The sequence below is a fragment of the Martes martes genome, assembly GCF_963455335.1.
Source record: "Martes martes genome assembly, chromosome: 4".
Lineage (NCBI taxonomy): Eukaryota > Metazoa > Chordata > Mammalia > Carnivora > Mustelidae > Martes > Martes martes.
Window position 1 is genome coordinate 56283001 of NC_137891.1, and position 143158 is coordinate 56426158.

The window sequence follows — 143158 nt, forward strand, 5'->3', positions numbered from 1 at the left end:
CAGAAGCTGATAACTTCCTCTTTTTCTCAGACCTATGAATGACAACAGGATACAGGCCCCCATGGGAGAGCTATGCTCAAGCACCCCAGAAACAGAGTGGATGGTTAAAGTCATCTTACATCTGGAAATTCTAACATTATTCTTAGAAAAGTATCACACCTTCAGGCCTAATTAGCAATAAACAAATAATCTTGAACTCTATTCCTTATAATTGCTTGAGGAAATTCAAAGAGAAAGAAAACAAGAATATAGGTGCTAAAGGTAAATTGCCTCACATATAATGGCTTCTTTTATCATTTTATTAAGAGAAATATCTAAATCAAAATACTAAGCTTCTCCTGGAAATCTACAGAGGTGATATGGTGTACTAGAGCTGGCTTGTATAGCTCTCAAGAGCCAGCTGTGCACTTCTCTTCCTAACTCTGTGTTCAGTAACCCCACATTGTGGTGGGAGCATTTACATCACATGAATTGGCAAATATTAAAATCAGAACTTTTTTTTATTCTTTAATTGGGAGTTGGTTATTAAACATTTACCAGCATACCACTGTTAGTTATCCAAAACATATTAATAATTTCAATATCAGTAACTGTGAATTATGCTGATTATGATAAATGTGAATTATACAATAAACCATGAATTCACTCATTCTAAGAGTTCACAAAATTTACATGTGCACACTTACATTTTCTCAGTTTAACATACCACAAATTCTACCACAATTGATACATAGCTTAATTATAGTAGATAAGATTATAGACCAGTTTCATTATTATTTATAAGACTTTGAAAAACATCCTAATAGTTAACATAATTAGCTAGTAGTCTTTGGTGTGAAAACTAAATTTAGCAAAATTTGGGACTTATGTGAGTGGTTTGGCGAGTTTTTTTACTTATTCTTTTTTTATACGGTAATGAAGTTGTACATCTCAATTTTTTTCCCCTAAGTTTCTCGATGATCTTGTTCATTGACCTTGGTCTTCAGAGTTTAGCACATGCTATATATGTATTTGATCTAAATGTTTTACCAGATATTTACAGGAACCATAGATGATGTTTTTGTCAAGAAAACTAAAGTTTACAGAATTAAAGATTACAGTTATTTAAGATATTCATATCTCTGTGCACTGATTTTAAGTATAAATTTCAAAAAGAGGAAAATTTGTTCTCTTGGTGCCGTGATAATCTTTCTTTTGTGTGGAAACTTTTGTGTGAAGTGGTAATCTTAGTTACTTTGTAGCATGTTAGAAAACTTTGATAATCTGATATACCTATAAGTATCAAAAAGTGTCGAGGAAGATATTGTTATTTTCCGAAAAGTACCTGTTGAAATAATGTATCCACATCTTTCTACACACACACACACACACACACACACACACACACAACTTACTTTTAAAACCCATATCATCTAAAAAAAATAAAAAATAAAACCCATATCATCTAAAGTTAATAATGTAAACTCTATTTAGAGGAACATAAATACTTCAAAAATACTAATAACAAGTGTTAGAATAGCTAATAACTTTTGTTCTCATATTTGACCCTCTCCTTTCCAGTAGCCAGAGAAAAAGGCAGGAAGAGGGGATGAAAGTTGTGTATGCCTTGCTTCTGGAAAAATTAAAATTCAAGACAGTATTTAAAATTAAAGTTAAAGACAATATTTCTTCTTGCTTCATTCATTTAATTAATTCATCCAATAAAGATTAATTAATTACTTACTGCGCGTTGGGCACTACACTGAAGCTGAGCATACAGAAATTAAGCAACCATGGAAGGTGGATATAAAAATGACATAAGTGGGGGCACCTGGGTGGCTCAGTGGGTTAAAGCCTCTGCCTTTGCCTTCAGGTCATGATCCCAGGGTCCTGGGATAGAGCTCCGCATGGGGCTCTCTGCTCACCAGGGAGCCTGCTTCCCCCACCTCCCCACCCCCTCCCCCGCCTGCCTCTCTGCCTACTTGTGATCTCTGTCAAATAAATAAATAAAATCTTTTTTAAAAAATGACATAAGTGGAGAGGCTCCTGGGTTGCTCAGTCAGATATGCTCTGCACTTGACTCAGGTCATGACCTTAGGGTCCTGGTATTGGGCCCTATATGGGGCTTTCTGCTCAGCGGGGAGTCTGCTTCTCCCTCTCCTGCCTGCTTGTGCTCTCTTTCACGATCTCTCTCTCTTTCAAATAAATAAATAAAACCTTTTTAAAAAATCACAAGTGGAAATAAGTATAACATGTGCCTTGCTGTAATGGACATAGAACACTGTGGGGTACCAAATGAGTGAGTAATATATTTAATCTAGGGGGGTGATCATAAAAGTTTTCACAGAGAATTTTCCCAGAAAGATTTTAAAATTAAATGTATCTTTGTATGACAGGTATTTCAAGTAGAGAGTGTCACAAGCAAAGGAACAAAAACGTGTAACAGCAGGGCACATTCAGGGAACTTCCAGTACTTTTAGTTCTGTTGGAGTGTAGAGTTTGGGGAGATGGAGAGAGATTGAAGGTCACGGCACACAGAGAGTAATGGATAATAGGAGAAGAGAATTGGGGATATTGACAGTGTCTACTCTGAGAGAAAATAAGCCTAAACCATAGGCGGTAAAGAAGGAAGGCTAATAGGGTGAAAGAAGAGATTTCTAGACACAGAGTTCTCAATGAGTGAGTTAGGAAACAGTGAGAATGTGATTGTATGACTAGACTCTCAGAGGTAGACAATTCAAAATTCTTTCAGACTCAGAGAATTGCCATGGAGGGGGATGACCATGATAAAATAGGAGTGAAGGTAACTGGAAATGAGGAGCTCAAGTAACTGAGAATATGAGATCTGGATGAAACCCCCAAATTAATGGTAGAAACTGGGTAAAAAGGAAATGGGAAGCCATAACCTACCTACCTATACTTCTTTTGACTTTTAAAATATTGCAAATTATTTCTTAGTTAAATTATTTTTGACTTTTTTTAATAAAATTGGTGCTGGAGGATGATGTGCCTTATTTATCTTCAGACTTGTCACTTATGAGAAATTGTCACATCCCTTTGTGTGTGTGTGCATGTATGTGTGTATGTGGGTGTGTGTGTGTGTGTGTGTGTGTGTGTGTCTATGGTAGAGAGCAGTGGTATGCTCCAGCCAGAGATATACAAAGTATGGATAGAAGATAAAAGATTGGCATTTGCAATCAAACATAGTGCTTGTTTTTTGCCAGGAATTGGTTTAGATTCAATTATTATCACTGTTTTTCCAATAAGGAAACTAAGACTTAGCAAGCTTAAGTAAATTAGTAAGAAGCAAGGCTGTGAATAAAATCTATACTGTCTGACAATGCCTCCATTCTTAATATTATACTGGGCTAATTACTTTATCATTTAAATAGGAATAACATCTACCTCATAGAGATAAAATTAAAGATTAAAAGTAAAGACTAAAAGTGGTTGAGTTGTTAACTCCCTCTGCCTGGAGGTCAGGTGTTTGCTTATGAATGTGTGTATGTGTTCTGGGGGGTTTTTTTTTGTAGTCATTTAGTTGTCAGCTCATTCAGAAAAAACTTCATAAGTGTTCAAAGAACATGTCATATATTGAACTACAATGACTGAATCTGATAATGTATAAGCATAAAAATAATTATATTCAGAAAGATAAGCTTTCAAAATATTTTATTAAAAAAAGTACTTTTTACATATGTAGCAATGTTCTAAGCAAATTACCCATCACTTCATTAACTCATTACTATTCATTGCTATATAATAAACATTAGCACTAGAGCACCTGGGTGGCTCAGTCATTAAGCATTGCCTTCGGCTCAGGTCATGATCCCAGGGTCCTGGGACAGAGCCTGCGTCAGGCTCCCTGCTCAGCAAGAAGCCTGCTTCTCCCTCCCCCTTGCCCCTCCTTGTGTTCCCTCTCTCGCTGTCTCTTTCTCTCTCTCTGTCAAATAAATAAGTAAATAATATCAAAAAAAAACATTAGCATTATCAAAGAATCAATCAATATGAACAATAATGGACCCTGAACTTCTTTCATAAGACTTTTCTCCTCTGTTTACCTGGAGTACTACAGCTGGTGGAATGAAGAGAGAATGTCAAAGTTAGGTGTGCTAATTAACTGTGGATATGTCTGTATCACAGAGGGAGAGTTACCGAAAAGGGAGTGTATACTATGCTGATAAAAGTTATTCAACATTTGGGATGCCTGGGTGGCTCAGTCGGTTAAGCTGCTGCCTTCGGCTCAGGTCATGATCCCAGGGTCCAGGGATCGAGTCCCGCATCGGGCTCCTTGTCCAGCAGGGGGCCTGCTTCCTTCTCTGCCTCTGCCTGCCACTCTGCCTGCTTGTGCTCTCTCTCTCTGACACATAAATGAATAAAATCTTAAAAAAAAAAAAAAAGTATTCAGCATTTGCAATAAGATCTAAAATAGCAACCAATGTCCTAATCAGTATTGATTTCTTGCAACGCTCCAAAATTATAAGATCAGCTTTCAACTATATCTGTTTTCTTTTAATTATATGAGCCTTTTAAAAATTCCCTTTCGGTTTTCTTCTTTCTTCCCTTCTTCCTTCCTTCCTTCCTTTCTTTTTTTTCTTTTTTAGCATTTATTTGTTTGTTTGAGAGAGAAAGAGAGAGCTTGAGAGAGGAGAGGTCAAAGGGAGAAGCAGACTCCCTGCTCAGCAGGGAGCCCTGTATGTGGGACTTGATCCTAGGACTCTAGGATCATGACCTAAGCCAAAGGCAGTTGCTTAACCAACTGAGCCACCCAGGTGCCCCCTTTAGGTTTTTTCCTAATGTTGTGGGCTACAAAGCCCCCACTGTTTGTGTCTAAATAGACAATTTTCCAGCATTGCCCTTATTCTGATAGCAGATGGGTTGCCCTGGCCAAAGAGAGTGGACATGTGAGCCATGCCTGGCCAATCATGATTACCTAAACTTTTTGGCTCAGTGACCTACATGGTATACAAATAACAAGAAATGGTTTTGTTTTCAGGTTTTTTGTTAAGTTGATAAGCCAGGAACACCTGTTTCTGTGTTCTTAGGAACATCTTTACCATCAGCATGAATGAGGGCTGTTCCCATAGGAGGAAAGACGTCCACCAAAGAGAGAAGATGATTCTGGAGATGAAGGAAGAGAGACAATTCAATTAAACTAAAACCGCTGGTACCCACAGATCAGCCATTAATTGCAATCTGTCCACTTATTAATGCCATGAACAATAAATTTCCAAACCTGAATTGTTTTCTGTATCTTACTATTCAAAAGGCCATGGCTAGTACTTCAGAGTTAGATCCAAAGCTGGTTTCTAATTCCAACTAGTTAGTCAATCTTGGACAAATCATGTTTCCCCCTGGGTGTGAGCCTCCTTACCTAATGATTGATATGAACTTATTCCCTTGGCCTTTGTTCTAATGTTCCATGATTCTATGACCTGATGACACAAATTAAAGTGACTCTCATACTCTATCCTGCTTTTGATCAAATAGCATTCCTTCTAGAACCACTCCCCTGATTCTTACGCTGTATTATTCCTACCTAATAGAATTGACAGAAAAGAGAGTACAGAAAGAAAGCATAACCAGTGGTATTTTGCAGAGTTTAATTTTTGATTTGGCACTGCTTTCATGAGAATATGAATTGTAGATAAGTTACTTAAATGAAAGTTATTCATTCTCTATAGAAACAATCCAAGTATGTTTATGTTTATTACTAGTTTATGTTAGAACTTATTATCTAAACTTGAAACTATAATAAAGTCTATACTAATTAGATTTAATTCAGAAAAGTTTATTAAACACTTATTCCAATGAAAAAATAATTTACATATCACCCAAACTGGGTCTCTTTGGGTCTCATGCTTAGCGCTTTGCTTTGCACATTAAATGCTCAATAAATGTTTGTAAATTAAATTAAATTAAAGGAGTTGCTTTTACTGCAGCTCATATGCCCTCCCATGATTAATGAATCATCACTAAGTGAGAAATTAATGAGTATGCTTGGCACATCAGGAAAAAAAAAGTGCTCTGTTTTGGAGAGGGACAAAATTTCACAGCAGGGAAAGAGAGGCAACTCCAGGAATTAACAAGAAAGAAGTTTGCAATTACAGCTACTGACATGTGGATAAACTCAAAGTAGCTGCTAAAATCACTACCTGTGAGCTGACATACAAACTAGCTTCAAATTAATCAAGACTTCACGAATCTCTTCTCCATACAATTAGAAAAGAACAGAGGATGGAAGAATCTACCCAGGCCAGTTCCAAAGAGAGACAGCTCCAAAGTTAAGATTTCTTATGGCTGCCATGTTTCCAGTCCCTCTGCCCATATTTCTCTACCTATTTCCCGTAATCAAAGAACCAGAGCACACAGAAAAAAATCTAAGAGTAAAACCAGGCAACCTGACTAAAAAAAGAAGGCAACTGGGGATGGATCCCAAAGTAGGAAAAGGGAGTAATTCTGAATCCACATGTGGTGTGTTGGAGAACATAGTGAATAGAGAAATCTAAGCAGTCAGGCAGGCAATTAATGGCAAGAAGATGCCAGTATAGAGCCCCTTCTCCTGCAGGTAGAGTATAATCGTCAATGGGGTGCAGCTATAAGCATTAAGAAGTCTGGATAAGCAAACAAACAGGAAAGGTTGCAAAGGCATCTAGGAGTCTGGTGGTAGGTAAAATTGGGTAAGATTCAGGGAGAAGAGCAAGTCATGCAGAAATTCAGTAGGAGATGGACAAAGGTCACATTTTGGTCAAAGGCTTGATGACACCACCTATTGCAACTGGGGCATAAGCAAGGGGTAAGACCTTCCTTAAGCCTGATGCTGAGTCAACAAATCACTGTCCCAAAGCCCATTAATATTTCTCAACTATGAACAGAATTGGTCCTGGGCCCGGACCAGCAGAAAAATGATCGAGATAGTGTATACCAAGTGTCTAACAGAAAAGAAACACTTCACTAACACCACTTCCTTTTTTATTTTCTTCCATTCTTTCATTGGGGGGCCAGAAACAGAAAAATCACACAACTAAAACACTCACTATACTTTTGCAGTGTATACCCAATCCCATCAACATCCGACCACCTGGACTCTTAGCCTAGCATTTCCATTATTTGTTTTACAGCCACTGATAGCATTAGGCTCATATGAAATATTATGTGCTATGAATAGACAATAAATACAGAATTAATGGCCTTGGGAAATAATAAGTAGAGTTAATGAAAGGAAGCAACAAGCAAGGGGACCTGGATTTCAGAATCCCAGCAAAGTAGCTCCAGGCCCTCTCAGAACATTTAAGAATCTCCACATGTAGGAAGGAGGACACCATTACTTCTCATCAACTCCATGGATGCTGTTGAGTGTGGTTATTGAAAATGAAAGGCTGGTATTCATTCAGAACAACTTGCTAATTTATACAAGTAAAGAGAGTAAAAGAATTGGTTAAAATATTATACCAGTGTCTCTTTTATGACTGCTCTATTCCAAAATTTTTGCATTGATACCCTCCTACCCTCCCCTTCTTTTGGATCTGATAAAATATAGCACTCAATAATTTCCTCTAGAATTCTTCTATTACCTGGTATCAGTGCCCAACAAACATGAGTGGTTGTATTTTTTGGTCAAGAGATGTATGGGGGTGGAATATAGTTTTCAGATTTGACAATGACTAACACTGACATTGCAATATAATGGCAATTAAGTATAATTCTGAAAAAAAGAGAGAATAATGATCTACTGAAACAAATTCCTCCTACCCTTGTCAATTAATTCTAGTCTAACAAGTTTCTCCCTTGCTACAAAGTTATATCCACCCACAGTAATATTCACATAGTCATAGACTTTTTAGTATTTGAAAGTTTAAAAATCCACGTGAACTAGTTTTCTTTAATTATATTGGAATTTACTTATCCTTTCTAGTAATACGCAGTCACCACATTATTAAAAGTTAACTTTTTTCTTTTCTGACTAGGACATAATACTCTTATGAGAATTTGATTAGGTTAAAATTATAATGACATATGTTAATTTTATGGCTCTCAACTGAAAATGATGCAAAAATTTAAATCCACAATTTTTTAAAAATACAGACTTGATATGTGATGAAAGAAAACTTGTTAAATTTTACATCAAAATAACTGCTAAAAGGAAACTATGAACACATTTAATATAGGACGTTGTAACAATTAGTGTTCACTCCTGCCAACAGGTTATTTTCTCCATTTATGATTTTAGGTTTTACAGTGTAATCATCAGGCCAGTAATAGCTAATCAGGGCATAAAATAAAGTTAAAATATTTTACCAGCCTTATAAACATTTGTGCTGCTAGATTTTTCACTAGTTGAAAGCAACAAGACAGCCTGTTAGGTAGCTGAATATAGAGTATATTGGAATTGCGCCATATGCTGTTTCAAAGAAACATCGACTTAGCTAAGAACATGCTTTTGATTTATTAGTTGACTTCTGTGCAGACATATGTGATTTCTTGATTCTTTTATTCGTGTCACACTTTTGATGCAATCAACCCTCATGTTCTCTTCTCCTTTTCTTCAATTCCTGGGAGAAAATACAATCAATCACTGAGGAAATGTGGTAGGGTAACAGCCCTTTTTCTAATACAATTTTCTTTTTTTATCCTGCTGTTTTAAAAAATATATTTTTGAGAGAGAAAATAAATGAGGTGATTTAGTGGTGATCTTCCTCTCTGCACATTTTCAAATTTGGCCTGCCTTGATTTGTCAATTTTGATATTGGAAATTGATAGAAAATGATAAAATTCCTCTTACTCTTATACTAATTTGTTCCTAAGGGGAAAAAAACAGTTACAGTTTGTCATATCATCCCATAACTAGAATTCTAAAATAAAAATGGGATTTGAAAGACTAGACAGGTAATCGGTATTTGCTTCAGATGCCAAGTGCCAAGCCCGATAAAGGAAGTGCATTTTATTATGACTTAGCACTTATCAAAAACATACTACATGATGAGGATTATGCCCTTTGGCATAATGCCCTTTACCTGGATTATCACAGATATTGTTCCAATAATTCATAATTCAAATATTGGCCTTAGCCCCATTTTGCAGTTACAGGAACTGAGTCTCAGGACTTACATCACTGTCCAAGGTCACACAGCTAGTAAGTTATAGAGCCATGATTCAAACCGAGGCCACTTGGCTTCATGGCCTGCAATCCTAAATTGTTCCCTCTCTTATCAACTTTAAAACATGGTAAATCACCTAGACTCTCTTAGCTTCTGTTTCCTATTCTGTTCTCTAAAGCATGAATAATATCATCTACCCCTTCAGACAGTTGGGAAGAATAAGTTGATTAAAACATGTGTGAAGAGTTGAGAGCAGTAAGGTATAGACTTTTATGGATCTAAGGAAATTTTAAAGGCTTTCTCTCTTTAGAGATTAAATTTTCATAAGTGACCTGCCCAGATTTTCTTACAACTAAGAACCTTCACTGAATCACACAACTATTTTAGAATCAAGGCTAGAACCCAGCTGCTGCCCAGCCAACTATATTCTTTATCCAGCTAGCTTGAAATGGAACCTGATCATTTCTGTACCTTGAATACTCACTGAGCAGCCATTTGATATAACAGGAAAACAAACACTTCAAATTGAAAGGATAAGACAAACTGTTACTATCACTAAAACTACTTAGGGGGCCTTCATGCCAAGTGGTAAGGTGAAATACAGGGACGGTTTCGGGGATTCTACAAACAGACCAGACCAATGGATGAGATGGGGATAAAGTACTAAAATACATATAATTATTCCCTTTCTCCCACTTTCTGAGAAGTAAAGATACTCTGGATACTGGTTTGGTTTATCCCAATTGAGGGAGTTGGCAGAAATGCAGAAATGGAGAAACACAGAGGAAGTGAGAGATTTCTCTACATAATGATACATAAGATATAGATTCTGTTCCTCTTGAATCCATTGTAATTAGAGTCCAACCTTATCACTCCACCAAAAGTGCTTTAGCCCAGGTCACCAATGACCCGTGTGGTTCAAGCAAGTAGTCAATTTTCAGGCTACATCCAGCTTGGCTTTTCAACAACATGGAGCACAATTGCTAGTTTCCACCTAGAATCCCTTTTCTTGCTTTTTCTCCTCCCTCCTTGGTTTCTCCTCCTTGTTCTCCTCAGCTGGATCCTCCTCTTCTCCCTGATTCTTAAACGTCGGAGCATCCCAGGGCTGGTCCTTGCTCCTCTTTTCTATGTGTTGTCACGGAAATGAAAACAACAACAAAAACATGAGTGAATTTCTAGCAAAGAGAGGTAAGACAAATAGGCAAAAGTGAGGAGCTAACCCCAATAACAAGACTGCTTATAGAAGTTTTGAAAATGCATGAGAGGAAGAATAAAGACATGGAACCCAGCAATTGTCTGAATGTCTAATGAACAGGATTTTCCACAACATGGTATTTCTAACATACACAAAATGATCTAGTAACAATATTGCAAGTAGGAGGTGAAGGCTAAAAGGAGTGAGAACTAGAAAATGTAAAACAAGCAGGATGAGGGTCCACATGGGATTGTGTGAGCAAATGCCCTACGGCAGAATAAAGCAAAATCTTTCAGGTGGTCAAAATGCCTTGAAGAAAGACATCAAAAGAAGTGGCTCTCCCCTAAAAGAATGTACACTTAAGTTACCAGCAGTTGAGCCTAGGGAAACAGACATGTCTCAAAAAAAATCATGGGTGTGACTATTGGTAAATCAAGTGAACCAGAATTAAAGATGCAAAGCTATGCTTTTATGGAAGTTGTGTTGTCACCAGCCTGGACTCAAAGAGGATTGTGACCATTTGTTACTATGTCCATTGATCTCCTGCCATTCAGAAGCCGGAAGCAGAGGCTGAGAAAATCACTCAGTCCTCAGAGAAGGCATAGTCTCCAATGCCTTCTGCAAGTGTAGTCAAGGAGGATTATGCAGATGGAAGGGAACAGAACTAATAAGGGTCACGGAAAATAGTAGAAAACTGGAAATTAATCAAACAACATTTCTACTCTCCCATGGTAGAGAGCTATGTTGGTCTAATCCTCTGGATGCAAAGGGAGGATTAAACATGGAACAATCGTACTAGGGAAAAATCCTGTATGAAAAGAGAGAGAGCAAGATGCAGCTGAGAGAGCCATCAGACCATGATACAAGTATGTACATGACTGAAGGGGAGAAAGAGAAAACACTGGGAAGCGTTCTAGACTGCTAAGCCGTTTAAGCAAAGTCCAACAAAGCCATGAGGGAGTTGGCATTTCCCAGTCAACCCACTCATAATTCAAGCTTGGCCTTTTTCTTCCTTCTTCCATATGTGAATATTGTCATTTGTCCCATATGAATGTGAACTGTTTCTGGCCCCCTTTTATAACTGGAATAAAAAATAATGCATTTTACAAGTCAATGGCCACATCCTTATATCTGAGGCCTTAACTGAACTATTTTAGCAACAACACCATATCTGGCAACAACAGCTTCAATTGGGATTACTACCTGGTTAGGCCTACAGTAGTTGATAGCCATTTTCCTGGATCCATCTGGTCTCTGCAGGGGCCAGACTGGGCAAATAACTTGAGATATAATAGAGACCACCACCCCTGCATCATCTAGGTCTTTCATAGTGACACTAATCTCCACCATTCCCACTGGGATAAAACACTGTTTTGATTTTCTATCTTGGCTGGGAGTTAGAGGGGATTAGTTTTAAAGGTTTCCATTTGGTCTTCCCCATTATAATATCACTTACTCCGCAGGCCAGGGACCCAATGTGGCAGTTAATCTCATTCCAAGTATATATCGATTCTGATTCGCATTCAGGCCTGGGGAAATGACCAATGGGTCCATGGAACAAGTGGACGCACTGTGAGCTGAATTTTAGTCAGGACTTTATTTACTATTTATTTACTTCATTTACTATTACCTGGTCCCCATAGCCCCACTACAACAGGAGACCAGGAGGACCCGTTGGTCTTTGATTATCAATGTCATCTCAGACCCTGAGTCCAATAGTCCTCATAAATCTTGTTATTCCCCTTTCCCCAGTGTACTCTTACCCAGATAAAAAACTGTTTAAGTCTCTTTGGGTAAGGATAGGAGAATTGCCATGGTATATACTTTTCTTGGGGTTGAAGAGCCCTTCCTCTTAGGGACCTAGACACTTCTTTAGTCAGTGGGTTCCAGACCTGAAAATTGACTGTCTCTGAGAACTGAGCAAGGGATCTTAGTTTCTTATTGTGCAGGGCTATTCTCAGCCTCTTGCTCTTTTATCATTTTTTCTTTTCTCTCCCCCCACCCCCACTTTCCCTCTCTCCCTCTCTTTCTCTCTTTCTTACTTATTGATGTTAGGTAGCACTATTATTTCCCCTTGGGGATACATGCTTTATTTACCATCTCTCCAACTCCTGGTGACCTTGCCAGATTTTAAAATAATTGTGGCCTGCTGGCTTCTGGTGCCACCACCTGGCCTCTACTACTGATGGGCCCCATAGGACATCAACTCATGAAGTGAGAAGAGCTCTGTGACCAGCTAGCATCATTACTGGCCTATATCTTTCTCACCAGCACATGCCTGATGACTTTGGTGAATGGTATGTCCTCTCAACACTCTCATGGGACCCAATCTCATGTGGATTTTCTGGCCTTGCCTAATATACCCACTCCAACATGCCCACTTCTCTAAAGCATTTCTGCCCCCTTTCTCTACCATCTGCCAGGCCAATTCAGGCATTCCTAACTTACTGAGAGTTGTCCATTATTTTTCTAGGGTTCTAGGAGCCACCACAGTAGCACACTGTCCCATGTCTAGGGTCTTTGCTATGGTGGTCATCCTTATTTCCTAAGAAAGTGCCCCTGACCCCTTGACCATGCACTCTTAAAAATATCCCATCCCTACTTATTGGTCTGGCAGCCAGGAATAGTGATGAGGGTAAATCTGAACAGAGCACAAGAAGAGGCTTCTGCGGCATCTTCCAGCCTAGCTGAAGCTTCCAGCCTCCAGCCAGCCCTTTCTACGGAAGAGAATGCTGGTCACCTCCACACATCGAGAGGGTCCAGAGGGACTATAGAGTCAGCATCCTCGGGCATATCCAGAGTTCTCTGTACCACTTCTCAGGATCCCCACATGTTCCCTACTAGGCCTTTGAGCTTCCCCTAACAGATCTACCTTGGCCGAGTGTCCAACATCTCTGCAACTCTCAGAATTAGTTCTCCTCCCAGCCATTTGACTGTACCTGCCTTTAAATACTGCAAAAACCACTCAAGCTCCCTAATTTTCACATTTAGTCATTAACCATTAAAAAATAGTGGGCAAACTTCTATTGTCCTTATTCTCCACAGCTTCATTTCAATATGGCAGTAGCCAGCCAACTCCACTGTCTTTTTTTTTTTTTTTTTAAGATTTATTTATGTGAGAGAAAGTGAGAGAGAGAGAGAGAGAGAGAGAGAGAGCGTGTACAAACAAATAGGGGGTGGGGCAGAGGGAGAGAATCTTCAAGCAGACTACCCACTGAGTGGGGAGCCTGACGCAGGGCTCAATCTCATGACCCATGAGATCACGACCTGAACTGAAACCAAGAGTCAGAAGCTTAACTGACTGAGCCACTCAGGTGCCTCTCCACTGTCTTTGTAGGCTTGGCTGCCCTGTTTTGGTCATCTGTGGCCATACCTAATCCTCCCATGCCAGTGACTTATATCTTTAGTACAATGTCTGGGACATTTGTGGCTGATTGGAAGGATGATTTCAGTTTAGTCTGGTTTCCATCTCTTGTAATGGCCCAAAGCAAAGCCAGCTTCACAGGCATGTGACTTATGCAGGGCCTTGCACTCAGAAGGGCTCTTGTAGTTTAACCATAAAATTCTCAGTAATTTCATATTCGAACTTGTTTTGTAAGTAAAGTCCAGTGGGACAATGGAACATACACATGAGCAGAGGAGATAAAGTAAAATGCATGTCAGCCTGTTTTGTTTCTTACCTCCCAATCTCGATGTGTGTTCATGAGGTCCATGAGCACAGGAATTCGAGGACACCACATAATAAGCTGAAGTTTAGAGAGACTCCAATCAAGCGCACAGTAAGTGTGTTGTGTCTACAACTGAGTGAGCAAGGACACCAATAATCCCAAGAGGCTATGCTTTCTATTCCAACCAGAATTGCTTCAAACACAGAGAGAAAAAAATGGTGTTTTTAAAAATATGAATAGTCAAGAAACTTTACCATATTCTTTCTTACGTTAGCTCCCTGTATTAGTGAACTACTTTATATTAAAAATGATGACACAGAAGCAAAGAAAAAACAGGGCGACCCACATTTCCTTCTCCTTTCAGTCCTTCTTTACTCATCAATAAATCAGAAGTAGAAAGTATTAGTAAAAGTGTATATGTCAATAAGTGATATAAGAACAGTTGAGTTAGTTTTGTGCAGTTTCCACTGTTCTGATATGGAAAAAAAAAAGATATTCAGTTATAAGCTACAAAAAAAGCTACAATTTTGGTGATTTCACATATAAGCCAAATGCTCTTATATTTGCATTTAAAACAGACATTGCACAATATAAAGACAAATGGCAAAATCAATGTTAATAATTTAAACCTTAAATTTTCCTTACTTAGAACAACATTAAATGGCAAATTAAAAATACCATGACAATAGAGACAATGAAGGGAAAACCTTTACATTTTAGTAACTTTAATGATACTTCCCCCCCTACTTTTTGAAAAAGAGGCCCCATATTTTCATTTTGAACTGAGCACTGCAAATTAGGGAGCCAACGTTGGTCACCCAGCTAGTTATTTAGCTTCTTCCCAATTCACTTATTTATTATGGAGTCATTAAGTGAAAAGCAGGTTCTGGCTGCAGGGGCTCAAGTCCCTCAGTGTGGCTCCCAGCCTCAAAATAAGGGAAGCCAATGTGCAGGTTGATCTGTCGGGAGGAAGCATGTCATAGTAATTAAGAACACATATACCAGAGTTGGAGAAACTAGTGCAAATCCTGACCTGTTGCCTTTATGATCAGGAGCAATTTACTTAATCTCTGTGCCTCATTTTCTTCATCTGTAAAATGGGATTGTGATTATAACATCTGTTACACAGAGTTGTGAATATCAAGTGATCTAGTATATATAAAACACTTTGAATAGTGCCTGGCATACAGACACTATTAATATAAATATTAGCCACTAATATTATTTCACAAAATAGAGGGGAATAGCATAACCTTAAGCAGAAATATGAACCACTTACACTTCATTATAAATAAGTATTGTGTTAAAGGTTAGCATTATTTTTTAAAATTATACCTTAGAAATATTTCCGTCACTAATATTACTTAAACATATTTGGATATGGTATAAGATTTTGATAGGTGAGCAGAAATCCATCATGATATCATGATTACCACAAAATGAGCAGTTTCTGGTCATTTTAAGCTTATGAGTAGCGTTCAGGCACCACTTCAGGTAGTCAACCTGTAGAGACGCAGACTACACTATTGCTACATTGTGTTTAACCTCTAATTACTTGGGAAGGAGGAGAAATTTATGAAATTTTATTTCCTAAGTTAAATGTTTACTTGGTAATTCACTAATCACTAACCACATAGAAAAAAAAAAAAAAACTCACAGCAAAGCTAGCTGAAACAAACTGGCCTTCGTGTATCCTAGAGACTCACCAAAGTTTGGATGTTCCAGAACACACAGATCATACATTATATTGATGTAACACAACTTGGAAGGTTCAGTACTATAGAGAATAGAGCCTGAACTTAGCTACAACTGGGAAGTAATGTTTGTAATTAGAGAGACCTAAGTCCCCATTTCTCTAAACAGCTATGGAACTCTTCCATGTTCCAAATCCCTTTGGAAGTACGTGAATGTAAAGAGGAAACAAGTGCCCAGCCTTAATAATTAAAAATACTATTGGAACATTTATCTTTAAAGGGAGTTTTGCATGCTGGGAAAAGAAAGATTTCAACCCGATTCTAAGTAAAATAATCCTTAATTTGACAAAGTACTCACAAGAAATATTTTATTAAAAAAACCAAAGCATGTGTTTTCCCTTTTAGGTTAATCCCACTCTCCTGCAAAATGTCCTGGGCATTTGATTCTTTTATTGTCATTCACATGTTCATTTCTTAGTGCTTTTCTCCTCTCCTAGTATATAAGCACTTTCACATAAGTGTTTATATCCTTCCACAGTGATTTAGTGTCATACAAGCAGTAAAAATCTCATTTCATTGACTGTCATTGGATTAGTTAAGCTTAGTAAGATTTTATAACAAAGATAATTTTTAAATGATAGAATTTGAAAGGAATATAGAAATCAGAGATTTTATACTATCTTTCTATAATAATGGCTAAAAAGAACACTGTGAAGTTATTAAACCTCCGTAAGTTGAATACTATGAAACAAAACACTTAAGAGATGGTATAGCAATTTCAGGTCTAACTTGCTCGCCAATTCTCAGTGCTACTTTTCTCCTCAGAAGTTTCTGGAATCAAAGTGGATTAAGGCTGTGCTTCTACAACTCTGGATAATGTCAAAGCCTAGCTAAGCACACCACCCTTTGACATTCATTCACCTCAGGATCTGGGTCTAATCCAAAGTATCTATACGCAAGTGGCAACTTACTCTTAGAATGGTGTAAATTTAGAACTGGAAAGGTTCTCAAAACTTATCCAGCCCATACTCTTCATTTTCACATGCAGTACAAAGGCCCTCAGGAGTTCCGTCATTTTCCCAAGGGCACTCAGCTCAGCAGAGAATGTGAACACAAGCGATCAGGTCTCCTTAACTCCAGGCCCCTTCTTTTAACCTGACAGCATTACCTTATCCAACTTTCAGGGGAATCTATGACCCAGAGATAATCAGGAGAAATGTTTAGTTATTAGATCCTTCTAAAATGAGTTACAGGAGAAACAATGCACTAATTCATAAACTCAAGAGAATCAAGACTTCTGGATGCTTCCCAGGCTGTTTAGAAATCATGTGAAATCCCCATGCACCTATATAAATCTTTATTCTACTTCCTACATTTTGGAGGCACACAAGAATATTGACTGCAGACTAGTCCTGAACCTCTGATGTAATGAGCCAATAGTTCTTGTTTGAAACACCTTATCATGGTTTCCAAGGCTTCTTTTTGAAGAAATTCCCTGCCTCTAAGAGTCACTGCAATCCTCCAGGGTTGGGAGTTGGGCTGGGGATGAAGCCATGCATTGAATGCTGAGGTTGCAAAGTTTAATGGTGTCAGGTTGAATAATTGCCATATTTTTTTTTCTTCTCCGCTCTAACTTCCTCTGTTATAGCAGTAAGATATACAGTACAAATGCTTAAATACATGTATAAAAGGGAGAGATTTTATAAGGAAATGACTTCAGGCTTATTCCTCTAGGGCTGGTGCAGAATTTGTCTGCCTGAGAGGTGGAGGGAGTATCCTCCCCTAAATTATGAGATCAAAAATAACAAGAAGAGGAGCCAAATTGGGGTGAGGATAAGAATCTAGGACTTAGCCTCTCTTATGGATGTAATTATGTTATTGTGGAAAACTTGCAGACATAGAAAAGATAGCTTCAAAAAATACATGGAGACAGCGTAGAGGCCCACATGTTTAAGTGTAGAATTGGCTTGAAACTGCAGTCATACAGAATTGTCCTTTAGAATCCTAATCCATTAAAACAAAAAGAAATCTTAGAGGACATGTCAAACAGATGAGAGATTAAGAAACTGAGGTTCGTGACAGTTAAGAGACTATCCAAAGGTCACACAACTGTCAGACACAAATCAAAGTCAGGCCTTTCTATATATTTCATATTTGCAATCACCTGCTTAATACTGTTGTGAAACAAAAGTTCAGCCCCAAAATTTAAGAACCAAAATGTAATCTTCTTGAATCTATGGACTGGAGAATTGTGAGACATGTCAAGGACACAGAGAGACTATGGGAAAAGAGAACACATATTTTCCTTTTGTCATTATTTAATGAGCAGTCCGTTCCTCCATGGCCACTGCTTTTGGCTAGGTATGAGCTATGGAAACATTTTTCCTGGATTCATCTATTCCCTGGAAAGGAAACTCAATCTGGCTTAAGAGAAAAAGTTTCTCTCCAAGTAATGATAAATTGTCTAAATTGAAAGCTCACACCATAAACAAATTTGAACAGTACAGACATCTCACAAAATTAAATTTCCATCTAGTGAATTTGAATGATGTTTTGAGAAAAAGAGAGGATAGTGTTTTCAGCCCTGCTTTATATGACTCTCTTCTGTAGTAGTGTTTTTAAGGTCCACTCCCAGGTAATTGAGAATACAATCATAATGACTTTTTTTATTTCTACATGCCTTACTTTTAGTAAAATACTTAATGTGGTTTGAATGTAACCACTAATAGCATTGTTTTTACAAGGAAATAAAAAGGTTTGCAAATTTTGATATTCATGCCATTTTAGTTTAAATACAAACTGAACACATCCAAGAAATTTAATCACACAAAATGTTCCATGTGCGTTCCTATTTTTCTTTTGCCTTTCACTGGAACTAAATTTCATATTTTAATACAATCCGCATAATCAGTTTCTCCATATTTTGAACTCACTAGTATATTATCTCTATAATAGTTCTGTTGTATAAACTAAAATGTTGTTGATTTAAATTACTAGTAAAAAAAACTCCAGGATCAACTTTTTATAAAAAGTACTCTTAATCTTTTACATAACCAGGCTCCAAATTACCTTCTAATTTTATCTCTCACTATTCCTCATCCTGCCCAGCTCTAGACACAATGAGGTGGTGTTTTCTTATGTCTCGTGCTTTTCCACCTCTTTTGCTCATCTAATACATTCCTTCCTCTAACAGCCACAAGCCTAAATCCTACCCAGCCTTCAGGAGTGAGATCAGATGGCTCCCTAGCACTTTAGCATTTCCTAATACTCTGATCAGGATTAACCTCACTGCTGGTAAACTCTTGGAGCTCTTGCTTTCTTCCTGCTACGCCCATATCCTTTTGCCTTATAACACAGATCTTGAAGGAACAATTTACAAACGGTTCCTGACTTATGATAGTCCAACTTACGATTTTTTGACTTCAAAAAATGATGCAAAAGCAATAAACATTCAGTAGAAACCGTACTTTGAATTTTGAATTTGGATCTTTTCCTGGCCTAGCAATAAAAAGTACAATCCTTTCTCATGATGCTGGGCAGTGGCAGCAAGCCGCAACTACCAGTCAGCCGAGCAATCGTGACGGTAAAGGGTCAACATGTTTGTGACCATTCTATGCCCACCCAACCATTCTGTTATTCACTTCTAATACAGTATTCAATAAATTATATGAGATATCCACACTTCATTATAAAATAGGTTTTGTGTTGGATGATTTTTCCCAACTATGAATGTAAATGTTCTGAACACATTTAAGGCAGGCTAAGAGAAACTATGATGTTTGGTAGATTAAGTGTATTAAATGTATCTCTGACTTAGGATAATTTCAACTTACAATGGTTTTATGAGGTAGAACTGTACCGTTTTAAGCTGAGGAAGATCTATATTATGGTGATTAGGAGTGAAAACTCTAGACTCATACAACCTGGGTTCATATCCCACCAATATGTTGACTAACTGAGGACCTTGGGGATGTCCTTTAACCTCTCCATGCTCTAATATATAACTAATACTAAGATATTAATACTGTTTTAGTTGTAGATGAGGGAAAAAAAGACATGATAAGGCAACTTTGCAGGTCTCCCAGTTGTTAGTGAAACAATGATGATGATAGCAATAAAATTAGAATTGATAGTAGCTTACATTTACTGAGTACCTACTAGATGTTAGGTACCTTTCAAATCATTCTATGTATATCATCTTAGGTTATTGCATCAATTACCCCAATACTTAATGGCTTAAAAATATTTATTATCTCATAAGTTCTATAGGTCAGGAGTCTGAGGGGTGGCTTAGCAGTGTTCTCTGGCTCTGGATCTCTCACAAAGCTGCAATCAAGGTGTTCACTGGGGCTGCTCTGATCTCAAGGCTCTATTAGAGAAGGTCCACTTCTAATTTCATGCTCTGGTTGTTGGTTGGGTTGTTACCCACAAGCTATTGGGCAAAGGGCCTTGGTTACTACCTGGCTGTTGGCTGGAGGTTAACCTCAGTTCCTTGATATGTTGGCCTCTCTATATGGCAACATACCACATTGTAGCTTGACTCATCAAAACAAGCTAGTAAAAGGGAAACAGAGACAGTATAAGCAAGAGGGGTCACTGTATTCTGTAACCTAATCCCAGAAAAATAATATCCTATTGCTATTGTCCTGCTCTGTTTTATTGGGATAGTCCACAGGTCCAGTGCACACTAGAAGAGACAAGATTACACAAGGTCATAGAACACTGGTGATGGGATCGTTGAGGATCATCTTTAGGCTGCCTACCACATGTTATAAAGTTATTGTGAAAACTGAATAGGACTGATGTATCTGAAATTCACTGTAGAGTCCTTAGCCCCTAACAGATATTCAACTATAAGAGTTTATTCTCTCCTCCTTAATAAAAGTCCTTAAAAACGGACACTGATCAGTGAGCCCTGTAGTACCTTAACACTATGCTAGGCAGATACTGCTCTCACCAACCACCAGAGGAATAAATGATAAACGGTACTGACACAATTGTTCACATTTTAGTTAATATTGTTTCCATTTTCAGAAAGCACAACCTATGTACCTTTTAGCCATAATTCATTTAACAGTACAAGTGTATGGTAGGCAGAATAACAGTCCCCTAAAAATGCCCTTACCTGAACCCCACCCCCTAGGACCCATGAATAAATTACATGGCAAATAGGACTTTGCAGATGCAATTAAGAACCTTGAGATGGGACACTGCCCTAGATTATCTATGTGGACCTAATTCTTATCATAGAAATCTTTGAAAACAGAGAGCCCTCCCTGTCTGTAGTCAGAGAAAGAGGTGTGACTACAGGTTTTGAAGATGGAGAAAAAGGACCATTAGCCAAGGAATGTGGACACCTCCTAGAAGCTGGAGGAGACAAGAAAATGGATTCAAGACAAGAAAATGGATTCTACCCAAGAGTCTCAAGACAGGAATGCAACTCTGCTGACAACTTGATCTTAGCCTAGTGAGATTAGTGTTGGACTTTCGGTCCACAAAACCATAAGATAATAAATGTATGTTATTTTTAAGCCATAAGTTTGTAGTAATTTGTTAAATCATGGCAGATCATAGAAAAATAATACAAAGAGAAAATATGTAACTTACTCATTAGAGGAATCATACACAGCACTCTCTAAATGTCCATGAATATATATGGTCATTGTATAATGTAAGATATTAAAAATCACTGAAAGTTAAAAATCTCTAAACATCACAATCACAAAACCCTGGGCTATTTTTTTATCACTGTGTTATGAAGACATTAGTTATCATCAAAAGCAATGAGAATATAAATTATTGTGTTCTCACGCAGCAAGCACCTCTAGAATATATAGTATGTGGTAGACACTATTATAGATACTTTAGAAACATTAACGCATTTGATCTGTTAACCCTAAGAGATGGTTACTACTGCCATCCCTGTTTTACAAACTAGATATAGGCTTCATTAGCTTGCCCAAGAGTGCATATGCAGTAAGTGGCAGAGTCAGAATTCAAAGCTAGGTACTCTGGCTCCAGAGCCTATGCTTTTAACTACCAGTTATGCTTCTTCTAAAATCACAACCTTATATATTCCCAGTAAGTTGCTTTATATACTGTTTTAGGCTTAAGCAGAATTTTTTTCAATTGTATGTTTTCTGAGTTATTTTTCCTTTTTATCCATTCAACAATTACTAAGCACCTCCTCTGTCTTGGGCAAAGAGGTAAAAAGAAATGAATAAAACAATGAGCCTCCCCTTCAAGAAATCAGTTTAAGTGACAGGAGACATCCATGTAAATAGATAATGACAAAATAATATAATAAATTCATTCAGGCAAAACCATCTCTTTTTTAGGAGCATGGTGGGGAGCAAAGGGGGAGGAAGACAAGCAGACTCTGCACTGAATGTGGAGCCCCACAAAGGGCTCAATCCCAGGATCCTAAGATCATGACCTGAGCCGAAGCCAAGAGTCATACGCCCAACCTACTGAGCTACTCAGGCTCCCCCCAAACCATCTCTTAATCCCTATCAATGAGTTCATGATTTAGAAGGAAAGACTAGTACTTAAACAAATAATTGTGATACTTTAAATGCTACAGTAGAAGCACCTAACTGGTGTTAAGAGACTCTAAAGGAATAGTGTTTGTAGCAATTGGGGTGTGGGGTAGACACTGAAGGGTTTAAAGAAAGAGAGTAACAGAATAACATGAGTTTAGTACTTTAGAAAGATCACTCTGGTGAGCAGGGAAGAGATTAAAACTGAAGGGAGGTAAGGCTTGAGGCCATGGATTTGTCAGGAAATTATTTAAAGTGCAGAGATGATGAGAGCTTGAAATAAGGCAATGGCAGCAGAGATTATGAGAAGAGAGGGTGGGATTTGGAGTGGTATTAGATGGCATTGTGGCCAGGGGCCCAGGATATGCCATGGGCCTCCCTCAAGGAATAAAAGCAAAAGAACAGTGACAAGTTAGCAATGATGGCTGTGTAAACACTAGGCTGACAGATGGTGAGAGGGAGTATTTGGATTTTGTGTCCTGCTACCCTTCTACATCATTTGGACATTAACCAGGCAAGTAGAATCTGGATGAAGTGCTTAACAGTGTACAGTCAGATAGCACTAGAAAGTAACAGTGCTAGAAAGATGGAAGTTATACTGGAATGGGGAGAAATCAGTGCCAGAGAAAGGAGAGAGCATTATGGTATATCAAAAAAAAATTTTAATTAAAAAATTATTTTTAATTTTAATTATATTTTTTAAAATCTTACTTTATGAAGAGACTGAAATTACCTAAAGGAAACATTTCTCTTTTACAATTAACTACTGTTTTTAAAGGTTGAATTGTCACCAATAATTATAGCTAGCAATAGCTTATTTGTGAAGACACTGTTCTAAGTATTGTACATACAGGGCCTCATTTAATACTCAAATGTTATTATTAATTCAGTTTATTGTTAAGTGAGACCCACAGAGATTGAGTAACTTGTTCAGGGTCATCCAGTAACTGGTAAAGGTAGAATTTGAAGCCAGACATTGTGAAACCAAATCCTGAACCCGTCACTCTATCACTAACCATGTTTAGGAAATACAGACGTTCAGAAGTAATTTTTACTATGTTGTGGTTCAGAGCACACAGAGGCTCTGGAATCAGACTGTGTAGGTTCACATCCTCATTTCATCACTTAATAGCCATGAGAAGTTAGGTAAGAGACTTCCCTACTCTGCAACTGTTTTCCTATCTAAAACTGGGGATGATAATAGTTCTTGTCTCCTAGGGCATTTCTGATGACTAAATGAATAAATGCAGAAAAAGAGTTTAGAATAGTGCCTAGAACATATTACACATCCAATAAAATTTACCTGTTATTATTAACATTATTCTATCCTAAAGTACTGAGAATACTGGTAAGAAATGCTGTATATACCACATGGCCCCAATTAAGATCTGCAGTAGACAGAATAATGGCCCCTAAAAATGCCCATGCCCTTATCTCTGGAACCTGTAAATATGCTACCTTACCATGACAAAAAGAACATGGCAGACATGGTTAAGGTTATGGACCCTGAGATGGAGAGATTATCCAGGATTACCTAGGCAGGCCCAATCTAATTAGATTCTTAAAAGACTGCAATTAGAGAGAAAACAACTGAAGAAAAGGTAAGAGAAATCATGAAAGGCTCTCAATCCAGCTGTGCTAGCTTTGAAGAGGAAGAGAGAGGGCCAACACCCAAGGAATATATATGGCTTGTAGAAGTTGGGAATATGCCCTCTGCTGATGAGCTGACATGGAACCAATACTACCACAGTAAGGAACTGAATTCCATCAACCTGAATAAACAAAAAACCGAATTCTTCCCTATACTCTGTAGAAAGAAACACAGACCTATGGACGCCTTGAGTTTGGCCCAGTGAGATCAGAGTTGGACTTCTGACTACAGAACTGCATGACACTACCCGGGCATTGTTTTGAGCAGCTAACTCTGTGGTAATTTGTTACAGCAATAAACTAACATAAGATCTATGTTTAACTTTTTTCTAAAAGACTCAAATATATTGATTTAAGAACTATGTAATATGCTAAAATGGATTTAACTTTTTAAAGTCAGCAATTTTAAACTATGTTAGGGGCATAAATCAATGTCTCCTTTACATTTCTATTATTAAATTTCTTAGAACCTGAAAATTGCTGAAAGGCTAGAAGAAAGTATCATAAATAAGATGCTATTATAATTCTTTTCATTTTTTTCTTTATAGTTAAAGAAATATTCTATTTTTAAAGTTCTCATAATTAATGGATGAATTAATTATACTTTGATTTTTTATTAATATATTTTAAGCCCAAAGCCAAGTCCTAATAAGACTCTTCATTAACATGTTGACAGGAATTTATAAATTCTAGGTTTAAACAATTAACGTGTTGCATTTACAGAGGTAAAACACTCAAAGGCCAAGTACACTATGCCATGGTTATCTACTTTTTCACTGTCTCTGAATTGGTACTCATTAGCTCCAAAAGAGTAAGGGCCATGCCTGGGTGTTCACCTTAAGATCAACACTGCTTAGCAATACTCCTGGGCCCCAGCAGGCTTCTGTTAAATAAAGGAATGAAAAACAAATGTATTTTTAAATGAAGTATAGAAAATTAGAAGTAAAGCTTCCCTGAAATTTCAGTTTACTAACTCACTGGAAAACTAAAGAGGCATACTATATCAAGACATTAAATGATAAAAGGTGGAGCTTATTTTAAACATTTTCAACCAAAATCTTAAATGTTCTACATGTTTTACATTCTTAATCAGATTCATTAAACAAGTCAAATATCTTGCTAGCTTGGTACATTTATTAACAACTATTGTGATGTTCATGTGACATATATAAGGTTCCATGAATTAGAACTTGCTTTCTCAAAATGTCCTCTATATCACTCTTTTTGGGGTGTTCTCCCACTTCCAAAAAAATTAAATAAAGCAAATGTATCTGCTGGCCTACCTGAAAAGTACAACACGACTGCCTTCTTTCACAATTACTAAGTGAAAGCCATGGTCTTCTTCAAATTGATTTTCTTACCCGCCAGAACAGCACCATTCAACACGTGTAATCCGAACCACATATGTAATTTTAAATTTTCAAAAAACATTCCCATTTCGACATGTCATCAACATAAAATGAACTAGTTCACATTCTTTCTTTTCCATACTCTATCTGCAGAAATCCAATGTACATTTTACTTAGACCTCCATTTCCCCCACCCACATTTCAGGTGGCTAGCAACTACTTTATCAGGCAACTGCAGCTCTAGAAAAATCTCCCCTCCAATGCCTAAGTGAACTACACACCCTATTAACTTGTAGCTGCTACTCTGTCTCATTTGTACTGTTGGTTCATGTGCTGGGATATGTTTTTGTTTTTGTTTTTAACTAATTGGGGAAACCATCAACATCATCCTTCTTAGGACTGCTTTTTCCAAGATCTCCTTAACGGATGGAAGACAACAAAATTGCAGCTAGAAGTATGCTAAATTGTACACCTTTGATGTAAAAATGAATTTGAACAGTATTATGATTCATTAATAAATGTTCTTTTATCCCTAATGTTTCATAATCTGGCTAACAGAACATGAACTCTGTTTCACAGAAAAATTATTTTTTAAAAAAACTTTAAAAGCTGTCCTGCAATCCTGTTTCTACAGGATACGCTCTGGAACATGTAACAGTACAGCTGCTGTTGGACTGTGCTCCTGAGGAGAAGAGAGCGGGGTGAGGCAGTAACTAAAACGTTCTTAAGACCTACTACGTGCAGGAAGGTTTACCTAACCTCTCTTCAAAGCTTAGAGCGAACCCTCCAGCTAAGACACTACTGTCCATACTACCGAATCAGGAGGCAGTGGCAGTTCACGGAGCTACATATAATTGCCTGGTGAACGCTCAAAAAATACGTTCCCTCAGGCGCCAGTCCTAGAAATTCAGACTTAGTTACCCAGGGGTGGACGATCTGGCTGTCCGTGTTCTACGTGTTCCTGGGTCATTCTGAGGGGCCCTGCTGCGCCCAGCTGCTCACTCCCCCACGGTGCGAGCGCGTCCAGGGCCTCTCGGGCCAAGGCTGTGGAGCCGGACGGCTAACTGGACTAGGCTACCCTCCTTCCTAAACGTGCAGAAGTCAGGAAGCTACCCACCCACCGCACGCACGCGCAGCAAAAAAGGCCCCTGCCCCGAAGCCGCCGCCCGCGTCCCCCGAAGGCTCCTCTCCCCAAAAGGCCATCCCGTTGTGAGCCCTCTACCCTGGGCGAGCCAGGAGCCCAGGAGCTGCCGAGGCGCCCCACTGCCACTCGGCGGCGCTTGTCCGGCGGCACGCCGCGCTGTTGGAGGACAGAGAAAATCCTGCCCTTAGAGAACCCCGGCTTCCCCGCGGCCTCTTGACACCAGGGCCTCTTCACACCAGGGCCTCTTCACGCGCGGCCCCGACCCGGGGCTGACGGGTTCGCGACTGTCCTGCCAATCAGATACGGTTTCCTCAGAGTGGCCAGCCCACCAATCACCGCGCGCGGGTGTCTTGTTCGGCTCTTCGGCTCTTCGGCCTCTCGGCCTTTCGGCCCTTCGGCCCTTCGGTTCTTCCGCGCTCGCTGTTGTTGGGCCGTCCGGGGCCTTCCGCCGCCTTCCGCCGCGCTCGGAAGCTTAGTTCTCCTTGGTTTAATTTCCCCTTTTTTCTCAGACACTTCCGGGTCCCGCGTCGCTCCGGAAGCCCGCGAGTTCCGGAAGCCTGGGTAATCCAGGTTCTGCTAGGAGAAGCCAAGCTTCCCAGAAAATGTCTCAGAGAAAGTTACGTGGAACGGGGGCGTTTCGCAGACTCCTAAGGTCAGTGTCTGCCCGAGAGAGCCGGAGTGCAAACCTGCGGTCTTCCCTACAGCTGGGAGGGCGTGGAGTTTCGCGACGTTGTCGCTGTCGCCCTTAGCTTGAGTTTGCCTGTTTATTGGCTTCCTGTTTTCCTGGAAGAAGCAAAGTCAAAGTCTGATTTGGGAAAGGCAATGAAGTAGGCCCGAGCTCCTAAATATAGTCTTAGAATGGCACCATTAAAAGAAAAAAGGGGGGGGAAAAAAAAACACAGCTAGTCTTGAGTTCCTTTGCCTTCCACGAGGTGACTTTCTAAAACACTTCAAAATCTTCTCCGCGCTCTTGTCCGTGGTGAGATTTGCTTTTTAAGAGTGGCTTTAAAAAATTACGCAGTGTCCTAACTACGTAATATCGGATGGCTCATACTTAAAGTGTTATATTTGGTACAAAAATTGAGGTCAATGCTTAAGTTTCTATTGAAAGCCTGTGAACTTAGAAGCAGTTTTAATTTTCGGGAAGAAGAGCTGTTGAGAATGGTCTTACATAATTGTTTGCTGTTAGTTTGTTATATTTAACAGTGATTTTTGATAACTGAGAGTGCGGAAATAATTGACATTTTTCTTCTGGTGCTTTCTATAAAAAGACATTGTTTCTTTCTTTCTTTTCTTAGGTCCCATTTTCCAAAAATACCACATTTAGTGAAAGGACTTTTCCCGAGACCAAGTTGTTGAATGTCCACATCTAACATATTCTGGTATTCTGCGATGCCCCTTCAGAATTTTTTACCTTAACAATTTCAGGCAGTTACAGGAAGTTTGAGACTTTATCGACACCACAATTTGCAGTCTAAACATCTTCCCCTATTGTGTTATCGTTAGTTAAACCTGAACAAAATAAACTTGGGATGGCTGACTTATTTTTTTTCTTTTTTTTTTTTCACTTTATTTTCTCTCGGATCTGCCCATATTATCAAATACTTGTATCCAGAACTATTAGAGTTCAGTAATTTGAGTCAGAAGGGGACTGAAAAGAAGAAAGATAATGGAATTATTTAAAAAGTAAAAAACAGAAGCAAAAAACCAAACAACAACAACACAAAAAAAACCTTTAAAAAGTACATATATGCTTATTGGTTTATTTATTTTATTATTATTTATTATATATATTTTTTTTCCTTAAAAAAAAAAGATAAAGAAAATGGAAGTAACAGAACATAGTAGAAAGAATACTAAACTAAGTAAAGAGAATAGAGTGCTAGTCCTGACTCTGGTTTCCTTTGACCAGCCCTACCTCATGGCCTTATTCTCTTCATTTTTAGGGGTTGGGGTAGCATTCAGTCTGTGGTTTTAAATATGTTCTGAAAAAGAATTCCTATATAAATTTCCTGGAGCCACACGGGAGAGACAAACCAAGCAGACAACCGTTTTTTACAAGAACAGCTCTTGTATGTGTTCTGTTTGAAACAGTGTTTCTGTTAAGAAATTTAAATTCATATCTTAGACTAGATGATCTGGGTTTACTTCTAGCATTATGATTCTGTTTCAAATTACTCATTTGTATCCAGTGTGCATTAATTCGATTAGTAACTTTTTTTAATAGTAAAAGATACATTCATCATTAATTTATTACTAAAAGTCACAAACAGGTCTATATTGTCTAATTTGTTTAACAAATACAAACTTCAAATTTAATTTTTTGTGATCATAATCATAATTCTTTATTTTTTTCTATTCCTTCTTCCCTGGTATTTTAGCCATAACATTTTTTGCTTAATTTTGAAGCTTATAATAATCTTTGCAATAGGAGGGGCAGATATTTTTCACTTTACATATTCTGTGACTGAATCTTAAAGATGTTAACAGCCTTGCCCAACATTGCATAGCTAGTAAATTTGCATTTTAAGTCTTAGCCCCATGTTTTCCTCACAGCATCAGGTAATTTTAAAGTTTCTTTCTCTCTTGCACTTCACAGTGCTCAGGTTCCTGTGGCATATGGAAAATGTATGCCATATGCACAATCTTTATTTCTGAACAAAAGTTCTGCTCTGAATCACTTGCTCCTTTTTTTTCCTCCCTTGATTATCTTGGGCAACCTCAAAACAAATTGGATGTCCCCTTTACCTCCTTCCTGTGAAATGACAGCAGTTTCTAAACATTCCATGTTCCTCTTCAGTTCCTTTGGTATGTGGAAGAAATCTCTGGAGAAAAGCTCTGTACTGCTCCATTTGCCCTGTGTAATCCTGGCACTGCAAATGCCAGTACTGTTATTTCTCTACATGGAAGTGGATGCAGGGAAGACAATGTCTAGCACCCTCTCTCCTTCCCATTGTGCAATGTTAATCAACTTCTTTTCAATCTTTTACCATCTATACGATCAAAATGCCCTTTTCTATATTGCGTTTTATTCTATCTAATATGTTTTCTTTTTTTTTTTTTTCAGACCTTTCCCTTCTTAACTGCCTGTGAATAAGGTGAGATAAAATTTCATCCACGCTGTCTTGTCTTCTTACTATTAAGACAAAAAACCCAAGAGCTGTAGAGTAATTCTGTTTTGATTCTGCATAACTGTTCCCTTCTAGTGTTAAATGCATTGGCATTTCCTCTATCTTGCATATAGTATGTGTTCATAACAATTAAATGAATGTTCACGCCTCATTTTTTCACCCACATACTCCCTTTGTTCATATTGGGCATTCAGGCTCTTTGAATGGTTTTCTGACCACATGTGTATAGTCAGGGAGAGAGAATGTACACTAGATGCATCCCAGGCAACATGGGCAACTTTACCACAGCCCTTTACTTTATTTCCCTGTTTACAGTCCTGGAAGCTTGACTGGCAGTCTGGTCTTGTGAATGATCTTGAGGGAAAAAAATTTGCTTTGAGCTCTGTGGGATTGAATTTGTTCCAGGTTTACCACATATTCTTACTACTTATTAACTTCCTTTGTGTGTTCCACAGTATCTCTACTGTTTACCGGAAATTTACTGATTGTCAGTCCGACCTTAAACAGGTTGTTAATCTCCTCACGTCTGACTTTTGTCTTCTAAAATGGACATGATAGTATTTACTGTGTTATGAGGATTAAATGAGATAAAGAGTGTGAAGAAAACATAATGCCTCTCACACAATGATGTATTACATGGTACTTCCTTCTTTCCCATTGCTAATACCTCTGTTCCTTTGTGGATATTTCCATGTTGTCTGTCTGTCTGTCTCTGTCTCTCTTTCTTTCTCTCTCTCTCTCTTTTTTTTTTTAAGATTTATTTATTTGTCAGAGACAGAGAGAAAGCACACAAGCAGAGGGAGCAGCAGGCAGAGGAAGAAGCAGGCTCTCTGCTGAGTAAGATGCTGATGAGGGACTCAGATCCCAGAGTCCTGGGATCATGGCTTGAGCTGAAGGCACAGGCTTAACCAACTGAGCTACACAGGTGTCCCTCCATGTTATCTTGAATGCCATAAAATATGCAATTAAACATGTGTGCCAGTAATTTGCAAGTTATTTAAAATTCTCTTCTTAGGTTCTAGAGCGCTTTTCTTTTTTTTTTTTAAGATTTTATTTATTTGACAGAGATCACAAGCAGAGAGGCAGGCAGAGAGAGAGAGGAAGGGAAGCAGGCTCCCCGCTGAGCAGAGAGCCCGATGCGGGGCTTCGTCCCAGGACCCTGAGATCATGACCCGAGCCAAAGGCGGAGGCCTTAACCCACTGAGCCACCCAGGTGCCCCCTACAGCGCTTTTCTAAATTTATGGAGTACTTAAAGATCTAGTTGCTTCATATATTTCTTGTGGCTCTTGTTTGTTCCTCCTTGGAGTGTAATTTTTGCTGTAGTTCATGGTTATACTCTTAATCTCTTAGTGTTTAGACTTTTAAAATAGCCCCATTTGCATGTCCTGTGGTGTCCTTCTAAAGTATTTCTGTTCATCTTTTAGGCCCATCACACCTTGTCAGTCAAGGACACTAGGTCAGAGCATGGCTCTGCCACTTCTAGTGTGATTTATACAAGTCAGCTAATCTCTCTGTGCTTTAGTTTCCTTGTTTTAAAACGTAAATGATAAAAGAACCTCTTTCATAGTACTGGTAAGGATCAAATGATTTAATATTTAATTTTGCAAAGGATACTTAGGTATGATAGTCCCTTGTTAGCACTTGATAACTGGTAAGCGGTATATATGTACTTCAGTCATAAACTCATAAATTGGTGGGTATTGTCTTCCAGATGCTTTGCTATTTTTTTTCTATGATTGTGTCTCTGTCTTTCATGTTCTGTTTTAATTTCTCCAGTTTCTCTAGCCTTTTTCACACTCAGCATTATCATTTCTGTAGTTGGAAATGGCTGTTCTTTTTTCTTCCTCTTCCAAGGTTTCCTAAAATAGTTCTTATAAGGATTCTAGATAGGTAGACTTTTCAGAGTTGATTTTTTGAAATTTATTTTTATATCTTTAAACTGCTAGAGAGTATAGTATGATAAAATGACTTGTCCAGAGTCACACAGTCTATTGGTGAACCTGGTCTAAGATACAGAACTAATCAGAACCAGTTTAACTCTCTTTCCCCATATTCACTCAAACATCTGCTTTTTATTTTCACAACATGCTTTTTCTCTTAAAGACTCAGAAGTATCAACTTTCTGAAAGAGAAGATTATGAGTGCCATGCTTTTCTCTTAAAAATGTATTTGTAAAGCTAGGCCAAGGTATTGAAAATTCTGTTTTAAGGTTTAAAAAAACCAGAGGGAAACATTGATGTTAGTTTTAGATACTTGAATAAGTGTCTTAAATAAGTAAATGAAATTGGGGGGGGTACTCAGTTGTTTAAGACTAATTATAATCTTGATGATGGTAGTATTTGATTTGAGTTCCCTTTTTTTTTCCAAATTAAAAAATGTATCTATATTTCCCATCTGCTAGGACAGGTTACTTATCTTTGTTTGTCTTTTTGAGCAATTTATGAGATTTTGAAGTTTATCCTAGAACATTTTATTGTGTACTCACTACCAGTCCCAAAAAGAAAATTCCTATTTGTATTTTGATGAGGATTATGTTAAGTATATCGCTAGAAGTCTAGTGTCTACAATAGAACTTTAAAATTTCAGCATATCTTGTCCATATCCAAGAGAGCACAATTTTGATTTATAACATTTGATATCTATAAATTATTGAAACTTGGTTTATATTTGATGAAAGAGTAGAACAAAAGAGTGGTGACAAGTCATTTAGCAAGCCTGTGGCAGAAGTGGGATTTGAACTTCTGGTTGTTGATTTTTAGGCCTATTCACAGTGCCAGAGGTCACAGTGTCCTAATGGGTCTCAGTCATAGCTATTTCTCTTTTGCTCATGTTTGAAATGTGTTCTGGGAATCAGTGTCCTGTTAAATCCCTCTTTGATGCATGTCCCATTTATTAGTATTGATTTCAATACAATGGACAGTAAATCTATCTGACTACACAAAGGAAATAAAAAGTAGGGTGTAGGTTCAAAGCTTAAGATCTCCAGTTATAGAACTTTATTCACATAACCTCATAATATGAAACATAAGTTTAAAATTTTTTCAAACCTAAAAGGAAAAAAATTAGTATATTGTCTCATCCATTTTGATTACTTGAACCCTCAGGATAGTGTGGCAGCAACTTTGTCATACTAAAAATTAGTTAATTATTGTGGATCTGAAAAAGGATGGCTTGGCAGTGGGTGCATACATGGGTTTGGTACCTTAGAGAATACTTGGGAATCACATGTTTCTGCTGACAAAGTTTACAGGACTGTAAATTTAAATGTAGAGTTTTTGTAGGCAGCATGCATTGACAAATATGCCTAATGGTAATACATCTAGTACTGAGAGTCTCGGAACAGGTCAATAATAATGTGTATATTGATAGCAGCAATGTAGGAGATGTTACTTGGTATTATAGCTAAAAATCCATGTTATCCCCTTAATCATAATTACATTAATATTGACAGGCCCTTGACAATACTCACATTATTATTGATAGATTTCTGTCAATAACATGTTTTAAATAAAATACATTCATTCATAATTTGTACTATACTCAGTAAAAGCTCTGAAATACATTCTGAAAATTCTTCCTTCTTTAGTGTGATTCAGTTGTTTGTTTTGGTTTTGGAATGTGATACAGATGACAAAGTTTTTATTGGGGGTAATGGAAAGCATAAAAGAGAAGGTTAAGGGCACCTGGGTGACTCAGTCGTTAAGTGTCTGCCTTCGGCTCAGGTCATAATCCCAGGGTCCTGGGACGGAGCCCTACATCGGGCTCCCTGCTCTGCAGGAAGGCTGCTTCTCCCTCTCGCACTGCCCCTGCTTGTGTTCCCTCCCTCGTTGTCTCTCTGTCTCTGTTAAATAAATAAATAAAATCTTAAAAAAAAAAAAAAAGGATGAGCTATTTAAAAATAGGTTTATATATTACTGCTCTTAGTAAACAAATTTCAGGGTTTTTTTTTTTTTTTTCTGAAAGAAAAGCTGTATGACGTGATATCTAGTGATAAAATGTCAGCAGACCTTTTTAATAGTTTTTAATGCTAGATCATTCTGTCTTAAACGTATTTATGGGACAAGTTAATCAGACTAACCCTGTAGATGCTATAATTTGCCTTGACTATCTTTTTCCATATCCTTAATGTAGTAGTATCCTTCACTAAACACATATTGTATAATGCCAATTATACTTTTAATTAATTATTTTTATGAGTCTCTTTGCATGACTATAAATGTTTCCCTCTGCGTTGGCCCTTTAGAATCTTAAATTAGTGCGATTTGGGAAATGGGGATTGGGAAGGGAAAGGGTTATAGAATTGTGTATTAAAAGAATGAGATTTCATGCCAGAGTAGGAAAAGGTATTGCCTGTTTTTGACATTCTGGAAAAATCAATTTGAATTAAATCTGATGGTGTTCGTTTCAATTCTGAACAATCCCAGCTTTAAAGAAAAAGATTAGTTTGTATTTTTTTTTTAACTATTCAAGTTGGAGCCTACTTTTGTGAAACTAGATACTAATCTACAAGAACCTATAATATGGGGATCACTAAACCTTACTTAAACTAAATTCCTGAAGGTAAGTAGAAATAGACTGGCTTAATGTTGGGTGTGGATGGCACTCACTGTAACAGAATCAGGAAAGTACTGGTTTACACAAAAAAAAATTGGGGATTTTTTTTTTTTTATTAAATTTTTTATTTATTTTCAGCGTAACAGTATTCATTGTTTTTTCACCACACCCAGTGCTCCATGCAATCTGTGCCCTCCCTAATACCCACCACCTGGTTCCCCCACCCTCCCACCCCGCCCCTTCAAAACCCTCAGGTTGTTTTTCAGAGTCCATAGTCTCTCATGGTTCACCTCCCCTTCCAATTTCCCTCAACTCCCTTCTCCTCTCCATCTACCCTTGTCCTCTATATTATTTGTTATGCTCCACCAATAAGTGAAACCATATGATACTTGACTTTCTCTGTTTGACTTATTTCACTCAGCATAATCTCTTCCAGTCCTGTCCATGTTGCTACAAAAGTTGGGTATTCGTCCTTTCTGATGGAGGCATAATACTCCATAGTGTATATGGACCACATCTTCCTTATCCATTCATCCGTTGAAGGGCATCTTGGTTCTTTCCACAGTTTGGCGACCGTGGCCATTGCTGCTATAAACATTGGGGTACAGATGGCCCTTCTTTTCACTACATCTGTATCTTTGGGGTAAATACCCAGCAGTGCAATTGCAGGGTCATAGGGAAGATCTATTTTTAATTTCCTGAGGAATCTCCACACTGTTCTCCAAAGTGGCTGCACCAGTTTGCATTCCCACCAACAGTGTAAGAGGGTTCCCCTTTCTCCACATCCTCTCCAACACATGTTGTTTCCTGTCTTGCTAATTTTGGCCATTCTAACTGGTGTAAGGTGGTATCTCAATGTGGTTTTGATTTGAATCTCCCTGATGGCTAGTGATGATGAACATTTTTTCATGTGTCTGGTAGCCATTTGTATGTCTTCATTGGAGAAGTGTCTGTTCATATCTTCTGCCCATTTTTTAATATGATTATCTGTTTTGTGTGTGTTGAGTTTGAGGAGTTCTTTATAGATCCTGGATATCAACCTTTTATCTGATAAAATTGGGGATTTTTGATCCAAAAATGTGAAGGTGCCATAATCTTTTTGCTTTTGATTAGTTCTTAATGAAGCAGGTCATTACTTTAACTCTTTCAGAAAGTTATTAGCACGTTAGTTAAGGGCGTTGCATTGTAGTACATATCCTCTCACTGGTCTTCGGGAGCTTTAGCATTTGTTTTCTTCAGTCTTCTTGAACTCTGCTATCAATAGATTCATCTTTTAAAAATATATCTCATTATGTCTCTTCTCCTTAGTGATTGTTCATGCCTGTGAAATCATTCCGGTTTCCCTACAGTGGGCTTTTTGCAGTGGGTTAACTCTTCAGCCAGCCTCTCCTGCCGGCCTGTTTTGCTCAGTCATGGCAGATGACTTGAGTCTTTGCTTCCAGGTAACAGTCACAGCCACAGTGAGTGAAGGTTAAATCACTAAGGAGGCAGATCCTTTTGGAACTCATCCCAGTATCTCCCAGATAAACCATGGCCAGGTTTCATGGCTTGCACATATCTGGGGTTTGCACAGCTTGTTCTTGTGTCTTAAATGTCATTTTTTTTTTTTTTTTCTTTTCTGCCAGGGGAGTTTTGTGATCCTTCATGGTGTCTTCACATTTCAAGACTCATTCTTTGTTTTGGCTAGTCCTGATTATAGTAACATTCTATTTCTTTAAAAAAGCTTGAATAAAAGAAAGTGAACTGAGAGTTAAGTTTTTGGCTTGAATCCCTGGTACCTAGGAGATTGCCTGGCATTTGGTAAGCACTCAAAAAATATTAGTTAAATTGGGCCATTTGTCAGAGAATTAGTGTTCACTAAAACACACTCCTTATATTATATTGAAAATAACTTTGTGACTTAAAGGCATTTATATTTTTCTGTGCTTTACACCTATTGTGGGCAAATATTGTTGTACAGCAGTGGAGGGAAAAGGTTTCCATGATCATACTGATTGAACTTCTAGTTATTTTTGTTTTATAAACAAAAATAAAAATTTCTTCTACTGCTGGGCCCTGCCCATCTCTGAAGCCAATATTCTAGAATGAATGTGTCTGCCTGAAAAGAGGAAAAAGGAAAGGAAGAGGAATGGAGTGTCACATGTTAGTGATGAACCACAATTGGATGCCTGTCTGGACTGCCTGTACCATGCCCTATTTCAGCAAAGCACCCTAGAGTCAGATATTATCAGTGTGCATTCCTGAAGTTTCTTTGCTTCCTGATAATAGGCATTACCATATCGATGAGGGTTAAATAACCAAGGGAGCAGGTCATGCTGAAACCCATCCCCATGCTCGCAGAATTCCCCCTCCATAATCTCCTTTCAGATAAGATACAGGAGTGTGATGTGTTCCACTGAACCATGTCTCTGCCCCTTCCCATCTAGTCCGCCTCCATGTGCACGCATAATAGTGACATCATGTTCACTGTTTACTACCACAATTATATTTTAATTGTGTACTTAGTATTTCCTGGAAAAAAAAGTTCTTTCACCACAGATTGAGGCATTAATATAAGTAATAATGAAAATTTCAGTCTTTTGAAATAAATTTGCCAAAATCAACTTGGACTCCTTTTCTTCTTATGCCCATCCCTAGCCAAAGCAGCAATAATATAGTAATAATGATACTTTCCAGTTTCCAGACCACTTTCATAACATTATCTGGTTTAATGTCAACAACTTTGTGTGTGTGGTAGCTGTTCTTTCCAACTCTTTGAAGAATCTGAGGGTAGGGGTGCCTAGGTGGCACAGTTGCCTAAGTATTGGACTCTAGGTTTCAGCTCAGATTATGATCTCAGGGTCATGAGATCAAGCCCCACATCAGGTTCCGTGCTGGGCTCCACACTCAGCATGGCATCTGCTTGAGATTTTCTCTTACCCCTCCCTCCCCCATGCCTCTCCCTAAAATTAAGAAGAAAAAAAGAATCTGAGGTAATGACTTTTTCTAAGATCACATAGCAAGTAAGTAACAAAGCTGGAACTTGAGCTCAGGTCTGATTGATTTTAAATATACTTTTTTCTATTGTCAAGTTGCCTAAATATGAATGTAGAGGAAAGGAGGAGTATTCCGCTTTGACTATGGTGTGTAATGGACAGTGTCTGTTCTATGTTTACAACTGAAAGAAGTCACAAAAATGACTAAAATGTTGGAAAATAAAACCTGAAACAAAAAAAATAGAGAAATTACTCATCTGGAAAGGCAAAGGCTGAAGAACAGTTTAATGATAGTCTTTTGGTCCATTAAAGAGTCTTACGCAGGGAGGAGATTGAGCCCAGCTGTTGTTAATCTACACTGAGGCCAGGCCTAAGGAGAAAAAGAGGAAAGGAAAAAAATGTTAAACTGTAACAGAAGGGATAAGAAAGAATTTTTTGATAATAAAGATTATTAAATATTGGATTGGTTAGAGTGTGTTAAGTCTCCTTTTCTGGCAGCCATTAAAAATTCCTGTCTTTGCTAAATAATAAGTATGATTCCTCCAGAAATGAAGTATTTGAAATGGATGATTCTTCTGAGACATCACTCCCTCAGACCAGTTTTTCAAAATATGAGTAAGAAACCTGAGGAAGAGAAAGCTTCCCTCACCATCCAGTTCATCCAGATGCTCTCATATAGTATTCAGTCAGTATACCAATTAACTACTAAACTTCTCATTCTGTTGCACATAGATTCAACAAGCATTTATTGAGCAACTACTGTGAGTTCATCCTTGGGTTTATTCTATAATTGTAACAAATCCATCAGCCATAATGCAGAACTCATAATGACTCTAGTATTTAAAGATACATGAATTAGCATAACTGGTTCTCTAACACAAGCCATGTATTTTAACTGATACTCAACTGGAAAAAAAATAGCACTCTATCCAGTCCAATTCTTGGGATGTGAGAGAGGTGAGAGGTGGGATCTGGTAGTGCTGAACTTCTATCCATGTCCAATATGGTCAGAGCCTTTCAAGGGTAATTTGACAATAATTGAGAACTTCCTTTGCTGACCACAGAATATGAAATCTGGGAAAGATAACAGAGTTGTAGACACTGTGACAGTAGAGGAATCATGTGCTATATTCCTACGCACCATGCATGATTGTAGAATTTTGCATGAGTGAAACTGAGCTAGAAATCATTCTCTTTTTAGGTGTCAGGTGCTTTGAGAAATAAGTGTAAGATAAGGCACTTTCCCTTAACTAGCTTACAGATAAACTAGGGAAAGAAGATGTACTGACATGACTGAAATCACAGGACGGTTGAGGGCTCAAGTGAGTGGCACAGACAGTTGCTGTCAAAGTTAAAGGTGGTGATAATAGGAGTTGGAGATAGTTATGAAGGTTTCACAGAGAATGTTGAAATAAAGTTGGAATGTGAAGGGCAGAGAGTTGTGGGCAGTGGGAAGAGTTGGCAGGGAAGGTGAGTGTTTTGGATACATAGGAAAAGGCACAGAGTTAGGACTGAGGGGTGGCACAGAATTGGGCTAGGTTGTATCTGAGAAGTTTGTATTTTATCCCAAAGGTAATAATGAGGTAATAGAGATGATTTGGTAAATGTATGCAAAAATTTTGTGGATTTTGGTTTGCTTCTGGGGTTAAAAAAAAAAAAAAAAGTTCTAGTTGTTTCCCTCAATTACATAATGCCTGTAAACTAGAGAAAATTTGTAAACCGCAGAAAAAGTGAGAATAATATTATTTATCGATGCTTTTTGTACGGATTTTGGAATTCTTTTTCTGTTGAGATAGTTTCAAAAAGTTACATATTGTCTTTGAGAACCTGTGATACCATATTCATCTGTTAGTACCCTAGTTGTCTGTTTACTTGCCTGCTTCCCTTACTAGACCTTGGTTAGGGTCCTTAAGTGAGAGCCAAGATGTTTTGTTTATCTTTGCATCCCAAGCACCCAGCAGGGCTAGGATGTATTGAAGTCCATAGCCTTTGTGGAATTCATGGAGTAGTCTCTAATCTCGCAGGATCTACTTAACCGAAGAAAGGGGGAGCCAGAGTCAGTGTAAGATTTGTAACAGCCCCTGTGGATATAGGGATGAGAACTAAACAGAAATGAGTGTGAGGGCTGGCAGGCAGCATGGAGCTGTATGGATGGTAGATATGCCAGAAAAATTAACGAACTTCACTTTGAAGTGACTAGCCCATTCATTCTCAACATCCCCAGGAAGCTTGTTAGAAATGCAGATTCTTGGCTCCCATTCCAGGCTTACTGATTCAGAAACTCTGGCTCTGAGACACTACAGTCTTAAGAAATCTAAGTGATCATGATAAATGCTCAGGTTTGAAAACCATTAGCCAAGGACAGGACTGATGGTGAAGACTGTGGCATAGAAGGATTGAAAGCTCAAAGATGTATGTGATGCCAGTGAATAAAACTGTTGAACAGCCATGCTAGCTGGAACAGGAAAACTATGAGAATAAGATTATATTATTACAAAGAAAGCGGAGCATGTTTTAGGTGGGCAGGATCTACTGCTCCTGCTTAGTTCACTGCCTTCCTGATCTTAGCGTTTAAGTAGATCAAGTAGATTTAAAGTCAATTAGTCCTATCAGAGGGACACCCCCCCCCAAATCTACACCCAGATTTTCTCTCCCGTCTCCACACAACTGCCTACTGAGCTCTAGCTGTCTCATAGGAGCCTCAGATCTCTAACACTACTGTGGTTATTACCTCTCCCTTGAAACCTGTATCACTGCATGTGTTTCCTATTTCAGAGAGCTGGACTACCACCACACCGTTACTCAAGTCAGTTATTCTTGGCTTATTTCTCATTAAACCATGTCACTTCTAAATCCTCATAGCTTTAAAGATACCTATTTTTCTCCATCCCTACTGATACCCTTATAATTTAGAACTTTCTCATTGATCACTTTAATAATCACATAACAGTCATCTTAACTGGTCTCTCTGCCTCAAGTCTTTTCAGCTTCAAATCCATACTGAATGTGGCCAGAACAAGCTGTCTAAAATGCAAATTTGATTAGTTCTTTTCTTAAACTATCCAGTGGCTCCCCATTACCATTTTGATAAAATACAGTCTCCTCAGTTTGGCTTTTACTGTTGGTCTCCTGTCTTCCTTTCCAGCCCTTTGTCCTTGCACCTTCAGTCCTTTTCACCTGCTCTCTCTCTGCTTGGTATTACATTCCTTTACCTTCCTTTACCAGACTGACACTGCTAATCCTTCAGGTAGTTGTCAAGATATTATCTCTTTGAAGCGTTCTCTGACCTTCTGAGGTCTAGTGACAAAAATAATGCCCTGAATTTCCCCTTGCATATCACTCCTAACACCTTATTGTAATTGCCTGTTTATTATTTTATATAGCACATTCTTACCCACCCCTCACCTCACTACATTGTAGTCTCCACAAGGGGTTGAGGCTGTGTCAGTTTTACTATTACATCAGTAACTGGTAAACAGCAGATGTACGACAAACGTGTTGAAATAGGTAATAATCGATAGTCCAGATACGATCATTTGAAACAATTTTAAAGGCTACTGGGTAGGAATTTGTGTTTTCTATCCTTCACCTACCCCTTCTTTATCTTGTTCATCTAGTCTGTGTAGTGTGCATTATGTGCACTGGGTGCTGTGCTGGTTGCTAAAATTCAACTGTAACAAGACTCAGTCTTTGCAACAGGGTTTATCCTCTGGTGGAGGAAGTAGACAATTTAAAAAGTAGCCTGTGTACAGTATGTAGAGGCCAAGAAAGTGGAAGAATGGAGTGCTAAGGGAACAGCTAGAAGAGGCAGCCAACTCAAGTTTGGAGAGTCAGAAGGAAGTGATGCCTAAGCCCCTATTAAAAATTTAATGCTTAAAAACTGAAAACTGAGTTTTTCAATAAAACACAGGAACGTACTGTTCCAGATAGAGGGAACAGACCATAAATGTTCACTAGGGAACAAGAAAAGTGGGCACCTTATGACTAGAGGTCAACGGCTTAGGAAGGAAAGCAAGCTGGGATAGTTTGGGAGGCTCGTGTGTTTGAACAACTGCAATGTGGGAAATGCACTGAAAAAGGCAAAAGGTGGGATAGACCAATTAGATGTAATCCAACAGAGAGATGAGAGCTGCTGAATTTAGGAAGAGGCCTGCAGGGGATAGGGTAGTGAATGGATTAGAAAAATATTTGGGGCAAAGAGCAAAACCTTGGGGATTGATGAGATTTGTAGAGAGAAGAAAGGGACCTCGGTTCTAACCCCCGTCTTCTTTTCCTATAGCTCCCGGCTAGTATGAGACAAGGATTTCACAGAACTTGTGGCAAAAATCCTCCTCCCCCCCATACCTCTAAATTGTGAAATTTTGAGGGACTGCAGGAAAGGGAAAAAGGTGAGATCACCCTAGAAGTCAGATGATGTTTATGGGAGAGAAGAATTCCTGTCAAGTATCTAGATTGAGAAGAAAGCAGCAATAAACACCTATTATTCAGTAGGCCCTTTTGTTTCCTATACTTGAACTTGTTAGGTATGTAGTCTTCTGCCACTAAGTCATCTAAGATCCATGAATAATTTAAAAACATCCTCTGCATAAATAAATAAATAAATAGATAGGTAAAAACATCCTCTGTAAAACCTTCTAATTGTCAGAAAACAAAACCCTCTTTAATTATCAAATGCATTCCCAGTTTCAAGAGGTACAACTTTATTTTAGGATGTACCTTTCAGTCCTTTAACTTCTAACAAATTACATTTAATATCTTTTTAGTAAAAATCATAAATAGAATTTGAAAGAACTTAGAGGTCATTTTATCTCCTGCCTTCAGTTTTGTAAGTGAAAAAAATAAAGCAGAACTAGGTGAAGTAACTTGTCCAAGATCACAATGGCCACACTGTCGGTGACAATGAACTTAAGTGGGATACATGCCTCCCTCTGTAACTTAGTGTTATATTAGTGCTCTAGGCCTTTTGAAGGCCCAGAAATCGTGCATGATCTAGATCAAACTCCATGTGTTCAGGGCTGATTTTAGAAACCAAGCTGAAACAGATTTCTTGTCATAATTTGAATTTACCGGTTTTTTAATAATAAGTAAAATATCTAAACTGCTCTATACACTCCTTGACGATAGCAGCCAGAGTGTTTTAATCATTGTGGCTTGTACATAATAGGCATTTAATAAATGTGTTTTGAATGAGTCAGTCATACGTAGCAAACCACTAATCAGCTTTTTCTATTTCATTTTAAAAGATTTTTATCCCCTTAGTACCTCTGTGATTCCTTAGTTAATTTATGAAATGGTCTTTGTATATATTTTTACATCATGTTTTTCTTAGAAAACTGTATGACGTGTATCTTCATAATATCTGAGTAACAGCATTTCTGCACTCATGTTGTTTTGTGCTAGTATTCATTTTCTGCCATAGTGTGATAGCATAATAAACACTGATTGTTAATTTAATTTTTTCTCCTAACTTTATAGATACAAAACATATTTCAGAAAGATTAAATGACTTGTTAAAAAATATATATACCTCTGGAGTCAGTAGAAGTGCTGGCAATTAACCTGAGGTCTTGACTTACCATCCATTAGAATGTTCCATAGAGTTCTCTATATTTATTAAGTTCATGTATTTCTCCATTAGTCATATTATTATTTAGGTTCATCACTGTTAGTATCAGGATTTTATCATCTCCCTGCTAAGATGACCAAGGAGGATTACTTGGAGATATTTGTGGGAAAAGGGTACAACTTGCTATAAACTGTTATTCTTTTGATGAGGAGGGTCCAAAAAGGGGCAGGGGAGAAGAAGAAGAGCAAAGAAAAGAAGGGAGGGAGGGAGGAGTGGGGGAAGAAAGAGAAGGTTCCATATAAGAGGTGATTGTTTGCCGCTGCTTGACACCTACTGCCATCTCCATCTTCAGTGGGCCCTGGTCATTTGTGTATTGCAGTTTTAGATGCGTAGGTTGAGGAGATGGTATAAGCTTGCAGATGTTTGATGTTCCCTAATTGTACTTTACCCCTAGAGACCCTCCAAGAAGACATGGCTTCCAGAGAAGAGAACATGAAAAGGACGAACAGAGTGCTGAGAATAAGTCAGTTGGATGCGCTTGAACTGAACAAGGCCCTGGAGCAGCTAGTTTGGTCCCAGTTTTCTCAGTGCTTTCATGGATTTAAGCCAGGGCTGTTAGCCCACTTTGAACCAGAGGTGAAAGCATTATTGTGGCTTTTCTTGTGGCGATTCACCATCTATTCTAAAAATGCCACTGTGGGACAATCCATTTTGAATATTCAGTATAAAAATGATTTTTCCCCAAAGCTGAGGTACCAGCCACCAAGTAAGAATCAGAAGCTATGGTATGCTGTGTGTACAATTGGCGGGACGTGGCTGGAAGAGCGCTGCTATGACCTGTTTCGAAACCGTCATTTGGCATCATTTGGGAAAGCCAGGCAGTGTATGAATATCATGGTTGGACTTTTTAAATTAGGTGGGCTCATTAATTTCCTGATTTTCCTTCAGAGGGGCAAGTTTGCAACTTTGACAGAACGTCTCCTAGGCATTCGTTCTGTATTTTGCAAGCCCCAAAATATACGTGAAGTTGGCTTTGAGTATATGAATAGGGAACTTCTCTGGCATGGTTTTGCTGAGTTTCTGATTTTTCTCTTACCACTTATTAATATCCAGAAATTGAAAGCTAAGTTGTCTTCATGGTGTATTCCTCTTACTGGTGCTTCTAATAGTGACAATGCATTATCTACCAGTGGCAAACAGTGTTCTCTGTGTGGAGAGTGGCCCACCATGCCTCACACCATAGGATGTGAGCATATCTTCTGTTACTACTGTGTTAAAAGTAGTTTCTTATTTGACGTGTACTTTACTTGTCCTAAGTGTGGCACAGAGGTACACAGCGTGCAGCCACTAAAATCAGGAATTGAGATGTCAGAAGTGAATGCTGTCTAGAAACTAAGATTGTTTCCTCTGAGGAAAACTGTATTATGTTCAAATCCTTAGTATTAGTCATCCTAAGCATACTGTTTAGGTATCTTTCAGGAGGGGATGTGCTTCTCAGCCACTGTCTTCTATTCCTTTCCAAGTATGAAATTCTAATCACTAGAAACCACATGATTCTGAATATATTATGCAAACAATAATGTATTACTTTTCTTTAAATCATTGCATTCAGTTTTTAATGTTGAGAATAATGGACAGTTTTTATCAGACTACTAAAAACACTCTCTCATTTTGCTACTTCTTAGAAAGAGGTTAGATTCTAAAATGATTTCGGAGACTTGGGATGAGTGTGTATTTATTTTCAAAGATGGCATTATAATGTCATAATCTGACAATGATAAGACCCTGTTGTTTTGAGACTTAAGATCTAGTGCCCAGTTGTAATTTTAAGCTACTCTCTAAAACCTGTTTTTAAAGGGTTCAGTTGGCTTCCTTTTCAGGCAAAATAATGGCTACCAGGAGCTCCAGACTGATGTTTTGCCAGCTTTCTGATTCCCCGGGAATAAGAGCTTCTTGCGTAATAGTTCCGGCTAAGTCCAGGACCTCATTGTCATTGGTCTGCCTGGGATTACACATTTGTGAGCCGGGGCAGAAAAGTGCTAATCTTGATTACTAGGTGTGTACCTTGTGGACCCATAGTAGGAGAGAGGCAGTTCACCACAGGAAAGTCAGGTGCTATTGTAAGAATAGTGGATGATGGGCAGGTAGAAACAAAGATCCCTACTAGAGTCCACATTTTCCTTTTTCATATCAAAAGTCTGTATGTATTCTTTCATTTTGCCAGTGATCTAAGTTGATGAGAACATAAGTAACTGAGTGGTTGACTTTAGATTAAAGATTTAAAAGGATTAAATAAATATTTTGTTATACCAATAATTTTGTTGTGGTGTTATTTTGATAAAGTGCTCTCTGAGTAAATACCCATATTGTTATTTTAACATGAAAATAGTACTTTACATATATGTTAACCAATAGAGTTGTCAGTATTATGGGGGTTTTATGTTTTCCCAGACACTAATGGCACTTTAGTACCATGTATTTTTTAAATTTTTTATTTTTATTTAACCTCTACCCCCTCACTAAGTGATTATCCATAGGAGGTCAGGGAGTATGACTGTTGTGCTCATCACTGGACAATCAGAACCTACCACTCTTGGTGCCAGTGTACCAATAGAGACATTTTGTTAGCTGAGCAACTAAATCTACTATCACAGATTAGGTTCTGCAGAAGTACATGTTGCAAGGGACTTGAAGTACTTGGGCCTGGATTGGATCAAAGTAGTCAGGCCTTTTTACTTACACCTCTCAGCCACTCCCCCAGCTGGGCAACACATCCATCCCTGGAGGAGCTGGGTGACCAGCCTAATGTCAACCACATCTAGTACAGTCTCTCCATTATTTTTCTTTATGGTTTTCCATTTTTGTTATTCTTGCTTTTAAGCATACAAACACACTAATGGCAGGAAGTATTCAACTTAAAATCATTCAGTTTATGACTGATTTCTGTACTCAAGTGCTGCCTCAGGGAACTCCAACTCACTGCAGAGACCTAGGCCTGCTGGCTAAGTTGCTCCAACAGTCCCAGACCCCGTTGGTTCCTTGCCTTCTTATACACTGCCAGGAGACTTGCTCTAATACTGGTTCTTCTATTCCTACTCCCCAGTGGTCTCAGGGCTCAAGGTTCTTTAACTGGGTCATATTTAGCTATGTGATACATTTCTGCTTTAGCCTCAAGAACCTAACCATCACCTATGAGCTTCTCCCCTTGGAAAAATAAAAACTTTTACACATTGTTTTTTCTCTCCCGCATAACTTGTTCTCCAGTCAGATTTGCTACTTGTGTATATAATGTATCCAGTTGCTTCAGTGATCATATCTGAAATACATACCAGTCAAAGCTAACCCAAGGCATGTCCTGCTCCCCTACTTCAGAACTCAGTGGGTTTTGGGTAAGTTTATTTAACTCCTCTAAGATTCAATTTGGTCAACCTATGAAATGGGCATTCATTAATATCTATCTCTTAGGACTGTAATGAGAATTAAATCATTCTCTCAAAAATTACTTATTAGGTCCCTACAGGCATTCTTCTTTAGGCAGAGATGTACTTATAAATAAAAACCCCTTTTTACATTTGTGGAGGAATAATAGACAATAAACACATGTGTAAGATAATTTCAGAAGTTGGAAGTACTCTGAAGAAAAAAAAGAAAATAGGCTGAGGGAATGGAGAGTGACAAGGGATGCTGTTGAACTTTGCAAAGAGATCTGAATGAACTGAGGGGGAAAGCCAAGCACAGGAGAGTGCCAGGATAAGGAAATGGCAGGTACCCAAGCTCTGAGACGAGAGTCCATTCCTGGTTAAGCAACAGTAAGAAATAGAGTGACAAGAGAAAGGTGACAAGAAAAGAAAAAAACAACAAAAAAACTATCTGGATTTATTCCAAGTATGAGGAAGAAAAGAAGTTCTAAGTTCTATTTTTAAAGGGTCTCTGGGGGCGCCTGGGTGGTTCAGTGGGTTAAAGCCTCTACCTTCAGCTCAGGTCAGGATCCCAGGGTCCTGGGATTGAGCCCCATATCGGGCTCTCTGCTCAGCAGGGAGCCCGCTTCCCTCTCTCTCTCTGCCTGCCTCTCTGCCTACTTGTGATCTGTCTGTCAAATAAATAAATAAAATCTTTAAAAAAAGAAAAAAAAAGGGTCCCTGTGATTAAGGTATGATGAGGTATGAGTAAAGGCCAGAAAACCTAATCAAAGGCAATTTGGTACAACCGATGATCGTTATCCTATCTATTAGGTTTGTGGTACATTAACAGTGTCACTATTTGAAATGGTCAGGAACCTGGAAGTAAACAAAACTGTAGGAAACCAAAATATATTTTCATAGATTCCACACACCAAACCTCTACTCTAGGTATTTTCCTTGAGTCCCCATTCAGAAGCTGCTTTATTTTGAATAGAATTCTAATGAACTTTCAACAACAGACTGAAAATAATGTAAGAGGAGGGGGAAAGCTGATGAAAGCAAATATGTTTACAGTTATGAATAATAAAGAAAAACCTGGTATCACTGGAAAAAAAAAAACAAACCTATAATCTGGTGACAGATCAGGGACACACAGGCTCTAAGGACCAAATGAGTAATAATAATGGTTTTAAAAATGATCTTGGGGGCACCTGGGTGGCTCAGTGGGTTAAAGCCTCTGCCTTTGGCTCAGGTCATGATCCCAGAGTCCTGGGATCGAGCCCCACATCCGGCTCTCTGCTCAGCAGGGAGCCTGCTTCCTCCTCTCTCTCTCTCTCTCTCTCTCTGCCTGCCTCTCTGCCTATTTGTGATCTTTGCCTGTCAAATAAATAAAATTAAAAGTTAAAAAATTTAAAAAAATAAAAATGATCTTGGATCATCAATAAGGGTACCTTGTATTCTATATAATTTGGTTAAGAAGGCAGGAACATTAGTATGGTTATAGTTGAGGAGGGCTTCATGTTGGCATTTACAGGCAAAAACTTGATTCACTTAGAACATTTGCTTTTAACAAAGAGCTGGTTTTCCTAATAGTACTTAATAAGTGAAGTGTTAACCGAATTAAGGAAAGATATTTTCAGCAAGAGAACAATTCCAAACAGACTTTTTAGCCAAAACAATTGTCTGTATTATCTATAGAACTGCTGCTCCATGGTTCTTTCCAGCTAAAGCTAGTATGTAGAACATGTTTATATTCATCACAAGTAAGTTGACAAGTATTTCACTTGTACGTCTGGGGTTTTTATTCCTTCAAAGAGTATGTAAATCACACAACAAGACAGACTGTTCCTTTCTGTTCCCAAGTTGTCACTTACTATCTCTTGATATTTTCAAGACAAAGCTTATGGTTTTAAAATGTCATTTTTCTTAAAAGTAAGCATCATTATCATGTTGTCCAAAGGCCTTCCTTGAGCAGTACCTTGAGTTGTTTTCTGCCAATAAGAACAATTCAAACAAGACTAATCCAAGTCACTCCTGAGGCCAGAAAATCCAAAAGTATGGTATTCAGTAGATAGTTCACTTTCCTTCTGTTTGGCAGTAGAGTAACTTGTTCTCACTAACAGATTGAACCCACCCTGTGCTGAAATCCCAGAGCCAATAAAACCTAAATCTACTAAGATAAGTAAAGCTGATTTTAAAATCAGATGGGTGTGGACATGTTTATATCCATTGACCTTAAGAATTTATCTCAAGGGGGCTCCTGGGTGGCTCAGTGGGTTAAGCCTCTGCCTTCGGCTCAGGTCATGATCTCAGGGTCCTGGGATCGAGCCCCACATCGGGCTCTGTGCTCAGCGGGGAGCCTGCTTACCCCCTCTCTCTCTGCCTGCCTCTCTACCTACTTGAGATCTCTCTCTGTCAAATAAATAAATAAAATCTTAAAAAAAAAAATTATCTCAAGGAAATTATAAGAATTTGAAAATAGATTTACTGAAATGGTTTTCACTATAGCACTGTTCACAAGATGTGAAATGACACAAATGCTCAATAATAGGAAACTAAAATAGTGTAGCTATTTAATTGACTTAATGTCATATAAATACCATGAAAAAATTGTGCAAAATTATATATATGAATAATTTCAATTACATGGGAAAGTGCTCACAATATAATATGAAAGAAGTTGGATATTTAATATGATCTCAACAGATGCATATATATCTTGAAATGAGACAGAGACTTATCATGAGATGAGCAGGCACATACATATAATAAATATCTCTGGGTTAGTCATCTATTCAACTTTAATTTTTACATTTTTCTGTATTTCCCAAATTTTCTACATTGAGCATGTAATACTTTTTCATTACACTAAAACCAGTTATTTCTTTAAAATCTTATGGCCAATTTTGTTACAGTTCATTTCAAAGGTAAAATATCTGCATAGCTAGTAAATAAGTTAAAAATGTAAATTTAAGAGATGTACGATCCTAAAAATATCCTAGAGTATCCATTTTTTGCATAACAGTAAAGTCCTGCCTTTTTGACCAACCACAACTGAAAGAGTCTGAATTATTTTGGATATTTTAAATTAAATATTAACTTTGACTCCATATGATACATACACTTTAACCACTTAGAAATATGTAGGCAACAAAAAGGTAAAAAGTGCCTACTCCCTTTTCCAAAAGTATTTGATGTTTATAAATGTATGGTATTTTTAAATAAGTGTAGTTTACTTACTTTAAAATATCTAGAACTCATACACCAGATCAAAACAGTTGACATGTATATTTAATATTATCAGTTCGCCTAAGCCTATAGGATGCCTGTCTTTCCTCAACTAAGAATCAAGATCCAGGATCTGACCCAGGATTCTGTATTCCTTCCAGACATGGACACAAAAATGCTGATATTTCTGAGGTATTTTTATGGTTTGGTTTACTAGTAAGACATATTACAAACTTGAACTTCAGCTGAGATTTTATCTAAATGGTCAAAATTCTGAATAAGTGAACCAAAGACTTTACTGTTCTGAGAGGTGTCCGGGATGGTTCCCTACTAATCATATCTCACTAAGAATTCTCTCTCCTAATAGTATCCTCTCCTAATAGCCTCTATTGTTTTAAATCCATATCAATTTGTAAATGTGCCTTTTTAGTCAACAAAAATTATAAAATGCTACAGTATGGTCAGTTGCTTTAAAAATGCTCTGCTCCCGGGGCACCTGGGTGGCTCAGTGGGTTAAAGCCTCTGCCTTTGGCTCAGGTCATGATCCCAGGATCCTGGGATCGAGCCCTGCATAGGGCTCTCTGCTTGGCAGGGAGCCTACTTCCCTTCCACTCTCTCTGCCTGCTTCTCTGCCTACTTGTGATCTCCATCTGTCAAATAAATAAAATCTTTAAATAAATAAATAAATAAATAAATATGCTTTGCTCCTGATCAAATACAAAAGAGCAAATATATTCTTTGAAAGCAAGCCCCTTCTCTAACTTACTAAAATATTCCTCAATTTCAACTAGATAACTCTTAAACAGCAAAATAGACCATAAGCTCAAAGAGGACAGAGGTTATATATATCTCTCTGTCTCTCTCATGTCACTACACCCAAAAAGTGTGACCAGCACAGTACAGTTGCTTAGGAAGTGTTTGAAGAAGGCAAGAGGATTTGGGGTTTGATCATGAAGCCCCTCACAAATACTGAGCAGAGCAACTGATAGTATTATTGTGGAGAAATTTGTACCAACACTTCTTTAACTGTGGTGAGAGGACAGCACCCCCAGTTTGTCTTTTGTAGTGTATTTTAGGAGTGCCATTTTTAATTTAAAATGTTCTGTGGCATTCTTGCTTTGAGGGAAAACACAGTTGGAATTCAGGAGCACAATAAGAGAATTAATAACTTTTCATTGAAAATACATGCAATTTTGGAGCTGTCAATTTCAGCTATGTCTCTTTAAATACTTTTTCTTCTAGAATCCAACTGGGTAGATGAGATTTTTTTTAATTCCATTATAGAAGTAATAGCCCTGTTTTGGTGTTCTGTAAGCAGATAATATTCTGCTAGTGACTGTCTTTGCAGTAATGCATTGCTCTGAATTCTGAATTCTATTATTTTACATCTACAGCAGCTTAAAGTGTATTTTTTATAAACAGCAAACTTCACCTCATAAAAATTCATTACATAAGGGCATAAACAAGTGCTTTTCCTTCTAGTCATTGGCAGTAAGTGATTCATCAGTTTTCCAGAGAAAACCAATTTCATTGCAGATGTTCTGTAATTTCCAATCTCCTGAATTGTGGAACCATATCACACAATCCCAATGCAAGGAATGTAAAGATTTTTTTTTAAGGTCTGTGCTTGGTCTCTTTAATAGGATTGAATATCATTTGCTGTCTCATCAGTTTTATTTTTAAAAATTAAGTAATCAGTCCCCTATTCTTCCCTTTCTTGCCTATGTTGATTCCACACATTGATGGATAACTGGTAGAAGACTCAAAACCCCAAAATAACTTGATGTCTGAAAACAGTAACATTTATTTCTTTTCCCAAAGTCAAATCAGAAATATTAAGAGGAACAAAAATTTTCCCAAGTCTAAACCCTTCTTTTCTCAATGTTTATTTCTAGTCTTTCAAGTCCATAGTGAATGAGAAACGAACATAAGGGTATGGAAATCTGAGGATATGTCCATCTTCCTATTAACAGTGCAAACCCTGAGAGGTATCCTTGGGAAAATTACTTCCACCAGGACCTGCTTGAGTTTAGTTTGGTCCAGTGTTTCAAAGTTGACAAATGAGAAATGGGCATTCGATATAAAACAGGGTTAAGAGGAAAGAAATGCCTATAGATTAAGTGATGGTCTAAGACCATGTATGACAAAAATTTCTCAGAAATACCAATAAGGAGAAGGTTAAATACCTTCCAAAAGCCTTAGAAAATTAAAGTCCATAAAACACCTATATCTTTAAATTGAGAGGTTGAATCAAAAGCATGATCATTAAATTTACTAACAACACCAAGTTGTAAGGTCTTGCAAGGGCAAAGTGACAGATTTTGAAGACCAGCAATTAGATTCTGAAGCTGATCCTTATATATCTCCCCGCCTTTCCACTGCAGCTCTGGTTACCTACATACTTCCTTAATGAGTTAGGTAAGGAAGGCCCATGGACTTGTCTCAGCAGGGCCATTTTTCTACAAAGGCCTCTGAGTGTGTTTTGAGAAGCATAAATATCTGCCCATGAGTCTGCCATGGTCCCAGGAATCCCATCATCAATGGAGAGCGGTGTGTTGTAAGGGACAAGCATTATCTCTAAAATAGTAAACTACATGGAATGTGCCGCCACCTCCTATGGGTTCCTTTTTGTTTGTTTAAGATTTTTATTTATTTATCTGACAGAGACACAGCACACAAGTAGGGGGAGCAAAGACAGTGGGAGAGGGAGAATCAGGCTCCCCACTGAGCAGAGAGCCCAATATGGGACTGGATCCTAGGATCCTAGAATCATGACCTAAACCGAAGACAGCCACTCAACTGACTGAGCCACCCCGGTCCCTCATGGGTTTCCTTCTGGCACTAGGCAGAGACTAGAGGCAGACGGAAAAAGGGGAAAGTTGGCCCCTATACATGTAACCATAAGCTATGGAGCCACCAATTAAAACCTATCTCCTCATTCCCTGAACTCCCCCATTATTGCACATTTCATCTTTTCACTCACTGTTCTTCAAGGACTTTTTAAACTGACTTTTCCTTATACAAACTGAAATTTAAAGTGATAGGAATGATTAACATACTTTCCCCCTCCATTCAGTCCAGAAAAATGATTATTGAACACTTACTTCAGTATGTTGAGCACTAGGAATCCAAAGACAAATAAGAGATCAGAGTCTACCAAAGAAGAAGATGATGAGAGTAACTAAAGAAAGTGCCTGGAGAGCCTTGAGATGTGATTAATTTATTTCATAGGGACCTGTGCAAAGCCTCCCAGGGAAGAGGACATTTGGATTCAGTCTTGAATAGTAACACAGGACATGTTCAGGTGAACCAAAAGAAGGGCATTGAAATGAAAAACAAAACACTCTTGAGATTGAACACATAAATCCTTAAATCCAAGTTCAGATGAATAGTTCAGATTCAACAGATAATTATTAAGGATCTATGGAGTGCCTGACACTGCTAGGAAAACACTGGATGGAAAGACTGATAAAACAGAAGACATGTTTTCTGCCCATAAAAAGCTCACAGGTTTACTGATAACTAGTTATCACTGTGGAAAACAAGGTCTGGTCAGAGCAAGGGTTTGTACGTGAGCAAGGTTCGTAACATAAGGCGTCATTTCTACAGAAAAGCACACATTGGTCATCTCCAATGAAGAACCACGTTTTCCAGCAGGAAGATTAAGGATGCCTGGGAAGACACAGGTGTCAAAATAGGAGAGAAGATTGGTGAAAGGAGACAGACTGAGTAGCAAATGAGGTCTGACTGAAACAACCCTAAAATCCTAAGCTCTGCTCAGCGGCGGGTACTCTTCTGGAATTTTTTATTCAGTGAGAAAGTGTTCTATAAGTCATACTTCACAAAAGAAGCAACTAAGTTATTTGTCCAAGGTTACTGTGCAAGTGTGAGAACTAAGATCTTTCTGACTCAAAATCCACCTTTTTCTACAATATCAAACTGCCTTTCAGTTTTATTTCACAATTGGTCTCAGAGGCTCATTGTACAACTGGCTCGCCCATATCTTCTGTGTTACATCAGTCTCGACAAAAGTCAGGAATGCATCAGAAAGAAAGAAAAAATATTACTCAGATGGAACCACCCCTTAGTGTGTTGGCCATAATAGAGCAGACACTGGTTAAAATGTCCTATTGGAATAACTATACTGTAGTTGAGAAATAGAGAAGATAAAGCGTATTCTCGAGATACTTGGATACTTGAGAGGAAAAGTGTATGTCATGAATTTCTTCTTACCCAAGAAACGGAAATGATAATTCTGGAGGGGGAGGGGATGTTACTGATTTCTCAGAACCCAACACTGTGCCTGGTCTGTGGTGGTGTTCTGTAGCTATTTGAATAAATACAAGAATACATGTCAAAGCAAAGGTAAAGCATCAGAGATGCTCATTTTCACCTACACATTTTCAAACTTATTTTCTGGTGGTGCTGTTTTTAATAATCATACCAATATTACTGGGAGTATAGAGAAATGAGCATCTTATATTACTAGAGGATTATGAGTTTTTTTTTGGAGAACAGATTGGTTATATGTATCAGAAATTTCAAAATATGTATCATTTTTCATAAGAAATTATAATTCTGTAATCTCTTACTACTGATATATTGGAAGACTTATTTACCAGGATGTTTTTTCCTATTTACCACAGTAAAAATTAGTTAACAAACAAAAATCTCCAATAGGAAATAGGCCAAATAAGTCATGCTATAAAAATAATAATAATAATAATAATAATTACATGATAAGATTTTCATTATATATCCTGAAGTAAAAATTGAAAATGTTATAAGCAAAATATGCAATATAATTATATTTTCCTTTAAAAATTATGTGTATATATTTATTTCTATATATCCACAACAAAAGATTAGAGGAACTTACAGCAAAATGTTGGTAATAGCCATCTCTGGGAAATTTGGGTAATTTCTATTTCCTTCTATGGGATTTTCTGTATTTTCCAAATTTTTGACAACAAATATATATTTCTTTTATAAAAAATGCATAAAAATATAAAAGCAAGCAATTTTGAATTATATGAAAGATATATGAAAGATACAAGGTCTTTAGCCCTCTTTATTTCCCCAAAAACCAAAAGAGTAAAAAGATATAAAAAAGACAGTTCGCAGAAAAAGAAATAATAAGGGCAAATAAACTTCTTTCTTTTTTTAAGATTTTTTATTTTATTTTGGCAGAGAGAGAGAGAGAGAGCACAGGCAGAGTGGCAGGCAGAGGCAGAGGGAGAAGCAGGCTCCCTGCTGAGCAAGGAGCCTGATGTGGAACTCGATCCCAGGACACTGAGATCACGACCCGAGCCAAAGGCAGCCGCTTAACCGCCCAGCCGCTGAGCCACCCAGGCGTCCCAGGGCAAATAAACTTTTAAACTATGTTCCATTTGGCCAGCAATCAAAGAGATGCTAGTTAGAATAACAACATACTATGAGAGTATGAATATTCATTATTGATGAATGCCCAGTATGATATATGTTTGAGGAAAGCTATTTGCCAATATGAATGAAGATCCTTAAATAACTCATAGCTTTTGACCGAAGAATTCCACTTCTCTGTATCCGTCATGGGAAAGCAGTACAAAATAGGGACAATGATTTATATACAAATATGTACATCAAAGGTTATGTGTACTTCTAGGATTCATATATATATATACATGTTAGAGGAGTTTATGGAATCAACTTTAGGGAAATGCATGTTGAATCACTTGGTATGTTTTGACTGAGGCACAAAAAGGAGGGAGAGGATTTATACCCTGGGCCAAGACAGGTATGTTGGAGAGAATGGCAGTGTCCTGCCCTATGTCCTGTCCACATTAGTCAGGGTTCTCCAGAAAAACAGAACCAATAGAAATTGTATGTATGTGTGTGTGTGCACGTGCATGCATGTGTGGAGAGAGAGAGAGAGAGAGAGAAATGTTTTATAAGGAATTGGCTTATGTGATTATAGATGCTAGAAAATTCCAGATCTGCAGAGTAGGTCTTGTGGGCTGGAGATCCAGGAGAACCAAAGCCGCAGTTCCAGTCTAAAGGCCAGCAGGCTTGTGAATTCTCTCTTGCTTGGGGTAGGCTGGTCTTTTTGTTCTACTCAGGCCTTCAACTGATCAGATGAGACCCACCCATGTAATGGAGAGCAATCTGCTTTACTCAGAGTCTGGCAATTTAAATGTTAATCTCATCTAAACACCTTCACTGAAACATCAGGATAATCTTTGACCATACACTGGGTACCCCATGGTGCCAGTTAAGTTGACACATGGATTTAACAAACACATCCTTGTGATGGAGGGACTGTCAGCAGAAGGTCAAGGAAATGTTGTTAAGAAGATCCTCATTAGACATAAGCATAAGCAATGTAGCTCTGAGGCCTAAAGGACAAAATCTGGCCAAAGTGGAGAGAGAGGCTTTTTTCTAGTCATTAAGGAAACACAGCAATGAGTGATGCAATGCATACTTAGAGAGTCAGCACACTTTTGATACCTCAAGCATTTGCAGCTCTGGGAACCGGCAGACAAGACCCACTCTTCAAGTGGTAATGTGTTACAGAGACATAAATAACTGAGACAATAATACTTGATAATACTAAACCTGATTCTAGACTATATTCATGCCAGATGGCAATAAACTATGAAAGGTTGCCACATAAGACAGAGTAAATATTATTTTGATTTTCCTTCTGCATGCTGACCTAAGGTACTTTTTTTAATTGAGTAGCAATGATAGTATCCTAAATTCAGTAATATCTGGTACACCATAAAGATGCATGTTTCTGGTCACTTAAAGCTACTTGAATTGAAATATTATTTTAGGCAGTTAGCTTGTTAGTCAAGCTAACAATAATGACTGGTTTTTTAAAAAGGTGTTTGGTGGTTGCTCTTGCTGCTACTGCCATGTTCATCTTGAATGCCTGTCACATGGTAGGCAGCCTATAATTGACTGTTGATGAATGGGTTTCCCATAAATTAAATGAGAATTCGCTTTTTGAATGATACAGTATTTGAGTTTCCATGAGTTCATGGGTACCACTGACCTTCTGAATATTTATTTTCCATTATTTCCTACAATTCTGATCATATGTTTATCATTAAAAATAGGTATTGGCATCCCTGGATTTTCTGAAGTTCACCTTATGCTGGTTGCAGTTGCTTTTAGGAAAGACCTACATGAATACCTGTTTTGCTAAGCTAAATAAATCCAAAGATAATTTTTGCTATTATGAGAAAAAGGTGAAAAGCAAAAATAGCATTCAGCATTTGTTTTGAAGCAAACCCTCATGGAGGCATTGGCTCCCCAAGTGAGAGTTGGCACTGCAAGCTCTTCCCTGGGAACTACATGCCACATCTCAGCATCAAGCCAAGCATAGCTTTGAAGTGTGTCTGTGAGCATCTATGCTTTATCTTGATTTATTTTGTGCATTTGTTAGCAAGATATGTCATAGGGTATCAGGAAAGCCTAAGAGAGGTTATTTTTTGGGTCTGGGAATGCTCAATTTTTTTTTTTTCCATAGAAATTAATCATAGCTACATCTTCATTTTATGGCTCATGAAAGATTTCATGGGAATGTTCTACTTGCAGAGAGTGGGACAACCTGTATCATCTTATGTAATTGCTAAACACAGTATTTGCTAAAATAAAAACATTAACTCCCAGACTCTCTAATCTGTTAGAATTTGTTTCTAGTCTCCAATGAGGGCTAATTAGTTGGAAGATAGAATATGTTCCAAGATGAGCAGCAACCTCCTGAACCAGGAAGCCAGATTTTTATCTTCTTGACCTTCTATTTATCCTTTGAAAAGGCAGACGTCACATTAGCTGTGTAACTTAACCTGCTGGCTCAGGTTCCTCTTCATCTTTCTTAGTGAGCTGTTTTCCTTTCTCCACATTGTCTCCACTTTCTCTGTTGCAGAAGTCTTTGAAAAGAAACTTGATTTTTATCAACTTACATTCTTTTTCAAAGAAAATTCATTTTCTAAAATTAGCTGGATTAATTAATCTAACATTAAATAAAAACAAGATCTTTGATATTTATTATCCTTATGTTCTTGCTTCAGTTAAATAAAGTTTATACCTGTACACTTATTTATAGTAGGTCCATGTAGCCAGGGCACAGTAAACAGACCAAGTTGGACCACATGCCGTTGACAAAATCCAAAGGCAGTAAAACAAGCAGTGGTGAATCAAGAAAGTTTATTTCAGTGGGGCCAACACCAGGGAGTTAGTGGACAAGCATCTCAAAGACGGTCTCCAAAGTGCTAAAAATACTTCCAGGTTTACACAAGGGAAATATGGGGCAAAGGCAGGTAAGGGTTTTGAAGGTCAAATGCATCAGTGTCGTGGAGTCAATCATGTGTGGGTTCTTGCTGGCTCAGGGTAGTCCTTATTGCTTGAGAGGTAGTTTCTGTTTCCTTCTGGGGTGCTCTGCCTCCTGGGTCTTCCAGAACCAAGAGACAGTGGGAAAGAAAAACCCATCTAGAAAGTTTGAGGTCAAAATGGAGGCAGCTGAAGTCCTCATTCAACATAACGAACACCTCCATTTTGAGATAAAATTGATGTCCGAGATATAAAGTTTATCAGATCAAAGCAATGGAATTCAGAAACACCAAAAAAACACTGGGTCTTCCAGTTATTTACATTAGAAAATCTGGGGAAGACAGACAAATAATGTAGCCAAAGTTAAATCAGGATTGCATCAACCACAGCTTCTGCTAGAATAATCAATCCATCAGGTAGAACTTTGGGGTCAAAGCAGATCTGGTACCTTTAGCTGAGTCATAGTCAACTGTAGCAAATATTATATATTTATGCAAATATTAAAAGTTAAGTGTGAGGTAGGGGACTCTTACATTTTTTCCCCTAATCCTTTTATTTGAGGAAATGTTCGTCTTACAAGAACCATACCAAGTTCTGCCTTCCCAATTCCAGTCACAGATTTACTGGCCATAACACTCATTTAGCAAGTAATCATCAAATCACAGGCTTGAAAGAATTTTCGAAGAATTCCTCTATGAAAGGTTTATCAAGCAGACGTCCAGACTCCATTTTGTTACTACCAAAAATTGAATTCACTGTCTCCTGAAAAAGTCAGGCATTCTTTTGGGTAGTTTTATTTACTTAAAAAGTTTACTTACTATTTCAAAATAGTTGCTTGCTGGTCAGAATTCTGCTCTGTAAAGTCATTAGAAAAAGTCTGATTTTCCTTCCCCCAAGGAGTCCATTATCTACTTAAAGTGGAAATAAAACCTGATTCCCTTCCTTTTCTCTTATCTAGTCAAATGCCTCCAGGCTTATCTTCCCTCCCTCTGGCACCAACACCCACATACCCACACTGCAAAGGGAAGCAGGGTCAGATGGGTAAATGGGAGCCAAAGTTCAGCCACACTCCCAGTGCTAAATGGTGACTCCCAACATGGGGCTGTAGCCTCCCATAGAAGGGGGCGCCTTTTATAATTTTTACAAAGGCGTCCCCTGTCAGGTCCACCTGCCAGGCTTTCCACCTGCAGAATTTCATTATCTGGAGAAGTCAACTTCTTAGTCAGACACAGATGTTATATAGTTGGGGTTCTGTGTTCCTTACACGACATGACATCAAATCTCCCTTCTGTGGGAGGTTTTTCTATTGCTAAATTTTTCTGTTGCTATCACTGTATCTATAGCACTAGCTTCTCCAAGATGGATTTTTCTTAGCCTATTTTCTCTTCTTAAAAGTGATATATGGATGCACAATCAGTTGTACTTTATCATCTTTACTATTCCATAATTTAGCTTTTCAATGGCTTTTGTCTAATTACTGCATCGAAGTTGAATTCTTTGACCTGCTTTTCAAAGACCATCATAAATTGTGTCTAACTTGAAAATTAACTCAACAGGTTCAAAACTGAACCAATTATCATTATCCCCAAGCCTACTTCTTTACTCTGTTCTTTTCATTGTATCACCATTTATGCAGTCACCAGGAAAGGAAACTTGGAATCTTGTCTTGATTTCTGCCCCTCCTCCACTCTCACATTCAGTTGGTTCCCTAGCCTGGGGTATTCTACTTTTGCTTTCTTACCAAATCCTTTACCCACTAGCTCCATTTCTACATCCCAGCCTGAGTTTAGATTATTAATCTCTGACTTCCTTACCTCCAATCATCCAATCCATCTTTTCCAGTGAGGACTATGTCCAAACTTCAAATTCACCAAACCTCTACCCTGCTTTCAAGCCTCTGATGGTTTTTCTTTTATGTAAAAGGAAAAATAGTTAATTTGGCACTGCATTCAAGGGTCCTTGATTCTGTCCCCCATTTGCTCTCCACAATGGAAAGGACATCGATTACTATGGTTGCACACTTCTGATGATTCCCACTCCTTTATATCTGGTGCTTCCTTCTTCCAAAACACCAGCAGCCATCAGGGCTATAGCAGCCTGATTATCTGTGTTTCTACTGCATGCCAGTTACCAGCAGCCTCATACAATAATCACACTGAATAATCATATTAGGAACTAGTCATAGGGATTAATTTATTGTGATGGGAATAAGTCCCCTCAGAATGACACTTCACATTTTACTCTGATTTCTGCTATTATTCTGCCCTTAGGTGTCTGGTTTAGATGTATCACTGCTACTTTTAGAAGACTCTGCCTTGTTGTAAATAACAATGTCATATTTGAATATCAGTTATTTGTACCTTTGCTTGTTACCTCACATTTTGTGGCTTTTATATACTTTCATACAGTTTTCTTTCATTTCTCTTCCTGTTATGCAAGTCCACAGAATATGAAATCTTTGTGTAAAAGCAAGACCACATGCTTTTAACTATGTTGGTGAAAATATTTACTAATCATTTTTCCCCCAAACTAGGTAACATCAGAGGATTTTAACCTGTGAAGAAGTTAAGTCAGAATCTGTTTTAAATTTGCTCCTAATATGCTATGTTGAAATATTGAGATAGCTTAATGAAAAAAAAATTTAAATAAAAGTTCTTATCAGCGGAAAGCTTACTTGGCTCCTTGTCATCAAACCTTCCTGACAGTTCAACTAGAGACGGGGTAGACCAAAAAAAAAAAAAAAAAAAAAAAAATCTCCTTAGGGCTCAAAATAAGTTGAAACCCACATACAGGAGAGTGGGCTGAGTCAAATCTAAACCTAGGATATACTAGGATATCAATACTTACTACATTTTTCAGAAGGGTTGGAGATCTGCTGTCTCTAAGCCCAATACTCTCTTGTTTGACCAACATATTAGTTAAAAATGAACAACAGAAACAATCAAAAGGAGTTGAAGATGTTACACTGACAACATTCTTCTCTTTGAGAACGGTTTCAAAGTTTCAGGAATCAGTTCCTTGGTTGAGGGTACCATGAACACAGGAAGAAAAGGTTTGGCTACGCAGTGACAGATGTCTAGAGAGTGAACAACTTTTCTTAGAGAGAACTTTATCCTGAAGGAGTCAAGCCTCAAGGAGGAAAAGCAGCTGGACTGATAATAACTCCTGGGGATGGGTCACAGCCAGACTGCTCCAGGAAGCTGGAAATAAGAAGTGAAAGCCTGGGAATCCTAGCTTGAAGAAGACCATTCATGAAAATGGAACAATCTGAGCCATCACAGATCAAGAAGAAAAACAACAGCAATAACAAAAACCCAATCATTTCAAAATTGGTATCTCATTTTCTTTGTCCTTTCTATGGAGTATCTCATTAATATTTATGATGGTTTAATAGTATTTGCCTCATTTTGAAAAACACAATTCTCTAGAGTTGGTTTCCATTGTTACCAATCGATGAAAAGGCTGGGGTAGGCTTTTAGCTACCTAGAAAGACAATGGAACCACCCAATTGTGATTCTCTGAGCCATCACCCCAGAGTCTAAATCTTTAAGCCTGTGATTCAATCATTTTAATGCAAGCATCCCATTACCTTTTCTGAATTCTTTAAATGGGTGTTTTTCAAACTATGGATCAGGACCCATTAGGGGGTCATTAAATCAGTTTAATAGCTTGGGACCCATATTTTTGAAAACTAAAATCAAATAGAATTAAGCAGAACAGAAAACAACTTTCCTCACACATGGAAAGGGCAATGTATTAGTCAGGATAAGATAACCTGTACTGATATCTAAGTGGCTTTAATACAATAGACTTCCCTATGCTTACACAAAGCCAGTTCAGGTTAAATGAAGCTCCTAGAGCTTACAGCTTTAGAATAGGCAGCATGTAGTCTCCAAGTCAGGTGTGACCTCTAGCAGCAAAGATACAAGGTATATTTAAAATAAACAAGGTATATTTAAAAGCCAAGGCTGCCAAGTGTCTTGCATCACATCTGCCTACACTTCATGGGCCAGTTTAACTTAAGGAAGGCAGCACAGTGCTGTCCTCTTACACACAGAAGAGAAGTTGGAAATGAAATTTATATCCCAGCACTCTGTTTGCACCCACTCTTCACTGAGTTCAACATTTGTGAGCTTCTGTGGAATACGTAACTTAGATATTTTAGCAAACACCTCACCTTTTCTGGAATATTAAGCAGCAACTTAATTTTCTCTTTCTGAAAAGAAGATACTTTCTGTCATCATTGGACCAAAAACACATGTTTGTTTTAATGTATTTGGGTTTTCCTGTCAAGTTAATTAAACTGGCATTGAGCATCTGCCAGAGAATCAGACCCCACAGAAGAATCAAAGATGCATGAGACAGTACTTCTCATTTCTCCATCATCTGTTTCTATATCAGCATCATTTCTTCTGCCACGTGCTCCCACTGAGCTACACCACAAGGCCTCAGATAACCATACTTAGAGACTTGTTTTTGCCCTAAAAAAGAAAAAGGAAATATGCAACAGTTCCTAGTCTGAGAAAAATTGTCACCTTATTTTGAAGGATTTTCTTCTGGTGAAGAATTCCTGGTTGTCTAGAGTACTTGTCTGGGCTTTGTATTCTTTTTATCAGCCTCAGAACAGGTGGACTCTGTACCCTGTAGCCGTTGTCCCTTAGTCTTCACAGTCTCGGTACCTGTTTCTAACTAGGTGCTGCTACCGACTGAACTGATTCACCCCCCCCCCCACCCTTCATACTCGAAGCCCTAATCCCCAATGTGATTGTATTTAAAGACAGGAATTTTAGGAAGCAATTAAGGTTAAATGAGCTCATAACGGTGGGGTCCCGACTGGGTAAGACTGGTGGCCTTCTACAAAATGGAAGGGACACCAGGGAGCTCTCTTACTGCACATGCCAGCCCACAAAAAGGGAAAGACCAGGTGACCTCACAGGGGGAACGCAGCAGTCTTCAAGCCAGGAAGAGAGCTCTCACCAGAACCTAACAGTGCCAGCACCCTTGTCTAGGATCTCCAGCCTCCAGAACTGTAAGAAAAACTCATTTGTGTTGCTTAAGCCATCTATACTATGGTGACCACTCAAACGGACTAAGATAGGTGCTGACCTTGGATAATCAATAATGGTCCATAAGTAGTAAGTGTCTCATTCTCTGTGCAGTTTCCCCCCACCTATCCAAGCTGAATTCTTTCCTCCCATCTTTCTGTTGCTAGGGGACTTTGCATATGCACTGCCTATATCACACTCTATTGTTAGTAATTGTGTACACTATCTCATCTACTAAAATGTAAGTTCCTGGGAACAGAGAGATCAGTCCAAAGCCAAACCTTGGGTAAACATGAAATAACCGTAAGAGGCAAACATTATTAATCCCATTTTGCAAACAAGAAAACAAATACCCTGAGGTCTTGTTGTAAGCAGTCAGTGGAACTAAGATTTGAACCAATGTATGTCAATCTCCAAGGCACATTTTCTTTTAATATTAAGTTACAGCCCTCCTCTCATCCCTTTCCCTCTATTTTGCCAAACTCTTGGAGTTGGTTCCAGAACACCAGCTCTGCCTTCATCACTGAATCATCTCTTCATTACTAACTTCCTTGCTTTTCCACCATTTCTGCCCCTTAAATCCTCGGCTTTCTATGTCCTAGGTCCTTAACCCATTGTCTTCTATCTACATTATTGGAGTTGACACCTTGATTAAAACAATGCAATATGATAATATTGAGTGACTCTGTATTTAATTATTTAACAATGCTTTCCTAATGGGCTAGTTATAATAGCATAGCTAATGAATCAATTTAATTAGATATAAACAGATTTGCTCTATTTTCCTTTTAAAATTAATCTGATTCTCTTTTTCATCATATTTATTACTACAAAATAACAAATGAAATCTTTTGTTAAATCACTTAAATCCATTGGGTTTATGCTATCAGGCACAAAAATGTTTGCTATCACAAGTCTTTAATTACTTTTCCCACTCATACTAGGCACTCCCAAGTAATACATAATATGACTTTATTAAACTATTGCAAAACAAAGAGGAGCAAAACATCAGACCACTTAAAAGCCTGATCGTCATCATATTTTGATGATTCAGGCAGAGCAGTAATATAAATAGATTAATAAAATTAAGAATGATTCATATTTGTTCCCTGGTGCAATTAGCTTCACTAAAGAAAGCATGATGCCATTCTCAGGCTAAAAGAAGACCTTTTGTAGCTGAAGTTTTAAATATGCCACTTTAAAACATGTGCTTTATTTAAATTTGATTGACTATCCTCAAAGCATAAGACCTTAAAATATTTATGAGTCATTTTTGGTTGAATGCAATCCACAACAAGCCATATTGGCTATAAAAGTACATTAAAATTACTAGTAATAACCCATAATATTATTTTCAAGATAAATCTTTTCCTGATCAGTGATAATGTTGTCTCATTCTTTGAGTTACCATTTTTATTTATTAAAAGATCTCCAAGTTTCAGCTCAAAGATGTTCTCACACCAGGATTCCAAATAAGTTAATAGCCTGTTTTAAGAACTGTCAGAACTAGACAGTAAAAATTGAAGCCACATTTCAATTAAGTTTGCTCAAGTCTAGCATTTAGGTTTTTCCAGACTCGGGGATAAGCGGTTTCACAAAGGGGGAAAAAAAAAGGGACCCCCAAATTTCCAAACTTCCCTATCAAATATATTCACTGTATTTCAGTATGCCAAAAGAAGATTCCATGGCGTAAGATAGGCTTCTAAAGCAATATAATATAAAATGGATAATAGCCTAGATCCACTGATTCTAGTGTTTAAAAAAAAAAAAAAAAAGAATGAGTATAAAGGGACTGGCATTGTTATTGACTTCTGTTTATTTTTATAAGGGTTGTTAGTCCCAGGCCAGTTGCCCCTTAATTGCTCAGCAAGGTCTTGGGTGGCTTTTTGCTCAACTTGTGTGTTCCCATGGAATGCAATCTAATTGCAAATATTGGCTATCCATGAATCATGTAAATCTCATTCTATGAAAAGCCACAGGTAAGCTTCTCCTACCAGGAATACACTCATCCCAATGACCTGTAACTTTAGATTATTCACACTGCTGCCCTTATTCAGTCACTCAATGTGTATCTTTTGCTTGTCTACCAGACAGCTGCTGTATTTAACATGGGGAAAACAAAGTGAGAAGAAACAGTTCTCACTCTCAACAAGCTTACAGGATGGCAAACAGTTGTGCAATGTGTCAGGACTTACTGTGCTTTAATCCTCACAACAACTGCCTTGTAGGGTAGGTGTCACCATCCTCATTTACAGATGGGGACAACAGCAAAAATAGAGGGTAAATATTAAGTCCAAGGTCACAGAGCAAATCTGTTACAGAACTTGTGTTCATACCTATAGTAGTTTTATCTAGTCCCCAAACCCATGGGCCTTTAATTATTGCTTTCTGTTTTCCTTTATCTGTTTAAATGTACAGTTGACATTTAAAAATGAATTAATTTTGTTTGTAAGTCTTCCTGAAACCATCCTTATTTGTTATTCTTAAAAACTGACACTTCCCTATCTAGTAGGCTCAAAATTTACTACATTTGATCTCATCTCTTTTACAAAAATAGTACTATTTTTTTTAAAGATTTTATTAATTTATCTGACAGACAGATCACAAGTAGGCAGAGAAGCAGGCAGAGAAGGGAGGAAGCTTGATGCGGGGCTTGATCCCAGGACGCTGGGATCATGACCTGAGCCGAAGGCAGCGGCCTTAACCCACTGAGCCACCCAGGTGCCCCAAATAGTACTATTTTAAAATATTTTAGGCACTCAAATACCATACAGGGTCTCGTGCCATAAATATGTTTTTACTTCCCACACATGGCGAAGAGAATAGGACCACAGAGAGCAGCCCCAAATGAGCCCCATTCTTCAGGCTAGTCATGGGGGGGTAAAACAGCTGAGATTGAATGAGTGTGTTCGTGAAGAAGCATGTCCTGAAGAAGAGCCCAAAAGGACTCGCAGTCATTCTAGAATCTGAGGAGTGATTTTTAACACGCCAGGAAGAAGTGAGTCAATAAGGAAGAATGTAAATCAAAAGGGTACAAGTGAAAGGAAAAACACAGTCACTTTTATGTAAATCAAAAGATCTGCTTTTGCCAAAAGGAAATTCTGGGAAAGATCTCTCCTGCACATCAGCAAAACACAGGCAAGTTCTCATTTGTTTTCATCCCTCTGTCAGGAACAATTTTCCCAGACCAGTGGGGCATGTAGGACTAGAATGGAAATGGATGGGCTGAAATTTATCTTTGCTGTGAAATCACAAAAGGTACAAAGAGACATTTTTGGTTTCCTCCTTCCTTTTCCTTGAGAAATTTTCAAGACTGCCGTATGAGCTGGACTAAACTCTGAGCTAAGACTAAGTCTTTTCTAGTGCATTTCAACATTTAAATAGTAGACTGGAAGCCAAGAAATCAGTCATTTTCTTTTCATGGAACACTGCATCAAAAACTAATGGTGTACTATATGGTGACTAACATAACATAATTAAAGAAAAGAAATCAATTTTTATTTTGTTAATCTTCAAAGTTGTCAAAACAATGGAAATTAGTCCCATTTTATTTTTACAAAGAAAAGGTTTTCTTCATAAAAAAGTAATGGTTTGTGGTGGGGTTTGATAATAATAATAAAAATAAGTAAAATAATAAACTAAACTTTGATAGTATTAATAGATTATAAACCTTTTTTAGAACTACTTGTCAAACTGACATTTCACATTTGACATATTACTTAATTTCTATTTTAACACATATCACTTGAGATCTTTTATCCCCCCCCCAAGTAACTTTATAAAAGAGTATATGGCACTTAAAAAGTAAATTATCCACAAAATTTTTGGAAATCTGAGAAGTCTTTTATCAATAGCCTCCTAAATATTTTCAATGTTTTTTCTAAAATGCCCATTCTTCTGTCAGCGAATTATTTAGTCTCAATTTATTCCTATTATAGCCCCTGTGTTTGTTTTTTATTGCTGTTGTAACAAATGACCACAAACTTAGTGGCTTAGATGACATACATTTATTACTCACAGTTTTGTAGGTCAGAAGTCCAGCATGGGTCTCCCTGGGGTGACATGGAAGTGCTGGCAATCTGTGTTCTTATCTTGAGACTCTAGGGAGAATCTGTGTTTTGCTCCTGTGGATATGGACAAAATTCAGTGTTGTACAGTTTGCAAGACTGAGATCTTTGCTTCCTTGCTAGCTTTGGCTGAGAGGTACCGTAGCACTCTTTGCACATGACCCCTTCCTTCCCAGAAACAGCAACAGGTGTCGGGTTCTCCCATGCCGTCATCTGCGACCACAACTGGAAAATGTTTCACATTCAAGGCCTCATGATTAGATCAGCTCCATCGAGATAATGCAAGATAATTTCCCTATTTTATGATCCTTAAACTTAATCACATCTGCAAAGTCCTTTTTTGCCTTGTAAGGTAATATATGCACTGGTTCTGGTGATTGGGATGTGAGCATCTTGGTGGGGGGGTGGGGAGGGCACTATTCTGCCTGCCATAGCTTCTCCACTGTAAAGGAAAACTGGATTCCTTCAGAAGATCCAGCTTTTCCAGTAATTCTCAAATTAAGATGGTTCATTGCTCCAAATTTATAATATTTCAGAGCCAGAAAATACAGTAAAAATCCACCCTTTTTTCTTGCCAATTAGTCTTTGCTTGCCCAGAATCATTTAATTTTTCTTCCCTATTTTTTGTATGTTTCTATTCCTATTCTTACCGTGATGATTTTACTTAACTTCAGGATGTTCCTCTTCAAGCTTGGAATTTCTGAGACCAGTAGACCACTGGCCCAATACTCAGATATCACAGTTCCTGGACCAAATCCAACTCATCTTTACCCCTATTCAGTTTTATCACAGCCACACCTTCATACCTACAGTTTTTAGAATCTTTTAGTCTGAAATATTAAATTCTAAACTCTTTCCCTCTGACCCTTATTGTTGAGCTTTCCACTGCCAATCCTGCACTACTACCAAGTCTTCTCTGTAATTCCATCCAGGTCTTCCAGTTCAAACTTCTCTCTACTCTCATCTTCATTTATATCAGACTCATTAATTATCATCAGACCAACCTCATTCATTAACTTATTGAGCAAGTAGTTATTTAAAACCTGTTCTGAGGGTGTCTGGGTAGGTCAGGTGGTTAAGTCTCCGACTCTTGATCTTACCCCAGGTCTTGATCTCAGGGCCGTGAGTTCAAGCCCCATGCTGGGCTCCGTGCTGGGCATAGAACCTTCTTCAAAATTTAAAAATAATTAAAAAATAAAATAATAAAATAAAATAAAATAAAAAATAAAGATCTATTCTCTGCTAGACATTGTGTTGGTCTAGGCAGATTTTGCAGAGACATTTCAGTTCTTCCTGATCTGTTTGCAATCTGGTTTTGCTCTCCTTCCTACTCATCCTGATCCTCATGAAAACTTTCAACTGTTTATTCACAAGTATTCAAAATTTTCTTGACTACTTGACTTTGTACTAATGCCACTGTACAGTTCCCAAAATAAAGTTTCCATTCTTTCCTAAGTCATTAATTAGGCAAAACAACAAATATTAGGTGGTCAAATAAACATGGAAAAACACTAAAAACCTACTTTCTCTTTTTGAATTCCCTGACTTTCTGAATGAGGTTGTCAAAAAGTGACATCACCAAACCTGATTTATTTGATGACCAGGACATATGTCAGCCTTCACTAGACCAATACAGCTCATTAATTAATTTAATTAGTTAACTTACTACTCTTTTTATATTGATGATTTCATATTTTTTCTGCTTTTCTTAAGCCATCCATATATCCCTATTTATAACCCCTACTGTACATCACAGAAAAAAATGAAGATTCACCAGGTACAAATTCTCTTAATTTCTATCACTTACTTCTCTCCAAACTTACTTATAATGGCAGGCCTTACTTTCTAGGCTAACTCTGCCACTCACTTTAACTCACTTTATGAACACTGCCACTTCCCAAGTGTCTTGATACTTTCTCCATCAATTATCTACCTTTTCCTGCATCTTCACATCTTCTACACAATTGGCTACAAGTCTGATTGTCTCCCATTCTAATAAAAATTTTTCCATTCGTTTCTTTTATTCCCTTCACTACTAAATATTTCATGGAATATGCATTACTTATGAAATTCACTTTCCTCTATCTCATTTCTTTCTTAATCCCTTAAGATCTTATGACTGCCCATAAAATATCATTGCAACAATTATTTAAAAGGTCATTTAGAATCTATTGGTCACTTTTTAGTTCTCATCCAGCTTGACCTCTCTATAAAAAGATGCTATTAATAATCCTGCTATATTTGTAACTCTCCCTTGGCTTTTGTGATGGTGTTGAACCTTTCTGGTTGTGCATGTGAGCAACATTCTGCATTTATGACTGCTCTTGTGAAGTCCTTCACTGATTCCTTTCTTTCTGTCTGTCCCACATCCAATCCTCCATAATGATTTCTCAGTCTGTGCTTGGTCCAAAGGAGACTTCTTCCATATAAAAGGGTCCGTGAATTCCTCTGTGCTGATTACTCTGGAGTCTCTATCTCCAGTCCTGATATCTTAACAGATGCCCAATATCGAATCTTTAAGCAAACCTTCTCTCAATCTTTGCAGGGCTTGGCTCAAGAGTACTAAGGGAAGTTGGCATATCATCTTTCTAAATATGTTAAAATTATAAACCCATCTAACAAACTTCTAAAAATATGTATAGTTGATTCTTCTATTCTGACCAGTATTCCTCCATAAAAACGTGGAAGGCCAGGTTCAAATTTAAGCCTCTTGTGTTTCTGGGAATTCCTCTCCAGAATAACAGAAGGGGACAACTATTCCAGACTTGTCCCCTCTCCTTTTCTTTTTCACCTTCTGGCCTTATCCAGTACCACATAAGGCCTCATGTATAGGCATGAGGACCCCCATGCCTCAGGTAAAGGGTGCAACCATATCCTTGCAACCTTTGATCATCTCTTGAACCTAAGGGAGATACATCAGAGGATGCACCCAATGAGGAGGGCTGCATCAATCCCAGAAGTGGGTTTGGGGCCATTTGATCATGATATGAAAGGCTCTCAGGAACCCAGAGTAGATCTATTCATGGGCAGTGGACTTCAGGACACATATGTCTTGGACCTGTGAGGTCCTCACCAAACTGTCCAAACCAGACACCTCTCAATTGTGGGTCCCAGGGCAAGGACTCCTTTCCCAGGATCTAAGGACAAAACTGCGATTATTACCTGCCAATCATCTCTAAGAATTCTATACTGGTGTTTCCAATTTTCATTTTTTTTCCCAGTCTGAGCCTGTTTCACCAGGAATATTCTTTCTAATCCTGGTTCTCCCCACTATGGTTCTATATACGTATCCAATCTACCTACTCACACCAGATCAGAGAAGTCAAAATCATCTCCAACCTCATCACTTCCCTCTCCCCTCATTTATATGGCCACCCACAATATTGCTTGAGTCTCTGAGATGCATTTAGCCCTTTTCATCTTTCCAAGTTCACTTCTGTTGCCCTAGCTGGGACATTCATTTTCTTTCCCAAGTAGCCTCTCAACTAGTTTTTCTCTTTGTGATCTCTTGATCACAAATATTGATCTCTTGATTCCCTAGTTCATTCTTATAATTCAACTCATCTTTCAACAGGTCAGATAATGATACATCCCTTCTCCAAATCTTCATTGGTTTCTCACTTCCAACCAAACATATTTTTAGCATGTCATCATACGCTCTTTACATAATGCCTCAAAGATTCCTACTCTGGCCATACTGGCTAACTTATGATGCCAACATCTAAATACGTTTATACTCTTTTTAAGACTTTTCTTCCCTTAGCTTAGAAGAACTTTCCCCAGCTTCCCAGTCTACTAGGTTCACTCAAAAGCTATCACTTCAATAAACCTATCCTGGTCCTACTTTCAGAATTTAATCAGCTCTCCCTCTACTTATAATTCATCTTGATCATTCTCTACTCATTCAATCATCTTTTCCTCCATTCCTTCATCCAGCAAGTCATTCAACAAATGTTTATTGAAAACCTACAATGAACCAGGTACTCTGCTTTGTCCTGTGAGGATTTCTCTTCTCATGGAGCTCAGGATAGTGGAGAAGACAGGTATTAATCAGATAATGACCTCAAACTATAAGGAAAAAGTGGAAAAGTGACATGAACTAAGAAAAAAGTTCTGTGAGAGAGGAGAGCTCTCACTCTGTAAGAGAGTGAGAATGCATAACTGATTTTTCATGGACAGTTGGGATGAACTTGGCTGAAGAAGCGACAGGCAAACAGATCTGAAAAACTACTAGGACTTAACTGGATGAAGAGGAAAGAAACATCACAGGTAGAGGAGCTGAGAATGCAAAAATCTTCATGGTAGAATTGATGATGGCCCATTTAAGTGAGAGAATCTGTTGTGATAGTGAGTGTCCATTCAGATTTTGTCATAATTCTAAGAAAAGGAAAACTTCTGATTAGTGTTATGCAAGGAGGTGACACAGTTTTATAAAGAACTTTCTGATGGTAATATGGAAAATTATCTGAGGATGACAGAACAGGATGCAGACTAAACATTCATAAAACTATGAAGTTTGTGTAGTTCAGGTGAGAATTCGTGGCTAGGGTTGTGGTAGTGATAAAGAGAAGTGTATATATTTGAGAAATACTGAGATCATGAAATCATCTACACTTAGAGATGGTTTGATATGGAGGGTGAGAGAGAGGAAGATGTCAATGCTTTGGGATTATGCCTAATGAGAGATAGTACCATTCACCAAGGCAGAACACTGTAAGATCAGGTCTAGGGGAGAATATACTTTCAGTTTGGGGAAACTTTTATTTAAGGTACACTTAAGACCAGGGAGAACTCTGTGTTGGATGTAAATTTGCGATTTGTTGACCTAAAATTTTAATTTCTTCGAAAATTTATAGTATTAGAGGGGATGAGAGCCAAGGACCCATCCTTGAGGAACATCACCACATAAGGTGTGAGTTTTTGTGTGCAGGGGAAGGGGTTGGCATGGAGGGGGATGCACCTGCAAAGAAGTCTGGGAATTTTTTCTGCTTTGATTTATATTTACATATGTTCTGTCTGTCTCCCCCACTGAAAGTTCCTTGAAGATAGAGAGGATATCTTATTTATAGTCTCCCCCGACTGTGTCTAGGAATACCGTTAATGATATGATGCTTGAATTGAATGTTGTTGACATTTTGACACTGATTATTTTCTTCTTGTGGAAAAACACTGTCTTTTAAATATGGAATCATTTGTATTCATTTAATGTTTTAAAATGTAATTCAAAACTTTTTAGGCTGTGGTTTAGGATAATTGCTTTCAAAGAAAAGTTACACTTTCATCCTACTCATAAGAGAATGAAGAGAAGGTCATTGCATTATCTTTCTCTTCGTTTTGCTCACAAGCAAAAAACAGTCTTCTGTACTGATTTTTAATGTGGCTGTCACCAAAACTTGAAACTGTCATAAACTAAAAACATAAAATCTAAAATTTTAATTTTCCAGAAGTCATAAACTTCATTCTAGGTCAATTCCATTGCAAAATAACTCTGAAAGGTGATCTTTTTTTAAAACACTTTCAACGACAAAATGCTTTTGAGCTTAAATAGGTTAATTTATATACCTTCCATTACATCATCTTTTCAGATACATAAAAATTTTCTAACTCTGGGGTCACACCTGTGTGTCAAGCCAAATCTAGGGAAATACACTTTGAAATTGATGATATCTGCTTAAAATAGTCTCTTGTCACCTTGATCTCCTTTCATAATTTTTATACACCGATCTTAATACTCGGTTTTCTTCTCTATTTCTAATCTAACTCCTTCCTCCAAAAGCAAAATTATATGCAAAGAATATGCTATTTGAGATCTCTAAAGCAGAACGACATGAGTAATATTTTGCAAAATATTCTGTTAATGCTAAAGATTGAGAGTGGCGTTATATATAGTTTTTCTGTGTGTGTTGAGCTAAAACTTTTCCTCTCCTTGATAATTCCTGATCAGATTTACATAAGAATGTAAATAGTGTGTATTCACTTTCAAGGTGAACAGTTCCCTGTCCCCAAAGCAGACCACTGACAAATGAGGGCAACGTTTATTACTTCATCCCTAGAAGAAATTGATAATCACCTATATCTAGTGAATAAGCGCCTATTTACCAAAACAATAAGCTTGCCAAAATTTAGTCTCCCAAGAATCTGTTTGATCTGATCTTTATCCCATTTGTGTACTCTTAGTATATTTTCAGTTCACTAAATGCATGGCACCTCCATTTTAATGTTGTAGTGAGGGACTCAGTATATGAGTATGAGAATACCATTGAATTACAAGAAGTCTTTAAAAAGAGGGAGAAATCAAGAAGCTACCCTAGTTATATTACCTGCGGCATATATGCTGAAGAAAAAGGAAGACAGATATTTAGTGGTTAGTGAGTATTGACCTTAAGTTACTGGCTCACAAATTAGACAATAATTAGAGACTTCCACTTATATTTTGTTTATATTTCACTTTGTAAGACTTTAATAGCTCATTGGTTTTTCCTACATGAAGTAGTAAACATCTTGATGACCATGTTATTATTCCAAGCTGTTCTGGTCTAGAAAGGACTAGTCCTGCTCTTCCAGATAATCTCTGACAAGTACAAGCTTCCAGGAGATGAAGGGAGACTAAGGGAAAATTTGAGCAAAACAAAAGATAAATTTTGACCAAGATATATAATTATAAATACTAATAAAATAGTACTTCCCATAATACATGTGTATAAATCTTGGGCTTTCCAAGGCAGCAAAGCAATTGCTGGATTCAAATGTTTTCCACATTTTACCAGATACTTTATCTTAGGCAAATCATTTCATCCTTTTTGCCTCAGTTCCCTCATCTGCAAATTGATGATAAAAGTGTTTCTGGGGGTGCCTGGGTGGCTCAGTGGGTTAAGCCTCTGCCTTCAGCTCAGGTCATGATCTCGGGGTCCTGGGATAGAGCCCCGCATCTGGTCTCTGCTCAGCAGGGAGCCTGCTTCCTCCTCTCTCTATGCCTGCCTCTCTGCCTACTTGTGATCTCTGTCTGTCACATAAATAAATAAAAACTTAAAAAAAAAAAGAGTGTTTCTGATATTTTATGACAAAATCTATGATTGTTTCAAAGATTAAAGCAAGAAAAAAGTGTAAGTGGCTGGCAAAATGTTAACTATTAGTTAACTATTAGTAAAAAGTTAACTATTAGTAAACAGGGAATTGAAACAAAGAGTTAAACTTTATAATAAGCAATTTACAAGTTGTACCTAAAACCAAATGACAGAAAAGGACCAAAAATTAAATCATAGTCAAAGATATTACTAACAAAGGTGTTAAGCCAAAAAGATCCAACATAAATAATCAACAATATAGAAATCGAGACAAAAAATAGGAAGTAGGACAAATGGGAACTGTAATCTGATTTTTCCTTTAAAAAAGTAAATGAGGCTATTATGTTGAGAATAGATCTTGGTGAGAACAGGATAATAGTGGCAAGTATATTTCTCTCTCATTTAAAAAAATTTCAGAGGTAAGCATTCCAAAGTCAGTTTGAAGGTCTCCTAAGACATTAAAGACCCATGTTCCTTCTTCTATCCTTCTTTACAATCCTTTGAACATGGTTTCCAGTCTCAAAGTCGTAAGGTGGCTATGAGATGTCTGGCCATTAAATTCACAATTCCAGCAGGCGGAAGTAGAGAAGGCAAAGTCAACAGTTAACTTCCTCAAAAAGCCTATCTGAAAGCCCCACCCACCACCTTTCATTTACCTTTCTTGTTACCCAGGTTTAGGGACATGGTCACATCTAACTACAAAGGAGAGAGAAGAAGGTGGTTTTTAGACAAAACATATTGCTGCCCAAATTAATATCAGGATTTCATTATTTAGTTAAAAATGTGAGGCAAAATCCTCTGCTACAAATCTTAAACCACATAGAAATATTTTTGAAGGTAAATATACTCTTAGCAATACAAGTAGAAATAAAAGAGAAAACCAAAAAAAAGTAAAATTTATAAATTCAAAAGTTTTTTTTTAATCAAAGAAAAAACATCTGATGAGGTTCATCAGAGAGACAAAGAAAATGAATGAGATTGTGAGGGAACAGATTAAAAAATTATGAACAAGGAGGCATGATATAACCTTGGTTATATCAAATCTGCCCAAAGTTATTGGGCAGATTTTTTTAAGTATATGGAAATGTCATAAATAAAATTAAATAATAATTTTGAAAATCTTGAGAAATTTATGATATCTATGGAGAATATAAATAAAATTAAATAATAATTTTGAAAATCTTGAGAATTTATGATATCTATGGAGAATATAAATCCCAAAATTGAGTCAAGGAAAAAAAAGAAGAAAAAAGTCTAAATAGATCAATAAACATGATATTTAAAACCCTATAAAAGAATTTTCTCCAAAAGCATGTGATTTACTCTTTTATAATTAAATTATTCAAAACTTCCAAAAAAAAGGTAAATTCCATTCTTTTTAAATGTCCCATAGAGTAATAGGCAAAATTTTTAACTTAATATAAATAAGAATTGTAACAGTGAAATTACCCTATTAACAAAACCTAATAAAAGATAGTGACAAAAAATAAAACTATCTCTCTTTTGAAAATAGATGGAAATCCTAAATGAAGTGATAGCGAATAAACCAAACCATTTCCAAATATAGGAAAAAGAGAGTTCAACTGTAACTTAATATTAGGAATCAATATAATTAATTTCCTAATAGGTCAAAGGAACAAAATCAAAGATCATTTTGATAGATGATTTAAAGGCAATTGAGAAATTTAATATATATTCATATTGCCAGAAAAATCTTAGCAAAAATGAATAGAGGAATAGTTTCCTAACTTGATATAAACATCTGTGTCATCTTAATAACTGTCATCATGCTTAATGTTGGAATAGAAAGTAATTCCATTTAGAGTTAAGAATAAGGCAAAGGTACTCAATTCACTATTAGTATTTAACATCTTTCTGGAAATGCTAAGTAATACAATCAGAAAATGAAATGAGGTCTTATAATTCTGGAAAGAGAGGAGTAATTTTTTTAATCTTAAAATGATATGATTTATCCACATGGAAAAAAAGTCAAGAGAATTACCTGAAAAACCATTAGAACTAGCAAGAGATTTCATTAAATTGGTCACATAATGAACTCAATAGCTTTCTTATATACTAACTATAATCTAAGTTCCTTGGCAAAAAAAACAAACAACAACAAAAAAAAACAGTCTTCTTTCACCACTGAAATTCAGTTCCTAATAAGTTAAAATACGACAGAAAATAAAGCCTATATCAAACAATAAGCAAGATCTAAGTTTTCCAGGAATAAACCTTTCTCTATGTAGAAAACAATAAGATATTTACATCTATCTTTCTGCATCTTATATCATTGTAGTGTTCTTCTAGATGTCAACACTTCATCAATGTACATAATTTATAGAAAAATGCCAAGATAATTCTTTCACAGTGTATTGACCTATAGCTAAAATGTAATCTACATAAAACAAAATTCACCATTTCAGTCATCATTTTGATGACTTTAGATGAAAAGAGGAGTAATGCAGCCATCACCACAATCTAACTTTGGAACTTTCCAACGTTCCTCCATGACCTCTTCCAGTCAACTTCTTCTCTCCACAGCTTCTTTCACTTGCTACAATTTATTCTTTCCTAGAATTTCATGTAAATAGAATGGTGTAGAATGTAATCTTTTGTGTTTAGCTCCTTTTGCTTAATATAATGATTCCGAAGTGTATCCACATTGTTGTATTTATCAGTAGTTCATTCCTTTTTACTCCTAATAGTATCCCAATAGTGTCCCAAATAGACAACAGTTTATTTATTCATTTCCTAGCTTACAGGCATTAGGGTTATTTTAATTTTGGGCTATCGTGAATAATGCTGTTGTGAATATTAGTAGATAAGTCTTTGTATAGACTTTCTGTTTAACATTTTTTAAAAGATTTTATTTACTTATTTGTTTGAGAGAGAGCACATTAGCCCACAGAGGGTCAAAGGAAGAGGGAGAAGCAGACTCCCCACTGAGCAGGGAGCCCAATGATCCTAGGACCCTGGTATCATGATCTGAACTGAAGGCAGATGCTTAACTGACAGCCACCCAGGTGCCCCTCTGTTTAACTTTTATAAGAAACTACCTAATTGTTTTCCAGACTGTCTCTGGTTTTGAAGTTCCACCAGTAATATATAAGATTTCCATTTTTCTCCCTCCTTATTAAGTCTTTAATTTTAGCTTTTCTAGAGTTGTGCTATGTAATTTGAGATTTAATTTGCATTTCCCTAACAGTCGAAGATGTTGAACACCTTGTCATGTATTTACTGATTATTTATGTCTTTTTTAGAATACTCATTTTTTGTTATTCTTTTGCCTTTTAAATATTGAATTATAAGAGTTCTTTAGGGGGGCGCCTGGGTGGCTCAGTGGGTTAAAGCCTCTGCTTTCGGCTCAGGTCATGATCCCGGGGTCCTGGGATCGAGCCCCGCATCGGGCTCTCTGCTCCGCAGGGAGCCTGCTTCCTCCTCTCTCTGCCTGCCTCTCTGCCTACTTGTGATCTCTGTCTGTCGAATAAATAAATAAAATCTTTAAAAAAAAAAAAAAAAAAAAAAAAAAAAAGAGTTCTTTAGGAATTCTGGATACAAATTTTTGGCCAGATACGTATTTTGCAAATGTTTCCCTCTGTCTGTGGCTTGTCTTTTCATCTCTTTAATTGCATCTTTTGATGAGCAAAAGTCACATTTTGATGTCTAACTTACCATGTTTTTCTTCCATGATTGTGAGTATCCTGTCGAAAGACTTTGTCTTATATTCTCGTCTAGCATATGTCTTCTAGCTCTTAAGTTTTTAGATCTTATGTGTAGTTCTGTAATTCATTTTGAATTAATATTTGTGTAACATGTAAAATAAGAATCAAGTTTTTATTTTTTATCTTTAAACTTCACTAGGTTATTCTAAAGGTCATCTGGAACAAGAAGCATGTGAGAATAGGCAGCAGCCTTCTGTAGAACAGCAGTAAGGGGGTTATGCTCTTTCTGGAATGGAAGGCAGTATGCAGCTACGGTCCATTAAGTCACAGGATAGCACAACAGTACAAGGCCCAGAACAGAACCAAATATATGTAACAATGTAAAATATGATAAAGGTGGCAAGTCAAATGGAATAGCCACAGTTATATTCAACAAGCGATATTGAAACAGCTGGGTTACTGTTGAGGGAAAAAAAACAACACCACCACAACATTGTGTGATAAATTCCAAATAAAAATAAAATTCCAAGTACAGAATTATATAATCTTGGGGGCAAGGAATGCCTGTTTAATCTAAGCATTTATTCAGTCAACAAATATTTGGCAAACAACTTTCATGTTTCCAGGCAGGGCTTTACACATCTTTGCAGACACTGGGGGCTCAGCATGGGTGAACAAGACAATGTTCCTGTTGTCTCTTTGGAGATTTAACATTCAGTGGTGGGGAAACTAAAAATAAACATAATATGCAAACACATAAAGGAACAGTCAAATGATATAATACCAAAGAAAATCCACTGACAGATTATATGACTGGCATTCACAAAACCAAGAAAGGACAGAGCTATGATTCAAAAAAGTTTTGTCTGACTCCAGATATTACAAATTTAAGTATAAATATTTGTTATGAATCATATGCCCTAAACAGAAATAACAATTATCTCTGGGTATATAAATATTTCTTCTTTGCATGTATATATGCTTTCATTCCTCCCTCCATGATGCATATATTGCTTGTGTTTAAAAAAGTGAATAAATAAACATATGATATTTACATTGTATTTTGCCAGACTCTTACTAAATACTTTGCAGATGATAATTCATTTAATCCCTATATGATAATCCTCATTCCACAGATCAGAAACTGAGGCACAAAGATTTGAAATAACTTGTTCAAAGTCACACAAGAACTTCTGAAAGACTAACAGCTTCTAGAGAATGCATGTGTAATGTCTAGGTCAAGAGGGTAAGCCATTTAATTGCTCCTTCCACTTGTGTTGATTCTACCTGTTGAATTACTGAAAACTTCATCTCATTTTCTCTTACTTGTTTTAGGTCAGTGAGTCTCAATGGTGGCACATTGAGATCACACATGCACTGAAATCACCTGGAGAACTTGAAAACCAACTAGGGCCTGTCTTTAGAGGTTCTGATTTAATTAGAGCAGTCTAGGCATCAAACTTTTAGAATCTCCTGTATAATTCTCATAAGTAGCTGGGGTTGAAAACTAGTGTCTTACATGAACAAAAGGGAAGCATTCTACTCCCTAAATGTTCTTTTAATTTGAATAAATCTCTTTATTATTTTTTACTTTATTTCATTTGATTGAATACTTTGATCAACTTCCAATTTTTGAAAGTAGGTATTTGTAAGTATATATGGATATGCAGATGGAAAACTATTCAACAAATGCTTGTGTAAGGTCAAAATCACATTTGTATACAAATATTTGTTGAATAAAACTCTCCATTTGTACATCCATATACACATATAAATACCTACTTTCAAAAGTTGAAAGTTGATCAAAGTATTCAAATATCTTTTGGCATTTGTGCCAAATTTAAAATTTGATTTAATGTAAAGTTCATGGAAAAAAGAAATTTAAGCTGAAGTGTAGTTGACACATGGTCTACATTAGTTTCAAGCAGACAACATAATGATTCAACAACCCAATCTATTATGCTGTGCTTACCACAAGTGTAGCTACTATCTGGAAAACTTACTTGAGAGAACAAATTCTCGTTCTTTTTTTTTTTTTTTTTTTTAATTTTTATTTATTTATTTGGCAGTCAGAGATCACAAGTAGGCCGAGAGGCAGGCTGAGAGAGAGAGGAGGAAGCAGCCTCCCCACAGAGAGAGAGCCCGATGTGGTCTCAATCCCAGGACCCTGGAATCATGACCTGAGCCGAAGGCAGAGGCTTTAACCCACTGAGCCACTCAGGAGCCCCCAAATTCTCATTCCTTGATGGGGTTCGTGTTTTATCATGAAGATCTCCTGAAGTTAGAAATCGTTTTCACCTGAAATAAGTTCAATTGGAATATCTATATTTTTTAGCCTACTATGCGATAGCATATGTTTTCTTGATGCTGTTATATAAATTTCTAACACGCTCTTCTACATTAGTATTGATGGAATTGGGCACATAGAGGTGTAATTTCACAAAATGAAGACCAGAGGAAATTATCAGGCAACCCAAAATACTTTTGCCCAATAATTTAGATGTTATAAGTAGAAGTTCTATGAAAGCTTGGAACATTTACATAATTATTTGTTTTCTCCTTCACTTTGTTTTTATTACATTGGTATGTAAGCATTTTAAATTTTTATCTTAAGATATATTATCTGTGAGAAATGTGAATTAATCATGCAACACTTTTCCTTTTGTATCCAGACAACTATTTAACATCTTTGTTTCATTTTTTATACCTGGGACATTCCATACAGTCATACAATGCTAATGATGTTGTGACCAAATACACTGATAATCTTTTCCCAGTATTGAGATCTCATAAATCTGAGGTCTACATTTTTTTTTCAGACATCATGTTTTTACTTTAAAATGTATTTGAGTGATCTGAAATTTGTTCTTTTTTCAAATAATATTTATAAATGATTTTTTCAAAGATTTATTTACTTGAAAGAGAGAGAGAGAGAAAGTCTGGAGGTAGGGCAGAGGGAGTGAGAGAGAGAGAATCTCAAGCAGACGCCCTGCTGAGGTTGGAGCCCAGCACGGAGTCTGGCATGGGCTCAATCTCACGACCCATGATCATGACCAAAATCAAGAGTTGGACACTTAACCGACGGGCCACCCAGGAACCCCTATTTACAAATGATTTTTTTAAACTAAATTATCTAAGTTCTTTAAAATACATCCCAATTTTAGGGTAAATCTTATGAATGTATAGTCCTAGAAATTTCTATCTTGAATTGGAGCCCTGTATGGGTAAGAAATAGGGAATAGGAAGAAAAAATATTCAGCACGTGAAGAGACCTATTAGCCAAACTGTCTTCTCTTTTAAAGGAGATTCTAGGGTGCCTGGATGGTTCAGTGGGTTAAAACCTCTGCCTTCAGCTCAGGTCATGATCTCAGGGTCCTGGGATCAAGCCCCGCATCGGGCTCTCTGCTCAAGTAGGGAGCCTGCTTCCTCCTCTCTCTCTCTGCCTGCCTCTCTGCCTACTTGTGATCTCTGTCTGTCAAATAAATAAATAAATAAATTCTTAAAAAAAAAAGGAGATTCTAAATTTTAAGCACTTTGAGTTGGGTTCTAGAACTGTTCTATTTTTATTCATAGACAGAAAACAGGCCTGAAACAGGGATTAGGAAAGCTTACAGGTTATTAGGAAAGTCCTTTTTAGGAAAACCATAGCTATTAGTCTGCTGCTGAGAAAGTTGGGTTTCATTCAAAGAATCTCTTAATTATCTCTCCTATTGCTGAAACTGCAGTTAACATATAGAAAAGAGTTCTTCCCTCTAATGAATTCCCAAATGCTGTGGCATTTATTAAGGAAATATTTAAGTAGAGCCATTGTTCAGAGGATATTTTATTCTTTCCTTACTACCACTGGCCATGCCTCAGCTTATTAGTTTCCTAGTGGGAGGTTATAAGAAATCCGTGAGAATTTATTGTATTCTCTGTCTGGCTTTTTCTTTACTTAACTTTGTACTTAACTGGTACAAAAATAAAAGTAGGTTCAGACCCTAGAGGGTGCTGACTAAGAAAACTCTTGAAAAAGATACAAGTTACTCAGCCTCAGTAAGGTTCTGTTTGCTTAGTCCTTTAACTTAATCATTAATATAAGGAAATTAAAGTTCATGACTATTCATTTCTTTTCAGTGAGTATTGATAGAGTGTCCAATATAAGCATGGCTTGGTATTCCATTCCAGAATATAAAGTTGAGTAATAGAGTCTTGGATCCCGGCCACATATACTTATAGTCTATTTAGAGGGGAAGATAAATATGTATTTATTCATTGTAATAAGCACGAAATTAGAAAGAACACACCTGATGAACACTCATCCAGGCCTGGGAGACAAGCATGCTTCCAGGAGGAAGTGTGCAAATCTGCCTTTTGTTGGGGAGACTGGTTGAACATAATTTTCATCATATGAATCATTATTTATGATTTGCAGAGGGAACTGCAAAGTGTTTACATTTTTATGTAGCTGGACCTTAATAATCTGTGGAGGGATGAAAGAAAGTAAGAGATAAATAATATCTCTTTGGCAATGTCATTAGAATAAAATAAGACATTAAATTAATCCAGGTCTGAATTACATTTGCAAAAGAAATATTGAGCAAGGAAGTTAAAAATATTGGTAAGAAAGTGGTGGACATGGAGTCCGACCTAGATTCTTGAACCACAGGTAAAACCCTTGGTCTTCGATAAATCTCCTTCTGGTCTGAAATAAATCTGACTACTGTGATAGCCCCCGAAGTGGTCCTACTTACTTGTTTTTCTCTGCTTGTGATGCCAGCCTGGTTCAGTGTCATGTGAGATTACTCAAGAGCCTACATCCTATTATATTGGTACCTGAACTTGGAGTACTTATCATTAGGAGTTTATAAAAGGAGCAAAAAAGGAGTTGAATTTAATATAAGGAGGCAAAATTAAACACAAATAAAGTATAATGACATCAAATTTAGTTCAAATAATAATTTCATATTCTTCCCTAATAAATAAAACTTCTTACCCAGGTAAGCTAGAAAAAGAGAAAGATCTCCTCCTGGGCAGTCTATGTTTCTTGCCTCTTTTTGTCTTTCAATTTGGCTGAAACTCTTGTATATGTTCCACTCTTCTCCTACACGAGTCTAGGAGCTTCTTGTACAGGGCACTTATTAGTATCTCTAGGTTTTCTAAGACTTAATTTGAAATCTTCCAGATTACTTTTCATTACTGAGACATGGTTTTGTTTTTGTTTTTGCAGTTCCCTCCGCAAAATTCCTGCCACTGCTTATTACCGATAACTCTCTTTGCTTCAGATTTACCTCTGTTTTCCCATCCAGACACTTTATAGTCATTGACTGTTACTTTTATGTTACTCTCCTGATGTGAAAATCTACAAATTTTAAATTCCATTTTTATTTTCGTGAAGAGTAATCTTGCAAATGGAGTCTGGGAACTTAAAACTTATTCCACACAAGATGCTCAATCGAGAAACAGTTATGGTGTGCCAGTGGATTTCCAAACACTGTGCTAAGCACAACAGAAAATATGATGAACGGGATCAAATCTTTGCTTTCAGGGAGTGTATAGTCATGTGCACAGAAACATGGATGTTATGATGCTTTTATGTAACATAATCCAACGTCCTATTCAGCCTCAAAAGCTCAAATATTTTATTATTTGGCCACTTGATGCTAAATGTCACATAGGACAGTAGACGCCCTGTATTTATCTCAGAGCATTCCATTGCCTTATTGCAGTTTATATTTCTCTTGTCTATGTTTTTCCCCACCCATTTTACGTATCTCTACTACAACTCTTGGCACAATTAACTTTTTTTTTTAAATACTATTTTTTTTTATTATTTATTTGTTAGAGAGAGAGAGAGAGAGCGAGCACAGGCAGACAGAGTGATATGCAGAGGCAGAGGGAGAAGCAGGCTCCCTGCTGAGCAAGGAGCCAGATGTGGGGCTTGATCCCAGGATGCTGGGATCATGACCTGAGCCGAAGGCAGCTGCTTAACCAACTGAGCCACCCAGGCATCCCACAACTAACTTTTTAAGTGAAATTTATTGAATTTCTTGAGAAAAATTCCCAACCATGTACAGACATGTAACTACCACCTCAATCAAGACAAATTTTCCATCACCTCCAGAAGTTCCTTTCAGTCCCTTCCTACTCAAATCTCTCCTGTACTCCCATCCTGCAACTGAACTGATTAATCTCCTTTTAGTTTTGTGTTTTACAGAATGTCATATAAATATAACCATACAGTGTCTGGCCTTTAGTGTCTGGCTTCTTTAATTTACAAAATGCTTTTGTGGGCTTAGTTGGTTAACTGTCTGCCTTTGGCTCAGGTCATGATCCCAGGGTCCTGGGATCCAGCCCCATGTGGGGCTCTCTGCTCAATGGGGAGGCTGCTTCTCCCTCTCCTTCTGCTGCACCCCCCCTTGTGCTCTCTCTCTCTCAAATAAAATAAATAAAATTCTTTTAAAAAATAAAAAAAAAGAAACTGCTTTTGTATTTCATCAATGTATCAGTACTTTTTTCCCCTTTCTATTGTTGAATAGTATTCCAGTGTATGAACATGACAAATTTCATTGTCCATTAACAAGGTAATAAGCATTTGGGTTGTTCACTGGGATTGTCTATTGAAGGTACTTTCCTTTATTTTTTCTTTTTTTTTTTTTTTTTTTTTTTTTTTTTTTTTTTTTTTACAATCTTCTATCTCCTTTATTTATTTATTTTTTTTGTCTTTTTTTTTTTTTAATTTTTTTATTTTAATAAACATATAATGTATTTTTATCCCCAGGGGTACAGGTCTGTGAATCGTCTGGTTTACACATTTCACAGCACTCATCATAGCACATACCCTCCCCAATGTCCATTTCCCCACCACCCTCTCCCATCCCCCTTCCCCCCCGCAACCCTCAGTCTGTTTCTTGAGATTGAGTCTTTTATGGTTCGTCTCCCTCCCAATCCCATCTTTTCATTTTTTCTTTTCCTACCTCCCCCCAAACCCCCCCACCTTGCATCTCCACTTCCTCATATCAAAGAGATCATATGATAGTTATATTTCTCCGATTGACTTATTTCGCTAAGCATGATACCCTCTAGTTCCATCCACGTCGTCGCAAATGGCAAGATTTCATGTCTTTTGATGGCTGCATAGTATTCCATTGTGTATATATACCACATCTTCTTTATCCATTCATCTGTTGATGGACATCTAGGCGCTTTCCACAGTTTGGCTATTGTGGACATTGCTGCTATAAACATTCGGGTGCACGTGCCCCTTCAGAGCACCACGTTTGTATCTTTAGGATATATACCCAGGAGTGCAATTGCTGGGTCGTAGGGTAGCTCTATTTTCAGTTTTTTGAGGAACCTCCACACTGTTTTCCAGAGTGGTTGCACCAGCTTGCATTCCCACCAACAGTGTAGGAGGGTTCCCCTCTCTCCGCATCCTCGCCAGCATCTGTCATTTCTTGACTTGTTCATTTTAGCCATTCTGACTGGTGTGAGGTGGTATCTCATTGTGGTTTTGATTTGTATTTCCCTGATGCCGAGTGATGTGGAGCATTTTTTCATGTGTCTGTTGGCCATCTGGATGTCTTCCTTGCAGAAATGTCTGTTCATGTCCTCTGCCCATTTCTTGACTGGATTATTTGTTCTTTGGGTATTGAGTTTGATAAGCTCTTTATAGATTCTGGATACGAGCCCTTTATCTGATATGTCGTTTGCAAATATCTTCTCCCATTCTGTCAGTTGTCTTTTGGTTTTGTTAACTGTTTCCTTTGCTGTGCAAAAGCTTTTGATCTTGATGAAATCCCAATAGTTCATTTTTGCCCTTGCTTCTGTCGCCTTTGGCGATGTTCCTAGGAAGAAGTTGCTGCGGTGGAGGTCAAAGAGGTTGCTGCCTGCATTCTCCTCAAGGATTTTGATAGATTCCTTTCGCACATTGAGGTCCTTCATCCACTTTGAGTCTATTTTCGTGTGTGGTGTAAGGAAATAGTCCAATTTCATTTTTCTGCATGTGGCTGTCCAATTTTCCCAGCACCATTTGTTGAAGAGACTGTCTTTTTTCCATTGGATATTCTTTCCTGCTTTGTCGAAGATTAGTTGACCATAGAGTTGAGGGTCTATTTCTGGGCTCTCTATTCTGTTCCATTGGTCTATATGTCTGTTTTTGTGCCAGTACCATACTGTCTTGATGATGACAGCTTTGTAATAGAGCTTGAAGTCTGGAATTGTGATACCACCGACTTTGGCTTTCTTTTTCAATATTCCTTTGGCTATTCGAGGTCTTTTCTGGTTCCATATAAATTTTAGGATTATTTGTTCTATTTCTTTAAAAAAAATAGATGGGATTTTGATAGGGATTGCATTAAATGTGTAGATTGCTTTAGGTAAAATAGACATTTTCACAATATTTGTTCTTCCAATCCATGAGCATGGAATATTTTTCCATTTCTTTGTGTCTTCCTCAATTTCTTTCATGAGTACTTTATAGTTTTCTGAGTATAGATTCTTTGCCTCTTTGGTTAGATTTATTCCTAGGTATCTTATGGTTTTGGGTACGATGGTAAATGGGACTGACTCCTCAATTTCTCTTTCTTCTGTCTTATTGTTAGTGTAAAGAAATGCGACTGATTTCTGTGCATTGACTTTATATCCTGACACTTTACTGAATTCCTGTATAAGTTCTAGCAGTTTTGGAGTGGAGCCTTTTGGGTTTTCCACATATAGTATCATATCATCTGCAAAGAGTGATAGTTTGACTTCTTCTTTGCCGATTTGGATGCCTTTAATTTCTTTTTGTTGTCTGATTGCTGAGGCTAGGACTTCTAGTACTATATTGAACAGCAGTGGTGATAACGGACATCCCTGCCGTGTTCCTGACCTTAGCGGAAAAGCTTTCAGTTTTTCTCCATTGAGAATGATATTTGCGGTGGGTTTTTCATAGATGGCTTTGATAATGTTGAGGTATGTGCCTTCTATCCCTACACTTTGAAGAGTTTTAATCAGGAAGGGATGCTGCACTTTGTCAAACGCTTTTTCAGCATCTATTGAGAGTATCATATGGTTCTTACTCTTTCTTTTATTAATGTATTGTATCACATTGATGGATTTGCGGATGTTGAACCAACCTTGCAGCCCTGGAATAAATCCCACTTGGTCGTGGTGAATAATCCTTTTAATGTACTGTTGGATCCTATTGGCCAGTATTTTGGTGAGAATTTTCGCATCTGTGTTCATCAAGGATATTGGTCTGTAATTCTCTTTTTTGGTGGGATCCTTGTCTGGTTTTGGGATCAAGGTGATGCTGGCCTCATAGAATGAGTTTGGAAGTTTTCCTTCCATTTCTATTTTTTGGAACAGTTTCAGGAGAATAGGAATTAATTCTTCTTTAAATGTTTGGTAGGATTCCCCTGGGAAGCCGTCTGGTCCTGGACTTTTGTTTGTTTGGAGATTTTTGATGACTGTTTCAATCTCCTTACTGGTTATGGGTCTGTTCAGGTTATCTATTTCTTCCTGGTTCAGTTGTGGTAGTTTATACATCTCTAGAAATTTATCCATTTCTTCCAGGTTGTCAAATTTGTTGCCATAGAGTTGCTCGTAGTATGTTCTTATAATTGTTTGTATTTCTTTGGTGTTGGTTGTGATCTCTCCTCTTTCATTCATGATTTTATTTATTTGCGTCCTTTCTCTTTTCTTTTTGATAAGTCTGGCCAGGGGCTTATCAATCTTATTAATTCTTTCAAAGAACCAGCTCCTAGTTTTGTTGATTTGTTCTATTGTTTTTTTAGTTTCTATTTCATTGATTTCTGCTCTGATCTTTATGATTTCTCTTCTCCTGCTGGGTTTGGGCTTTCTTTGTTGTTCTCTCTCCAGCTCCTTTAGGTGTAGGGTTAGGTTGTGTATTTGAGACCTTTCTTGTTTCTTGAGAAAGGCTTGCACTGCTATATATTTTCCTCTCAGGACTGCCTTTGTTGTGTCCCACAGATTTTGAACTGTTGTGTTTTCATTATCATTTGTTTCCATGAATTTTTTCAATTCTTCTTTAATTTCCTGGTTGACCCATTCATTTTTTAGAAGGATGCTGTTTAGTCTCCATGTATTTGCGTTCTTTCCAAATTTCCTCTTGTGATTGAGTTCGAGCTTCAGAGCATTGTGGTCTGAAAATATGCAGGGAATGATCTCGATCTTTTGGTACTGATTGAGACCTGATTTATGACCCAGGATGTGGTCTATTCTGGAGAATGTTCCATGTGCACTAGAGAAGAATGTATATTCTGTTGCTTTGGGATGGAATGTTCTGAATATATCTGTGATGTCCATTTGGTCCAGTGTGTCATTTAAGGCCTTTATTTCCTTGTTGATCTTTTGCTTAGATGATCTGTCCATTTCAGTGAGGGGAGTGTTAAAGTCCCCTGCTATTATTGTATTACTGTCGATGTATTTCTTTGATTTTGTTATTAATTGGTTTATATAGTTGGCTGCTCCCATGTTAGGGGCATAGATATTTAAGATTGTTAGATCTTCTTGTTGGACAGACCCTTTGAGTATGATATAGTGTCCTTCCTCATCTCTTATTATAGTCTTTGGCTTAAAATCTAATTGATCTGATATAAGGATTGCCACCCCAGCTTTCTTCTGATGTCCATTAGCATGGTACATTGTTTTCCACCCCCTCACTTTAAATCTGGAGGTGTCTTCGGGTCTAAAATGAGTTTCTTGTAGGCAGCATATGGATGGGTTTTGTTTTTTTATCCATTCTGATACCCTGTGTCTTTTGATTGGGGCATTTAGCCCATTAACATTCAGGGTAACTATTGAGAGATATGAATTGAGTGCCATTGTATTGCCTGTAAGATGATTGTTACTGTATATTGTTTCTGTTTCTTTCTGATCTACTACTTTTAGGGTCTCTCTTTGCTTAGAGGACCCCTTTCAATATTTCCTGTAGAGCTGGTTTGGTGTTTGCAAATTCTTTCAGCTTTTGTTTGTCCTGGAAGCTCTTTATCTCTCCTTCTATTTTCAATGATAGCCTAGCCGGATATAGTATTCTTGGCTGCATGTTTTTCTCGTTTAGTGCTCTGAATATATCATGCCAGTTCTTTCTGGCCTGCCAGGTCTCTGTGGATAGGTCCGCTGCCAATCTAATGTTTTTACCCTTGTATGTTACAGACTTCTTTTCCCGGGCTGCTTTCAGGATTTTCTCTTTGTCGCTAAGACTTGTAAATTTTACTATCAGGTGACGAGGTGTGGACCTATTTTTATTGATTTTGAGGGGCGTTCTTAGCATCTCCTGGATTTTGATGTTTGTTCCCTTTGCCATATTAGGGAAATTCTCTCCAATAATTGTCTCCAATATACCTTCTGCTCCCCTCTCTCTTTCTTCTTCTTCTGGAATCCCAATTATTCTAATGTTGTGTCGTCTTATGGTGTCACTTATCTCTCGAATCCTTTCCTCGTGTTCCAGTAGTTGTTTGTCTCTCTTTTGCTCAGCTTCTTTATTCTCTGTCATTTGGTCTTCTATGTCACTAATTCTTTCTTCTGCCTCATTTATCCTGGCAGTGAGAGCTTCCATTTTTGATTGCACCTCATGAATAGCTTTTTTGATTTCAACTTGGTTAGATTTTAGTTCTTTTATTTCTCCAGAAAGGGCTTTTATCTCTCCGGAGAGGGTTTCTCTAATATCTTCTATGCCTTTTTCGAGCCCGGCTAGAACCTTGAGAATTGTCATTCTGAACTCTAGATCTGTCATGCTACCTATGTCTGTATTGATTAGGTCTCCAGCCTTCAGTACGGCCTCTTGTTCTTTTTTTTGAGGTGAGTTTTTCCGCCTTGTCATTTTGTCCAGGTAGGATTTGCTTTCTCCTGCTGTGGAATTCCGCTGTTCTTGGTGACTGAAGTTGGTTTTGGATGGTTTCTTGTTGATCTTCTGGGGGAGGGGCCCGTTGTAGTGATTCTCAAGTGTCTTTGCCGCAGGCGGAATTGCACCGCCCTTGCCAGGGGCCGGGCTAAGTAATCCGCTCGGGTTCGCTTTCGGGAGCTTTTGTTCCCTGAGCGCTTTCCGTAGAGTTCCGGAGGACGGGAATGAAGATGGCGGCCTCCCAATCTCTCGGCCCGGAGGAGCCGAGAGCTTGGGGTTCCGCTCCTCAGTGCGCTCTCAGAGCAAAGCGCCCAATAGCCCCGCCTCCCTGGCTTGCGGTCGCGCCTCGAGGAAAGCAGTCAATTGTTGGAGCTGGAGAAAAGCGCCGGGTCGCTTTTGTCTCCGCGGCCTGCGGCTGCGCTCCGAGCCCACCCAGCCTGCGACCGGCACAAGGTAACCCCGGGCTTAGAGCTCACTCCTCGGCTTTGTCGCTATAGCCGGCTTCCCCGCTCTAATACCTGCGAGCTCTGCGGCACTCAGACACCCCCAGTCCTTCTGTGACCCCGCGGGTCCTGGGGTTATGCTGACCCCGCCTGGGTTTCCCCCCGGTTTAGCCTCTGGAGCGATGTCTCCCAGTGGAGCCGACTTTTAAAAGTCCCGGTTTTTTGCTCCGTCGCTCCGCCGCTTGCCTGGTGCCGGCCCCTCCCCCCGGGGTCTATCTTCCCGTCGCTTTGGATTCACTTCTCCGCAGGTCCTACCTTTCAGAAAGTGATCGATTTTCTGTTTCTGGGATTGTTGCTCTTCTTCTCTTCGATTTCCCGTTGGATTTATAGGTGTTCACAATGGTTAGATAAGCTATCTAGCTGATCTCCTGCTACCTGATGTCGTCTCAGCCTGCTACTTCTCCGCCATCTTGACTCCTCTCCTCTCCTTTATTTTTTCTTGTCGCATAGCACTGGTTAGGACTTCCAGTATAAAGCTGAGTAGATCCCCTTCTTCTCAGTCTTCAAGGGAAAGTGTTCAGTCCCTTGCATTTGGTGCAATACTAATGATAGGCACTTCAGATTGACTCTTCCTTTCACTTGTTCCTCAGGAATCATCTCCATGTAGAATATCTCACAGAAGTGGTAACATTTGCAATGGATGGTTCCTTTCCTCCAGCTTGATGCACGGAATACACTCCTCAGCTTCTGCAATCCTGTGGCATACCACAGGCTGCTCGCTGCTATGGATACCTCATATTTGTCTGGAAATTCTCTTGGACTTCTTTTAAAACAACCTTTGAGGATGCCTGGGTGACTCAGTTGGTTAAGTGTCTCCCATTAGCTTAGGTCATGATCCAAGGGTCCTGAAATCAAGTCCCACATTGGGCTCCCTGCTCTGCCAGGAGTCTGCTTGACCCTCTCCCTCTGCTTCTTGTGTGCTTTCTCTCTCTCTCTCTCTGTCAAATAAATAAAGTCTTTAAAAAGAAAAAGTTACCAAACTTTACACTTTAAATATTTTCAGTTTGTTGTATGTCCATTTATACCTCCATAAACCTAATAAAAGGAGAGTGATACTTGGTACAGACGAGGCAAGGTGCTGCTATGTTGCACATCGCTAAACTGTTTGCTTAGATATAACTGGAAAAAAGAGGGAAATAAGTGATCCTAAAAGATGTGAGGCACACTTGAGAGATACAATGATCATAAAACAAAGAACCCCAAACAGTAATGTAGACAGAGAATACAAAGAGTAGTAAAAATTTGCAATTATTTTCACCAGACTTAGCGCTATAATACATATATTACACACATAAACATTTTAGTAACATTTTCTTGTAATAAATCCAATGGTAGGTAATATTGTTAACTCTGTCATAAATATGAAGAAACAGAGACTCAGAGAGTATTAGCTTGTATATAAGTCAGGGTTGTATAGAGAAATAGAACCAATCAGAACTGATTCACATGATTATGGGGGCTGACAAGTCCCAAGATATTTAGTGTGAGTGGGCAAGCTGGAGACCTGGGAGATCCCAGGGTGTTGTTCTAGTCTAACAGCCAGAAGGCTTGAGACCCAAGAAGAACTGATGTTTCTTGGAATGCGAAGTCAGGAAAAAGCTGATGCCCCTGTTCAAAGGCAGTCAGGCAGGAGGAATTTTTTCTTACTTACAGGAGAGTCAGGTTTTTGTTCTGTTCAGGCCTTTACCTGATTAGATGAGGCCCACCCACATAGGGAAGGGAAATCGGCTTTACACAGTTTGTCCTCTCAAATGTTAATCTCATCCAGAAATATCATGGGCACACCCAGAATGATGTTTGACCAACACCCTGTGATCTAGTCAATTTGACACATAAAAGTAACCATCACAACTGGTAAAGGCTAAAATATTTATAAAAGAAGTAATTTTGAGAAATATCTGTAACGTTTAACTATGGACAGATACAGAGAGTAGCTCAGAGGGATGAGTAGGAAAAACCCTAGCATTAAGAAAGAACTTTTATTTAGAGAGTAAATGTTGGTACATTTATATATGTTGATAGATGATCCAGAAGAAAGATAAAACAATTATGTTCAGAGGAAATAATATAACTGCAAGAGTGCAGTCTTGGGAAGGTGAGTCACTGAATTGATTCCATGATGAGCTAATAGGCTGAGACCTGGCATTAGAACTGCATTCAAAGCGCATTTAAGCTAAGGACTATCATATCCTTCCAACCTCTTCTTTATCACTCTCTTTTCCCACGTTAAAAATATGAATTATTGTAGATACCCTGGTTTTTTCATTGCTCTGGATCCTTGCTCTTCCTTTAACTTCACATAAGAGCATCCCTCACATGGCTCCCACAGACTGAACTCTGTCCACCTCGCTCTTCAAACCCAGTTCCAATGTCCTGCAGCTTCCTCTGTGCACCTTCCTCCGTGCACCTTCCTCCAACTTCTTGAGATCAAGCCTGCTACTCTCATCCTTCGTACTCTGAAAACACTTCACACGTGACCCTTTACAGCTCTGATCACATTACACGGAAATGTTATCTCTTTATCTGCTTCTTCTATTAGATGGTTGCATCCTTGAAGATTGGACAAATATTTTCTTTTCTAATCTCTTATCAAACCCACTGCCCACCATAGTGTTTGTTCTCAAAATATGTATCAATGAGTGAAAACATAGATAAAAGGTAACTGACTCCGCTGAATCTCAGAACAAATTTACATGTAGAAAGAACTTCCAACATTTGATAACAACTTAGTGGGGAACTGCCATACCATTTCAAAACGTGCTGCTGCAAGCACACGAAAATAGAGTGCAGAATGCCCAGGGCCAATAAGACAATGCCCCTAGCACTAAGACCAGCATCTCCAGCATTGCCTGATCGCTCTTGCAAGTGTATGGACACTCACTCTGTCTTCCAGTATCAGATGACCTCTTGAGATGGCATGAGTGTCCCTAGGCTATTAGCAATTCTGTTGAGGGAGGTTGGTTGGTTTTCCAATGAGCTATGTAGAAAGATGAAATGGACAAAGGGTAAAGGACCAGCCTGAGACTAAAGAGCGAGCCCATATATGAGCTCTCTCCTCTGACCCCATTTGCGTGTTTGGAACATAACCCTCTTTACTTCAGCAAAGCAGCTAATAGTTTAAACACTTTACAGTAACAAAGCAGAGAATATTAACAATGTTTTTCCCCAGTAATAGGCCTTTTCCATGGGTGTCAACTCCCTGTTGCAATTTTTCTCAACAATGAGAGAGAACTAATGAAAAATGTTCTCTCTCTCTTTCCCTCTCTCTCTCTATATATATGTATGTGTGTGTGTGTGTGTGTGTATATATATCTTCTTAGTTCTAAAGTTGATCCTAGTATGCCATGCTCAATGTGAGCCTTAGACATCCTGTTAAAGATTTATAGCCAATTTTGAACTTGCCACTGAAGCTGTCTACTTCCCATCCTATTTCTCTGGGCTAGCAGACCTATAAATAGTTCACATGCAGGTTTAATTTTTTAGTCTATTTCCTTATCAAATTCTTGGACTTGGAGCCTTCTCCAAGGGCTGAAGTAATCAGAATTGGACTTAGGCAATGGGAAATGATGCTTACTTGGCATAGGTGTTCCTGGAACATCCTCTCCCATCTCCTTATTCCCTCCCTTTGTCACCAGATTTTCTGCCGTGAAGAGTCCTTGACTTCTCAGAAGTGAGCTGCTCTGCCGTTATGGGGGTCTGTTTAGCAACTATACTTTTGTGTGATGACCTACAGGGATCCTGAGTTCATTTCATTTCTGTTATAGTCAAAACCATCTTTGTATATGCCTATATTTAATGGTTTTCTCTTGGGACTCAAGTAACTCATATTTTATGTGAGGTAACTTAATTTTATGATGTGTCTGGTATAAATAGTTTTTTTGTTGTTGGTTGTTGTTTTTGTTTTTGTTTTTGCTTTTTTTTTTTTTTTTTTTTTTTTTTTTTGCTTCTCTACTCCTCTAAGACAATAACAATTTGATTCCCCACCTATGGTAATGTTAATGTAATTTCCTAGACTTTAAGTACATCATTTCTGTCTGTTTTTTTAAAATATTTTATTTATGTATTTGAGAGAGAGAGAGAGAGCATGCACATGAAAGAGAGAGAGATCATGAGGAGGGGCCAGAGGGAGAGGGAGAAGCAGACTCCCTGCTGAGCAGGGGTCCTGATGTGGGACTCGATCCCACAACCCTGGGATCATGACCTGGCCAAAGGCAGCTGCTTAACTGACTGTGCCACCCAGGAGCCCTCATTTCTGTCTGTTTGTAATGATAATCTCATTTGCTGAGCATCGGGTTGAGTGCAGTGTTTAATACTGACTGACCCAGCACCACTAACTTCAAGGACAGCTTTGTCTGGGTAACCAGTCACAGACAAAGAGGGGAGCAAGAAATGTTCACAGTGGTATCTCATCTTTGTCACACTTGCAGTTGATAAACTGCCTCCCATTTAGCCTCAGAAACGTTGTAAGACTGCCTTTGCATCCGGGTGTAATGGAGCATATTAGATTTCCATTCTAAGTTCTGTGAATCTCATCTTAGTAAAGGTCCTCAAACTATATGAGTTTGAAAGTCACAAAAAGAAATACCTAAAAGCTCCCATTGCTTGTCATTAACAATACCCATAAACTCCTTCCCACTACTGGTATTGCTATCAATCAGAGAAATTAGTGCTAAGAAAAACGCCGTGCTCAAAAAAGCAGACCGCGCCTGGAAGAGTTCATTCCAGTTCCATTGTTCTTAGGTACCATGCTGCTCTAGCATAATAGCAATGAAGTTCCATTTCTGACATCGTGCATTTTAACTAGAATGTTTTGGCATTCTGTTTTACTTGCTACACTCCTGTCTAAGGGAGGGAAAAAAACGGATCCTTTCTATTTTGCACAAGAATGAATGTCATTCTTTAGAAGTCACTTTAAAAAGAGTTCATCAAATTCGATTTTATAGAATCATATATACCTACAAAAAAAAAATGCCCAGAAATACATGACCTATGCTAACTTGTAGTTTTTATTTCAACTCTTTCCAGCCAAGATCAATCCATCTTCTTCCACTGATCCTGTACGATACTTTTACCAAATCTCTTTGGGTATTCCTATAAAAATCAGTCTGGGCACAAAGGAATTTCTGAATTCTGATTAAAAGTATTTATGCTCCCTTAATGCAAATACTGGAATATCATCAGAACACTCGTGATACTCTGCACTCTACAATCTTCTTTTCATCTCTTCTGACAGTGCAGCATTAGAGTTTACTCAGTGCCTGGGTGAGCTAGGGACTCACATGAAAGCTCACGAGCTGAGTTTCAAGCTAAATAAAACAGAGGTGAGGATCTTGGGAGTAAAGGGTTGAAAGGAAACCAGGGACATTAGTTAGAGAATGTTTAAACATGGGCATTTTCTTACAACTGTGCTCCCAAAACCTTAGAACTCAGTTACAATAATGCTCAGTGCTTGACCCCAGAGAAATTGTCCTGTCATCTAGACCCTGGGAATCAAGCAATTTCTCATAGTGTGCCTTGTTCATGCTTCTGTTCCCTGTTAATTACCATTTCCCCAAAGATGCCCCCACCGGGTTGCAAATTACTCAAAGGTGGGGTCCCTTAGTTTCACTTTTGCATCTCTTGGGTTTAGTATGATGACTGGCATACATCAGAAACCAGTGCGTATGTGGTGAATGAATAGATGGGTGGATGAATGAATGATTAAATGAACGAACACCCTGGCCAGGTCAATAAGTGGCTCGTGTTCATCCCAACCTTCAGCACTGTACTGAGAAATCTTTTGATTCTAACTGTGAAAAAAGCTTAATAAAGTGTATTGCAGCTTCACACTTAAATAACACCCAGGACAACAAAAACCAAACAGAGCCTGTGTACTACGAAGGATAGTTCTCCTTCAAGGGCTTGGGCAGACACAACCTCACCAAAGGGTGCACAGCATGCTGAAGTGAATAAAGTCTGGATCTCTGCCCTGATATAACCCCTTGGTCATGAGCTTTTGAGCAGTGTGCAACATGGAGACCCTATCAAGCCCCAGAGAGACTTACTGTGGAGCACCACCCCACCAAAACCCCATTTGCTGATCTTTATAACTTCGTAGGGAATTGTTCTTTGCAGATAGAATAATGATTAGTATTAATAGATCCTCAATGGCTGTTTAAGCTATTGTTCTCCAAGGTTTATAATTTTTAAATTGCTGATGTTTTCAGTTATAAATATATGTTTTGTGCTCCAGAGCAGTTTTTCCAAGGAAGAAATTGAAAACATTAAACAAGGATTCTCCTCTGATTTACCAAAGAGACTTCTGGACAAACGACCATGCTGATCAAGAAAAGCTGGGGCACTTCGATACTAAACGAACGAACATTTAATTGAGAATTTACTGGAAAATTAGTTACATTCTACAGTTAAGAAAGCATGTGGATCCCTGGAAGCAAGGCCAAGGTCACCATGAGGTGTGTCCCGTTCTTTCACGATAAGCAGCATTCTCAGTGTGCCCGTGTTTATGTTGCGTAGCATTGCACAACACTTCACTGGAAAACCAGGAGGGGGTGTGCTCTCCATGATCCAAGAGAAGTCCAATCAGTTTGGGTACTCACAGAAGACACACTCTGCTTTTGATCGTATGAACAAGTTACCCCAAGTTAAAAGAACAGTTCTGAAGTACTTTCAGCTACTGTGCCAGCAAAACAGCCTGGTGACATATCCCATCACCAGCAAACGTTGCCCGCATAGCCTGAGGTAGTGCTCACAAGCAGAGCGCCTAGGAGCAAACAGGTAACCAGCTATAGGTTTGGTTTTCAGGTTAGGTCATCTGTGTAACCCATGCAAAACAAACGAAAGTAATGTGCTTAGATGTTTCTACAGGAGGACCAACATTAATTGTTAATCTAGAAGGCCACAAAATAAATACAAGGTAATTTTGGAAAAATAAAAAGAAGCAACAAATACTCGAAGCAAAGGAAATTAAAGCGCCTATCGTCCCACAATTTGGAGGTAACTACTGTGATAGGCTTGGTGTATGTTGCTATAAAAACTAGCTCGAACACTGCATACAATTCATAATCTGGTTGTTGAAATTAATGATATACCACAGACAGCTTTCTATGGGCATAGTCCAATATCTATCCATAGCACTGTTTGATGCTCTAGTTGTTCTTGTACAATATTTCATTCTTCCTGATGATTTATATGTCATCTTGAATTTTTAATCAGTACACTCTTTACTGCTGAACATTCAAATAGTATCCAGTTTTTCCCCATTATAAACATTGCTTGAATAAGCAACTTTGTAGTTCATAAATTGAACCTTGTGTTTTCTTAGGATGAATGTAGCAATGTTGGATCAAACATTATACATAATATAGTAGCGAATTTGACCTGCTCACCAAAATCCGTCTTCTTCTCTTCATCTTGGGCATAGCCAGGTTACATTTCCATGTCTACACTGCAGTTGTACGTGATCATGAGAATGAGCTTCAGTTCATGTCTGTCAGAGCAACAGTGACTCTCACAACCTCTTACATGTACTTCTCCATACATATTTTTTCCTTTTCAGTTCTTTGGAGTGACAGTGTTCCTTGGGACAGGTTGGAAGCCCTGTATTTAAATTTGGCGAGGGGCACCTGGGTGGCTCAGTTGGTTGAGTGTCTGACTCTTGATTTCAGCTCAGGTCCTGATCACGGAGTCCTGGGATCCAGCCCCACGTCGGGCTCCATGGTTCAGCAGGCGAGTTCGCTTAGGATTCTCTCTCCCTCTGCCCCTCCCCCTCAATAAATAAAATAAATCTTTAAACAAAGTTAAAAATAAGAAAAATAAAGTTGGTGAGGCTTCTGTCAGCCTGGATGCTGGCAGGACTGTGTAGAGAAGTGCTCTACTCACATGGTCACTGACTCAACACTGTTACATGTACAAGAAATAAATCTCCATGGTGTTTGAGCTGTTATGTGTTTGAGGACCTACCTGACACTCTAACTGATACATGCACTTTAAAACTTTTATAATATTTATTGTCAAAATGACATCCAAAATAAATAATTTCCTAATTTATTGTCCCAATAATCTATCATCCCAATAGACAATTGGGATTTTATTATCTTTTGAAAACTCTTTATCAAACAAGTGAATAATGATATGCCCTTGTTCTAATTTGCCTCTTTAATTATTAATGAGGTCAAATGCTTTTTCACACATTCATAAGTAACTGCAATTGAAATAAAATATTGGATCTTGTTCTCCAATCACTAACTATCCTAAAGGTAGTGTTAGTAGTAATATTGACTTCCAGCAAATTGGAAATTGGAAAGTATTGCAAATAGAGCTTCCAATATTAAAAAGAAATAAGGAAATAATATTAATTTATTTAAAATCGCCCTGTTCTAAGGAATTAAGGTGATAGATTTATTATTTTCTATGAGAATTTAAGGTTAACATAATAGCATAAATTATGGGAAAATAAATTTCATGTATTATTATTGACTCATGATAACTAACCATTTTATTCAAACAGAACAGAAAATTGAACATAAACTAAGCTTTTATGATTAAAACAAAGGACCTTCAAGACACATATTTGCTAATTATTTTTTTTAATCTCATCCTTAATAATTAAATGTTGTCTACTTATTATCGAACACACATGTACAAATCTCACGTTTAAAGGGAATAGAGGCAAATAAAATTCTTTACTAAATAATGAAATTTTAATTAATCCATCCCCTCAGTATTTTCTGTTGCTTGATGATCTTCTTTTCATTAGGGCAGCCAAACCCTGCTACCCTATAATATCCACAGCCTTCAGTCAAAAACAAACTGTGACTTTCTTCGAAATAAGCTTGCCAAAGCCTAGCCTAAATTCACTCGGGACTTAAGGCACTAAGATGAAGCCAGAGTAAGACTTTTGCCCTACTCCTCAAGACCAGAGCCCCTCCTGGTATGAAAGAGTCAGCAAGGAAACATTAGGCACCTGTAGTCCCCAGCACTGGGGAGCCTGAGCCTTCAAAATCGCTCCATACATATCTTCATTTGTCCAGGAGTGACAACAACTTGGTAGGACCAGGAAGACTAGAAAGCCTAAGAAGCCCATAGCCTTTTTCTAGGGAGTAGAAAGAATCCCAAAGTAGAGAAGATGTCATAGACTATTTAGGTCAGAGGTCACAACTGGCGCCTGTGGTGGACCGAATAATGACCCCTTCCCCCAGTGCTACAATCCTAATCCCTGGAATCTGTCAATATGTTAATTTACATGGCAAAAAGAAATTTATTTTTTATTTTTTATTTTAAGATTTTGTTTATTTATTTGAGAGAGAGAGCAAGAGCAGGGAGCCCAATGTGGGGCTTGATCCCAGGACCCTGAGATCAGAACCTGAGCCAAAGGCAGATACTTAATTGACTGAGCCACCCAGGCATCAGGAAATTTAGCTTTGATTAAAGGCCTTGAGATGAGGAGATTGTCCCAGATTATCCACAGAGTCCAGTTTAACCAATGAGTCTAAATGTGGAAAGCCTTTCCCAACTGTAGTTAGAGAGAGCTATGACAATAAAGAAGGGCCAGAGAGGTATGACTTTGCTGGCTTTGAAGATAGAGGAAGGGGGCCATGAGCCAAGGCAGGTGGGTGACCTCAAGAAGCTGGAAAAAAGCAAGGGAACAGAATCACTGAGAGTTTTCAAGGAGGAATATAGCCTTTCAACACATTGATTTTAGCCTGGTGAGATCTATGGCAGACTTCTCAGTTACACAACTGTGAAATAATATATTCGCACTATTTTATGCCAGTGAGTTTGTGATAATTTCTTACAACAGCAATAGAAAACAATTATGGCCACCCACAGGCTAGTTATGGCCTGTGGCTGGCAAGTTTCACATTAAAACGTTCTGCCTACTTTCTTGAAAACTCAGAAAATCTGTGAACATCAGTCCACATTTGCACATAGAAGTATTTCACCAGAATGGAAAACACCCTCCTTCTCCAAAAGGACAATTTGTTCTCCAGATCATCATGGTCCTCACAATCCACCTGCCTCTGCTACCTCTTTACCCCTCTTGCTGCTATTTTACCTCTTTACCCCTCTTGCTGTTTTTAACTTGCCACATCAGTCTAAGCCTATGGACTCAAAATAGCCTCCCATCATTTACCGGCTACTTAGCATTACATGAGAATAGTAGAATAATTCCACTGTGGCCGAAGAATATCTTAGAGACTGTAAAGTCTGTAGGTAGACCTACTAGGTTTACCATGCCAGGGGAGGAGTGCAAGGCTGCAGCCGGGTACAAGAGCTGAAGGAATCGTGCAGTCAGTCACAAATAAAGGACCAGGCAACAAGAGCAAAAAAAGACAGCAGGAATGAGGGCATGTCATCAGACTCCAGCAGTTACCCTTCTCCACGCTTTGGCAATTATGTAAAGAACCTTCCCAGAATTTAGGATTCATGACACCAGAGGAAAAAGAAACACTAAATTGACTAAAGATTAATTTTATTCCAGGGGTGCCTGGGTGGCTCAGTGGGTTAAAGCTTTTGCCTTTGGCTCAGGTCATGATCCCGGGGACCTGGGATGGAGCCCCACATCAGGCTGCCTGCTCAGCGGGGAGCCTGCTTTCCCCCTCCCCCTTCTCTGCCTGCCTCTCTGCCTACTTATGATCTCTGTCTGTCAAATAAATAAATAAATATTTTTTAAAAGATTAATTTTATTCCAGACTGATAAAAGAGAGCCTAGTAAAAATTAAAAAAAAAAAAATTAGTGGAGTGTAGTCATGTAAAATAATGGGATTCATAAAACAAAGGTTAATAAAAATAGTTTGGGGTTTATCTGTTATGACAAAATAAAGTATAAGAATACAGATGGTGCAAATTATAGTGTAGAGCAGTACACTGAACTGAAAAGTTCCATATGTCATCGTGAGATTTTTTCCTCTTTCATACCACACACAGAAGAGGATATAAAAAGATTAAAAAACAACAACAACAACTTTAGCCCATTCCTCTTCCTTCTTTGAGATCAGGAACAGGGCAGAGGACAAAGTCAATCTTCATCTGTATTAACTCTTTATTCATCTTATGGCAAAAAGTGTTTTAGTGTTATTTTAATATTAGAAATTAGGTTCAGATGGATAGATAAAGAAGATGTGGTATATATATATAAAATATATAACATATATTATATATATTTTTTACATATATATAAAATATATAATGGAATATTAGTCAGCCATAAAAAGGAATGAAATCTTGCCATTTACAATGATGTGGATGGAGCTAGAGAGTATTATGCTAAGCAAAATAAGTCAGTCAGAGGAAGACATATATGGAGACACAGAGAAAGAGATGCAAACCAAGAAACAGATTCTTTTTTTTTTTAAGATTTCATTTATTTATTTGAGAGAGCACGCATGTGTGAGAGAGAGAATGAGCAGATGAGGGGCAGAGGAAGAAGCAGACACCCCCATGAGCAGGGATCCTGTTGTGGGCTTCGATCCCAGGACCAGGATCATGACCTGAGCAGAAGGCAGACACTTAATCAACTGAGCCACCCAGGTGCCCCAAGAAACAGATTCTTAACTATAGAGAACAAATTGATGGTTACCAGAAGGGATGTGGGACGGGGGGGCGGTTAAACAGGTGGTGGAGATCAAGGAGGACATTGGACATTTGTGATGAACACAGGGTGTTGTAGGGAAGTGTTGAATCACTATATTTGTACACCTCAAACGAATATAACCCTGTATCTTAACTATACTGGAATTAAAATTTAAAGCTTAATAAAAAATAAAAATAAAAGAAATCCATTTCAGTTATTAATTCAAAAAAATTTTATCTCCTGAATGTTACATTTACATCATATTTTTTCAATAAACTTTAAGATGAATTTCATATCCAATGCAATACATGTGAACATGGTAAGTGCAAAATTTGTTGAATTTTGACAAATGTATGAACCCATGAAACCATCCCTGCAATGAAACCAGGAACACTGCATGCTACTGCTACTTCTGGAAGTTTTGAAACTCAAATCCAATAAAAGGTTTTTAAATCTAATAGTTATTTTTTATTATAGCAAAGGGGGATAACAAAAAATAGTTTTGCCCTTCGGGAGTCATGTTCTAATTCTAAAATTTCCTTTTTTTAAAAAATGATTTTATTTATTTATTTGTCAGAGAGAGCACAAGCAGGGGGAGCTGGAGAAGGAGAGGCAGACTTCCCGCTGAGCAGGGAGCCCAATGCGGGACTCGATCCTAGGACCCTAAGATCATGATCTGAGCAGAAGACAGACACTTAACTGACTGAGCCACCCAGGTGTCCTTAATTCTAAACTCTCTTAGTAACTTCTAAAAAATGATAGAGAGGGATTATCACCTATTTATTAACTTTATTTAAAATTAAAATACCACATCTGAGGTTGGATAGATAGATAGATATGTATATGACTTTAGATTGCTGTGATACAGATGCTGCATCCTTAAAATCCATAATACACGGCTAAAGAATCCAGATTCCAAATGTGGACCACGACACAGCAGCAAATGGTAAGCAACATCACGCAGTATCCCCATAGTCTGTTTATTAGTGTTTCTTTCCTGCTAGACTGCAAACTTCCTGCAGGTCATGGCCATTTTGCTCACAACAACCGAATTATTGCTAATACATGGTAGCACTAAACAAATATTTGATGAAGGAATGAATGGAACAAGTGCCCAAACTGAAAACTACCAGCTCAGGTTCTGGGGGAAATTACTTGTGTTTTTCTAATTTAATGCCAGAAAAGCTTGAGTATAAGAACACATGCTGGGGAGCAGGACATTTTTCTATTAGATGCTTTCTTTATCCCTACATCTTTCAGACAGGTGGAGGGCATGTGCTCCAGGAAGGAGAGTGGGATGCTGGGTGTCAAGTCTCCAGGGTTTAATTCCCAACTCTGAAACTCACTAGCTTCAAGGCCTTGGGCAAGTCACTTAACCTCTGTTCCAAACAGAAATAATACCACCTCCTCCCAGGAGCACACCAAGGCACGTTTGATTGATGGCTAAGCTCTTGGAGTCTTTGATGAAATGTGCTGACTTGCTGCCAAGTATTACTACTGCTAATAATAATAATGTTTTTCTAACACAGTCCCACAGAGCAATATAAATCTGTAACAAGGGACAGATCGCTCCAACAAAGCAAATTGTGACCAATTCTTTTTGAAAGAAGGATGATAAGCTTAATTCTACAATGGCGTCATTTTCTGTACTCTGTTCTCTCCTTATTTATAAGGAGAACAAGTTGTCATGTGTCTCCATGATATGTATAGGCTTCTTTGGAAAGGGAAAATCAAGGGGAAAGACAGCAATCAAGCACAGACACAGTCATTTCATGGAAATATCATGTTTCTTGGGTGGGTCGATCATCTATATAAAAAAAATAAAAAATAAAAAGGTAATTAGGAAGCCAGAAATCTTGTCGTTTATTATCTCATCGGTTGCACAGTTTTATTTAAACTCAGAAGGAAATTTAAGGAAACTCCAATCCATCAATTTGATTTCAGAACATCTATTTCTTGAAATGGAAATATTATTCTATAGTACTTACGAACTTTTCTCTTTTCCTTTACAATATCTAGTATGATTTTTAAGTATGATTTTAATAATAAGATTTGATTAGATAGTTTTCCAGTTATAAAATAGTGCATATTTACCCTGAAAAATTTTGGACAAAGGTATAAAACCTGAATGGATAAAAATTGGGATATTGCTATAATATACTAATTAAAAATGTGTTCTCAGCACAGAGTGCTAAGGTTCTACCCCATGTCTACCACTGTTAGTTTGAGTAGACCTCTGAATTTCTATGTACTTGGTTTTATCTTCTAAGTGGGACAATAAAGCCTATCTTCCTGGTTGTTTAAAGAATTCCGTTAAATTAAACAGTCCATGTGAAGCACTTGGAAGAGAGCCTGGCACAGAGCACACTGTTCATGAAGCTACTGTGATTATATAATTACTCATAATCCCTAAATTTAAGGACAGTTTTTTCAAAGCCCTTTCTATGTATCTAAAACTATATATAAAGTATGTAGCTTCTTTTGCAGAACTGAAATCTGTTTGCCCACCCCCCCATTCATACATTGAAATCTAATCCCCAGTGAGATGGTGTTAGGAGGTGGGTCCTTTGGGGTTGATTAGGTCATAGGGTGGAGTCCTCATGAATGGGATTAGTGCTCTTATAAAAGACACCCCAGAGAGCTCTCTCAGCCTTCTGCCATGTGAGGGCACAACAAGAAGACAGCTGCCCATGAACAAGGAAGCAGTTCTTCATCAGATACTGAATCTGGTCGTGCCTTGTTCTTGGACTTCCCCGCTCCCAGAACTGTGACAAATAAATGTTTGTTGCTTTAGCCAGCTAGTCAATGGCATTTTGCTGTAGCGGCCCAAACAGACTAAGGTGAGATCATACTGTACAAACTGTTCTTAACCTTCTTTTCATCACTTCGCACATTACAAAGATTTTGTCAGGTTATTAGATATTTCTGTGCATTTATGGCACAGTTGTTTAGGGCTCTGGGTAGGTTTGTCATAACCTAAAAAACCAACTTCTTATGTCAACCATTTATGTTGTGCTCAAATTTTCTTTTCATAGAGAATGCTGCAAGTGACCAACATTCGTGTACACCTTAGCTCTGGGATAGATCTTTAGAAGTAGACTTTCTGAGAAGGGAAGGATATGTGTACTTTTAAAGCTTTTGATATTAAATTGTCCTCCAGAAAAATTGAGACAGTAGTAGATATTTCACACTAGTGTAATGTTGTCTTATTAAATCCCCATAAACATATATGGTTTCTTTCTGCATGAGATATGCCTAGGATACTCTTTTGGGGAAGTCAAGAGGCAGAGGGATAAATGAAGAGAGAGGAATATAGATTGAAAGAGTGTGGATGACTTTTGTACTTTTTCAAGATCAGTTTCTACTGAAACAATCTATGGATGGGCATCTCAGATTTACAAAGCTTAGTAAAAACTGGCAAGCATAGACCCTACCCTTCAACTCTATTTAGAAGATTTTTTTTCCCTCTTTTTTTCTTATTGTGCATGATACCAAGGCTATTTTGAAATAGCCATATTTCGAGATTATTTATCTTACATTCTTTTAATTTACTCATCTTACAATATTTGTTAACAGAAAGCCAAGTTATCCTTTGACATTTTCCCCATTCCAGTAAGATGTAAATCTTGACAAAAATACGATACAACTAAAAGGTAGTTATATAGTAGCAACCTGACATCAGCTTTTATTTTTCGACTCACTAACTCATCCGTGCCCACCACTTGGCCTCTTCACCTTTTCTAACCTTGCTTTTTCTTCTCTGAACTGCTCTCCAAAAAGAAGACACTCATTTTTAAACTAAGGTTATGTTCATTGAGTCTAGAAGTAAGCAATATATGGTTCACTCTGGTGGAAGAAGAAAAGAGAATAGGGGCTCAGTTATTCGAATCGAGTCCTGTCCCTGGATGTTAATGTATCCAACACCCACATTTAATGGAAACATTCTTCATGTATTGCAATGAACAGTGTACATCTAAATTCTACATATAAAGCTGTAATTTCATTGAAGGATTCTAGTGACATTGACAAATGATGTCACCAGTAAGCTGTGCTTGAATTACAACTTTAATTATTTACACCTGGGTCTACATTACTCCTGTATTATACCTGTCATAGCACTATCTTGTCCTGGGCCTGCTAACAGGACCGTGATGATAATTTATTCCAACGGTGGGTCAGGTAGAACAGCACAGCAGCATTAGTCAACCACTGTACAGAATGGTAAGACTAATGTGGGACCGGTCAGAGTGTGAGCATAGAATTTACACAGGAGCTGTTTTGCCAACTCCCTTACCTAAGGAAAAGAGAGTTTTCTGGGCTCTTGAGAGAGTAGCACCGCTAACCTGCTAACCCAAAAGTAGAAAACTGTCTGTCATTCTTTTTCTCTTTCTCCCACACTCACCCACCACTCTCCACCTCTCTTTTTCCCTCTGCTCCTCATCATTATTTGATTTACAGATACCTCTGAGATTACTTTGATAACAACAGGAAACCTAGAAGATATATTTTAGATATTTTCATTTTGAACTCATATGTACATTTGACCAGACCCCTGTCCCTTTTAACAAGATCACCTTGTTTGTCACTAGTCCTATATAAAAGGCCCCAGGAGAAAGTAATCTGGTCCGGGCACATAAAGGTGATTGAGAATTTGGATCCATTTTATCTACCCAATATATGACTTAAAGGAAATCCTCAACTTAAAGTTAGTTTTACTTATTAAAGAATAATTATATGGCACAAATGAAATTAAGCATGATGTTTTGACTTAAGTGTATTAATTGCAAAGCTCAATGCCAGATAATGGTATTTTGGAGAATGACTCCTACATAGTAGGGATGTTTATGTACCTTTTCAAGTACTCTCCCATGAAGATGAAAGAGATGGTATGGGAAAAGCTCCAAATGGACATTAATCACAACTAGCATTTGAGATCCCTAAGGACCCCGAGTAATTCAGGAGACCGCCTGAATGGAAAGAAGTTTATTGAAAAGGAAACACACCAGCCATCTACGATCCTATCAGCCATATGTGGTAGAAAACATTTTGAAATTAGCTGGTGTATAACACAAATACGGATTTTTTTTTAAGGTTTTATTTATTTATTTGACAAACGGAGATCCCAGAGAAGCAGGCAGAGAGAGAAGGAAGCAGGCTCCCCGCTGAGCAGAGCCCAACGAGGGGCTCGATCCCAGGACCCTGGGATCATGACCTGAGCCGAAGGCAGAGGCTTTAACCTACTGAGCCACCCAGGCGCCCCCGCAAATACAGATTTTTATAGTGGTTTCAGCTGAGAAATAAGTACTCTCAGAGAAAAGGTACATAAGACTAATTTATTTTCTTGAGAAAGAACGTAATAGAGGGAGTCTAGAAAGGAAAATACAAACATGAAAATAGTAATTGAGTTAGGTAGTTGGGATTATTGATGCTTCTTACTTATTTCAAAAAAGCACAGGTTCCATTTGTGTTCCAACAATTTAAAAAAAAAAAAAGTGTACTCCAAAATCACTATTTCTTTCTTTTTTTTTTTTTTTAAAGATGATCAAGCTATCTTTTTTTTTTTTTTAATTTTATTTATTTATTTGACAGACAGAGATCACAAATAGGCAGAGAGGCAGGCAGAGAGAGAGAGGAGGAAGCAGGCTCCCTGCTGAGCAGAGAGCCCGATGCTGGGCTCGATCCCAGGACCCTGGGATCATGACCTGAGCTGAAGGCAGAGGCTTTAACCCACTGAGCCACCCAGGCGCCCCCAAAATCACTATTTCTAAACTGCAGGTGCCCTTTCGTCTACCTTTTGAGATAAATACAATTTATTAGAACAAAACCCACTGCATAAAGCTCTAATTTTACAGAAAACAATATCATACTTCTGTACAATATTATGTTTTCAAAGCACTTTCAAGAAGAATCTAGAAAACGTTACATATGAATTGCACTCTCACTAAAATATGCAGGGACTAAAAATCCCCAGGGACTATTTTCTAACTTGAATTAAAAATGCTATAGTTTATAAAGTAAGATATGCCTTACAGATGGGCAAGAATAAAAATCAACATTAGCTCTAGATGGCCAATGTGACTTATTTTCCATACGACAAATATTGCAGTGCTAAACGAATGTCTACTCTGCCTTTTGCTACATTATTTACATTTAATTACCGAGGCAGAATATCAGAAACATTCTTGTGATTTGGTGAACAATTCTCTACCCAGCTTCTTCGTTGTTTAATATTAACGCGATTTTTTAACAGCCAAGTCTAAAGTGTTCATCTGGCCTCATGCTCCGACGAGGGAACTTCTTAGAGACTCATACCTTTGGACTGTCCCACTCCCCAGCTGACTTATGCCTTCTTATGGGATTTTCTGCCTGACGGGTTGGAAGAATACAAGGCAATTCCAGTTTCTCTCTTTGAAGCTGCCTGTCTATGGAAAGTCTATGTTCTGGTCTGTTCTCTGTACATGCTAAGCTTCTTAGGTCAGGAGGCTTTTCCAGGGGTGTCGTAGGGTGGCCCGGCTCACTGTTAGCCAGGGACAAAGTATAGAGAGTGAAGAATTAGGAAAATGCACACCTAAGCCGTATCCTTCAGCTCAGGTTTTTATCAGTAAGAAGCGAATATTTTGATCTTCATCTATGTTCCATGGTTACAGAACATTACTTATCGAAATTAGAGTTTCAAGAGAAGAACGTAGTGATACACAGTCTATTAACCTTGAGAGATGGACACAGGGACAGATATTCAGGGACCAAAATGGCATGTGTTCATCTTTACTTCTGATGGGACAGCTAGGAGACTTAATTACTTAGCACTTGATAGGTTTAGGTCTTGTAGCGTTGTACCTTGGCACACCGACGCAGCATATATGTGGCTATTTTTGTCCAGTGGTGTAACCAGTTACTAGTGGGGACAGACCCCAGTAAGCCATCCGGCTTGACTGCGTGTGTCACTGCTGCTGCCCATGAATCCCACAGGACCAAGTTGGCCTAATATTGTAGGTGAGGCCCAGAAAAGGATGAGCAGATCATGGAAAAAGAGATTGTTTTTGTCAGATATCACCGGGCAGACTCTCTAGGTACCACTTGTGTGGAAGGATTTTAACTTCATTGTGTTTTTTTTTTTTATTTTTTTGTTTTTGTTTTCATCAAGGCCTTCCAACTAGGATGTTACGTTTCAGAAGCAATTAGATTCTGTTTGAGCAACAGAGCTTCATAGCAGATACAGCTACGAATCTGAGAATCTGAGTCAGTCTTTTTCCCCATCTTCGTTTAGTGTCGGGGTGGAAATATGAAAGGTTCAAAACACGTATTCATGTGGTTTGTGTCCAAAGAGCTCTGCCCAACCCATTGCCTTCAAGGGACTGGACCCAGACTCAGAGGGCTAGTGATTGCATCAATGAACAACACCCAGTAGAGGAGCCCTTGTTAAATAAGGGATGGATCAGCTTTGCTTGAGGTGGAGAAGCAACCTCATGGCATTTATTCAAATCTAAGCTAAGAAGGGAAATAAAGGTCTGTGCCAGGAATGCCCTGTCCTTAGGAACCACATTTGTTAGGGTAACAAGGAAGAACTGAATTGCTTTAAAAACTATCAGAACATGATCATTGGGAGAATGAAAGAGAAAAAAAGAAAGCTTAGTGAAGGGGAAGAGAGAGATTTTCTTATGGGCAATACTAAGCTCTTAGGGAAAAGGGTAGCTCCACATAAACAGGAAAAATGGACCTTGGAAGCCAGTCTGGGCAAATAGGGAGGGCTCAGTTCTCCTCTGCATCTCCCAATGTCTTCCGTGTTATTCCCTATGCTCCACAAGTAAGTGAAACCATATGATAATTGACTCTCTGTGCTTGACTTATTTCACTCAGCATAATCTCCTCCACTCCCATCCATGTTGATACAAAAGTTGGGTATTCGTCCTTTCTTTTTTTTTTTTTAAAGATTTTATTTATTTATTTGACAGAGAGAGATCACAAGTAGGCAGAGAGGCAGGCGGGGGTTGGGGGGGTGGGTAGCAGGCTCCCTGCTGAGCAGAGAGCCCCATGCGGGGCTCGATCCCAGGACCCTGAGATCATGACCTGAGCTGAAGGCAGAGGCTTAACCCACTGAGCCATCCAGGCATCCAGGTATTCCTCCTTTCTGATGGAGGCATAATACTCCATTGTATATATGGACCATATCTTCTTTATCCATTTGTCTGTTGAAGGGCATCTTGGTTCTTTCCACAGTTTGGCCACTGTGGCCATTGCAAAAGCATACACTTTTCAAACAAATGTGTCTACTTCGTCCACTCCATCCCCACATCAAATGACCCCACCCAGGATGCATTCTCTCATCAGAGGATCTCTAACCTGGCACCGGACTTGAATACAAGTTAGAGGAAATCACAGTGTCTGAGTCTGGATTCTGGGACTAAACCACATGACTTTAAAGTTTAGTTACCTTGTGTACCTGATAGATATTTTTGGGTAAATCATTTAAATCCTGTGCCTCAGTTTCTTTAGATATATAATCTGATTATTAACACTCCTCCCTTGTGAGATTATTGTAAATATTAAATAAACTCAGATGATAAAATTCAAAGATTTGCTCATAATACGTAACAACAGATGTTATCTTCCCTGCACTTTGTCTTATCTGTATCCTTCCCAGCATTCTACCTCCGAAGACAGAGAATAGCACCGACAATCACCGGAGCCCATCTGGATGTGCGGACTGATGCCTTAAACGTGGTCCTCTAGCCTTCTCTTATATACCTACTAGCTAGATAATAGCTGATTCAAGCCCTGAGGAGTGAATATTTGCAGCTTTAAGGATAGGCCTCTCCCAGGTTTTCTGCACCCAGGCTCCTTCAAGGAGAATCATTCAAGTGATCTTCTGGAAATTCTTCCGCCCTTCCTCTGACAGTTTTCTTTGAATCCCAGCCACCGTTTCTGATAAGTGACAACTAAAATGTTCTCTCCAATTCCATCTATAAGGACCGCTAAATCCAGGTGCTTCACCTTGCGCCATGCATCCTTCCCTGACTCCTAGATTTTCCTCAGCTCTTCATCTCATCGAGTCTCAAATAAGTCAGAAACTTTAAAGTCAACAATAATATTTCCTTCTACCTTAACTTTTCTGGAGTACAGGGACATGTCCCTTCTGTTCTCTGTATCTCCGAATTCATTCCAGGGAGACTGTTTTGTTTTCACAATTCGCTTAAACTTGTCCCTTTCTTTTTCTACCACCTGAAAAGCTCCTTCCCTTTGCTGGCTACGCCACTTTTCTTTTCTGACATTTTCTGCTCCTGGGAATCGAGCCTTGATCCACAGCCACTAGCGCATCCACTAGGAAGTGTGAATTCAATAAACTGCAAGTCTGCAAAAGCATGCACTTTTTTTTTTCTCTTTTTCTTTTTTTTTTTTAATGTCAGGAAAATCCAGGAGTCAGGGAAGGATGCATGGCGAAAGTATTGGGCCTGCCTAAGCGTTGAGGGACATGCTTCTCAAAACTCCAACATCAGTTTTGCTCAGCCATCTGCTGGAGGTGATTGTCCAGGCAAAACAAATGAAATCAAGGAGGTAGAGTCACAGGCCTTCCTTTTGGTATCAGTAGGAGTAATGACACTAACTCATAAAATAGGATGGACAGGGCAGTAAAAACACTATCTATGATATTGAAATGATGGATACTGTATATGTTATTATTCTTTTGTCCTAATTCATAGAATGCACAGCACCAGGAGTGAATCCTAAGGGAAACTGGATTTTTGCTGATTGTGATGTATCAATACTGGTTCATCCTTGGGGGAAAAAGGATTCTGGTGAGTGATATATATATATATATATATTTTTTTAAAGATTATATCCATTCATTTGACAGACAGAGATCACCAGTAGGCAGAGAGGCAGGCAGAGAGAGGGGGAAAGCAGGCTCCCCGCTGAGCAGAGAGACCAATGCGGGGCTCGATCTCAGGACCCTGAGATCATGACCTGAGCCGAAGGCAGAGGCTTAACCCACTGAGTCACCCAGGTGCCCTCTGGTGAGTGATATTAACAATGGGGAGGCTACGCTTGTGTGAAGAAGGGTTGGTATTTGGGAAATCTCTGTACCATCCTCTCGATGTTGTTGTAAACCAAAAACTGCTCTAAAAAACATGTCAAAAAAAAAAAAAAAAACTCGAAAGGAACCTGTGTGATTAGGACAGAAGAAACAATGTGTTCAGCAAAGGGGTACTGAATGCAAAGAGGCCACAAGGTGATACAAAATGGGAATTTAAATATGATAGGAGAGAAAGATGACTCAGCAAAGACAGAAAATTTCTAAACTTTGCAGCAAAAGAGTGATATTGTAAGTGCTACTTTCTCAGAGGACACAGTGCATGGTGCCTTTATTCTCCAGTAGAGTAAATATCTGCATCGAACTCAGAATGGGAGAGCCCTCCCAGTTGACTTCATGTTCACAAGCTATAAATTCCGTATATTCATATTGGACTTATTGGCAATGAAGCCATGGAATCCTACTGAGTTTCTCCTGAGAGCTGTCACAAGGTCTAGATTTCTACCCAGTACTCCTATCTAGTAAGATGTTTTACTTGCATAAAGCCCTCCAAGGCTTGGCCATTTGCTTGTGCTTCAAACTTGCCTGGATGTAGGACAAGTGCTGGGATAGTCTTTAGACCCTTCACTTTGAATGTGAAGCGAAAGGTGGAAGACAAGCTGTTGAAAGCAGGAAGCTCAGAACAACAGTGGTGGCTTCCCAAGGCTTCTGGGAGTTCTTCTGAGAATTACCTACTTGGCTTTGCTCTTTGTGACTCTTCACGAGTCACACTTCTAGATTTCCTGGAAATGGTCTTTTGATTTTCTCCTGCAGCCCTAGAAATTGTCATTGTGTAAGTTTCTAATTGTTAAGCATAAGTTTCTAATTCCATATAATAAATAACATTTTAATGGAACTAATGTGGAGAGGCTTCTGTCCTGACTGATAATTCTGATGTCGAAATTAGTCAAATTCTGAGGCTTACGGGAATTTTATTCAGGTAAGAAGGCAGCCCGAGATGGGAGTAGTAAAGAAATCCCAGCTCTACTCAGGTATTAGAGTGAGCTGTCTTTGGCTATGAATGACTAGACTGTGAAAATTTGGTGATAGAGATACTTTTTGGAATTTAACAAGTTTCTCTTGAATTTAAGGTGGCTAACCATATTTTCTTTTGATTCGCTTAAATTTTGCTAATCTTTGATTTATGTAGAAAAGACAATAAATTTAATTTTTGATAATTTCTTCCTGGTAATCTATAAGGGCATTTATGCTAAATAATGTAATGGGGCTGGGCAAATTTAGAGATAAGAAATGATTCAAAAGTAGATTTTTTTTAGGCAGGGCCTTAGAGTTAATTTCGTTAATACTGTGTTTCCATTCAGAGTCTTTTACATACAAAAGTGTAATTGCCCAAAGAGGTTCTAGAAGGGGACACAAAGAAAGAGTAGTTCATAGGAGGTATTGTAGTTTCTCAAGGTAAAGCTAAGGCTCCCTGATAAGCTATTGTTTATTTACCCCAGGGGATTTGCCTCACCCAGGCTGACCATTAGACACTATGCCATGACTCGTGAGTTGCAGAAGGCAGTGATATCTCAAACACTACTCTCTGAGAATATAGAATCTTCTCCTCTCTGGAGGGGAATTAATAACCATTTTATTTCCATGGCTCTTCCACTAGAATAACATTCTATATCTCTATTCCTCATCACCCTTGTCTAGACTACTCATCGGGAATTCTTTCTTGTCTGTCCCTTTCGTAAGGCAGCGAGAGCTACCTTACTGGTGAGTTTGCTAGAAGGCACGCTTCTGAGTTCTTTCTCTTTGGGTTCCTGGTCCAGAGAGTGTCATGAGGTGAGCTTATTGGAGTTTATTGATGCAGTGATGCCCTTGATGAGAACTGTAGTTAAGTAGCTCTGCATGTAACTAAGTGGCAGGTACCACTAACACTTCTTATGTGAAGGATTAGGAAGCTCAATGTGGTCACTCATCTAAGCCAGGTCTTCAGTATGGCTCGGGCAGTAATATGACTGATATTTTGCTCTCCAGGATTTTGAACTTCTCAAAGAAAATATTACTACAACATGAGGTAATTCTCTTCAGTGGAAAAATGTGTTGTAAGCATCAAACTCTTCTGTAGTCTTACTGGGAGTCTCTGTTTAGTTTCCTTGCTGCTGACCAGACACGTTGTTCCTCAAACTCTTTTCAACTCAAGTACAAGTCATAATGGGAAATATGGTTTACATTGTGTTTTGGCCCATATACAGGGAATCAGAGTTTTCATAAACTTTTTTTTTTATATTAAGCCTACTATCTCTGATATTTTCTATTTTACTTCATTTTTTAAAAATGATGGTCATGGCCCCTAAATAAATTTCCTGACCTAGTAATAAATCACTAGCCACAGCTGAAAAATGCCAGAGCATCATATGTTCATGTACTAGGAAAGAAGAGACTTTGGGAGCAAGTTCTAGATAGAGATGTTGTTTAAAAGACAATATCATTTTCCTTTCATGCAAACATTTGTAATGATGTGCTTTGCTCTCCAAAAGAGAAAACATTATATGAAACTCAGGTGTGAGTCTCCTTAAAGAGCTGACGACAATCTTGAACATTATATATTTTTTTTACTTGTTGAGTTCAGGGCACTATAATTTACAGCCAGTTGGACAGTGTTGCTTAATAGTTGCAGAGCTGCATATCTTTCCGGCTGGATCACATGGTCTTTGAGGGCAGGGACCATAAATTCTCTTTCTCTGAAATCCTTCATTCATACTTAATATGTGGCAGACATGGTCCCAGACTTCGAGGACTACATAGTCTAGTTAAAGAGCAATATTAAACTCTCCTTATTAAGAAAACTTGTCATGTGACCAAGAGCCAATTTTTTTTTTTATAGAGTCACAATTGAACTTCTGAGAGTAATGTGTAAGTAGTTGAAATCAAGTGCAGTTAGTGCCAATTTTGAGAATATGCAAATTCTGGATTGACTTTCAAATGACTGACAGATGATTGGGAGGCCTCTGTAGAGGTTATACTTCCTGGGTCTTGGCACATCACCTGTTTAAGAAAAGCAATTTCACTGTGAAGACTCAGACCATCTTTCTCCTAGATGTGTGCTTTGAACCAATTATAATTTGGTGCCAGAGAGAACCAGAGCTGAAGCTCTGACGTACTGGTACAGCATCACTAATCCTTACAGATCAAGGAGAAAATAAAGAGTCATTTGTAATTTGCAGGGCTGATCGAAAGAGTGCAGAGGCATGAGGTTGCCTTTAATAAATTATTTAGGTAATTGGCTAGTTTGGGGTAAAGAAAAGGAACCCAAACCCCAAAAGAATTATGTCCCAAACTAGTCTGATCCTAAGAATCACAAAGAATGATGGATAAGAGTTCATATTCTAAGATGAACTGTTGATCGGAAATAATAACCTAATTGGTCTAGAGTAGGGCCCGAGGTTGGGCATCACTGGTCAAAGAATAGGTAAAATTAATAAGTATATTCCAGTAAGTGTCATGTAAAAAGCAGTTATTCCTCACCAAACACTATGGTGTATGGGACATTGCTTCTATGTTGTACAATTTCATCTTGACAAAAACTCTATGAAGGAACACTCTGACCTCCATTTCACAGAGGATGCTCAGAGCCTCAGTTCGTGCAGCCAGTAAGGGGAAGAGCCCAGACCTCTCCCACTTCCACCCCGGTGTCCCTGACCGTCATGTCAGTCCCCAACACCTGCAAAGAGGTGATGTTCTCCACAGTTTAGCCTCCTATTTAGGATCTTGGGCTCTGGACTCTAATAGTCCTGAAACACCGTCCGTGTTTCACAATTCATCAGCTGTCTGATCATAGTAAATGGCAGTTTGCTCATCTGTAGAACAGTGATATTAATAGTATCTACTGTTACTAGAGGTGTGAGGGCCAGCTGGAAATATATTAGAAAAAGAAAGGTGCCTTCATTGGGAGTATTGTGCCTTTGTCAGCCTTTGGCAAATAGGAATTCGGTGTATGTGGAAATGATGTCATATACAGTTTGTTTTTTTCAAGATTTTATTTATTTACTTGAGAGACAGAGAGAGAGAAAGCACAAGGAGGCAGAGTGGCAGGCAGAGGAAGAGGGAGAAGCAGACTTCCCACTGAGTGCAGAGCCTGACATGCGACTTAATCTCAAGACCCTGGGACCATGACCTGAGCAGAAGGCAGACACTTAACTAGCTAAGCCACCCAGGCACCCCCCCGCCAACGTGTAGTTTTTTAAAATAATTTTTCTTAAAAATGTGAACTTTACAAAGTTTCTCTTCCTTTGGGTTCACTTCCCTGATTTTTCTCTGATGAGAGATGGCCATTTCCTCTTGAGAGTACAAGATATTCATTCCACCCCACAAAAAGAAAAAAAAAAAGTTACCTCAGTTCAGCTTTTCAAAATATTAAGAAAGTGTACTAAATTACTCTTCCTCTTACCACATGCCAGAATATTTTCTCTTACCCTCCCAACTAAAAGTAATGTGTCTTAAGTCCTAAAAGATTCTGGGGATTAACTCCTATGACTAATATTGGGCAGGCTCACCCAGGATTTATTAGGGATCAATGTGACCAATGAGCTTGGCAGCTGGTAGTGGTCCTCCTTTCCTCCTAATGCTATAAAAATAACATTGTTGCCATTATTACATCATTTCAGTGTCTCTAAATATGTTCATCAGTCTGACCACTGCTAAATGTTTTTAGAAAAAAATCTTTCTGCTTCTCAAAAGGTTAGCTGACATCGAAGTGCTGGCAAGTTACCAAAACACAAATCTTGGTCTCCTTCCTTACCTCCCACTGCCCAGCTGATTGAACAAGTAATAGTCAAAATATTTGCAGAGACCGGTGTTGCCCACAGGAACACCAAGTTTCTCCTACTGATTAATTCTTTCTGTTCCAAGTTAGCAGTGCAATATTGTCCCGAGTGCTAAAACTGCCAGTAACGATCTCACTTTGGTCTTAAAGATACCACGTCTGGAACTTAATGGCAACGCTAATTCTGATTTATTCCTCTAAATGCCAAATCTGGAAAGAAAGGTCAAAATGGTCGGTGGGTTCCTGTTATGGGGAGCTCTAAAATGAAATAAGAGGTAACATGGCCAGGAGGTGTAGATAGAGGATGGCTTCATCTTGCCCTCATTTACTCAGACAGCCCACTTACAGTTCATGTGTCATCCAGGATCATGGTGAGCCTTCCTGGGTGGCTGCTGCCAGAGTCCCTGAAATATTTTGCTCATTCTTTCCCATCAGAGCCAAAAGTCTCTTAAAAAAAAAAAAAAAAATGTGCTACTCATGTTCCTAAGACCTCAAGATTACCTCTCCCTTAAACCCATGCCAACTAGGAAGGGCCTCTCCTGTCTCAGTTCCCTCCTTTCACAAAAGTTTTCTCTCTTGTTAATCTTTTACATTCAAAACATCTCGGGCATATTAGGACTGCATTTAATTAGTACAGACACTTGGAACACTTAAGTGTCTTGGCCTTACGAGGAGAGGAAGGAAGAAATGTCTCAGGCGCAAAGATCTGGCACTCTCAAAGCTAGCAGCTTATCCCCATCACCTCTCAGCTATTGAGGTTAGAGCATAGAAGCAGCACTAAGTTCATAAACGATTTGGAAGCAACCCCTATTAGGATTAGTGCTCTACCTCATGTGAACAGGAGAGTTATCAGACTCTGACACCACGAACCGAAGCGGATCCAGCTTTCAGTGTTTAAGCAGTGAAAGAGGTACCTTTAAATCCCAGAACGACCCATAATCTAGCTGACTCTCGCTATCTTTACTCCATCAGCCTGCCGACCTCGATGCCCACCAGTAGCTCTAGCATTGGATGTTCTCTTTTGTGATTTCATGCTTCCTCTATGCTGCCAATGACTCACTACCTCACGGATATCACCAGGGTAGGAAATGGACCCTGGGCATGCTCCCAGGAGTGCAGACAAAGCTATCGATCCCATTTGGTTTGGTATAGCTTCATTAATCTCAGAGACACATGCATATGCCATAGTTTCCCTCGGAAATGAGAGTTGCACCATTGTGATTAAGTCACATTTCAAAACTGCAATATTCAACAATCTCTTAGTGATTCAAAAACCTATAAAATGGTCCTCCCTTTTTCCGCTTCGCTGTTTAAAGGAGATCATGTCTACTTGTCTCCTGTATTTTAATATGAGGAAGGCAAAAAACCCCACAGATATTACTTTGTTTTCCAGGGGATCAAAAAAAAAAAAAAAAAAGTTCCAAAGACAATGCTTGTGACATTAAAGATCTCACATGTATTAGTTTACTTTCCTTTAAGTGTAAAATCTTCTGGCAATTCACTTAGGCTGCATTATTCCTTACCTTCCAAGGCACAGCAATGAGTGAGGACTTTCTATAATTTAGTTGTTCTCCTGCAGTTATTAAACTTGCACTATTAGAACCAGATACATATACAATTTTCATTACCCCTCCCTTTAAGCTTGTTTGCTTTTGAATCATCATTTGCAAACATTTAACTGCATTTAACGTGTATTTATTCTTCTCTTTTTCTGGGGGAAGCGAGCTTCCATTTTCCTTTGCTGCTGCTTCGGTAACAAACGTGCGGCAATCAGTGTACAAGATTCTTCCCTTGAACCTTCTCGTACAAGGTCAAGATACAGTTTTACAAGTACTTACTTGTATGTGTATACTCTTTAATAGCCTTTCTTCTTCAATTCCTTTCTCTTATTGCCCTTCAGAATTTTGCAACCTTTCAATGCATTCTATGAGAAATACACTGTAAAGAGATGGAAACTAGAACATTTTACATTAAATTCATCTAAGCAGCTGGACTGTAATTTGCACACATTCACACAACTCTATCCCCATCCCTTGCCCAAATCCCATGGACTTTCCATGTCTTCCCAACAGACAAGGGATCTTTTTTTCATACAGTGATATAGCCTGTTGTTTCTTAACATGACCTGTTGGATGACCTGAATACCATAGGAAGTCTTGGCTCTGCTTAGAAAGGATCAGAACGAAAACTACATTCTGGGTGTGTGGTGTGTGTGCGTGCACGTGCGCATGCGTATGCACACCCGTACATGAGCACACACAAGCGCATATGGTCATTGTGTCAGGCAGTAAAAACCCAGACCGGGGAGGCAGTCCCTGGTAAGAAAGGTCATATGAAGAATGTGCCTGGAGTCTTGGTATGTGGGCATCTGAAGACAGAGGGAAGGAACGAGAATAAACAGGAATTAACTAACTGGTCTCTTTGTCTCCAGCCTTTGTCTTCCCTCAGTTCTCTTCCACACTGTAGCTGCCAGAAAATAGAAATCTGATCATGATAATCCCTTACTTAAAAGTCTTTAATAGCTCTCTGCTAACCCGTAAGATAAAGTCCAGACTCCTTAGCATGATATATAAAGCCCTTCATTATCTGGTTCCGGCCTCTGTGGTCAGCTTTATCTTCCTCCACTCCCCATGAAGCTAGAGCCATACAGCTTTTTAATGTTCCCAGAACATGCTATGAGAACCAGGGTCTTCCCTTTATTTAGGACCACTATCATGAGAGGAATTCTCTGACCTCCCCCACAAGAAGCATTGGGAACTTTGTACCTCTAAGAGTTTTATTTCTTTAACCATGGTTTAAATATGAGCTAAGTGCCTTGCTTATTAGAAAAGATCACTTGATAGAATTATGTTGACATGGGGTACTGTTTAAAAACACATCCATCCAATTTTACTTTACTAAGACTGCTTGGTCCCATTAAGTACTCCCTCAAAGTCTAAAATGCACTGGGATTTAGTGGGGGTATCATTTGTTCCTAGTTGTTTGTGCTCTGCTCAGCTCCCTTTAAAGTAAATTACCTTAATGATCTATCTCTTTGAATGTGTGTGTGTGTGTGTGTATGTGTGTGTGTGTGTGTGTGTGTGTGTGCATGGTGTGTTTTAATATATGCTTGGAAAATTCCCCTCAGCAACTCATCTACATGGTCATAAAAAGGAGAAAACTTGTGAAAGACTACACTTATTTTTGAGATGCTTTTGTGAAAGTGACTCTCTGGACCCTGAGAACTGGTCTGGTTCCTGCCCTGCCATAATGCAGCTTCCTGACCTGGCCTCGGGCTTTGGTTCTGCTCACCTTGAACTCAAACTCTGTGTGGTAGGAGCAAATCCTGAAACTTCTCAGGGGGAAGTGGCTACTCTGTTTCCACTTTATCCACTTTTTAGCAATTCCCAGTCCATTGAAATCTTTCCTTCTTACCAATCTTTTTTACTTGTAAGGCTATCACAGGGCACTTCTAATCACCAAATTCAATGAAAAATTTCAGTCCTTATCCTGCTGGATTTCTTTAAGATACCACTTAAGATGATTGCTCACTCTCTCTTTTAAACTCTGCCTTCCCTGAGCTTCTTATTCTCATTATACACTAGGAAGTATCTTCTCTTTCATCTTTACGGGGTCTTTTCTTCTTCATACACTTCACATGTTGGTGTTCCTCATGGTTGAGTTCTGAGCCCCGATCATCTCATTTTCACAGCTGGCAAAACACCTCGTTTTGTGGTTTCATCTTTCATCCAGACTTTTATGATTCCCACACCTTCAACTCAAGCTTGGACTCAGCTTTAGACCTTTATCCAAATTCTTGCTGGTTGACTCCACCTGGATTTCCTACTGACAACTCTACCTTAAAAGTCTGGAATAAATCTCTTCATCTTCCCCCTCTTCAAAAAGTCTTTCCCCAATAATCTCTGTCTAAATTGATAGTACCAGTTACCCACAGTAGAAATCTGGGAGTTATTCTTCACTTCTTCCCAGTGTCCCATGTTTAATCAGTTTTTATATCCTTGTCAATTTTGTCTCTAACATATTTCCAATTTGGCCTTTTTTTTTTTTTTAATCCCTGTTATATTGCCTAGGTTTTCATGAATACCTTCGCAGGCTCCTAAGTAATTTGATAACCTCATAACAGGTATTTCTGCTTTGAATCTTGTCCCTCTCAGGGATCACAGTCCCCAGAGTTCAAATCTACTTAAAAATGTTTAAGGGTTCTGTCTTTCCTGTACAATAAAACCCAAGAGCCTTAACATCTATGGGAACTTCATTACTCTGGGTCACGACTATTCCTTTATGTTCTTATCATCTACACATTTTCATATCACATTCAAGAAAACCAAAATCCATCTGGCCCAGATGATGGTGTTTCTTACCTCTGGTACTTTTGCTAACCCTTTCTTTTTCTATACTCTTCGTTTAACTGTGGCAGAGAGTAATGTTCACCAAACGTTCAACATCCTTCTTTGCTCTTGCACTTGAGTTGGGAAATGTGACTAGTACTGATCAATAATTTTGAGCGCACGTGAGAGGTATCATTTATAAGTAAAAGCAGATAAGTGTCAGGGTACTTACATCTCATTTCATTCTCCTTCTCTTTTTCCCAGCCACATGTGAGAACTTGAAGATGGGGAGTTGCAATTTGGAAGCAGCCATAATCCCAGAATCACTGTTGGAGGAGAGGCACCATGAAAAGGTGTCTAAATCTACTTGTTTGTTCTGTAGCATAATTAAGAAATAAATCTATGCTGCATTAAAGCCATGATATTTTTGTGTTTTATTGGTGTTGACACATTTTGCTTTCAGAATTATGCTCCAGAATCACTAATTGGGAAAACTTTCTCTATCCCTACCAAGACTGAGTTATGTGCCTTTTCCCTGGGTTCCCAGATTGTGATTTTAATTTTATTATGGCAATAAAAAGTATCTGATGATATGTCTATCCCTTCTTCCTTAATGATTGATTGTGCTCTCTTTCAGGGCAAGATCTGTATCTGCTCTATCACCTAGGTTTGTTGAACAAATTAATGAGTTAATGTATGCATGATACCTTGAACTGTACCTGTACAGAATAAGCGCTCAGTAAATGAAAAATAAAGAAGTCACCATTATTGTTGTCATTAATGGTATTATTAGGGTTATCTCCTCATCCCCTACCATGATGTCTGGCACATGTGAGTGCTCAACACAAGCAAGAATGAAACTGTGTGTGATGTAATCCTTGCCTACACAAAACCGAACTAATGCTTTCTCTACTCATTTTAACGAAATGCTCATTGTTAAGCACAGTACCATGTAAGTTATTTTTATTCCAATTTATGCAAATAGAAGTGGCATTTCACTTGTTCCTCTTCATTTAATTCTTTTCTTTCAGGAAGACTTAATCTTAGTCTTTAGCCATGACTGATCCTAGTGTAGTTAACTTTGGGAGTTTGTTGGAAGAGATGGATACTAAAATAAAGATCACTGAAGCTTATCTATGAACATTTTTCCAACTTTAAAATTTTTACACTTGATCTTAGCCAAAAGGCCAAGAAGCGATCCCACTTTTAATTTTTAAAGAAAATTTACATAATTTTAAATAAATTCTTAGAAGGACATATATATAATATATATATTACCATTACTTATGAACTATATATAAATTATGCATCAGAGATGTCATGATCAGCTAGAGAAACCTACAAAAGCTGGTATTTATAAAAAACAGTAATAAAAAAGGATAAAAGATGGTAGCACATTGTACTAGTTTCCTCTTTCCTGCTGTACCAAATTACCACAAACTCAGTGACTTAAAACAATCCAAATTTGTTCTCTCATACTTCTGGTTGTCCAAAGTCTGACGCAGATCTCAACGGGGCTACAGTCAAGTTCTGACAGGACTGCACTCCTTTCCGGCGACACTAGGCAGGAAGCCTTTCCCTTGCCTTTCTTAGCCTCGAGGGGCCACTCACATTCCCTAGTTTGTGGCCCCTTCCTCACACGTCTCTTTCCTGTTGGTTCTGTTACCTCATCCTTTCCTACCGACTTCCTCCTGCCTCCTTCTTGTAAGGATTCATAGATTAGGTTCAATCTGATAAACCAGGCCAATCTCTCAATTTCAAAATGCTTAACTTAATCATATTTGCCAAGTCCATTTTACCATGTAAGGCATCATACTCACAGGCTCCAAGGATTAGGATGTGGGCATCCTTACCACATACCGTAGCCTCTCAGACAATTTAAAGTTTGTGTACATTTGACATTTGAGTATTAAACGTTCAGTGTAAAATGTAAAGGAGAACAACTATTTGTACTTGTAAGTATGAAGTGTAAATATAAAATTTAGAGCAGAACACTGGAAGAAAATTGAAGTACAGTTGACCCTTGAACCGCAGGAGGGTTAGGGGATGCCAAGACCCAGAGAACTGAGAATCTGCATGTGATTTTTGACTCCTCCCCAAGCTTTCTTTTTTTTTTTTTTTTAAGATTTTATTTACTTATTTGACAGAGTGAGAGAACACACGCAGGGGCAACAGCAGCAGGAGAGGGAGAAGCAGGCTCCACGCTGAGCAGGGAGCCCAATCGGGGGTTCCATCCCAGGACCCTGGGATCATGACCCGAGCTGAAGGCAGACGCTTAACCCTCTGAGCCACCCAGGTGCCCTGACTCCCTCAACCTTAACTACTATTAATCTACTGTTGACTGGATGCCTTACCGATGACATAAACAGTTGATAAACCCATACTGTATATGTTAAATGTGTTATATACTTTGTTTTTACAACAAGTAGGCTAGAGAAAAGAAAATGTTATTAGGAAAATCATAAGGAAGAGAAAAAAAAATTCTGCGTACAAGTGGAGCCCCACAGTTCAAACCCATGTTGTTTAAGGGTCGGCTGTAAATACAGTTTTCAGGTTTTTACTCAACAGTTCTTTCAGATATTTAAAGTGGTTTCCAGTGGACTTAAAGCGCTCATTGTTTTAAAGTGACAAAGTCAAGCATGCCATATGTACACGCACACAATACTGGAGCCTGCTTATTCACTTTCCTAATCCAAAAATGATACTTTGCACTCTTGAGAATGATATGCTCAGTTACCCTCTCTCCACTAGACTGTATCTTCTATGAAAAGTGACCTGAACCTGTTTTATTCCTCCTGTTTTCCCTACATCTAGCAAATAGCTTGCTCGAAGAGAGCCCCAAAGTGCTGTTTTGTGGTTGGCATTTATGTTTAATTTCTCTAGCAACTATCATATTCTTTATCCATAGCAGAATCCCATTTTTTTTCACTTTTCCTTTTGTGAGGTATTCAAGGAAAGAGTTTCCTCCTACATCCCAGAGGTGAATTTTAATTAGTCCAAGACAATCATGGTAATATTCTCCCCCATCCCATTGACAATTAATTTAAGAATGGGTATGCGATTACTTCCTAGCAGAGGAAGTCCACCAGGGACTTTCTAGTGAAAGTTTTCCTTCCTGACAAAAAGATGTACAAGGAGAGACTGCCATTTTTCTGAGTTTATGTGATTGTGTGAGAAAGTGATGCCTGGCATGATGGCAGCATCTTGAAACCATGCAGTCATGAAACCAAGGGGTTGCCAGGAAAAGTCACTGGCTCAGAATGGCGTAGCAGGAAGACATAAAATACGTAGGCTCTTGATGATATTAGAGTTACTGAATTACCAGCCAGGAACTTCCCTACCATCAGAATTTTTGTTTTATAAATCACTGAACTCCATTTTTTAAACCACTTTTATGCGTATATTGGGTTTTCTGCAGATGAACACATCTTAACAGATACATTTGCTAAATAAAAAAATAAAAAAAATTAATGGTTGGATGGATGGATGAGGTGTTGTTTCTTGTCATGCTATGCAATCTTGTAGTAGACTTTCCTTATTTGTAAATGAGGAAGTTGAGAATGTGCTCTCTTGTAACCCTGCCGTTTATCTATCAGTCTGCCCTTTGTCAACACATACAGACTATTAATCTTCTAGCTATAAAACTACAATCAAAAGCTGATATTTTATACATGATATGCTTTCCATCCTTCCAAATTCCTTCCTTGGATCAAGTTAGAAAACCAGCAAATTGTGTAAAACAGCTCACCAGGTTAGCCAACCAAAGAAATTTGTCTTTGTTAAGATTTGCTTTAATATTTTGCCCTTTTCTTTAAATAAAAGTAAATTTTTGCCAGTGCAGTAGCAAATTGTGCGTATTGTCGATAACACTGAATACTAGTGATTATCAAACCCATGGTTAGATTCCCACCTGAGCTATTGCTTTCAATATAAGTGCTATGAAAAGTGTATTTCCTTCAAAAACATCTACCTTCTCACAAGCAAAGAGAAGAAAAGCTTAGAGATGAATTTCAGACAGAAGCACAGCTAGTGATTTTGGCTTTCTGAATGGCAGACAGTATCTTCTTTTCCCATTCTGTTCTGATTTTACCACCTTATGATTTTTATTGTAAAATACCTTAAATAAATAGTTGGTGAGAAAGGCACTGCTCAGTACACACTTAAAAATTTTAATACATAGAGGGGCGCCTGGGTGGCTCAGTGGGTTTAAGCCTCTGCCTTCGGCTCAGGTCATGATCCCATTGTCCTGGGATCGAGCCCTGCGTCGGGCTCTCTGCTCAGCGGGGAGCCTGCTTCCCCCACTCTCTCTGCCTGCCTCTCTGCCTACTTGTGATCTCTGTCTGTCAAATAAATAAATAAAATCTTTTAAAAAAATTTTAATACATAGAATATATGTTCTATTAATGTTATTTTGTGTGACCACATGACTAAAGCAAACATAATGTGGCAAAATAAATATAGTTTGGAAGAGCTGGGGCAGAAAGCCACCTTTTTAACCACCCAGAAACTCTCCTTAGTTGAGAGTCAAAAGGGTATTTTTTAACTATAAAAGTAATATTTATTTAACAGGTTTTAAACAGCAAAAATAGGATATTAAAACATTTTAAAAGAGGAATCACACATACTCTATCAGGCAATAATTTTTATCATTCTGGTTCCTTCTTCCTAATTTCATTTATACATATATAACACATATGTATGTTTATTAATGAAGTCATGTAGACCGGCATAAATTGTTTTCTCACATCCTGTACTACTTATTTTTTTCATATTTTTAAAAGATTTTATTTATTTATTTGCCAGACAGAGACATAGCGAGAGAGGGAACACAAACAGGGGAGTGGGAGAGGGAGAAAGCAGGTAGCTTGATGCAGGGCTTGATCCCAAGACCCCAGGATCATGACCTGAGCCGGTCAGATGCTTAAAGACTGAGCTACCCAGGCGGCCCCCCCCCCGCTTTTTAAAAAATATTTTAAATATACTTTACTAATGTGATTTTAAGGACAAAATTTTCTTTTGGGGGAGTAATTTTTAAACTGTTCCTTGCGATTGTACTGAATAAAAAGTAAACGGGTTTAGGAGATTAAATTTTTAAAAGATACCATGTAAAAAGAAATAAATGAAAGAATAAGAAGATACCATGTTTTGCCATCCCTTAAGAAGTAAAGAAAATAATAATCTACTGAAGTAAAGAGACTCAAGTCTTAACTGGGTCATCCAGAAATCAAACTGAAAGAATTAATACCCACTGTGTCAGTAACATTACAACAAGTAACTTCTTTATAGGAACTGATTAAATCTTACTATAAAATATTCTTTGTTTTCAAAGATAAAGACCGTAGAGCTGTAAATAAATATCTTTCCAACATTATCAGACCACCATAGGCATTTTATCTCATTAAAATGAATGAAGACTCTACTTAAAATACATTACCATACTTTCTAACCATACTTAAGATGAGATGAGGATCAAATAAACCTTTTTCAAAGTACTCTTCAGTTTAAGGAATCTCCTGCTGAGAACTAATCTTCAAACCAGGCATATTTGATAAATCTGGAAGGTACATTTCCCATTAGAGACAGGTACCGAGGAATTCTTTCCTAAACTCTAGTTCTAGCTGGTGCTCAGTGGGTAGAATAAATATTTGGTTTTATGCCCCATTACTCCTACATAGTGATGTGTCCACATCCTTTACTGCCTCTGATAACCTTTCCAGAAGAATTTTCGAATATGTGCTTTGGGTGAGAGAGAAACTCTGAAAGTAATCTCCAGAAATCCTAGCCTTTGCTGAACGTGTGTGTGCGTGTGTGTGTGTGTGTGTGTGTGAGATATGTTTTAGCAGAAGCAGCAACAGATGAAATGCAGGAAGAATTTCATTAGAACCCCACCTTCTCAAAGTCTGACAATTTATTTCTCTCGGGAAAAAAAGAGAGGAAGAAAGAATGTTTGACTGGGAACATAGGACAAATCATTACCCTACTTTGCCACATGTAAACTCCTGCTTTAATCATTCCTCACATTGCCAGATTAGAGAAAAACAAAATCAGATGTAAAACTCTTTATTCTCAGAATTCAAGAGTAAGTAAAGAGAATTTGATGTTCGGACCAAGTCCTTTCTTAGTTTGGATCTGGAATAGTAATAGTAACGTCCCCTCCAAGTTAATTACGTAACACCTAGGGACTCAAGAGCTCCCCCATGACTGGACTGTTTACCTTCATATTTTGTAAGATAAGATGGTAGCAGAAGCTTCAATACAGAGATGACAGAGAAAGAAGCAGAAAGGGAGTTTATAATTTGAAAAACCTGTTGTCATTGAATTTTAGAGCTAAGGTCTCAGATTAAAACCTACTCACATTTTGTTCAGAGCTCTTTCTCAGACCCAACCTCAAGAAACTTTTCTGCCTCACAAAGCATAATCTGTTAGCGGTTCCAAACTCATGATGAGGTTTGGATAGGCCCCGAATGACACCCCCCTGTCCAACTTCTGAGTCCAGAGTCATGGCGTCTGGTTGGCTAGATTGGGAACTTCCTACTCTGTGAGAAGTTATTCACACTCACAGAGACCAAAGTGCTTGCTATCTTCAGAGAGTCACATTTTAAAGAGAAGAGAAAAAGGAAGGACAGAGCTAGGCATGCCTTGTCGTTCCAGATCCACCAGCCAGAGAATTTTCTTCATCCTGCAGAATAAGTAAGTGAGAGGGTGGAGGTAGGTCTGGAGTATTACAATAATGATGCCTCACCACAGAGAAACACAAAGCCAAGGGCAAAAGAGGTGGCCCCTCACCCCCTATGAAAATGATTTTTCATAAAAAAAGAACTCGAAGACTATTATATTTAACAAATATTGTAGAGGTGGATGCCTAGGTGGCTCAGTCAGCTAAGGGTCTGCCTTCCGGTGAGGTCCTGATTCTGGAGTCCTGGGATGGAGCCCTGCACCAGGCTCCTTGCTCAGCAGGGAGCCTACTTCTCCCTCTCTCTCTGCCTGCTGCTCTCCGGCTTGTGCTTACTCTCTTTCTCTGTCAAATAAATAAATAAAATCTTTAAAAAGATTTTATCATTAAAATCTTCTTGTTTTTTTTACAAATAAATAAAAATTTTATATTAAAAATTCCTTTTAAAAGAAAGAAAAAAAAACCCAAATAATATAGAGGAGCTAAAGGCAAAAAATGAAAATGTCAACCGATAAAAAGGAATTTTATCTTCCGTCAGTAATCAATGAACTATATCAAAGGAGTGAGTGGAACTTTTTCTGTGGCCACTTTTAAAAGCAAAATGGGGGTAAATGAATTCTTTGTATTACAGTTAGTAGTTTTGTTTAACAAAGAATAGTGACTCCAAGAGTACTGATACACAGTAAGAAGCTCCCTTTTTCCGGTGAGAATTTGGAAATGTATCAGGAAACACAGGCCTGGTTCTGGCGCTGTGAGCAGCTCTGTGGGAGCAGCTCTGCGAGCCTGTGTGCTCACGCTCGTATGTTTCCTCTCCCCGGCTAGAGACACTTCCAAATCTTATCCATACTCACAAACCATTGCTGAATGTCTGTAATAGCATCAAAGAGAAACGTGGCTGAAAGATTTTTACTAACTTTAGAGAGTGCATTTGTTATGATCTGATGTGAAAACTACGCTGTGTGTAAGGAAATGTATTCCAGGGCTGGAGTCCATTCCTGGGTGGAATTTCAGAGGCCAAGACATTCCCTTTCAGAATATCATGAGGCTTCCTCAAGAGACCTGGGGATGGTTTCAATGCTGATCCTCAATAAATGCCATAAGGACAGACATTGAACTGTGGCCACTCATGTGAGATGGAACAACTTCTCATATGGGCAATTCTAGAGTGTTCCAAAATGAGAAGACCAGGGATTTACTTGGCTATTTTGGTTATTTGGTTATTATTTTTAAAGACAGTCCAAAATAATTTTTAGGAAGAGATAAAACATGAGTGAATTAACCAGCCTTTTTTGACGACTTCAAAGAGATCTAGCTTTAGCGATAAAGTACATGAGACAGATTTTTTTTAGCATAAGTCTCCAATTCTTCAAGCCCATGAAGCCAGTTACTCCCTCCTCCATACTGAGAATGGACATCTTCATTCCTTATGTTGTTCCTCTTTAGACCAACAAGTAACTGTCCATCTTACCTGAAACATTGGGCAAGAACTGTCTTCTTTTTGTAGCATTGCATTCACTCATTCATTTACTCACTTTACTGTGGGAGGCAGACATACTTTGTGTTCAATATATGACTTTGCCACTTACTGACTGTGTGACCTCAGACAGGTGTCTTGCCTCCTCTGTGCACCTAAGTGTTCGACCGATAGGGCAGTTGTGAAGATTCCATGGGAAATTTCATGGAAAGCATGAAAGAACTACTTAGAGCATGGTGAGCATCAACTTAGATATATTATATTCATAAATATTGACCACACTAGTAGGCCTTGTGAATTCAAAGATTATTAAGAAGGTAGCCCTCCTCCAGGGACAGCAGGCAGGCAAGTGGCTAATCATAACATTATGAGAGAAAGTTTAAGGTGGTGGCTAGATCATAAGCACTGAGATCATCAGTCTGTCTGGTTCACTGTTTAATTCCCAGAATTTAGAGCAATGATTGGCCATCATTATACAGAAAATAATAAGCACTTCTTAAAAGCAAATGCATAAATGAATTAGTGCCTGAATTACTGGACGAGCGAATTACAGAGAGATGTACATACTACTATGGATACACCAACGAAAGAACGATTCATTCATCGGGGTTAATGGAAGTAAGGTGTGGATTTTTGTTTGGTAAGGGGGAATGAAAAAGGTAAAGACTCTTGTGTGTTGGGGTTGAGAGTGTGGGCTGGGGAAGGAAAGATTGCTGAGGTACTGAGTAGAAAATTGCCAGACTGTACAATTAGGGCAAGGTCTTTAAATCTGGAGCTATAACAGGATCGAAAGTTCAAGGGTCAGAATGCAGATGACACTTGTTAGGGCTAGATGGAGCATGGGCATATAGGACAAAGATGAGGGAAAAGAGGAAGAGAGGCAGAGGTCAGCTTGAAATATACCATGAAGTCCTGCTATGAATTCTGATGCATTTGGACTTATATCCTGCCAACAGCGGGGATCCACTGGCAAATTCTAAGGAAGGGAGACACATCTTTGGTTCTGACAGTGCTTTTGTGTTTAAAACCTGTAGGACTTTCACCAGGCAACTTTGCCCCCTACAAATTTGGTGTCATAAATGAAAAGGCTGTCATTTATGCCTTCCATCTAAGTCCCGCCCCAGGCATGTGTACATGAGGCGTTTTCCCATTTTTATCTTGTAACATCTAATGCTAGCAGCTTTGGAGTAAGCATGCTTTCTTTCAAGTTGCTTGGTATGCTTAATTCTGTGGTTACCTGATAAAGTACCCAATGTTGTAAAGTTTAGAGCTTATTTCTTAACATTATAGATAAATCAAAAGAAGAGCGCTCATAGTTTCAGAAGGGAGTTCATCAAGGAAAGGTTTCTCCAAGAGTCAAGGTTTAGGTACTGAATATAATGCAGTGAATCCATTTTATACATGTTATTAAATGGAAAAAATATGTATCTGAGAAGAAAATCCAATTTAAAGACTTCAGAGATCTGATATCTCCTTAAAATAGTGCTGGTTACAATACACTCTCTCACTGAAGAAATATTTATTTGCCTCATGAATCTTGGCCCTATGAGGGAAAATGGCAGCCCTGAAATATAATTTAGGACTGCAGAAAAAGTGAACTGATGAAAAAAAGGAGAAAGCCAGGATGTGGTATGTAGAGATCTTAGAAAATAGGATACAAAGAACAAAGTCAGATGTCCGGGCTCTTGGACTAATTATTCATGTTGGAAAACAAGAGTACAAAATTATCCTTCAGAATTTTAGAAGTAAAACTTGATCTTGTGTTCAATATACAAAGCCTTCTTGGCCCTAACACATCTTTCCTATATCCCCATTTACGGGACAAGAGAGTTCAAGCTGTTTATGGCAGGAATGTCTACCTTTGGGCTTTTTAAACCAGGTTCAAACCAATCCCAATCTCTTTCTTAGGTCTTAAAATAAGATCAAACAGTGCAAAATTCCCTTACTAGTATTTAAGCCCAGTTGCCTCTGTCCAGATGACTCCTATAATCCAGCCAGGCAGAACACCTCACCCTGCTGTTCCTGCCGCTTTTCTGCGTGTCCTTTGATTATAAGTAATTATCTCCAGCTGTCCCTGCACCCTGGCCTCCTTTAACTCCTAAATGTCTGGTCTTAGAGACAGCCATGCTGGAGGAAACTCAGACTCTAGGGTATCATTACATGAACGGCTTGAGCACTGGACATAAAAATATATACATTTTGGCATCTAGATGCTGTCATGTCCTGAGAATTTTTCCCAACGTCCTGAAGTACTTCGAATGTATAAAGTCAAGAGCAAGAGAAAAACTTCCTAAGGAGGCCTTCCCAAATTCTACTTCCCCAGAGGATGATGTACCTAAGTCCATCTACTACTTTACATTGACAGAAAAAAAAAAAATCACCTAAAGAAATCTTTCCTTTTTTTCTTGATATTTCCACCTTCGTTCTTTTTTAAATGATTATCTGTAATTTGTGAAGCATTACTTAAGTTCGGAGTGTTATCTCTCATCTTTGTATTGGTCTTTGCACTGAGAGGCAAAAAGAGACAAATTTTTCAAAAAACTAGTGGGTGAATCCTGTACGTATATGTATTTACACAGGAGCAAAGTGAAAAAAATATATAATCGTCCTCAATTTTTACATTTGGAATTATCTACCCTAGTCAGCAGATGCGTTATTTCTCAACTTTAAATATAAGAAGTTTATAAAAAATTCCTGATTTGCCTAGGCATTAGTTGTGAAGATAATATTTTTGATAAAGCAAAATTATCAATCATCACTAATTACATCACAATATCTGATGAGAGTTCTTAGCTACAATCTCAACTTAATGACTTAATAATCTTAACTTACTGACTGTGTGACCTCAGACAGGTGTCTTGCCTCCTCTGTGTACACAAGTGTTCAACTCATAGGGCTGTTGTGAGGATTCCATGGGAAATTTCATGGAAAGCATGAAAGAGCTACTTAGAGCATGGTGAGCATCAACTTAGATATATTATTATAATATTTTAATGTAATATAATATTTCTGATAAAGCAAAATTATCAAACATCACTAATTACATCACAATATATGATGAGAGTTCTTGGCTACAATCTCAACTTAGAGGCAGATAGCTTCAAGAGAAACGTTGAGTTGAGTTGCGGGCTGGATGCCCTGAGAATCTGGTGGAGCCTTTGCTTCTTCTGGATAGAGATTTATGGCAGGAGGAAAAGAAAGAAAAAGACATCCTTGAGATTAACAATAAATCCAGATTACTTATAATGTAGTAGAGTTATCTATTATATTCAAAAGTTTGCATTTTGCCCTTTTCAATTCAAACACATGCATAAAGTGGGTTTAAGAATGAAAGTCTCCCTTTGACATCTGGTGATAAGAGTTCCCATCTGAATCTCCCAATAATGTAACATTTCATTCCTTTAGTTTTAGACAAATAATCACATAGATGTGCTTCAAATGAGGGATAAGACTTGAACTAAAAGAGCATCACACAGAAGGCTCTTAGGGGGTTGGACTCAGACCGGTCCTCTGTCATCAAGTGGCAGGTTTAAGCAGAAATTATCACAGAGTCAGCCTTGACCTCAGTAAGAATCAGAAGACTTGGATTCAGAGCATTCGCTTTCACTGCTGGTGGGAGAGATGATCAATATCATCTTATTGAAATGCAAGCTGGAAATCTGTAACAAAAACCTTTAAAAATTATCCAGAAATTCTACTCTAGGAACTGGCCCCATATAAATATCCGGTCATGTACACAACGATGTATAGACAAAAGTGTTACACCACTCTAAGTGTTACAATAATAAGTAAGCATCCAATAGCATACAATTGGCTGAATAAATAATGATGTACTTTTTAAATTGTAATACTACATTGTCAATTAAGCATTGTCATGTAGAACTACTTTTAATGACATGAAAAATATTAGTTATATATTTCAGTGAATAGTCACTAATTTATAATAAATAAGTATGCAGAGCATGATTGTAGTGGAAGAGAATATGTCTATACCGGAGTTCCCAGCCTACTAACTCAGGGTATGGTTCTATTGTAAGGTAGCCCAAGTGTAAATCAGGCCGGTGACCTTGAGAAAGCTGGGTAATTTCTCTAGGCCTCGTGTTTCTCATTGGTAAATGGAGATAAGAATATTACTTACCCTCCACCATCACTGTCAAGGCCAGAGTGGTTTAATCCATGTGAAATACTTAGAAAAAGCTCTGGTTCATAGAAGGACTCAATAAATGTTAGCTATTATTATCGCTACCATACCGTCTAAATTTATATGCGATTTATGTATAAGAAATATAAGGGAAATAAGTAATAATTATTTTGCTCTTGGAGTGTTTTTAAAATTTTCAACAATGAGTGTTTATTTTGAAATCATATGCACACACAAACTCAATCCATGATAAACATTATTTGTGAGGAGGAAAACTTGGATGGGACTCATGGTGCATCTCATCAAGGTCAGGTTTTCTGACTTTCAGCAAGCCCTTCCATCTCCTATAGCCTCAGTCTCTCCATTCATGAAAAGAGACTGGTTATACATGACGTTTTAGAATTGTTGTGAAATCAGGTGAGTATCTATATCTTTTTAGTTATAATTTCTTAAGCCGTTTCTGTGGTCTGTGTTCTGAGCTAAGCTATAAATAAATGTTTTCCTATTTAATCCCCCCCAAAAGGGGTGGGAAACATACACACAAAATGGCTATTATCTTTATTTTCAAACGAGGACTGAAATGTTACATCAGCATTTCAATAAAAGCTGTTTGTCCAAGTATACCCTGAAATTAAAGATAGGCCTGGACATGAGCCCTTATTTTTATTAAGACATTTTTCTGAGTTTGGTCTTTCTTAGGCACTGGGAAATTTCTGTTTGACTCTACAGTTAATTTTAAGGGAATAGAGCATAGTTTGCAGATTACAAAACAATAATTCTTTGGTAATGTACTTTTTTCAGCAGTGTAAGTTTCAGAAATACGTTCCTACTCTAGATCAAAGGGAATCTGCTCATTCAAAGTTGCTGTAGTCTATACTTCCTAACATATAGTAATAGCTTCCCCTCTGCCCTCAGTGGCCCATATGATTTCACTGCCTAAGTGAGCTGGTTATCCCTAGGATGGAGAATGAATGTGTATATATGGTATGATGCAATTTCTAGAAGAGACACTTTCTCTGGACGTGGATTTGCCTTCCTTGCATACAATGTTTCCACTAAAACTACCATCCATGGATTTACAGAATGTCTTATCTGCCATTGTAATATTCTACACAGAATTGCTTCTGATCAAGGAAGTCACTTCAAAGCAAAAGAAGTGTGGCAATAAGCCCAGGCTCAGGAATTCACTGGTCTTATCATGTATCCCACCATTTTGGAGCAGCCGGCTTGACAGAACAGCAGAATGGCCTTTTCTTTATTTATTTCTCTTTTTTTTCTTTTCTTTTTTTTTTTTCAGTCTCAGAGTTATTTTTATTTATTTATTTTTATTGTGTTATGTTAGTGTTAGCTACATAGTAACGCCTTGCAAGCCTAAGGTAATGTTCTCCAGGAAGCTTTATATGCTCTAGTTCAATGCCCAGTATATGGATCTGCTTCACTCAGAGCCAGTATTCATGGTCCAAGAATCAAGAGGTGGAAATGACAGTGCCACAACTCACCGTTACTTTTAGTGATTCACTGGCAAAAGTTGTGTTTCCTGTTTCCACGACCTTATGCTCTGCTGGTCTGGACACCTTCATTCAAATGTTTGCACTGGGAGACACGGGAAGGAGTCTACTGACTGGTCATTCTGAGCTCTTCATGACCCTCACTCTTAAAATTAGTGTGTCCGTATATAGACATAAACCTATCTATCTAAAATCTCCTCTTGTTTCTGCTTCTTTGGTTAAAAGAATAGGACTCTTTGCTCCATACATTCAGTATATATGAGCATAATAAGACCTCCTCAAACGCGATCCTTCTTTTTTTTTTTTTTTTTTTTAAATTTCATGATACCTTTGAGGTTGCAATTTATACTCCGGACAGAATCTTCTTTCCTTCTTGGAAGGACCCTTTGATAAACTCATTCAATGTAGGACGAGTATACAATGTAAGCTGTAGTCATACAATGTAGGACGAGTACCTGCCTATAGTTCTTGGATAGATCTCTTAGGATTTCCTAGAAGTTTCCTAAATATATTTGCTTCAAGCTGAGCTGTTATTCTCTCCTATTTTAGTTATTCTATTTTAGTGATATAAGAGGTTGGTTTCTTTGTGGTTGGAGTATCTGTGCAGATAGTATTATAATGTCAGTTAAATCTTGGCATCTTTTCTGGGCTCAGGATCTAAGAAGAAGACACCCATCTGGGAGTGAAAGGCTGGCTTCTCCACCCTGGGTGCCAAGGTGGGAAACAGTACAGAACTACCTACCGTGAAAGGGCGCGGCTGATGTTCTTAAGGATCAGCGATATGCACATTCATGACACGTAACAGAGTTGGTCCATCCCAACCAGGAAGGGAATAAAGTCGCTGTGGATCAGGCTCATGAGATGCATCTACTCTTCCGAGGTGCACAAGAACAGCATTGAGGCCAGCAGAACTGATGCTTTTGGAGGAGCAGAGAACTCGTGAAGTAAAGCATCTTGGGAAGAATGGATGTCGCTCTGTCTAAATCTATAGTTTGTTCACATCTAACTCACTACCCAGAGGCACAATGGATAGAATTTTGGGGAAAATGCATCTTTACCACTAAAAATACATATTGCATGGAGCACTGGGTGTGGTGCATAAACAATGAATTTTGGACCACTGGAAAGAAATAAAATAAAATAAAATGGAAAAAAATATTTAAAAAAAGAATCATCTTTCTTGCACTTCATGAACAAATCTTTGGAGTCCCTACTATAGTCCACATGCTGCTCCCATTATTGAGAAACTATAGGCAGTAGTCCCAACATATTTATGTATCAGTCTCCAATAATCAGGGTAATAAGCTAGGCCTTGTGATAACCTTGTATCAGCTAGTAGAGACAGATGGAAGTCATTACTCTAAGTTACTGAGTTTCCTATCGTTTGTGGATAAAGTAGATTCTCCCTGGTCTTTATTAGGGGAGTATTTCTTTAATTTACATTGCCTGAAAAATTATATTAAAGTAGATTATATTTATGTATCTGGAAAAGGCCTTATAAAACACGAAAATTAACTGCAGGGTTAATGAGGAAACTTCCAGTGCCTCAGAAAGGCCATATGGTATCACAGAGAAAAGTCTGAAAGGGAAGTCAAGGTTTATTCCCAAGGCCTACATCTGATTTATTGTGTCTCCTTGGACAAGTCACTTAACTTACCATCATCTCTTTTTCCAGCTGTAATAATATCCCTACCTCATATCTCAGAGGAGTATTGCAAAGGTTCTAACTTAACATAAGCTAGACTTTTATTACTGTTGGGGAATAGCTTTTAGCACCTCAGAAGATAGGGCTGAAAAAAAAAAATCACATGATTGTGGTGATGGCATTTTATATCACATCTCATCTCTCTTCTTATATTCCAGAAAAAATTTAAGTAACAGTAGATCATGCTGGTGTTTTAGAGACTGCTCATAATTAACGTCAAGATTTTCTCTTAAAGAAACACAAAAAGCCAACTCCTCTATAGTTTTTGCCAATATCTGTTCACAGAAGCGTTTTTACAGAAATACTAGAGGTTTTATTAACTTATATTTAGGATGTGTGATAATAACAACTAAAAAAAAATAGTGGTGTTATTTATACGATTCTTCTAGTCTCCTGGAATTAAAGCACAGCATATAATTCCTGCAGTAGGTGTTACCTTTGGCATTTGATATAAAAACGTGTTGAAATTCTGAAGTGTTATGTAAGTGTTGATTATTAGTAGCAGTACACCATGAGAGAAAGTTTAAAAAGGATTGGAGGTATTTTTCACTTTCTATTTTGCTCATATTTAGGATTTCGTAAAACATAAGATTTTTTACTCCTCTCCCCCCTGCCCATAATTATTCCCTTCTCCTTACAAGTGAAAACTAGATGGCTGTCCTACTTTTATTAACATAGGTGACAAAGAGAAATATACTGTGTTTTCATGGGTTCTAAAAATCAAACATTAAAAGTCACATGCAACATGTGGCATCATGGGTGAACGTAAAGGTATTCAGCTAATTGAAAGAAGCCTGACACAAAAGGCCACACGTCCTGTGATACCATTTATTTATTTATTTATTTATTTATTTATTTATTTTAGCTAAAAGCACGTGTTTTATTTTATTTTTTTAAATGCTTTTTTTAAATCTGCAATTTATTTATTTATTTATTTTTTATTAACATATGATGTATTATTTGCCCCAGGGGTACAGGTCTATGAATCTCCAGGTTTACACACTTCACAGCACTCACTGTAGCACATACCCTCCCCAATGTCCATAACCCAACCACCCTATCCCTCCCGTGCTCCCCTACCCCCCAGCAACCCTCATTTTGTTTCCTGAGATTCAAAGTCTCTTATGGTTTTTCTCCCTCCCTGGTCCCATCTTGATTCCATTTATATGACATGTCCAGAATGGGTAAATCCACACAAACCGAAAATAGCAAATGCCAGGCTGAGGGCAGGGGAAAGAGGGAAATGACTTTAATGGGTAGAGGGTTTATTTTTAGGGTGATAACAATGATCTGGGATTAGATAGTTGTGATATTAGCATATTTGGTGAATATGTTAAACCACTGACTCATACACTGTAAAAGAGTCAATTTGATGGTATCTGAATTATACCTCAATAACAAAATTACACACAGAGAGAAATAGAGAAGGAAGAATATTAATTTTAGGATGGCTAAATCTGGCAGTGTCAACAAAAGGTGCTTTTGATCTTTTAAATGATGATTTATTTTATGTTTAATTTGCATAAATCATTTTGTCATCCGACATACCTTTGGTGAGGAACCATTATCTTTTAGAAATAATTTTGATGCTTTGGACTTGATTTTTTTTTTCTACTGAAAAGTTCACTTGCCGTGTTCCGTATGATTTCATATCCCTTAGGGTGATTTAGAACCAGAAGACCTGGGTTTCAGTTCTCTTCTCCATGAAATATGCTTCATGCTGGAGAACTTGACAGAAACAGTCTGGAGCTCCTGTGTGTGACTCAGACTAGACAGAAACTGCTCTCTACCTGCCAAACCCAGCATGTGTAATAGCCTAGGTCCAACCAGAAGGCCAAAACCATGCACTAATTTGAGCAGGAGAAGTTTATTAGAAAGAATTACTAATAGAGATGTAAACTCAAGGCTATAAAGAGAATTCTATCTGATGGACCCCCTAGGATGGAGGACGGTGTCTAAGAAAGGATCAATGTGGAATTCGAAGCCTGTCTTTCAGATTTGGACAGAGAAGTGTGATGGCATTCAACTCGGTGGTGGAGGAGTTTGCTGGTTTGTCCAGATCAGAGCTGATCCACCGTTAGAGAAAAGCAGGAGACAACACTTCAGGGGGCAGATGACCTGGGGGTGGTGGGCAGGTGCTCAGAGAGAGTGGGGTTTTGCTGTCAGCATGAAGGCCTGGGCTGTGCGATGCCCACCAACAGTGATGCTGAGGGTAGGCACCAGTCCTACAGTAGGGCTGCAAGGTTGTTGAGGGATTGTATGCAACTGGGGCACACCGCTGCTGGATGTCACCACACACACCACCAGGGGACTGTGGAGCAGGAGAGGAGCAAGCAAAACCCATCCCACCAGGTCAGGAAGAGAAGCTGCTTTCCAGTTGCAATGTCCTTCCAGCAACACCTGTTGACAAAGCTTTACGTGGGGTCTAGTCCAATACTGCGGAGCAGGTACTAAAGTGTCAAATAGAAGGGGAGAGGCAGTGAACTGATAAGTGCTGCCCTCAGTTTCCTTTTCCGCTCATGTATGTATGCAGCTTGACAGTATTTACCAGCTCCCCTTATGGTAAAGTGAGCTATTGAGATATGTTCCAGGTAATGGGATGTTGGTAGAAGTGATGTGATCCACGTCTAGATCTTTCCCTTACAAATTGGGTTTTTTTCTCCTAAAAACACCCATCCACAAAACTGGAAGTAAACCATTCTAAATCCTCGGGGGATGACAGATCCACAAGGAAATAGCCCAGAACACTAAGTCATCTCTGAGGAGAGACCTCAGGAGGATCATCCGATCAAGACCATTGATGATAAGGCAGTTCCATAAATTAAAAACAAAATCATTATATGGCTTAGGCATTGAAATGGAAATGGGTGTCTTTGAGATGGGTGCTACCATCGCCATTACCTAAAATATGTGGCACTGGCTCAGTGGTCAGACCATGGGCAAAGAAGAATGAGCTCTTAGAAGCTGAGAGGCTGGCATTCTGTGCTACATAATAGTAAAATATTTGAATTGCCCGTGCAATAATTTGGAAAGATCTTCCTGATGAGTTGCTATGGACCAGTGTCTGCTACCTTTTCCAGTCTTCCTTTTCAGCTGAATAATTGTGCCTATCCTATCCCTGCTTCTCGTTTGTACATTGGGCAACATGGTGGGAGATAGATCACTTATCTTTTTCATTCATGCATCCCTGGACCCCAGAGAGCCACATCTGAACCCAATAGAGAGGACTGTTCTTTCCTCAGAAACCGAGACTTTGAGCCGAGGAAAGGGATTGGTGTGATTTGTAGTTCTCTCTCATCAGGAGGAGATGTTTTCTACCTGTGAGAGAAGGAGTGAAATGGGTATTTGATTGCCAGAAGGGGCAACTTTAGGAGTCTTTAGAACCAAACTCTATTTCCTTTTCTCTTCATGCAAAAAACTAAAGGAGTGACAGGTTACCTTTCTAAATTTGTACCAATAGCACACAGGGACAAGGGCTACTGACCACTTCCAGGACTGCCCTCCATTCTATTTGTCATGCTCTTCTCATGGGTAAAAGCATAAGACTGCCCGGCCCTGGGCGACAGGAGAGCCATAAGGTGAAAGGAGTCTCTGAGTCATCATTTGGGAAGTAATTTCCCAGAATAACCACAGAACCAAGAAGTCTCACGCAAAACCATCATATGAACGAGAAATACACTTTTCGTTCCATGCGACCCACTGAAAGTCTGTGGGTTGGAACAGCAGTTAGTCATCCCAGGCAGGTGCTCAGAACCAGCTCGAGTCCGTCCGTGGAGTCAGGATGCACATCTGTGTCGGGAACAGTGATGATTTGGGTGCAGTGGGAAGATGCCCAGCAGAGCACCAAAGGCTGGTGATCAACAGAGTTCAGAAGCAGAAGGGGAATTAGGCGTTAGAGAGAAAAAGGAACAAAAAGAACCCGGCAAAGGATGGTGATGATGCATTTCTAGGTCACACTGTGGCTACCTGAGCAGACTTTTGAGCATTAAAGCAGAGTTTAGCTTTGACAGAATGACATCTGGCACATGGTTAAATCCCCGTCACCCAGGAGTGGCCGTTATTTATTGTCCCAACCAGAATTCTATTCAAGAGTGTCAGAGATGCTTTTAATGATTACCCCCAGAACAACAGACAGAAACCACGGTTGTCCTGGGGAAATGAGCCGCATGGTCATATTTCCCCGACTTACAGTTCCATGCAGTTTTAAGATCAAATAAGTAACAGAAGCAAAATTAAACATATAAAAACTCCTTTGGGAAGGAAAAGGGCCCAGATTTTGATTACTGTTATGATTCCTGTGCTATGATATTTTTAAATATCATATCATATCATATTTTTAAATATCATGATTTTTAAAATCAGTGAATGAAACACCCCATCATCAGCCTTCCCAGATTTAACTACCCATTTCTTCTTTGGTGTCTCCGTAGCAACTTCTAAAAACAGGGCATTTGTGATGAATCCTGTTCCCAGTGTGTTACTAGGACACAAATCCAGATTTCCTCTGCCACCCCTAAGAGAGCTTTAACTCTCCCCCTCCCTCCGCACATCTCCACGTGTCAAGCACCAACTTCATCGTGGTAGCGAGCAATTCATTTTCATGTTTACCTCATGAAGGGATGCCTGCCGTGCGCCTGCTGCTGAGTGAAAAGTGCAGATTAGGAAGCAAAGTCCCTGCTCCCTTGATGCATTAACACGGCCTCCATTAAGCTGCTCTACCGGGGACCCTGGGGCCAGAGGAACTTTCCTGCTCCAGGGGTTCCTGTCTCCTGGGGCCATTTTCAGAAGGGTGCCAGCCCAGCACAGCTCCGTGTTGAGTTTCTTCCCCCATGTGTCTCTCTGACATTTGCTGCCCGTGTTCCCTTTCCCAGCCCCCGACCCAGCTCCAACGCAGGGAACTTACTGTTGAAATAATTGAGCAGATATTTTTAGTGTAGTTAATGTCTTAGCTAGGCATTGGATAAATTGTTACTAAAAAGACTGCACTTAAACCAAAATTTCCATTATGAATGTTGTAGAGAACACCAGGAAATGGTGTGACCCACCTCTGTTTTGATGAGAAGGAACGTTAAAACCACCAAGGATGAACAGGCTTCCGAAGAGCCTGAGGACAGAGGTTCCATGGATGTGGCCATTCTCCAAGCCAAATCACAGTGCAGCTCTCCCACAGGATCACAGAAAGCCCTTATCATATATACCAGGAATTATCTCATGAGAATGGACTAGTAGACATAAAGTCTTTAGAACAATGGGTACATATAATAAACATTAGGTAAGTGCTTGCTTTTGTTATTATTATTCTTATAGTGGTGGCCCATCATAATAATAACCAATATTCATTGGTCTGGTAACAATTAATATACATTAGTATATATATGCAATATATAATATTAATGTATTAACAAAATATACTAAATTATTGTTTAAGGGTTCAGTTAAGGACTGGTGAGTTTTATGCCAAGCAAGAGAGAAAGTCAAGATGAAGGAGGAGAGGGACAGAGAGGAAGACAATTAATTTGTGTGTGTGTTTGCGGTAAGGAGAGGGGTTTAGAAGAGAGGCAAAGGGGAACTCAAGTGACCATGATAACTGGACGAGTGACTCATGTTTGGAAGCCTTCTCATCATTAGGTAGAAATGACAAGGTTTGTTCCATATTATCCCACACACCCTGGTACCTATAGATGGAAATCCCATCAAGACAAAATGCATTTCCTGCTTCTGGAATTGGGGGAGGGAATAGTAGTTAAGACAGAGCCTCTGGAAACTCCATGGCTCTGTGTGTGTCTCTGTGCTTCATTTTTTAGACATTGGAAGGGATATTTGAGGTAATAAAAGTTGTTTCTGGAACTGGGATAGGGTATCTAAGGAGGTGGTGAATTTGCTACCCACTGGGGAGTTCACACACACACATAACTCTTGACAGACCTTGGATATAATAGGTATGACTGGATAACATATTTAAAATATCAGCCTTTTTTTTTTTTTTTCTTCCCAGCATTTCACTTTTATGTCCTCTTCTCACCTTGACTACATAACTTCTCCTCTGTTGGGACAACTTTACTGTTATTCTTTACTTCAGAATGAAGCGAGAAAAGAGCATGCCTTCCTGGTTTTCCACAAGTTGGATAGCTTGGGCCTTGATGGGCAAGGGCAATGACTCAGGGCATAGAAAAAACTTGAATCAGGTGCAAATCTGCGGGACGGGCAAGGATGCTCCAGGATCAGGACTGGGGAACTGGTGTAGATAAGGGGTGTGCACAGCTGTTGGGGCTCCTTACAATGGGGGTATTGTGTTTTTTCCCAAACCGAGTTCTAAGCTGAGGGGTGGTTATGGGGTGGGGGGTGAAACCCTTGGATAGATTTGGGGCTTTGAGAGCATGGATGTGTTTAGATCTGAGGTAGAGTCAGTGCTCTTCCCTCAGACACTGGAGCGGCCATGGCAGAAGGTCAAAGAGCCTCATGGATGAGAGAGAGGCAGTCTGCTTGGATTAATGATGAAGAACCAGCAAGACAGGCTTCCTCAGCAGATAGCAACACAGACAGCGAACCTTAAGGTTTAGATGCCTCTTACTCCCAATGTGTACTATGCAAGCCTTCCAGAATTCAGACACAACCACAGAGGGGAAAGACAGCCCAAACTAGCTTGTCGGGCCAGCTTCATGTGCGTGTGCCCAATGAGTCACTCTGGACTCGACTCAGAAGGGGCCGGCACTTGGTTTAATGCTCCACTCTCATCATCTTGAAATTCTTAGTCTTTTGAACAAGAGGCTTGCATTTTCATTTTGCTCTAGACCCTGCAAATTATGTAGTCATTCCTGCTTGACTTCTATTAACATCCCTCAGTGCCAGTAGAAAGAGAAATCCAAATAGAAATTAAGTTGATTCGAGAAAAATAAAGTGATGTTTGCATATCTGAGCTTGTAAGTCGGATTCTGTCACGGATACATCCAAGCTAAGGCCATATGGAGTAAGATGAAGCATGAGCAGATCACAGAAATGAACGGTCAGATTTGGCCAGAATGCAGAACGTGTTACGGGCGAGGAAGAGATAAAACTGGAAAACGAGTCCGGAGGTGTGAGCATGAGCAATCTGGAATGCCTCCCCAGTGGAGGGTAGCAGAGTTGAAACAGCCTGGCATATTCAGAATTATATATAATTCATATACATGGGGGCCTGGAATATACAACCATGTTTAAGACATTCATATATAATGTAAGAAGTAGCATCTTAACAAGAGAAGACAGCTGGAGGCTG

General features: G+C 38.4%; 1 protein-coding gene across 2 annotated transcripts; it reads left to right on the forward strand.

Moving 5' to 3' along the window:
• The first annotated feature begins 24942 nt into the window (after positions 1-24942).
• Positions 24943-121148, forward strand: PEX2 (peroxisomal biogenesis factor 2). 2 transcript variants are annotated; one of them, XR_013966736.1, is made up of 4 exons: positions 24943-26968; positions 29384-29414; positions 110930-111025; positions 120667-121148. XR_013966736.1 is itself a non-coding variant. In XM_080802066.1 (3 exons), the coding sequence occupies exon 3, from the start codon at positions 43015-43017 to the stop codon at positions 43930-43932; it is 918 nt and encodes a 305-aa protein (XP_080658192.1). In that variant the 5' UTR covers positions 24943-26968; positions 29384-29414; positions 42998-43014; the 3' UTR covers positions 43933-44853. The 2 variants fall into 2 exon arrangements, 1 of the variants encoding a protein (XP_080658192.1); XM_080802066.1 differs by lacking the exons at positions 110930-111025; positions 120667-121148 and adding an exon at positions 42998-44853.
• The last annotated feature ends 22010 nt before the right edge of the window (positions 121149-143158 follow it).

Coding starts and splice junctions, on each gene's coding strand:
- PEX2 (XM_080802066.1), top strand. CDS start 43,015: ATGGCTTCCAGAGAAGAGAACATGAAAAGGACGAACAGAGTGCTGAGA.